This window comes from Furipterus horrens, unplaced genomic scaffold (genome assembly GCF_987537825.1).
Source record: "Furipterus horrens unplaced genomic scaffold, mFurHor1.1.pri manual_scaffold_9, whole genome shotgun sequence".
Lineage (NCBI taxonomy): Eukaryota > Metazoa > Chordata > Mammalia > Chiroptera > Furipteridae > Furipterus > Furipterus horrens.
In genome coordinates, this window is record NW_028327179.1 from 14,008,975 (window position 1) to 14,153,153 (window position 144,179).

The 144,179-nt window shown below is 37.8% G+C and overlaps 1 protein-coding gene and 1 pseudogene across 2 annotated transcripts; one reads left to right on the plus strand and one right to left on the minus strand.

Annotated features, from left to right (window-relative positions):
- Nucleotides 1-247: 247 nt before the first annotated feature.
- Nucleotides 248-85,881, minus strand: PALS2 (protein associated with LIN7 2, MAGUK p55 family member). 2 transcript variants are annotated; one of them, XM_090287103.1, is made up of 12 exons: nt 85,728-85,881; nt 39,820-39,938; nt 30,997-31,149; nt 26,959-27,108; nt 25,927-26,154; nt 16,874-17,005; nt 14,908-15,007; nt 14,512-14,580; nt 12,409-12,570; nt 6,895-7,097; nt 5,525-5,653; nt 248-688 (listed from the first exon to the last, which is right to left on the minus strand). In XM_090287103.1, exons 2-12 carry the CDS (start codon nt 39,934-39,936, stop codon nt 512-514), a joined length of 1,620 nt encoding a protein of 539 aa, XP_090143229.1. In that variant the 5' UTR covers nt 39,937-39,938; nt 85,728-85,881; the 3' UTR covers nt 248-511. The 2 variants fall into 2 exon arrangements, with proteins under 2 accessions (XP_090143229.1, XP_090143230.1); XM_090287104.1 differs by lacking the exon at nt 85,728-85,881 and adding an exon at nt 18,635-18,676.
- Nucleotides 43,572-44,297, plus strand: LOC150001324 (lipid transport auxiliary protein 1 pseudogene; annotated as a pseudogene).
- Nucleotides 85,882-144,179: the final 58,298 nt, after the last annotated feature.

A 144,179-nucleotide genomic window follows, 5' to 3' on the forward strand; every position in this document is an offset into this window, starting at 1 on the left:
GCTCTAGTACTGACATCGAAGTTCTGCTTCTGTAAGAAATTATATTAGGAAAGAAGGCCAATAACAATTTTCTCCTAATTAGAGTAACTGACCCTTCACTAGTTAAATACTGAACTAAATAACAACTTTACAAATCTATTTCAAGTATTTATCATCACAGTGAAAATGTGAGACCAAGGTTCGAATGAATGAATTGAAAATTCCTCTGATGAAAAAGGCAAGGGTACTAAATCAAACATATACAAAATGCTTCAACGCATTTCTTTATGTGATATGAATAGATTGTCCATAAAAAGTTAGAAAAATTAAGATAAATTATATATTAGTACACCTTCCCAACCACATTTTCTATAAAAATTCAGAATAGTGTACTGGTATTCCAATCTACACAGTAAAAATGCCTGGACTTGATGATATCTTCTGTCTGTGCACGTATTTTCTCAGTAAAAGGTTTAATTACTGTAGTCACTTTTTAAAAGTTACGTTTTTAATCGTGAACCTTGTTGAATCATCAGTAAACCCAGCTGATGGGGACCCACTGGGGCTCCGTTCTCAGTTTCTCTATGGCAGTCTGGAGTTTCTCAAAGGCTTTGTCTAGATTGTCGTTCACGATGATCAAATCGAAATAGTGGTTGTACGCTCTCTGAATTCGTGCACTTTCATCCACTGTTTTCTTCAAATCAGAGTCCTGTGGAAGAGTTTTAAGGGGAGATGTTTTTACTATAATGTATCTTCACTTGCTCAAACACCAACTCAAAGTGAACATAAAAAATAAGTACGGTGGATAATTATTTATTGTGATTCTGATATTAAATCTCAAAATCTAATCTATAGTGTTAAAAAGGATATCACCACCTGTTCATGTACTCGCCTTTCCAGCTGTGTTCACGTTCGCATGTGCGAGTATTCTGTATCTCCTGTTGCTCTGATATTAGGATAAGATTCCCAATTAAAAGATTGCTGACAATAATCTTAGGGTGAAGTCCAAGGTAATAGGTTTTAATCTTATGTTCTACCTCATACATGTTAAATTTAAGATGTCTGTGAGACATCCAAGTGGAGAGGTAAAGCAAGCAGGTGATTGGTTATGCAAGCCAGAGCTCTGAGGTCTGGGTTACCTGTATATAAAATTAGGAATCATCAGTGTAGCAATAGTATGGAAGTTAATAAAAAGGAAAATGTAGAGAGAGAAGCGGGTTCCCAACTAGGCCTGAGAGCCACTAATACTTTTTAGTTATTTCTTTTCCCTGAGATTCCTAAATAAGTTTGAAAAACCTAAAATATCTTTTATTATAGATCTGTAAACAGCCGCAGTTTAACCTGAAAACAATTCTTACCTATTATACTTATTAGCAATCTGGCTTGTTAAAAAAAAAAATCAGACCCTGGACAGGTGGCTCTGCTGGTTGGAGCATCATCCCATACAGCAAAGAGATTCGATACCCAGTTGGGGCACATATCTAGGCTGAGGGTTCAATTCCCCATCAGGGCGTGTATGAGAGGCAACTGATCAGTTTCCCTCTCACATTGATGTATGTTTCTCTCTCTCTCTCTCCCTCCTCCCAACCCCATTCCTTCCCCTCTCTCTAATTCGATAAACATATCCTTGGGTGAAGACCAACTTAGTAAGCTCCTATTGGTCAAAGATGGAACAATTTGACGCACTTCATAAGTTATAGTAATGTCTAACCACTATGCTGTACTCTTGAGACATAATATTGAATGTCAACTCTAACTGAAAATTTTTTTAATTAAAAAAAAGAGGGGACTTCCGGCCAAAATGGAGGCACAGAAAGACACACTGCGTCTCTCTCCACAACTAAGAAGGAATACAACTACCTCAAAACTAGAAACACCACAAGTTCCAGAAAATCAAACTGCATGGAAGTCCAGCAAACAAAGATATAAAGAAGAAATACTCATCCAGACAGGAGATGAACATACAGGTCCGGGAACCATGGAGGGTTCCAGGAAAGATGGACCCAGAGGGGACCACACCAGGATGCATCATGACTGCGATGCCAAAGGTGAAAAATAAAGACAGAGTCATGGGGGCAGCATGAGAGAGGCAGAGAGTTGCCTACAGGGGGATGCCTATAGGACTATCAGCTGATTTCTCAGAGGTCACTTTGCAGGCAGAAAGGGACTGGCAAGCAGTATTCAATGTGATGAAAGACAACCTACAACCAAGATTCCTCTATCCAGCAAAGCTATCATTTAGAATGGAGGGGCAGATGAAGTGCTTCCCAGACAAGGTGAAGCTAAAGGAGTTCATCATCACCAAGACATTATTATATGAAATGTCAAAGGGACTTACTTAAGAAAAAGATCAAAACTATGAACACTAAAATCACTACAAACTCATAACTATCAACAACTGAATCTAAAAAAATAAAAACAAAATCCAACTAAGCAAACCAGAATAGGAACAGAATCACAGGTATGGGGATTATTCGGAGGGTTATCAGCTGGGAGAGGGAAGGGGAGAAATGGGGAAATGGTGCAGGGACTAAGAGGCATAATCAGTTGGTACAAAATAGACAGGGGGATGCTAAGAATAATATAGGAAAGGGTGAAGCTGAAGAACTTATACACATGACCCATGGACAGGAACTAAGGGGGGTAGGATTGCTGGAAGGAAGGGGGGTACGGGGCAGAGGGGAGCAAAGGGGAAAAAATTGGAACTACTGTAACAATATAATCAATAAAATATACTTAAAAAGAGGGGACAATTTGAGCATCAACGAGAATAGTAACTGCAATTACATGTCACATAAGTTAAAATCCATGTGTTCATAGTAAAATTAAAAAACAGCCCTAACTGGTGCGGCTCAGTGGATTGAGCACTGACGTGCTATCTGAAAGGTCGCCACCTTGATTCCTGGTCAAGGGCACATGCCTGGGTTGTGGGCCAGGTCTCCAATTGGGGGCGTGCAAGAGGCAACTAATCAGGATGTTTCTCCACCTCTTTCTTCTTCCCTTCCCTTCTAAGGATAAATAAAATGTTGAAAACAACAACAACAACAACAAAAAAAAACTCCAAACCTTATTTGGTCACCACCTGTCACCTGTGGAGGCTGTTATGGAACAAACAAAACACATTATTCTGAAAACTGACCCATAAAGGGAAAGTATCAAGCATGTATCTTGACTTTCCTATAGGAAATCTACTTCAGAGTAATCAACTAGTTGATGAGCAAAAGTTATTTTTTTTAGAAGAACTCTAGTTTATAAATTCAGGAAGAGTTACAAACTTAGAATATTACCAATTTATAACTCCCACCCCTAAAAAAACTGATCCAGGCAAAGACCAATAAAAATATCATTAGGTGAAAAAGCTACTGGGGAACTTTACAGACCAGGCTAACAACACTTGAACCCACTGATTAATCGTATCACAAGAAGAGACAGCCTTTTTCAGATGCCTCAAAATGTAGCAAAACAAGTACTACCTATCGATTAGTCTTGAAAAACAACATTGAACCTGACCAAGACTCTCTCAGTTCACAGGAAAGAAACAAGAATGACACAATGGGGACAGAACTGATAAAATTCAGGCTACAGAGTACTCGATAGGATAACAACAATTTTTTGAACAACTAAATTAGAAGGTTAAAAGAGGGGAGAAGGAAGGCAGTGAGGATTTAAGATTAAAAGAGACTAAAGGGATGTCTGCCTCTAGCCAAAATGCGCTAACAGGAATTAGACCAGCCCTCCTGCTTGACAACGGAACTGACAAAATATATAGAACAACCGTTTTTAAAGACCTCGTACAACAGGCAATGAAAGACAGAGAGAGATCACAGAGAGACCAGAAACAAATGAAGTGAGCCCTATGATTACCCGATTACCAGCCTGAAAGAGTTTCCAAGCTGCAGCACAACGAGGCATCACCCAGAGGGAGCCTACTGGACCCTCCAAGTCAGGACAGAGCTGTGAGTCTGGGGAGACCGAGAGTTCGCAGAGCAGAATACCATAATGGAAAAGAGGAGCACAGAGAAAGAACTTCAAAGACCTGCAAAAGGTCCCCTTCCAGCACGTAACCAAGTACCAATTGTGTATGTGTACCACTACCTGAGGTCACCAAAGAGCCATCAGAAAAGCTGAGACGTATTCATCCTGAGCCAGGAACAGGACCTGTTCTCACCAAGCAGAACAGAAAACTCATGATGCACAGGGCATTTGGGAGAGTGTGCAGATGGACTCGCTTCAGTAGTGGAAAATAAATGCCCCTAGAAGGAGACCTGCTCTGGTCTTATCTAGCACATTTTATAAGCAAGACCCAAAAGCAAGAAACTAGTTCCAAATAACTGCATCCCAGAACAAAGCTCATCATGTCTGGTGCCCAGTAAAAAAGTAACAGGATTGCAAAAAACCAGAAAAATATGAGCCATCGTGAGGAACAAAGTCATTCAATCAAAACCGACACAGAACTGACCCAAATGCTAGAATTAGTAGACAACATGAAAACACTTATAACTACACGGACGCTACTCAAAGTGAAGCACAGACATGTAACCTGAGAAAGAGCAAAGAGGACTCATGCTACCTGATTTTCAGGCTTAGCAGCTACAGTGTGGGAACAGGTGGAGGCAGCAGGGAGGGACTGTGAAGCAGCACAGGGATGCTTTTGGAGCTGATAAACATGTCCACTACCTCGCCTGCGTGTCCAGGCTTCATGCGTATATACAGATGCACAAACTTATTAAGTTGTACACTTTCAATGTGTAGTTTATTGTATGTCAATTACACCTCAGTTAAGTTGGGGGGAAAAAGATTTAGAAGACATTAAGTAAATGCAATGTATTGATCTTATTTGGATCCTGATTTGAACAAAGCAGCTGTAAAAAAAAAAATTCTAAATCTTGGGGAAATTCAAATGAAGTCTGTATATTGATGATATTAAGAAGCTGCTCTTATTAATTTCTTTACATGTTAATGGTGTTAGGGTTATGTTTGAAAAGTCTATCTTTTAAAGATAAATACTAAAGTATTTATGACTGATATGATAGCAAAGATTTGCTTCAAAATAATTTGAAGTAAGCGAGGAAATGAGAAGTATAATTGAAACAAAAATGGCCATATGTTATTGAAGCTAGGTGATGGGCACATAGAAGTTCCTTTATTTACTCTTCTGTATATATTTTTAATTTCCATAATGTGAAAAAAGAGAGAAGGAGAAGAGAAAGCATGTAACAGAAACTAAAATGGTCTTGGGCCCAGTTTTCTCATTAGGAAAATAAGGGGGTTGGATTAATATGCATATTTTAATACTGGTTGATTTCATTTACATAGGGGGAGTAAATATTTGTTTTAAAATAAATTGAACAATAATTTTTAAGTAAAAACAATACTATTCCAAATCCTAACCATATCTAGTAAATGAATTTTTATTCTATAATACCTTATGTAGTATGTTTATTTCATAACTACGATTATACAGAATTAAAGCATGCTCAAAGGAAAAGGAAAAGGACAAGGTTTAGGAGGAAATAACATTGTCAGCCTAAAAAGAACTGCTCACCGTCAAAAGCTTGGTAGTGATGCCAGCGTCCACCACGGCTTTGTGCATGGCACGTAAGGTCTCTAGTTCCGGAGCCGCAATGAACACAACGTAGGGCATGAACTCCGACGTCCTCAGGACTTTCAGGGCCTGTGTAGCAGAAAAATTACACACCAATTCATACAAGATTAGAATTTGTATTGTTACACTTTATTTACTAAATAATCAAAGCCTACCTATATGCCCTCTTCCTAAAGATTAAGGGTATAATTTAACACTTGCCCTGCTTCTATCCTTTTGATTCCATAGAGTACTTTCCTGAAACAGTGATCCGTTAATTGCGTTCTGAACAAAGGAAAGCATTAAACTTAATGAATAACCCAAAAGTCATCAAGAATGATGTAAAAGCATTCTATGTTAATTACAGAATTCTGTTAATATTTAAAAAGCTAGACATAATCTCAGAGTCTATTAAATGGAGAGCAGTTATATAAATCAATATACATCAATATTGTGAAATACTAAGCAGCAATTACAAAGAATAAAAAAAGCTCTATAGTAACCAATATAAAAAGATCCTCAGGAAAAACTGTTTAATGAAAAAAGCTAAAGAATCTGTATAGAATTTTCCCATTTATGAAAAGAATCAACAAAAATAGAAACCCCACTACATTTTATATATGTATATGTGTGCATATATATCTTTTTTTTTTTTTTTTACTTAAGGCATATTAAAAAGACAGAAAGATATATACGAAATTCAATATTTATCTCTGAGTAGGGAACTGAGGCTGGGTTGTATGCAGAGCAGTGGGAAGGGGTTGGTGAGAGGGACTTGAAATGCGGGGTGAACAAAATCAATGTTTGTGTGTGTATGTTTGGTGGGAATGGGTGTGACTTCAAATTTTTATTTCTATATTTTTAATTAAAATTTTTCAATTACAGTTTATAGTCAACATTATTTTGTATTGGTTTCAGGTGTACAGCGCAGTGGTTAGACAATCACATCCTTTACAGTGTCACCCCTGATATTTCCAGTCCCCACCTGGCACCATAAATAGCTATTGCAATATTACTGACTACCTTTCCTCTGCTGTACCTTACATCCCCATGACTGTTTTGGAGCCTAGTTTAAACTTTAAATTTAACATTTCCTAATGTATGCATTTATATATTACTTGGGCAAGTAAATAAATATTAAACTTCTGTGTTTCTAGTGCTTGACTAATTTATCAGAGATTTATTTAACTCATGTATGAATAATATGGTTCTCTATCACCAACATATAATGGAGGGAGAGAGCTACCTTCACAATCTCAAAACAAAACAAAACAAAAACTCCACAGGAAATAAAATTTAAAAGAAAGAGATTTGGAATTCATGTGGCTTACTTGTGGGTTAACATCCAAAATGCAAGTTCGTCCAGTCTGGACAACTTCAAGAATAGAATCAATCTTGGTTCCATAGAGATTTCCTTCATATTCCCCATGTTCCAAATATTTTCCAGCTTTAATATCTGCTTCCATCTCAGAACGTGACACAAATTTATATGCCTGGCCATCTTTTTCATCTTCCCTTGGTTTCCGTGAAGTAACTAAATAAAATAATGTTGAGAATTTATATAAAGAGAATGCAAGATATTAGAAAATAGACTAAAATGAACAGGGTAGTTTAAGCTTTTTCCATTTAGTGCTCCTAGCCAAATTTGGCCTGCTGCCTATTTTTTGTAAGTAAAGTTTTACTGGACAACAGCTACGCTCATTCTTTTTATGATTTCATCTATGGTTCCATTTGTTTTATACTGGTGGTCACTGTGACAGACACTAGATGACCTGCAGAGCCTGAGATATTTACTATGCGGCCCCTCAGTAAAATAGTTTTGCTGATCCTGATCTATAGGAATGCTTTAAAGGTAGTCCCCAATATGCAATTGGTATCCCCCGCCCCCTTCAAACGTGCTTTAACTCAAAATATAATTACCTGGAAGCAGAGTCCTATATTTAAATTCTTAATTATGGTGAATCATAGTAAGTGTGAGGTTATGTTGAATGTGGGTATCTTTTCCAGCTGACCAGCATTACCTTTCTCCTTAAGAAACAATAATTATATCCTTTACATTTGAACATTTTCTTAGTGATTGCCCAGCAACTGAGCAAAGTTCTCCTATTCTTAGTTAGTATAACCGATTTTCTGAAGTGTAGTTTTACCCACAAGTTATCTAAACTTTACCTCATCTCAACACCTTTATTTTAGCTTCCTGCTTATTGATACTCCTAAACACTAATTTTGCTATTTTGTACTTTAGTGGTGGAACTGGCCACCTCAAAGTCATTAAGGTCTATTACTTTCTTTATTCTGATACAACATGTATTCTTGCTCAGAGAATGAGAAGGGATAAATGAAGTCAAAATTTAGAGAACCTTTTGTATGATATTTTAGAGCTCTAAATACTTTCAGAACATACAACTCCCCTGCAATTTGGGCCATGCTAGAAATGGACTATTATCACCTTTCAAACTGCTGCAAAGGTGCAGAGTTAAGTACTCTTCTGCCAATTTGTTACTACGAGCTTGGAAGAAGAGAAGTAGGGTGTGTGCATGGGTGTGTTACTTTCAAGTTTAGCCTTAATCGGAGCTTAGCTAGATCAGATATATGAAAAAATTTCAACTTCTAAGCAAGTACTTACACATGCAGAATATCTGAAAAAACCATTAAACACATACAATTAAAATTAGAAAGTAATCCAGATAAAAAATTAACTATTTATAAAAAATATAACACATCAAGAAAACTTTTATAAGGACAAAATAAACTTCAAGCTCAGCCTCAATTTATAAGGGTCTAATTGATAAGTGGGATCATTATGCATAACAGGACTCCCTTTTCCCCTGTTATTTTCTGACTCAACCGTGAGGGTGATCATCCTAGACAAATGTGCAGAGCATTTATAATGTAACTTAAAGATCCTCACGGTGTTATGATGATGGCTTTTTAGTCAAAAACATGTGATCTCTAATGGTTCTAGAATTATTCACCAAAGGTTTTATAACTTCTAAGGCAAGTTAAAACATCCCAGATAAATACATACTAGGACATGGCTCAGTATCTGTGAACATAATTTTTGAAGGGTACTATTCTTTGGTGAAGCTCTACAACAGCGGTTATCAACCTGTGGGTCCCGACCCCTTTGGGGGTCAAATGATTCTTTCACAGGGTCGTCTAAGACCATCGGAAAACACATATATAATTACATGTTGTTTTTGTGATTAATCCCTATGCTTTAGTTATGCTTGGGGGTCACCACAACATGAGGAACTGTATTAACGGGTAGTGGCATTAGGAAGGTTGAGAACCACTGCTCTACAGGGACACAATATACATGGGATTGTGATGCTCGAAATACATATGCAGAGGCACACACTATTGCTCCCATTGCCATCTCAACATGTTGAAGCCTCTTAGTTCTTGGCCAAGTGCTTTTAGTTTACCAGTGCACTTTAATTACGATCCCTTTCTCCACTGAACACTTGAAAGACAAAATAAAACAAAAACTATATTGCCACATATTCAAGCCTCTTTTCAGGCCTAGAAAAGAGAAACTACAATGAGAAATTACTTCACACCTGTCAGAATGACTGTCATTAACAAATCAACAAACAACAAGTGCTGGCGAGGATGCAGAGAAAGGGGAACCCTAGTGCACTGTTGGTGTGGATGCAGACTGGGGCAGCCACTGTGGAAAACAGCATAGAGTTTCCTAAGTAAGTTAAATATGGAACTGCCTTATGACTTAGCAATTACACTTTTGGGGCTATATCTGAAGAAACCCGAAACACTAAGCCAAAGGATATATGCACCCCTATGTTTACTGCAGCAGCACTGTTTACAAGAGCCAAGATTTGGAGGCAGCCCAAGTGCCCATCAGTAGATGAGTGGATGATAAGGCTGTGGTACACTTACACAATGGAGTACTACTGGGCCATAAAAAAGAAGGAAACCTTACCTTTTAAGACAGCATGGATGGACCTGGAGAGTACTATGCTAAGTAAAATAAGCCAGTCATACCATCTGATTTCCCTTATATGTGGAATCTTATGAACAAAATAAACTAACAAACAAAATAGCAGCAGCCTGATAGATGCAGAGAACAGACACAGCTGTCAGAAGAAAGGGGGTTGGTTGAGGGGCTGGGTGAAAAAGTGAAGAGATTAAGCAAAAACAAACTAACAAATAAAACCCTCACAAACACAGACAACAGTACGGTGATTAATAGAGGGGAAAGGGGGAGGGGGAGGTAGAAGAGGATAAAGGGGGATAAATGGTGATGGGAGGAGACTTAGCTTTGGGTGGTGAGCACACAGTACACTTCACAGATGAGGTGTTACAGAATTGCATACCTGAAACCTATATAATTTTATTAACCAATGTAATCCCAATTAATTTAATTTAAAAAAGAACACTGAAATCTTTATGCACTGCTGGGAGTGTAAATGGTACAGCCACTGAGTCAGCTTCTCAAAATCTTAAACACAGTCACTACGTGACCTACCAATTCTATTCCTAGGTATATACCTGAGAAAAATAAAACACATGTCCACATAAATACCTGTACACAAATGTTTACTGTAGTATTCATTATAGCTAAAAAGAAAGAGCAATCCAAACGTCTGTCGGCTGATGAACAAATAAACAAAATGTGGTATAGCCATAAAATGGAGTATCATTTTAACAATAAAAAGAAACTAAATACTGCTACCTCCTAACACAGATGAATCTTGAAGACTTTATGTTAAATAAAGAAGCCTACCACAAAACACACATGTTATATGATTATATCTCTGTGAAATGCCCAGATAGGCAGATTTATTGTGACAGAAAGCCCACTCATCATCAGCACGAGTTTAAAAATATGCATACAAAGGCACATTATTATGAAATTTCAAAATATTGGAAAACAACAAAAGACCCTGAATATCTGTGAAAGAAAAATCAGGTCATGTACGAAATAACAAGAACTAGAATGACAGAACTAGATTCAATAGTAAGATCTTTTGAGTTTTACAATCTAGAATTTTTATTCTCTGCTAAAGAATCAAATATAGGGCAGAAAATACACATCTTCAAATACAACAATGTGGAAATTACATCCCATACATCATTTCCTGTGAAGTTGGAAGAGGATGTGTCCAGCAAAACAAGGCAATAAACTAAGAAAAAAGAATGGGATCCAGGAGCAACGGCTTCAGCCCTGGGTAGCAGCAAAGAGAAGAAACATCACTGTGGTAGCAGTGGGGCGGCCGAACAGAGAGCACGAAGTGCTCACTGAAGTGAAGGGACTGAGGTTCTGAGACAGAGGTCTCCAAGGAAAAAAAATAACTTAATAGATAAGTGAGTCTTTAAAACAAAACCATATACATGAAATCAAGGTAAAGAGAAGAAAAGATGTCTAGTGATTGCTGGGTGGGAGACAAGGCAGAAGCTATTCAAGAAAGTAAAATAGAATTAACTGAAACTAGAGCTATCTTTATACTGGGAGCATAGTCAGGAAGTCAACAGATCAGGCCCACACTGGATAAGGCAAGAAACCCCAGAATGAAGACAGTTAAGAAATATGGAAGACTACCAAAAGAAATAGCAAAAAGAAAGAAAAGCAACTGTTTCTGGTAAGCAGGCCCAAGGTGGGGGTGGGGCACAACAAGTGATTACTTTTTCCATTATATATCTTTAAGAGCTACTTAACTACAATACTGTACCTGTATTAATTTGATAAAAAATAAAATACTTTGAAGTACTTAACATACTTTGACCAGAGTGAGGTTTCTACAACTACGTAACTAGGATCTGTATGAGTTTAGTGATTTAGTGTCTACAATGGAATCCAAAGCCCTACCCTGAAGGGATTATAAAAAGTAGCACATGGGGGCAATGATAAGGTTATTCCCCCAGCAACCCCTAAGAACTTTAGCAATAAGATTATTCACTGAGAATTAAGCCTCAAAACAAACTGGGTGAAAACAGAGACACTCTAAAATTCCTCTAAAAGAGGCAGAGTGACATTAGGCTCAGATTTGACTCAGAACAGCTTAGAGACATTAATATACCTAAAGAAACACTGTGTTAATCAAATAAGGGGGTCTTGTCAGCAACAGAAGCGCAGAAAGGGGAGTTATAAAGGCAACACTGGCTTCTCTCCTGCATTCTTCAGGGGACAGAGCATGTGAGTTCCCACAAGTAAAGGTTCCTGGATCCTCAAAATAAAGATGAATGTATATAAGTCCTTGTAATAAGTCAATGATATCCTCTAACTCCTTGATCTAATTCCACTCTCATCAAGCACACTTCTGATATCATTATTGAACTTAACATGTGAGTATGCAAATAGGAAAGAATGCAAAAATCATAAAATGAGTGTTTGGGTCACTTAATGGTTATACTTCCCATCAGTACCATTTTATTTTATATATCAATCTTTGTGACCTTAATTAATGCTGCCTGCTCTGGAAGATGAATCACTCCTGATGTGCTATCAAAAATCAGGTCCATGACCTTTCAGAATCACATGAATGAACAAAGGGACTGCCATAGTTCACTAAACTGGCTGAAAAACACAACTTCAGACAGACATCAGATGTAAAAGAAAATACAAAGTTAATGCTGACTTTGCCACAACTCTGAAGGCTTCTATTTAACTAGCATTTCTGGACTGAAGAGCTTGGAGGAGTGACTGCCACCAGGCAGCGGGCTGACAGGGGAATAGTGCTATTTCAAGACAGCTGCATTTTTCAGTATTCTCTGTTTTCACTGATGTAATAAAAAAAACTATTTGGGAATAAAGATAGTAATAATAATCTGCCCCCACTACACTTTCCTGCCAATTAAATAGCAAAGAAAACACAAAAACTTACATGGCACTGTAGTTCCAAATCTAGTGGGATTCAGCACTATGAACCTGTTTTTCAAGCTCCTTCGTCCCACACCTTGAGCTCCTATTAATACTAATGTCTTTCTCTGGAAGGGAGGCATTTTGGCTACTTCCTCATAGATCTGGATTTCATGACGATCAAATTCTAAATGTAAAAGAATAAGGAAAAAAGCATATTCAATTGTCTTTTATGTGGACAAAAAACCTCTGTTATTCTGTGCAGTAATGACTTAGTTGCCTTGAGAGTTCAATATCACTTAAATTATACTTAATACAGATTTTCCTCTTAAAAATTTGTCTAGCCAAGCTAGAAAAATGCCTGTGCTTCTTCCTTACTGGATATTTTATCCATAAAACCTTTTTCTTATCAATTCACGAGTAGAAATCATTCTTTTAAAATAAATAATTCAGTGACAAATAATTTATATAATTTATACAATTTATTCAGCTAAAAAGTGTGTATCAAATACAGAGGAGAGCAGTATACCTAGTGTGGTTGCTTAAATAAGTTCTTCTAGAATGAATATGTCCTTCCAGTAATAGAAATGAGTAAGTACTGTCTTGGTGACTGCAGATATCAGTTTGATTAATAAAATGCATATAGAAAACATAGTGACATTTAAATATTAAGATTCTAAATTTACGTATAAAATAAAATAAAATACAGGATCCAAATTATTTTCAGTGGAAACACATTCCAAAATCAATAATCTTAGTCAATAGAAAAATTAAAAATTTTCTATTTTGCAAAAAAGCTTTAACAACATATATTTAATGAATAATAAGGCTAACTTGGGTTTGAAATATTATATCACCATTATTATGGATATACTTCTCAATCTGTAGTAATAACAGTTCTTCCTTAGGTTATTTTAATAGCAACTCTTTTAAACCAACATTAAGGGAGAGCCTATTTTCTCATTATTTTATTATTGTAATATATTATTATATTATTTCCTTTATAGTATGCCATTTAGTTTATTACCAGTAGAGAGGCAGCTCTGAAGTAAAGAAAGTACTTTAACATCGACAATTTCTATGAGTAAGTCTCCAGAGCTGTGTTTCACACCTACCAGCCTCTATAACTGAAAAGAACAACTATGGTAGTTGTCATATTTATCTTTCCTTGAGTCTAAAAGATTTAAGAAAGAACCCTAAGAGGGCATACTAATACTTATTTTTATTTTTTATTTTAATTTAAAAAATCTTCACTGGAGGATTTTTTAAAATTAATTTTAGAGAGCGAGGAAGGGAGGGAGAGGGGGGAGAGGGAAAGAGGGAGGGAGAGAGGGAGGGAGGGAGATAAACACTGGTTGGTTGCCTTCCAGTAGAAGGTACAACCAAGGTATGTGCCCTGACCTGGAATCAAACTTTATTTTCCCAACCTCACCTGAGGGAGGTTATGCTCAGTGATTTTAGGGGGAGGAAGAGAGGGAAAGAGAGAGACAGAGAGAGAGAGAGAGAGAGAGAGAGAGAGAGAGAGAGAGAGAGAGAGAGAAATTGATGTGAGAAACACTGATAGGTTGCTTCCCTTATGCACCCCAACCAAATGGGAATCAAACTCTGATTGAACCAGCAACCTTTTGGCGTATAGGACTGTGCTCCAACCAACTATGCTACCTGGCCAGGGCAGATCAGACTTAAGATGGATTTGGTCCAGTACTATTTTCCCAAAAAGATTATGAACAATGTTATGGCCGAATATAGTTGTCTTAATCGTATCTTTTTTAATACCTTCATAAAGGCATTTTGTTCTTCAGAAAAGACACAAATTTACTATCAAACTTCTCTGAACAATTAGTTGCAATTATAAAATTGCTCCTTCAACAACACAAGCATAAATCCTAACCAATTCATTGTATTGTAAACTATAATCATAAAATAAAGCCCATTGGTAGTAGTATAAACGTGTATAATATTAGGGTTTACATAATGTCTTCATGTTATATCGTACTCTGTGTCCACATGAATTGGGTACTAATCTGAATTATATTCATTGAAAGTTATACATTTAGACTTTATGCCGCACTGATTAACAATATAAAGCTATTTCACTCAGACTTCTCATAAAGTATTTCAAACATACCTGCATTTCTGGTTGTAAGATACATCATCTTTTTCTTTTTTTTGCTACTTATGGTTCCACAAAAAGGTCCTGAAGGATGACAAGACAAATATAACCTAAACAGCGTGTCAAAATATGATAACATTGCCCTGTGGGAGTCTATAGGAGTGGAAGAATTATCTTCCCAGTGTTCATCCTACAAAGCGGAAGGTGGCAGTTGAGCCACTGAACTCGGACACCATACCAGCAGGTGCCATAAAGGGATCAAAAAGTTTACTTTTGAGAGAGATACAATAAAGCGGATGGGAGGGGTTAATGTTAGATATATATTAAATAAAGTCATTTGCTAATTCAGATGAAAGAGGCAAAGAAAGGTGGCCACAGAGGATGACTTGTACTTATTGTGGAGCTCATCACCTGAATTGTCCCAGTCTCTTCTAACAAATGCCTTTCTCTTCTCTTCCAGGAACTGGCTTGGAATGAGACCAGCACTTCCTCCCTCTTTTACATGGCTAGCCTAGAATCAAATTAATGAATTGTGTATATCAGTGACCAAAATTTGAGACGGTATTCTAAAAAGTAGGATAAGCAGTAGTCAGTAAAAATATACCACATTTGCTCCTAAAAACTGACCTTGAGATTTAAATCCACAGCATTGTCAAGTTACTTAAACACTTTAGCACTGAGGAATCAAGTGGCACCTAATCAATCAATCCACCCTCCACCTGGTAGGAAAATTTTGGGACCAAAAGACAAAAGAAGACAGGCTCTTCAAATTACCAAACCTTGTTATTTATAATACTAACTTAGTCAAAGAATGGAAAGGAACAAATGCTATTCTGTGTGTTTATAGGACATTTCATTTAGAATCCCTTAGCAAGATATTTACTACCAATCTTAATCCTACCATGTTGGTATTTCTGAAGACCACGTCAAAGAAAAAGACAGCAGTGGGAAAACAGAGTGGAACTTTTAATTCACCCTATCAGCAATCTGAATATCCTGAGAGGTAGTAAGTTTAAAAGAGGTAAAACTTCAACTACTGTCAAGAAACTAACTTTTACAATAAAATCCAAAGAAGAGCTAGTGGCTGGAGAACTGGCTACCTAGTGGCTTATTCCACAAGTTAGTGACTTCATTCTTACAAAGTAGAATAAAAAATCTGGTACATTTTTAGCAAATAAAATCCTGAAAAATAGAATTAAAGGAATAGACCACAAAATGAAGGAAGAAATTGAGATAATGGTGAAAGAATTAGACAAGAAAACTAAGAGATGGCATTTAAAAAGAGAAAAGAAACAATTAGACAAAATCAATAAAGGAAACAGAAGGTAGATTTTTTTCAGGTGAGCAGTCTAAGAAATTCAGTGGGAAGCTCCTGAAATCATGAATTCTATTTCTTACTTTTCTAACCCCTTGCACAGTGCACCTGTACGTATTAATGTCTCAATTTAAATGTAGGGACATCTTAGTAAGATTGTTCTCATTCTTGTAATTCATTCCCCTTAGAAATCAACATAACTTGTTACAGCCAATGCGTGTTACTGATGTTTCCATTTAATTTAGAGTTTAGTGCTCAGTCCTGGGTCCTTTTCTCTCACAGCTTGTTCTTGAATGAGACTCTCTGCAAGTTTAAGGGAATTCAGACTTTCCAATGTGTTACTTTCTCTGGTTCTGAACATTGTGGGTGTTAGCAGATGCAAACAACGACAAAAACAGACTTCTTATGGCCGCTAGAGATTTCTGAAAGCTTATTAATGGAAAGGAGAAAGAATATCATCACACAGACCTGGAAAACCAAGGGGACAAAATACTGTGATAACATACATCCTGTTCCATACACACAGATTTCAACCCATGACCAAAATAACACTGGTGATGAAGCATGCCTTCATTTCTCAATAAGTGAGAAGAGGTAGGCAAATAGATTTAAGAGCTAAGAGCTTAAAAAATTGTTTTATTTGCCATGAATGTATTCAGAGGAAGGGGAGACAAGAGAAAGACTACTACAACCACAAAAAAGAACTCCTAGTTAAAACAGACAAAAATAAACACTGAAAAGGGATGACCCCAAATGAGTTGTTCTTCCCCAATTCCATATTTTACTGCAATCACCCATATGAAAGAACCAACGGTGTATTCCCTAAGCCAGGGATGGCACCACAGGGTAGTTAATTCTGCATTTATTAACAGCTACTCACAAAGTCCCTCCCAATTTGGTCTTATAACCACAAAATCAGCAGCCACGAAGCAAAGCTGTTCATGCAGGAAAAGACTTTGGAATGAATGCTAATAGTACCATTTTCCTAAAAGTTCAGATATTGGTCAGATCTAAGGCTGAAAATAAAAAAGCAGTTGAGGAAATTCTGAGAAGCATACTAACCTGCCACCAGTTTGGATCTTCTCTGTTTACAATCTGAAGAATTTCTCCTTTTGAAAACTTCAATCCTGCTTCTTTGCAGGGTATCAGGTTATCATTGTATGGATTATAATCAAAATGACATTTCACAAACACCTAAAACACACAGAATAATTAAAAGTACTACAGATGTATCATTTGCCACTGGATTTTTGAAATCTTTTTCAAACCACTTTGATTTTATTGTAATTGAGAATGTATGTATTTATTTATTTCTTTAATCCTCACCTGAGGACATGCTTATTGATTTTAGAGAGAGGGGAAAGGAGAGAGGGAGAGAGACAGAGAGAAACATCATTGTGAGAAACATCAACTGGTTTCCTCTTGTATGTGCCTTGAGGATCAAACCCATAACCCAGGCATATGCATATGGGAGGACGCTCCGACCAACTGAGTCACACAATCCAGGGCTTTGACATGTATTTAATACTTCAAACAAGGATCTTATCTCTCTTTCAAACAATTATTAATTATTAGGGCATGAATAATTTGGTATCAAAAAAGAAAATATGAAATAAACATTAGCACATTAAAATTTTGTTTCTATTTTAACAGCTAATCTTAAATCAACAAAGAGTTTGACAATCATTTAATTCCACCATTCTTTTCAGATGATTTTCCAACCAACACTGCATAATTTTTATGCAAGCAAATGCTACTTCCTAATTAACATCCTGAAACAATATATGCAATTGATTTAAGGCATATATTTCATATATATTAGGACTGACTTTTTGAAAGAGCTCTGAAACCAAAATTAAATAATAGAAGTTCATGTTGAAGACAGCTAAAATATATTTAGTAACCTTTAAAAAATACCAGCTTTCATCCCTGTTAATTATTTTCTTTTTGAGTCACATAGACTTACACTGGCCAAAACTAATGTGGAAAATACTTTTCTGGAATCATCTTGCTCTGGTTTAAATGATCAAATACTGAAATAGCCTTTAAACTATTTTAAATTAGTTATGCAAATTTCTTTTAACTGTTCTATCAATAAAAGTATGTCAGTTACCAGTTAGTTATAATCCCCAATATCTAAAATATTTTATTTATTTACTTTAATTTGAATTCTAATTAAGCTAAGCACTTTCAGTATTTGATGGCAAGTTCAAACAGATAACTTTCTCAAAACAAACTCTTTGCATGCACATTTATATAAACTCAAATTTTATCTTGTAAAGAACTCACTTAACATTAATGAGCAGGTAAACTTTAACAGGAAAGCACATAATTAGTCAAAATAATGTTATTTTTCTATTTGTTTATCATACGCCTATAAATATAACCACACCAAATATTCAGATAACACACGCAGACATATTAGTGTAGTAAAATGTAATGTGATGGATGCATATTAAATAATTTAAAAACAACTAAGTTTGGGAACATGTGACAGAATTTTGGTTATTTACAATTAGATGATTTTGAAAGAAAGCAGTCATAACATTTTCAATAACCTCGGAAAAGCTAAATATTACTGTTTAAAAAAAATCAGTAAGTCAATTTCTGATACACAATTTTAGCAATATCTAAAAAAGCAAGCATACAAATAATATTAAGATTGCCTAAAATGTGACAGCTGGCTAACTTTACAATGACATGCAGCTCAATGATTTGGCAATGGAGAAAACCCATAATGGCTAAGTTTAATCAAGGTAAATTTAGTTGGCTGATGAGACAGGAAAACGGAGTACCAGAGAATGTCCTGGAACAACATCATACCTGACGGACGTGTGCTGGATGCCTCTCCATTTTGATGCAACTCTAGAAATATATTTTTCATTGTATAAATAAAGCCAGGCTTTAAAGTGATAATAAATCAACAAAGTATAAACAAACTACTGGCCCATTTTATTACTTCACTCATTTGATAAAGCAACTACTTCCCTAAATAATTGTCAATAGGGTATAATATCTGAAAATTATAAATAACAGAAGCAAAAAGATAGAGGGGTTTGAGATGGGGCTGAGAAAAAGGATGGACATGCAAAGTTGTAAAAATACCAGGATACTCCTTACGTCTCAAGTAAGCCGCACTGGATGAATAATAAGAGCATGTCATCTAACCATGACAATGTTTATAATTCTTACCTGTGGGACAGACTATGCTTTGTAACCATAAAGCTCCTATTGTCTCAGTTAGTCCAAATTTCAAATATTCCTTCCCCTACTCCCATCAAATTGTTCTGAAAATGTCATTATTTGTGGAACAAAAACCATGCCTTTCAAAAGTAAAGGATTTCTAGAGGAAATAATTTTTATTTTTTCATTTATCAAATTAGTTTTGGAACATTACTCTCATGCTCAAAAACTCAGATTAAAATGGTTTTACTTTGAAACGTTGTCTGAAAAAAATTAATGAACCCAATCTTTGATCTAAACATTTTATAATAATCTTAAAAGCATTAGAAATTTGTCTATTATAATTATATTTATTAAGTGCATTTTAAACTGTTTTACTAATAGGCTATGGATGTTAACTGTTCATTCATTATTGAAAAGTTTCTAAACAGAACTTAACATATTTCAATATCACATTCTTATTAAAAGAAAGATCTGAATGACTAACAATCTAAAGCAGATGGAAGAGAGGAAAGGAAGTACAAATGGCTTTTAAATACAGGAGGAGAGTTCAACCTCACTCAGAGCAGAAAAACAAATTAAGACTATATTATGATTAACATTTTGTTCTTGTCAGATTAGCAGAAATCCAAATACATGCTATACCATGGCTGGACTGTGGCCAATAGTCATTCTTCTAGCAGGCTGGTAAAAATACAGGTTCAGTCCCTTGGGAGGACAATTTGGCGATAACTATCAAAATTACAAATGTAAAACATTCTGACCTAGCAATTCACTTCTGGGAATGTATTCAATGGCAATGTTATTCAGACATATACAAAGTGACTTATGTAGAAGACTACTAACTACTGAATTATTCCTAATTGAAAAAGATCAGACACAACCTACTTCCTTAACACCAGGGAACTGATTAAACAAATCTATATAACACTATGCAGATGTTTAAATGGGGGGGAGGGGATATATTTCAACAGGCAGACTATCCAAAAAAGAAAGAGACTCAAGATAACACAATTAAAACAAAACAAAACATAAAAACAAGGTTCAGAGTGTGTACACTATGTAATATTTTTGTTAAAAAGGAAGAAGGGGAAAAAGAATATATAATTGTTACTTACTTGCATATGAGTAAAGAAAATCTGGGAAGATAAAATAATACATGGTATCCTATGGGGGAGTGAGGACTAGATTAGAAGATTAGGAGGAAGGTTTCAACTGAATACATTTTTTAAGACAGGAGACAACAAAGACACTGATTCCCAAAATGTGCTATACACTTGCTTCAGCTAACGGCACAGAGAAAGTTCACACTGTGCAACGCGGGAAAGGAAAATTGGTGTGAAGCCTGGTGGTCTCCAAAAGTCAATGAGAGGGGCAGGGAGACCAAGGAGCCTACAGTGTGCAGAATAATCAGGGAGGAAAGGGTTACACTGAGAAAAGGCTCCACGGCTTCAGAGAACTCACTTGGGTCTTCAGCAAAGTACTGATCAGTGTGCCTGTTTGAGGTCACTACTCAAGGCCAAGGAAAGAACCAGTGTTAAAGAGAACAGCTTAATGAGTTTGTACAGGGTCAGAAATAGTCTCTACTTCACCAAGATGAGTGGGAAAACCTTGTAATTCATGAGGCATTGAGTATTAAGAAGGGTTGGTATTGTGTATTAAGAAGGGTTGTGCCCTACACTTAGTCCTGCTGTGGTTCTACTCAACAAAGCTTACAAAGCAAGACCTAAAGGGATCAAACTGCTCCCAAGTAACTTAAGTATCCTAGAACAAGGCCTAGGAATATTTCTAAGAATACAAAAATGTCTAGTATTCAACAAGGCAAATTCATGATGTCTGACAGTCAATCAAAAACTACCAGGCATGGAAATAAGCAGGAAAATATAACCTAAAATGCTCAGAAAAATCTATCACAAGTGATCCAAAAATGACAAATATGATTGAATTAATAGACATGAACATTAAAATAGTTATTTTCACTTTACATATTTATTCATATGTTCAAGAAGCTAGAGGAAGAAATGGGCATGTCAGGGAGAAAAATGCCAGACATAGAAGACTCAATTTGAATTTCTAAAGATGAAAACCCAAATGTCTGGGATGAACAGTATACCAGATGTGATTAATAGCAGATTATAGACATTTCAGAAGAAAAGATTAGTAAACCTGAGGACATAGCAAAGGAACCTATACAACATGAAAAATAAGGAGAAAACCAAACTGAAATAAATGAACAGAGTGTTACTGAGCTATGGGACAACTTTAAGGAGACAAATCTACATATAACTAGTGCCACCGAAGGACAGGAGAAACAGATAACTAGAAAAAATACCTAAGGAAATAACAGTCAAAATTCTATATTTGATGAAGAAAACAGCCTTTTTCAACAAATGGAACTGGAAAGATTGGATATCTGTATGCAAAACAACACCCAAACCTTTGATGCTTATTTACGCCCTGTACAAAAACTCATAAAGTAAATGGATCATAGAGCTTGGTGTAAAGCATAAAACTATAAAACTTATTTTAAATCCTCATTCAAGGGCATTTTTTAATTGCTTTGAGAGAGAGAGGAAATGTAGGGGGTGGGGGGAGAGGAGAAGAGAGAGGGGGAGGAGGAAGGGAGGTGAGGAGGGGACACACAGAGAGAGAGAGATCGATTGGTTGCCTTGTTGTATGCACCCCAGCTGGGAATTAAACCTGCAAACTGTTGGTCTATAGGATGACACTCCAACCAACGGAGCCACACTGGCCAGGGCAAAATTATAAAACTTTAAAAATGAAAAGATAGGATAAAAATATTTATGACTTTGAGATAGAAGCTTTTTTTACACAGAATAACAAAAGCAATATTTTTAATCATAAATTTTATTTTATGAATCAAAAAAACAGACAAATTAGACTTCATTAAAATAGTGACAGACTCATAGATAGAGAGTAGGCTGACAGCTGTCAGGAGGGAGTGGAGGGATTGAGCAAAAAAGGAGAACTCATGGACATGACCAACAGTGTGGTGACTGCCGGCGTAAAGCAGGAGGCGTAAAGCAGTGGGGGAGGGGTGAAGGAAGTGGAAGAGGGGGGATAAATGGTGACGGACTGACGGAGACCTGACTTGAGGTGGTGAATGCACAATGCCGCACACAGATGCTGTGCTGTAGAACTGTGCGTCTGAAATCTGTATCATTCTGTTAACCAGTGTCACCCCAACAACTTCAATTTTAAAAAAATTAAAAATGTCTGCTCTTTGTATTATACCGTGAAGAGAATGAAAAGACAAGCCTTTTCACTGGCAGAGGTTGTTGTAAACCTTAATTCTGATAAAGCACTTGTATCCAGGAGATATAAAGAATTCTCAAAACCAAATAACAAGAAAACACACAACTCAATAAAAAATGGATGAAAGATTTGAAGACATCACCAAAGTGGATATAAGCACGGAATAAATACATGAAAAGATGCTTAATGTTAGTAGTCATTAGGAAAATGCAAATTAAAATCACAAGATAAAGAGTGACCACACCAAAAGTTGGGGAAGATGTGCAGTAACTGAAATTCTCAATGCTGCTGGGAACATAAATTACTACCACCACTTTTGAAAATACCTTAACAGTACACCAGGTGTGATTAGCAGCAGATTATAGACAATTCAGAAGAAATAATAAGCCCCTATTTCAGGTTTTTCTGACTCAAAAGTGTCTTGGCTATTCATCTTATCAAATACTATAAAAAATCCATTGGAGTTTTTATTGGAATTTCATTGAATTTACAAATCAATTTGAGGAAAATTGACATCTTCACAATATTCTCTTTCTGTCCATGAACATGATATATATCGCTATTTATATAAAATTTCATCGTAACTTTTTGTGTGTGCAGCGGTCTTGAGTATTTTTGTAAAATATATTTCTAGACATAAATGTGACATTCTCTGATGCTACTGTAAATGTCTTACATTTCTAGATGTTTGCTGGTGACATATAGAAATGCAATTGGCTTTTGTATACTAATCTTATTTTCAAGTACCTTGCTAAACTCTATTACTTCTAATAATTTATAGTTTGGGGGAGCTTCTATGAAAAAATACTTATTTATTTTTGTCTTTTTGTGCATACTGAACTTTCAGTAAAATAGTGGACAGAAGTGATACTAGTGAACATCATTCTTTAGTTCTTAATTTTCAAAAAAACAGGCAAAGACAATCTGTTTTAAACTTACGTGCTGGCTTCTTTGGCTTAATGAATGCCAAGAAATAATTTTGTATAAGCCATACTCTAAAAGGCAGGAATGTCCAGGAGGCTCAGAATTTTATTACATACTAAACAAAAATTTTTAAAGTAGTCAAAATTCTTGAAGTTTTATTTTTTTTAAAGTTGAGTGAAGTCTGTTGGCCTCATTAAAATGCCGAACAATATCACCCTCTTCCCCAAAAGCAAGTGGTACTTTTCCATCCAGCTTCTGCCAATGTCCTTAAGCTTGCTGACATCAAGCTGGTCTAAGATGCTGGGGGGCATTCTGTCAGCTGCTTTGTCTAAACAGGGCTGATAATGGTGAAAGTATTTGCTGCCACAGATGTCTGAGCGTTAGGACTATGAAAGTGGGTCACGATTCCCTGGTTTGCAAACATACTTACTTCTTTGATATCAGAGATACTATTTACTCCTAGTTTCGTTAAAGAAAACTAAACATTTTCACCATCTGTTATAAAAGATATTTGTTTAATCATCTGCTACTCTATGTATCATCTCAGGGCAACTCCTTGTTACCGATCACAATTACGCCTGAAGTTCAGCAAGCTTCTCTTGGCACTCACATAGTCTCGGGCAGACCAGCTGAGGGTCCCGTTCCTCATTTTAAAGAGAATGCTTCCAATAGTCAACTTACTATTCAAAATGTTTGTTCAATTTTTTTAAAAAGCAAGATTTAAAAGACTCTTTCCTGTTCCTAAATTATTAATCTTTTTTAAGGAATCATGAATAGGTATTGAGTTTTATAAAATTCTCTATTGGGGTTTCCCCTTTTAATCTGTTAATGTGCTTGGTTACATATATGGATTTTCTGATATGACACCATCCTAGCATACATGGGATAAATCCAACTTGAACATGTTGTATTATCATTTTTATACATGATTACATTTCATCTGTTAATATTTTGTTGAGAATTTTTACATATATATCCTTGAGTGAAATGAAACTTTACATTTCTTTTCTTATAATATTTTTTTGTACCTGGGTCATGCAGGCCTCAAAGAATGAGAAAAAATAATTCAATTTGGCCTTAATGAACAAAAATGGAATTATGAACAGCCTACGGGCACTCAATCTACATGTATGTTGAAGAACTTCAGAATTAACTACAACGAGGTCTCCCCAATCAGGACTGAATGATTGGCAGCTACTGGTAAAGCTGAACTGTGTTTGGAAAGTAAGGAAAGGGTTTCTCTAACTTTTCTAAAACTAGCCTGGTTTGGTAGGGGGAGGCAAGGATATGTGTTTATGGGTGTTTTAAAGAACATAAAACTTAACAACAGAAATCCGCAAATAACTAAATCTATATAACTGTTAAATAAACTATTCTTTTTCTTTTCACTAAAAAAAAAAAAAAAAAAAAAAAGAATTAACTACAACTTATAATTTACCTTAGTGTTCAAATTTTAACAGAGATAGACCCTTAGGATTTTTAGTAAGTACCTCAAGTGATACCGATAGGGATGACCCACTGACCAAGCTTTGAAAAACACCACGCTGGGGAGGGAGAGCTCCCGGCTCCCGTCGGCTCTCACAGAGACTCTTGGAGCTGAAGAGGCTCAATGCCCTTGCTTCCCCCTAGTATTCCTTAAGTGAGATAACCATAGTTTGCCCAGAACATGCCTTGTTTATGCCTGTTATTACAGTGTAAGGAGCAATCACTCCCCTCTCACTTAAGATGCCAATATGGATATGTTTCAGCTCTCTAGTTCGAAGTCTTCACATTAGTTCTTTTTTTTTTCTTTTTTTATGGTTGGATAGACCTGAAACTGCCTTAGGCTTGAATGACCTCTCCTTCCCCATCTTATTTCAAAGAACTGCATGGAAATGATACAGCCTTTTAAATTTTCATATTAACAATATGAAAATAAGATGTACTAACAGAATTTTAGGTTTAAAAAATCTTAAAGCTTCACTCACACATGAAACAATACATTTCTGGAACAAACCTGAACAATTAATGGCACCTAAAACACTGGCAGGTATCTCCTATTTCTGCATTATCTCGGCTTGAAAACCCTCTCCTCAGTTCCAGCGCTCCCACAGCAATCGTCAGTTGTTTCTTTGTAACTACTTCATTACTTTTCCTTCCTTTATAATTCTGCTACCCCAGCAATTTTCAACCTTCTTCATCTTATGGCACACAAACTGTTGTGATTCATTCCTACCAGATGGCTACTGTTGGGCTAGCTGCTGTCTTTTTTTTTTTTTCTTTTTTAATTTGACAATCTAAGGGAAAAGAGGTCAGTGCCCCTGGCTAAAGTCAGATATTGCATGTTTTAAAAATTCTTGCGGCACACTGATAGAAATTTGCTGCTCTAGCCCCTCATGTGCAAGCTATACTACAGGTGGTTGGGACTCCATTATTCTCTCACGGGGCCTGTACATAACAGATATCAAAAATGTCTGCTAGACTACAAGGCCTTAGGGTTTTTCTGGTACCTAGCTGTACTTTACTGAAGTGGCATGGATCATGGTGTTCCCAAAGAGATTTCTTTACTAATTATTTTATAGTAGTAAGATGATATTAATTTAAAAATCAGCCATGATACAATAAGGCAATTCAGAACAATTAAATCAGATTTTCCCTCTCTTTAGCAAAAGTGTAGCAAGTGGTGGTTATATCCAACAGTTGATTAAAGAAATACAAATACTCTTAATATTACCAAGAATTTTATTACTAACCTGTTGAGGAGTAATGGTATCTCTATAGCTTGGTAAAATTTTCAGGGTCACACTTCCACTAATATTTTTCAGTAATTCTTGTAATTCCTTTGGATTGTTTCCAACCTCATGGCCATTGACTTCTTTAATGATATCTCCCACATGAAGCAGACCTTGTCGATCTATCATGCCTCCGTGAAGGATTCGGGCAATGACCAGGTCATTATTTTCAACCCTAAATGTTACACCCTAAAGGAAATAAGGAATGGGACTGTTATTGATTTTAGATTTTAAAAAAATGATCCAGAAAAAATCTTAAATACTCATGAATACGTATATATAAGAAAATAATTGTAAAAGTAGATGAGTGAATCATTCCTGTTTTTTTTATGTTCTCTCCTGTGTCAATATTCTAATCTCCTCAAACCATGTGCAACTGTGACAACACACGCCATCCTTACAAAAAGGACTTCCATGGCAAGGTGAACATGAAGACATGAAACCTGTGCTAGGCTGCATTCCCCAGGACAAGAGGAACCTCGAAGGAACAAGACAGGGGAGTTGTGCATTCTGATAGCCTTGTTCCTGGCTTTTCTTTTTCCTATTTCACTGTTTTATAGTCAGGATCCAGAAATAATAATTTTAGCAGGAAACTGTAAACATCACTACTTATACAGCCCTACCATGTCTTTACTTTCTAACAACAACTTTCTTCTGTGTTTTGATGTAATCATTAGCAAGCAACATGAGATAATTTCTTCAAAAGCTGTAGGGAAACAAATAAAGTACTTATTTTCTGAAATTTTTGCTGCCCATTAGCAAACTACTAGCCTCCATTTCAGTCTAACTTTTATCTTGGTTTAATTTTGTACGCTATATAAAGTTGAGAGAGCATCAAGTGTGCATTTTATATAGAGGCCACAAAAGACATAAAACAAATACAAATAGTTTCATTATGACATAAGTTATGAAAGAGAAAAATATGAGATATAGTGAATGGGCCACAAGTATGTCAGATTTCAGATAGAAGAAGGCACTGATTCATCTACTCACCAATGGTTCCCCAGCTCTTTTGTGAATACCAAGAATACGAATGGCATCTACTGGTAATAACTGATTATTGACAGAATTATTCATTTCTGGGCTTGAAGGAGGTGAATCATAACACTTTGATGCCACAATATCATGGGCCTCCAAGAGCGACTATAAGAATTGAAAACAGACTGTGGTTAATTACTGAGGAAAAAAGTTATTAAAGATAACTTAGTTGATTATCCCAGTGTAGTACTAAAAATCTCCAAGGCACACATTAGTGAATCCCTAAATTTGAGTCAAATCAAATGTATATAGAATTTTTTAAAAGAAATATAAACATATTTTAAACACCAAATAATATGGTACTCCTTGTTTTAAGAAATTTGAAGTGTTTTGTGATGTTGTAAAAAGTGGCATGTTCAATGGAAACTGAACCTGGATTTCCAAGTGTGGGGCAATGGAGGCACCGGAGTGCATTGCCACCATTGCCATCACCATCAGCTCCATTCAATATTTACCATCAATCCCTATCAATTAGTGATCATACAAACTCAACTGGCAGGAACCCTAATTTTTACCCTGGAAGTGTTATGTTAACAATACCATACATTTTTTACATGTACAAGATGTTTGCTAAAAAGATGTCCAATAGAAAATAGAAAAATATCAGCAAGTTATATCAGTAATAGAAAACTTCATATTAGAAATAAAGGCTGTAGTCTACAAAATATACATATTCAAGGGGACAAAATGAGCCAACTTCTACATATACTATACATGTGCTATCTTCATGGATGACTTTGATTTAGCTTTCTAGAAATTTATTTTTTTGTATATTTATTTTTCTTTTTCATTTATACTGTACAGAAAGCTAAGTTTAAAATTTTTTTTTGAGTGGATGGAATGTGAGTTCAAAACAATAAATCAAAACACAAAGAAAGGAGCAAATGTCAACAGATTCAGAATAGAGATAATCAGCATACAGGTTTAATTGGTCATTTCTGGTTATTTCATGAAAATATGTATAAGAGACTAAAGAAAATTTTCAAAAAGAAAACTGTCACAAATTTATATATAAGGATTATTCCTATAAATGCTGGAAGTCACTAAAATCTCTCATCTAGTCTTTTGTTTTCACCCTATACTCATTTCTTAGAAAATATTATTCACTTCTAGGACTTTAACCACTACTCATACATTGATAATTCCCAATTTTGTATCTTTGGTTCAGAACTTTCATGAGCTTCAGATTCATGTATTAAAAATCTGCCTACAACTGAGCAAAATTATGATAATTTGAAAATCAAAGAGTTAAGGATTGTAGAATATTAAAACATATTGAATTAATGGAAAATCCATACATCCACAGTACTATTTAAAAAACAAAGGACTGAAAAAACACATTTGTTACTTTTTAAGATTGCTATTTTAAACAATTCTTTATTTTGAAAATCGGTACAGGGAAGGATCAAACATTTCCCTGACTTTTCAGTGGGAAATGAATTATAGAGCAAACTAAATCATCCATTTGAAGAGGAAAAGCTGTTTTTTATAGAAGAACACCAGCTAATAAATGTAGAATGAGAGAATTTTAAATGTCCTTTTGGATTATTAATGAGTTCATCAGTAAGCAAATGACTGAAAGGAAACATCATTTGCATAATGCCAGAATAACACACTAGATTACTTCTAGTGGGAAGGCTTTCAAAGGAAGGATTAGACTGTCATTGCCCTTAATCAAGGGACCAATCTCAGTATCAATAGTGGTAGTCTAACCGGTATTATACACCTTCTGAGGTTATTTAATTCATGTTGTATCACATCATTTAAGATGAATGAATTCTAGTTCCAAATAATTAACTTGAATCGTCAACCTTTTAGATAGAACTTCTGTTTATAGGAAATAGAAGGAGTAAATGGGGAAGCAACCAGATACATCCAGAAAGTGGGACATTCTACAGGACGATAACCTGGTCTCTTCAAAAGGTCAACATCATAATCAAGGGAGAGGGGATGGTCCAATCAGATGCTACACATGGACCTAGGTTGCCAACCTATATGTACAAACCAGCTATAAAGAATATTTTCACATCAAATATAGATATTTGAATATGTATGTACACTACATGAGATGGAAGTCCACTGAAATGGAAAAGTGGAAATCAATGATTGAAAAAAAAGGGTAAATTATAAAATGATATCAATTATTAAAAAAAAGTACATTTATGCAAAAAAAAGAGGAATCTACACTAAGATAGTACAGTACTAATTTAGGTAATAAAAATGCAATGTCTTAATTTTTTACATTTGCTTGCTATTTCCTAATTGTATGTATTTATTAAACTTTATATAAATTAATATTTATTAAATTTTATGTCATCGTCGTCGTCGGTAGCCAGATGCTTCTGAGGTATCACAAACTTAACATGGTCAGTTATCTTAACATGAACATGTCCAAAAGAGTTTCTCCTAGAGCAGCGGTTCTCAACCTGTGGGTCGCGACCCCTTTGGGGGTCATACAACCCTTTCACAGGGGTCGCCTAAGACCATCGGAAAACACATATATAATTTCATATTGTTTTTGTGATGAATCACTATGCTTTAATTATGTTCAATTTGTAACAATGAAAATACATCCTGCATATCAGATATTTACATTACGATTCATAACAGTAGCAAAGTTACAGTGATGAAGTAGCAACGAAAATAATTTTATGGTTGGGGGTCACCACAACATGAGGAGCTGTATTAAAGGGTCGCGGCATTAGGAAGGTTGAGAACCACTGTTCTAGAGTGTTCCTAAACTCGGGATGCCATCAATTGTCAGAAATCCTATCCTTAATCAACGTCCCACGTCTCTCTTCTGCAACTGTCACATGTAACCAGTGACCAAGTCCTATTAATTTTACTGTTTAAAACTTGGAATCCTTCTTTGTATACTGCCATCCCCACTTCTTGTCTTATACTTAACAATCTAGCTCCATAATCTGACCTCTTGCTATTTAATACCTCCTCTCATCCTTGTCCAAGTTTTCCCATTGTCCTCAGGATAAAGTCCGAATAACTTATGTCTTATAGGTATGTCTTATAAGCCCTCAATCAACTGGGCCCTGCATAAAGGGTGTCTCTGCTGTGTGTCCATTTTCTTTTGTATTTCAGATACTGATTTATGTAGGAAGCCATCTCACTATAAATCTTCAAATTTTATAGTAATGTTGTTAGAGAGCCACAGAAAATCTTTGAGAAAAAGCAAGAGGATGTTGCTTCCTAAGATCTGCAGTGGAAAGCAGGTGACACTTTATTAGTCTATCCCACAACCGTTTATTGAATAGTGCGTCCTTTCCCCACTACAATGTACCATCTCTGTCGTAAACCAGGGTGCTGTATGTGCGTGGATATATTTCTGGGGTTGCTGTTCTCATCAATTTATTTTTCTAATGCTGATGCAATGCCATACTGTCTTCATCAGAGATTTATAAGAAATCTCCCCCACCCCCTTTCTCTTCTAGAATTGGTTCTTCTTTGTTAAAATGATTAACTCTTCACTGACACAGAACGATGCTTATTTTGCACTTATTTTTTGGACCTATCAAAAGTATGTTATGTAATAGCTTCTACCCTTACATGGCTCTCTGTTGCTCCAATGTCATCAGTTGCACCCCGTCTTAGAAGCAATACTGACAATGTGTGTGACTGGTCACAGGAAGGTCTGGGAAGCAGTGGTAGTGAGGAAGAAAAATCCAGTATCATGAAGAAAAATGTCAACAGCATGCAGTCCGATGGTGAATTAGCTTTTTTTAAATTACACAAAGAGAAATCTATTCTGATGTATTCTGTGACAGATATCAGACATTTATGTAATGTCTGTTAGTTACATATATCTGTTTATATATCCTCAGAATATCAGGATATTAAAATACCTTTATTGGGATTTACATATTACAAAATACGGCCCTAAATAATATTTAAAAACCTCATGTTAAACTGGAACATAACTACTAAATTATTCAATTGGGAACACAGTGGACTTGGAGAGAAGAGACAGGGCAAGTTTACCTGGAAGTGAGGCTCTTTGAGTATACCAACCAGTTCTGCCACATTTTCATCCACATTGACTAGAGGAGTGATATCTTCAAGAATTTCATTGACTAATTCCAAGTTATTGTCACTGACAGCTTCTAGTTTTGAGTCTTCTAGCCTCTCATGAGCCTAAAAAGACAACAGTAAACTAATAATACATATTGTTTTGCTCCAGACTGTGGTTTTCTTCTTGATCTGTTTTTTTTTTTTTTCATAAAGCTTAAAAGATATGACTTGAAGGTCTGATTCACTGAAACCAAATTTAATAATTCAATCAGAGGCAACATATATATATGTGTATATACATATATATACACATATATATATATTTAGTAAATGTTTTCATGCATTATAATAAATCTTAGCCTCTACTCCTATAATAAGTAATGGAAAACTCATTTTTATAATTAAACTATGAAAAAACTAAACAGGCCAAGTAACAATAAGAAACATTACATTTCCTCCCCAACAGAATTTCCTAATGACTTTCTAGTCTAGGCTCAAACTCTAGATGATACTGTTCATGCTTTATTAAAATAAATGATTAAGCATAATAAAAATAAAAAATAGAAACATAATCATTATATAAATTACAATTCAAAAAATAATAAAGATCATTTTGGGAAACCCAGAACTCTAATGCTACCATTTTCCAATTTTTGAAAATCAGCAAAAAAATGAATTCAGGCAATGCAGTTCTTGAACTGGGTCTTAAAGGACTGTATGATTTCATGATTATATATCTTAAGCTTTGTAAAAATCTCATAATCTTTTTCACATAAAATAAGACTGTGAATCACACTATCACAGAAAATAAGTAGCTCTAATCATCCTTTAATAGTAGGAATAGAGTTTTTAAAATTTATTTATTGATTTTAGAAAAGGAGAAGGGGAGAAGAGTGAGAACAAGAGAGAGAAACATCAATTTCTTATTCCACTTATTTATGCACTCATTGGTTGATTCTTGTATGTGCTCACACCAGGGATAGAACCCACAACCTTGGCGTATTGGGACAACAGTAACCAACTGAACTATCTGGATAAGGCCAAAGCAGACTTCTAAATTCAAACTGAGAATTAGTATTAAGTAGTCTTCATCTTTCAGCGTTCTTTGTTTTTTGATAAATATTTGCTGTCTGATTTTGAAGACAGGCAAAGAAAGCATAATTATTAAGATTTAGTTCATAAATGAAAGCATGTAAGATGCCAAGTCTTACACATATTTTAAGATTCATTTCTGTAAATGCTGAAGAAAAGTCCAAATTTCAACTGGCAACAGTATCAATTAAACTTTATTTGATACCTATAATACTTACATGTTATTTCTATCACACGGAGAAAATCATTCAGAGTCCAAATAAACATTTTAATTTTTAAAATTCAATTTTTTATTTAAATATTTTTTGGGTGATTCACAAAGGAAAGCAAGTTTTTAAATAGAAGTGGGGGCTATATATTAAGTAATATTTTTAAGAAACACCTCAGAACAAGAAATTTTAAGTCACATGAAATAAATTGATAAAGAAGAAATTATAATTACTTTTAAATGAAGAGAAATGTCAAAAGACCAAATGTAATTTAAACAGAGGGGAAAGTTTCTACCATATTGAGATAAGAAAAAAAATTAAGAAGACTAGAAATGCCACAAAGAATGAAAATAGGTAAATGTGAACTTTTTTGAAAGCCTGAGAAGGATAGGATAATGAGGACACTCAATACCTATCATGGAATGAATAACAACATTGGAAAAAAACTAAAATAATACGTATACATAATTGGTTAGCTCTTCCAAAACAAGACAGAATTACTGTTTTAATACAGAATACTTGCTTTAATAAATATCTAATTCAGCAGCATTAATCTTGCAATACTCAACACTCATATGATAGTATTAAGAAAACTTAAAACAAAAAATAGTTAATATTTATTGAGGGCTTTGTATGTGTGTGTGTGTATCAGGAACTATACAAATATTCTCAGTACAGTATGAGTGTGTGTGAGTGTATGTGTCTGTAAGTGTGTGTGAGTGTATGTGTCTGTAAGTCTGTGCAAGTGTATGTGTGTGTGTGTTTTCAGCAAAGGGGTTTGTTATTATCATCCTCACCTTACAGACATAGACATTGATGCAAAATGAGATAAAGTGATTTAAGTTCACTATGCTGGTAAGAGACAGAGTCTGGTAATCTATTATCAAGGCCTGAGCTCTTACCTACTAAAGCTTATTTTACTTTATCACTACCAGACAACCATGCTAATAACATCACCTTGTAGTTCATTATTCAATCTAATATGTGATGCATTATTTTCACTTATTTAAATGTGTAAGAGATGCTCTTTCTGCTAGTTGATTTGTTGCTTCTTGGCATAGTTATTCTAGTCCAGAGATGTTAATTCTGTTCCACCACATCTATTCCCATAATTATTTTATATTCCCATGGTTCAGAATACTGCCCACCCCTTCAACCTTCACTCCTCTGCTCCAAGTAAGAGTTACAATGACCATCCCTGTCTCTGAGAAACATGTAATAAATAGCTTTCTTTAAGGTACTATGCCAATATTCTATGTTACATGATCAGTACATTGTAACAATACTTTAGACATTGGTAGACTTTGATTCAGAAGTGATCACTGACTTGAAAATTCTAATATAGCACCTTCCTTTCTACATGCGTCTACTTGATTGCTTCCAAATTGGGTAGGGACAGATGGGAATGTGGAAAGACTAATGGCAAGAAATAAAGAGGAAGTCAAGTAAGAGCCAGGATTATGTGATAAAAACTAACATGTGAATATTTTCACATCAACTTTACAGACTGGTTCTACAGCAGGAAAGAATTTCACAATACAATACAGAAATTCAGAGGAAGATAAAATTTTCTGGTAAAACCGCAGCCATAATTATATTAACATGGAAAACCAATTTCTAAAATAGAGTTGAGTTCAATCGAGATTTTTTTTCAAGAAAGCAAATGCAGGTTCATATTTTTACATAATAGCTTTTTAAGCACTAAGATGTTGTGAAAGAAGTTTAAAGTCAGAATTTATTTAGTAGCTTTCAAAAGGCAAGTACCAACTGGAATTTAACCAATCAAACCAAAGACGAAGGAAACTGAGCAGAGGGACAGATGAATCACAAACATTTGAATACATGGGTCTTGTTTCCTTTTTAAAAGAACACACACACTACAGAAAGCTAGCATAGCTCAATAAAAGTGAATTTCACCTGCCACAGGTGGTTGGAAGAATGTGCTATGACTGGCTTTGCAGAACACTCGGAGCTAATACAAACAGTGCCCAGCCTTTTTGTATGGCTAGTTCTGAGAATTTTATTCACCACCACACCTTGGAAAAATAAACTGCAGAGAAGAAAAAGTTCTTTCAGAACTTCTGAGTATTTCACCCAAGCACAGTCTCACCATTCTTGCAAAGAAATTTAAAAAAAAAATTAACAAAAGTTGTGGGCTATATCAGAAAGGACAACTACTACTCTCTATTAACAATAATACACTTTTATTATGTGTAGTAATCTTGCCTTTCTACCTTAAAAGGACCATAATATCATAGGTCGTGTTTCTATATTCCTAGAACATGGCTAAGTATGTAGTAGTTGCTCATTAAACATGTTTAATAGAGCTAAGTGAATGAGAAATAAGTTTGACTGTGGTCAAGAGTTATTCTCTTATTGTAGAGACTTTAAAACAAAAAGATGGAGAGAAGTCCACAAATAGTCAAAAATGAACAAGAATTTGAAAAGAAAGTAGAAATAAAACAGAGAAAATGGAGAACTCAATTTTTATTTTACTTCTGCATACGCTATATGAAAAAGGATGAGATTTGTTCTGAACAAAATAAAATGGAGGAAATAAGTATAAGTAAATTAGAATTGAATTCTCTGATGAGTAAAGAATTTGTCAGAAATCCTACAGTTAACCAGAAGGAGTTCAAATTCTTAGATTTGATAAATTGTATCTCAAGGTCCTCAGAGAGCTTCTAAATGACACTGCTGAGCCACTCTTAGAAAATATCTGCACAATGAGGACCGCCCAGATGTCAACAAAACTAGAAATGTAAACCTACTGTATTTTCTTTAAAGGCGAAAGAATCTTCTTTCAAAGCTTGGCTTTAGTAATATTCATACAAAGTATAAAATAATTATTTTACAGTCTTAATCTTGAAGCTATAAATTAAGCAAACAAAAAAGCCCCAATAACATTAACTACATGAACATTTAAAATTTCCTCTTGTCAAAAATCAGCAAAGTCAAAATACAGATAACAAACTAGGGTCAAAATACTTACAAATCACATCACAGACAAAAAAACCTAATTTCTCTCTATATAAATGACTTTAAACCAATATTAAAAAAATCAACGTATTAAGAGAAATGGACAAAGAATATGAACAAAAAGTTCACAGAAAGGGAAATTCAAGTACCTCTTAAGTTTATAAAAAGATACACAATCTCAGCCATGATAAAAGAAGTACAAGAGCATAATAAAATATTCTTTTTTTCCTTATCAGATAGGCAAAAACAAAAATTCTAATAAAACACCATATTGGTCAGACTATGGTAGAAGATAAGACACTCCCATACATAGTTTTCTGGTAGGAACATTCTGGTGAGCAATTTGACCATATCTACCAAAATTCAGTGATTCTTCTAAGATTTACCCTAAAGAGACACATACATGTGCAAAAACCATGTTAGCAAGACTACACATTAGAGCATGGTTTGTAAGAGAAAAAGCAATCAAAATATCTACCAGAAGGGTAACTAAAATTTTTTGTTACATTCAGACAATGGAGACTGATGGCACGTTTTACAAAGAATGAGGGTGCTCTATAGGCACTGAGATGGAATCACAGGCAAAAAAACCCAAGGTTTAGACTTCAGATAAACCCACAGCTACTATTATATTTAATAGATGTACCGCCTTCTCACCATTCTTTTTAAGATTTTTATTTTTTATTTTTAGAGAGAGAGGGGAAGAGAGGGGGAGAAACATCGATATGCGAGAGATATATCGATCTGCTGCTTCTTGCACACCCCCAACTGGGGCCCTGGTCCACAACCCAGGCATGTGCCTTGACTGGGAATCAAACTGGAGACCTTTCAGTTTGCAGGCTGGCACTCAATCCACTGAGACACATTAACCAGGGCCCTTCCCCCCCCCCCCACTATTCTATTCAAGATTTGTATTGGGGTTCTAGTCAGGACAGTAAGTCAAAGGTACGCAGATTGGGGAAAAAAGAGGTAAAACTATCTTTATTCACAGACTTATATTTAGAAAATCCTAAGGAATTCACTAAAAAGCTCCTTTGCCTTTCACATCAGCAAAATGTTTCCCTTTAAGGACTTTTTTCATCCAAAAAACAACAACAACAAAAATGTCACCCAGGACGAGAATGGGTAAACAGGGAGTGTGGGGCCAGGAGTCATGCCATTTTTGTCAAAAACTGCTGAACAGCTAGCACAGTGTGGGCAGGTACACTTGTAAATCTCCCATCACTAAATGGGCAAATGCATTGGAAGAGTCTTCACCCCCCCTCCAACACACACACAAAAAACCACTGAAGCCAAATGCAGCCTCTCATAACAATGTCAGCTGTACACTAATACAGATGAGTTCCTACAATACATGTCAACAGAAATCTCCCACAATAAAAATCAAAGAGAAAAAGGAATGAAACATGGAACAAAATATCTAATAAATGTGGGACAATTGCAAAAGATGTAACACACACATAAAGGGAATACCTGAAGGAGAAGAAAAAGGAAACAGAAGAAATATTTGTGATACATTTGTTCTAATTAATGAGCTAATATTGATACAGTATTATTAAAGGCTACAGAGCTCACATTGAGGACCACTCTTCGTGTTGTACAGCTCCATGGGTTTGGACAAACACTTAATGTTATCCACCCACCTTTACGGTATCATACAGAATAGTCTCATTGCCCTAAAAATGCCCTCGGCAATGACTTGTTTTTGTACTGTCTCTATAGTTTTTCCCTAGAATGTCAGCTAGTCGGAATCATACAGTATGTAGCCTTTTCAGACTGGCTTCTTTCACTCAGCAGCATGCATCTAAGGGTTCCTCCATGCCTTTTCCTGGCTTGATAGCTCATTCATTTATTATCTCTGAAAAACATCCCATTGTCTGATGTATCACAGTGTTTATCCATACATTTTATTGCAAAACATCTTGCTTACTTCTAAGTTTTGACAATCATTTCACCTGGGTGAATATCAAGGAGCACAACTGCTCGATTATATGGTAGAAACACTGTGTTTAGTTTTGTAAGAAACTGCCAGACTCTCTTCCAAACCATTTTGCATTGCTACCAGCAACAAACGAACAGCTTTCTGTTAGGATATGTTTGCAAACATTCTCTCCCAGTCTTTTCATTTTCTTAATGGTATCATTTGAAAAGGAAAAGTTTTTAATTTGATAAAATCTCATTAATCAAATTTTTCATTAAGTTTCATGCTTTTTATATCTTACCTAAAAACTTTCTCCTTAACCCAAAGTCACAGAGTTTTTCTTATGTGTTCTTTCATAGTCTTAGCTCTTAGTTTTTAAATCTAAGGTCTATTTTGAGCTAATTTTTGTATACAGGGTGAAGAAAAAGTTGATGTTCATTTTGATATTCAATTGTTCCAGCAACATTCACTGAAAATACTATACTATCATTTCATCGTTGAATTAGCATGACACTATTAACAAAAATCAGTTGACTATGTATATGTAGGTCTCCTTCTGGAATCTATTCCATGCCACTGACTATATGCCAAAACTGCACTGTCCTCATTACTGTAGGGTGATAGTAATCCTTGAAATCAGGTTGTGGAAGACATGACATTTTGCTGTTCTTCAAAATTGTGTTTGCTAGTCTATGTCATTTAAAATTTTCAATATCATCTTGTCCACCTGAAATTCTGACTGGGATTATATTGAATCTATAGCTCAGTTTACAGAGAATTACCATATTAAGAGTATTAAGCCTTTGGTCCCTTCATTTATGTATGTATGTATGTATGTATGTATGTACAGGCATACTGTGTTTTACTGCACTTTGCTTTATGGATGACAATGCACCTGGGCACCCCAGAGCTCTGATGAAGAAGTACAATGAGATTACTATTGTTTTTGTGCCGGCTAACACAACATCCATTCTGTAGCCCATGGATCAAGGAGTAACTTTGACTTTCAAGTCTTATTATCTACAAAATACATTTTGTAAGGCTATAGATGCCATGCCATAGATAAGTGATTCCTCTGTTGGATCTGGGCAAAGTAAACTGAAATTATTCTAGATGCCATTAAGAACATTTGTGATTCATGGGAAAAAGTAAAGAAAAATCAACATTAATAGGAGGTTAGAAGAAGTCAATTTCAACCATCATGGATGACTTTTGGGGTTAAAGTCTTCAGTGGAGGAAGTAACTGCAGATGTGGCAGAAAATAGCAAGTGAACTACAATTAGAAGCAGAGAAGAGGAATAGCTTCAGGGTCTGCTGAAAAACGTAGGGGCTGCTTAAGCCTGTATTACATGGCCCACCCTGAGCTCGTACTGGTACTTCAAAAATAGTTCTTTACTCTTCCCTTGATGTCAGTTGTTAGTTTTTAGTTAGTTGTTAGTTTTTCCTGTCAATATATCTCTTAAAAAATGCATCCTATGTTCATTTCATTTGTAGCTTTTGATTTGTAGATTTAGAAACTAGACAATATTATGTAAGGCAGGGTTCAATAAGACTGACTTCAATTTTGAGTAAAGTGCTATCAAAGAGCATTGCACGCTGCAGAGAAATCACTCAGGGAAGAAAGGGTGGATCAACTGGCAAAATTAACTGTTGTGTTATTTTAAGAAATTGCCAAAGCTACCCCAGCCTTCAGCAATCACTACCCAGAACAGCGGGCAGCTGATCAACAGAGAGACAAGACCCTCCACCAGCAAAATGATTATGACTCATTGAAGGCTTAAATGATGGTTATAAACTTTTAGTAATAGGTATTTTTAAAATTAAGGTATGTGCTTTTTTTTTTTTAGACATAATGCTATTGCACACTTAACAGATTACAGTACAGTGTAAACATATCTTTTATATGCACTGGGAAACAAAAAATGATGTTAACTTGCTTTATTGCAGTGGTTTTGAACCGAACCCATAATTATCTCTGAGGTATACCTGTGAAATAAGCCAGTCAGAGGAAGACAAATACTGTATGATTTCACTCATATGTGGAATCTAATGAACAAATTAAACTAACAAGGAAAATAGAGACAAGACTCATAGACAGCAAACAGTTAGGGGGTGGGGGAACTGAGCAAAAAGGAAAAAGGACTAGTGGACGTGGACAACAGTGTGGGGACTGTGGGGAGTAGGGGGGTATAAGGGGACTAAGTGATAACAGAAAAAAAGTATGTTAAAATAAAATAAAATAATAAAATTCAATAACCAAAAATCAATCAATCAATCAGCACCTGGCTGTTGTTGAAAATGGAGATAGGACCAGGATCTTTTTCACAGGTTCCATTATAACGTGACTATTCAGTTATGATTTCCCTAAAACTTTAAATGTGTAGGGCTAAAACTAAGGGTCATTTCATCCTATGTTCAAAGTCAGCACAGAAAATGCATAAGTAGTCCAATTTTGATGGTTACGAAGATTTCATTATGTGGTAAGTATTATTTGCTAACTAAGCCTAAATTCTAAAACAGTAGTATCTGAAAAGACCTCTGCAAAAACAATTTAACAAATAATTTAGTAATCTTATGAATAAACCAATATACCTTAGCAAGTGATTTTACAATGGGATTCTCCATAATCCCCTTGAGGAAAATTAGGTCTATTTCTTCTGCTCCCGTAGATGAGGGCAGCTCCGTAAGGTTATCCAACACTTGCTGCATTGCTGTTGAGATAAAAACAATATATTAAAAAAAAACCCTTTAGTGAGCACACAATGCAATATAAAGATGCTATAAATATTATAGAATTGTACACTTGAAACATGTAATGTTATTAGTCAATGTCACCCCAATAAATTTTTAAAAGCCTTAAATTCCAAGCCATTATGAAATAAAATTATAAAATAATTCAAATTAAAAGTCATTAACAATTAGCACTCTTCTGAAAAATCACATTTTAAAAACCTGAATTTTTAAATAGTATAAGTTTCAAATTGACTTCCCATGAATTAGTAGCAGGACATTTTTTTATACGCAATTTGGGCTTTATAAGGCTACCTTATACATACTTATACTCTTACATTTACTTTATATCTTCAGGTTGAAAAGCATTACTTAGGAAGAACTTTGAAATTTTAATAGAGGTATAAAAAAGTAGAGAGATTGAAATCGTAATAAAGAAACTTCCCACAAGTCCAGAACCAGATGGTTCACTGATAAATTCTATCAAACATGAAAGAATTAAAACCAATACTTCACAAACTCTTCCAAAAAAAAGGGGGAGAGGAAGAAACACTTCCCAGTTATTCTATGAGATCCTGATACCAATCCATACAAAGACATCACAAGGAAAATTACAGCCAATATCCTTTATAAATGAAGATGCAAAAAATATGTAATAAAAGACTAGCAAACTGAATGCAGCAACATGTGAAAAGGATTGTACACAATAACCAGTCCACTTATCCCAGTAATGCAAGGGTGTTCATCAATATAAGGAAATCTATCAACGTAATACACTATATTAATAGGACAAAAATAATGATATATACACAGAAAAAAACACTTGACAAAATCCTATATCCTTTGATAATAAAAACATTAACAAATAGAAGGGAAGTTTCTTCAACTTGATAAAAGGAACCTATGAAATTTCCACAGCTTACATCAATCATACTTAATGGTGAAAAACGGGAGGCTTTCCCGTAAGATCAGGAACAAAGAAAGGAAGTCTCTCTACTCTTGCACCTTCTACCCAACACTGTACTGGAGGTTCTAGCTGGGGATTTAGGAAAGAAAACTAAATAAAAGGCATCAACATTGGAAAGGAATAAGGAAAACTATCTTTTTTGTATTTTTTAGATGTCATGTATATAGAGAATCCCAGGGAACATACAAATAAATTTATTAGAACTAATAAGTGAGTTCACAAGGTTACAGAGTAAAGATCAAAATATAAAAATTGATTGTGTTCTAGACACTAACAATGAATAACCTGAAAATAAAATTAAGAAAACCATTTCTTTACAACAGTAACAAAAATAAAACAATTATAAATTAGGAATAATGTAACAAAAGAAGTACAAGGTTTGTACACTGGAACTATAAAATATCATTGAAAGAATTAGTCAAATAATAGAACAGTACCCATTTCATGTTAAGATGGCGATATACACAAAACTGAGCCACAGATGTAATGCAATCCCCGTTAAAATCTCAGCTGCCTCCTCTTTTTTGTTGTTGTTGTTGCAGAAATTGATAAACTAATCTTAAAATTCATATGAGAAATGCAGAGGACACAGAACAGCAAAGCAGTTTTCAAAAAGAACAAAGCTGGAAGATCCGCACTTAATTTCAAATCTGACTGGAAAGCCACAATAAGCAAGACTGGTATATAACTGAGAGTCCAGAAATAAACCCATACATTTACAGGCAGTCGGTTTTCAGTAAGGGTGAACAGACAATTCAATGGAAGAAGGAAGAGTGTTTCCAACAAATGGTACTTGGACCAGTGAATCTGCACACGCAGGAGAGGGAAGCTGGAATCCCCTCCAGTCCACAGCAATCTTGATTTTACTCAGATTAACTTGATTAGTTTTATCTCCTCTTCGTATTTCTCTAGATTAAGTGTACTAATATTGCAGCTGTTTATTTTAAATATTCATTTTCTATTTTTATTAAAATAAAACAAATACTGTTCAAAGTCAGATTGTATTACTGAGTGGCTTATAATGAAATATAGCTGTTCTTTGTTCCATACTATCCTCCCCTCGCTCAACTCATCCCACCTCTCCAGAAGTAACTACTTTGAATTTAAGTTTATTTTAATCATATCTATATTTTTGAATATGTGCTAATGTTGCTAATTTTTAATACTCTCAGGTATTATCTATTTATTTTCTGTTATAATGCTAGAGGGTTACGATTTTACCTTCCCTTATCTCCATACTGGCAATGTTCTTTTTTATAAAATCAATAGTAGGTGCTTTTCATATGGAACTCCTACAAATTTTTTTCCAAATGTTCCAACAAACTTTTCAAGGTCCTAGCAGTAATTTTCCAAATACTCTAATAATTTTCTAATACTCTATCAGATCTATTTCCTGGTTTTTACCCTTAAACTCCCTCCCAAAGTATTTCTCTGTACTTTAAATCTTGAGAAAAAGTCTCCTACTCAGAATATGTAAATGAGTGACAATTTTGGAAGTAAAGAGGTGAACAGGAGAAAAACATGCCATTAAAACAAAAGAAAGGAAAACCGGTATTGGCTAAGTGGAAAAGAAGACACTGGAAAATAAAGAATATAAACCAAAGTTACTTCATCGTATTGCTTGAGGTCCAATGTGTACCTTTAAGTGGACAGAAAACAATAGAATCAACAATCTTTAGGCATGTTTTTACCCTGTGACTATAAACGTAGTTTAAGCTCTACTTTTCATAATTATTTTCTTTCCTTTGGCATTCTGCACTTGTCATTATTTTTATTTTTAACTTTTACTATTGAAAATTTCAAACATACATACTTGGAGAAAAAATAATACAATGAACCCAATAACTATCAACTCTAACAATTCGCAATGAATGGAAATCTTGTTTTGTCGTCCTATGTACTTTCTATCCCACGTAACTTTGAAGCAAACGTGAGGTATCATATTTCAGTGTATACATCTAAAAGATCAGGCCTCTTTTTAAACAAAATGCTGTCAGCACAAAATATGTAACCGAAATACTGTTAGCACATGTAACAAAATACAATAATTCCTTAATATCATCAAATATCTAGCTATGTTCAAATTTCCAGTTGTATTAAAGGTTTTTTTTAAAAATGTATCTTCTATATTGGTTCTTGAGGTACTTACATTTTTATATTTGCACTGAATTAAGTGGGAAGAAAAGTGGCAGAGACTGTGAAATACACCCTTGGTTATTCTGAACATCAGACCCCCACATTGCCATGCTTTCAGGCCAGGCCCCACTTGGTCATCCCCCATAAGGAAATGGCCAGGGAGCTCCAGGGAACCTGGGCTCATGACACAGGGCAATGGCACAAACCAGCGTTTTTCAACTGGGGTGCCACAAGAATTTTTAAAACATGCAATATCTGACTACTTAGTCAGAGGCACTGACTTCTTTTCTCTTAGACAGTCAAATAAAAGAATGACACCAACCAACACAAAATAGCCATCCGGTGTGAATATATCAAAATTATACCTGGTTTTTTTTGGTCAGATCAGCAAAATATATATTTTTAATATTTTAATAATTAGTTGATGTGTGCCATGAGATGAAAAGGACTGAAACATCACTAGCAAATACCCATGAAGTTCTGCATGGGTTGGGGAGGCCATGTGTCTGGCAGTAACTAGCTGTCCAGGGTGAATTATGTTGCTGGTGAAGATCAACAGCAACCTGGTGTTTGTATTCCTATTTACTTTTGTGAAGAAGCAAATAATATGATTTTCAATGAAATCTTGAAGAAGACCTCATGTCCCTGTGAGACACATGCCCCTAAAGACTTGGAAGAGAAGACTGACACTTGAATAGGCTTCAGTCTATCAAGCAGGAACCCTACCTCCTTGTGGAGGGCGATGCAAGACAGCTCCAGCTGGAAACCCAAGGGGAATCAGAGTACAACTGCCTGTACAGGATGAAACCTCTCCATGCCACCTTGCCAGGATCCCATTTCAGGGTGAAGGCTGGCAACCCCATTCCTTAATGAGCAAGAATTTCTGCTCCTACCTGCCAGATCTTTGACACACCAGTACCTCTTGCAAGGGCGTGCGCAAGGCCCAGACTGACATCCCGCTGGATGGCTCGCTGTGGGACACAGGTCAGTGGACAGAGCGCCTGCGCTATATGGAGGCACTGACTGGGCTGGCCACAGTGGTCAAAGCACAAAGCGGAAGCTCTCAGCAGCAAAACCAGTCAGCAGCCAAGGACCAAACCCAGTCTCCTGAAATCTTCCCAACTGTCAGGTGATACACCTTCCCTTCAGTGGAAAGAGTGAGAGTGCCAAGCACTTCCTCAAACTGAAGAGCTTTATGGACACCTGGAACACACTGCGGAGTGCTCTGTCTGGCTGAAGACAGAGCCAGACAGACTGCAGTGTGCCTGCCAGGCAGCCCCCAGATCATCTGGCTCAGCAGGCCCAAACCCGACCAGCCAAAGCCCCACTGAGTCCACAGCTCTCAAGAGGATCAGTCCCCAGCCCTTTCCTATGGGCAGTTTCAGAACATCTGCTAAGTCTTTACTATCCCCTGGTAGTACTTTTTTCTGAAGTTGCAGTTGGATGTTATTCTTAATGTTCCTGTCAATGCTTCTTTAAAAAAACTCGCTTGGTTTTGATCCTAGTTCACCTTCCCTGCTACAATTCTATTTAATCCCGAAGATGGGAGTTGCAGTGAAGGGATTTGGTGTCTTTCCTAACTTGCCTTTGTACATGGTTGAATGGAAACAATTTGGGGCATCTCAGAGTCAACTGGTGGGGAAGACAGACAGAAATTGTTGGGGAGGTTAGGTGAGGTGGTGGATGTGTGTGGGACTTACTTTGGGGCTCCAGTTAAACAAGGATGTCAAAACATTAATACAACTTCCCTGGCATGCAAATATCTACCCTAACACTTTCATTCTGCACTCTGCTGTGAATAAAATAAATAATGTTCTGATACCCGGCATAATCTCATCTCCCTTTTTTTACTGTAATGAGAGGGGAGAGTATGAAGGAATGGTTTCCTCTAATAAGCCAATTCACTAGTCTGACTTTATAAATTAGTTACCTAATAGCATGAAATATTAAAAAAATAAATTGTTCTTTTAACTAAATTATCCTAAACACATATAAAAAAAACTGAGAAAATATATAAGAAATGAGAGACTGAACTTTATAAAATATTAAAACAAAGTAACTCTATAATAATTACTCAGACACGAATAACCACGAGGCAATTCTAGAGTATATAGAAGTTAATATAAATATATAAAATAGGAAGCTCTCTGTAGTGGGAACATTGCAAAGTTGGGTAGGAGCCAGAGAAACAGGGAAGTGTCCCAATTCCAGGAATAAAGGAAGTCCTAAGACTGAGAAGGTAAGTTTTTTTGAAAGTTCCACTTGTCCTCCATAATCACTAGAGGAGAGACCCTTTACTCAGAAGCTAGATTCAATGACATATAAATGAGATTCTTATTTAAGCTAGAGAAAATGTAATATATTTAATCCAGACCCTTCAATTACAAATATGAACAAATCAAGAATCACAAAACACTTAGGAAAACTAGCAGCATGAATGCAACTCATCAAATTCAACAAACTGAAGCATTAACCACCAAAAACAAAAAACAAAAAAAACCACACACACAGAAATACTCCGGGGTTGCTTGAAGGGAAAAAAGAGCAAAAGAGATAAAGAAAAAAAGATTAAATTATAATGTGTAGGAATATCAAACTGAAGAATTTCTCGCACAGGAAAAAGACAATAAGAAAAATGTATGAAAAACTACAACGGATCATGAAAGACCAAAATTTACAAGGCAATGGGAAATTCAGATAGAAAAATAAATTAATAAAAGGGAAATCAGAAATCGACTCAAAACTAAAGAACCATAGATTTGATCCATAAGCTGGCTTTTAAAAAAGAAAACAATAAAAACAGACTAATAGAGAGATAGTCTGATTCAGAAAAGAAGACACGAATAACATTAAGAATGCAATGAGAAAATAACTGCGGGCATAAAGATTAAAAAGAGAACACAATGAACAACTTTATTTTAAAATCTAGTCAAGTAGAGATTTTCACAGAAAATGTCAATTATTATAGAAGAGATAAAAATGGAAATAGTTCCTAATAGAAGAAAATTGCAAAGATTTTCAAAGATATCCTTTTATAAAGATGTTAGCCCTGGACAGATTTAATTAAGAATATGTTCTACCAAACCTTAAAAAAAAGAGAGAGAGATAATCCATATTTTTAAGATAAAACAGAAAAGATTAAAAACTTTCCAACTTCTATGTGGATTTCAAAACTCAAAGAAAATTAGCCCTGGCTGGGTGGCTCAGTTGGTTGGAGCATTGTCACATACACCAAAAGGTTACAGCTTAGATCCTGGTCAGGGCACATACCTAGGTTTCAGATTCCATCCCTGGTAGGGGTGTGTACGAGAGTCAACCAATCCATGTTTCTTCCATCGAGGTTTCTCTCTCTCAAATCAATAAACATATCATCAAGTGAGGATTTTAAAAAACTCAAAAGAAAATTATAAACTAAACCCACTGATGAGCATATATGCAAATATCTTGAACATATTGGCAAACTGAGTCTAACAATGCCTTTTAAAATAACACTTAGGAGCAACTACAGTTTATCCTAGTAATATAAAGATGGCTCAACATTAAAAATTATATATTGGATGGGTCAAAAAGTTTGGATTTTTCCGTAAGATGGCTCTAGTAACACTTAGTTGTCTTTAACTTCATTCGAAACAATTTTGTTAGATTGTAGTGTGACAACTGTCATATCAGTGTGCTTCTTTTTTTTTCAGAGTGCATTTTAAAAAACATCAGAATTGGTGAATTTTTGTGTGGCCATTTTAATATTGAAGATGGAAGAAAGTAATCAACATTTTCAGCATATTATGCTTTATTATTTCAAGAAAGGTAAAAATGCAACTGAAACACACAAAAATAAGGTTTGTGCAGTGTATGGAGAAGGTGCTGTGACTAATCAAACAAGTCAAAAGTGGTTCGCGAAGTTTAGTGCTGGAGATTTCTCACTGGACGATGCTCCGCAGTCAGTTAGACCAGTTGAAGTCGACAGCGACCAAATTGAGACATTTAACTGAGAACAATCAACGTTATACCACACAGGAGATAGCCGACATACTCAAAATATCCAAATCAAGCACTGAAAAATCATTTGCACCAGCTTGGTTATGTTAATTGCTTTGATGTTTGGTTCCACATAAGTGAAAAAACTTTGACTGTATTTCCATGTGAGATTCTCTACTTAAATATAACAAAAATGTTCCATTTTTAAAACAAATTGTGTTGGGTGATGAAAAGTGGGTACTTTACAATAATGTGGAACAGAAGAGTTCATGTGGCAAGTGAAATGAACCACTGCCAACCGCACCAAAGGCCAGTCTTCATCCAAAGAAGGTGACATTGTGTACACGGTGGGACTGGTAGGGAGTCTCCTGTTATGAGCTCCTTCTGGGAAACCAAACAATTAATTCCAACAGGTACTGATCCCAATTAGACCAACTGAAAGCAGCGCTGGATGAAAAGCATCTTGAAATAGTCAATAGAAAATGTATCATCTTCCACCAGGATAACGCAAGACCACATGTTTCTTTGATGACCAGGCAAAAACTGGTACAGCTTGGCTGGGAAGTTCTGATTCATCTGCTGCATTCACCAGATATTGCACCTTCAGGTTCTCATTTATTTTGGTCTTTACAAAATTCTCTGAACAGAAAAAGTTTCAAGAGGCTCCTGGAACAGGTCTTTGCTCAAAAAGATAAAAAGTTTGGGAAGATAGAATTACAAAGTTGCCTAAAAGATAGCAGAAGGCAGTGGAACAAAATAGTGAATATGTTGTTCAATAAAGTTATTGGTGAAAATGAAAAATGCGTCTTTCTTTTTTACTTAAAAATCAAATGAACTTCTCAGCATTATCAGGAAAAAACCCACAATAATCTCCATGCTTCTAATACATCAAATAAAATTTAAACTCAGTCCTAATGGAAAATCTTGCATTAGTAAGAATAGAAGAAAACCAGTTATTTTATACCAGCATCTACATAAAGCATCATACTTAACGGAGAAATGTCAGATGCTTTACCATAAAGCCAGGGACAAGAGAAAAAAACCCACTAAGACCATTACTTTTCATACCTATATTGAAAATTTTAAGCAATTAGTAAGACATGACATGTTTTAAAAATACAGATGATAATGATCTTCTTAGAAAAGTTTCAAGGAATCAGTTGAGAAATTATTAAAGTCAGTTATAAGAGTTTAGCTAAGTGACTACAGACATAAGAGCCAATTCGAAAATATCAGGGGGTAAAAAAAGAGAAAGAGAGAGAGCATATTCAAAACAGCAACAAAAATCTACAAATAAAAGAATAAGGCTTACTTAAAAATGTTCAGACAGATGTGTGGAAAACTATAAACTATACTAAAGGACATTTAAAATAAATGAAGAGACCATGTGGTGGGTTAGAAAGATTCAATACTATAAAAATGTCAACTCTCTCCAAGTCATCCTTTAAAAAAAATAAATAAATAAATAAAAAGAATGTGAATAAATCTTATTAGAAATCTCAACAGGGTTTTTGGATAAAGTTATTCCAAAAATTACTTGAAAAAGAAAGTAAGTAAAACTAGACAATACATTTGGAAAAGAGCATAAATGTAAAGGAGGTGGGTACCTGTACTATCAAGTGTAAAAACACTATAAATTAAAGTTGATGCAATATTGGCACAGTAACAGACAAGTCTTGGAACAGCAGCTAAATAAAATTTAACAGATGCTACAGGTGACATTTCAAATCAGTGAAAGTAAGGTTCAACTAGGAATGGTAGATTGACTATTTGAGATTACGTTCTTTCCCTTAAGAATTTCTATTAAAATAGCAACTAAGTATTAATAAAGGTATAAAAAACAATAATAAGAGAATGGCTAAAGAAGAAAAAAAGTGGACAAAAAAACAACACAAATATTTGAAAGTCTAGAAATGGTAAGAACAGAAACTTAAAACAAAGGACGTAGTATTCTACCTTCTAAAATTTTTGTGGAATCCAATAATTTCTTTCCATCACCCCTCATGAGTTCTAGCCAAAATAATTTCTTAGTCATATTAATACAAAAAAAAAAAAAAAAAAAAAAACAAACAGAATTGCCTTCTGGAGGGCCTGCCTCTTGTAGTACAGGCTTCCACCGCTAGACGAGCATTCTAGGAACCCATCTGTATCAGTGTACCAGCTGGCATTGCTGTGAGAGGCTGCATTCAGCTTCAGTGAATTTTTTTAAGACTCTTTCCAACACTTTCACCCATTTCATGACGGGTGATTTACAAGCACACCTGCCTACACCACATTGAGTGTTCAGCAGTTTTTAACCGAAAACAGCATGACCCCCATGCTGCACCCTCCTTATTCACCCAATCTCACCTGAAGCACTTTTAATTTCCCTGGATGAAAGAAGTCCTCAAAGGGAAATGTTTTGCCAGTGTGGAAGAGATGAAATGAACAGCAGAAGCGCTAAAAGTCATCAAAATCGATGAGGTCAAAAACTGTTTTGAGCAGTGGAAAAAATGTCTCGATAGGTGTATTGCATCAAATGGAGAGAGTACTTTGAAGGTGACTGAAGTTTAAACATGTAAGAATAAATATACACTTTTCTATAAATAAATTCCAGGTTTGGGAGGTCTTCCTCATATTTTTTTATATAGAAATATTAAAAAATAAATTTATGGCCTTAAGCCTTTTAATGCATCACTAGATTCAATCTCTACTGCCCTTTTGTGGCTTTAGCTGTACCCATCTTTCCCCTGTCCTGAGATAAAGTCCTCCCCCACTTACCTTTGTGAACCTAAATCACACGCATCCTTGAGGAGCAGAAGAGCTTTGTCTCTGGCTGCCCCAATTAGGATCAAGTCTCCTAATATATATTTTCACAGTAGTCTATACTTTAAAACCCTGACAAATTATAATTAAATATTTTGGTATTTGTTTATTGTATAATTCTCTTTCTAAACTAACTCTGAGGAGCACAGAAATGGTGCTTGTCTTCTTCAAGCCTATACTCCCAGGCACTAGCCCACAGGCTGGTACATCATAAGTTCTCAACAAAAAAAAGTTTCAGTCACAAAACTGCAACATTATTCTGTTACCAAAATTTAAAAATATTTTTAAATTAAATATTGCTATTTATACATCTTTATAATATTGGAGACAGAGCTTTCCACAAATTGTACAAGCCTTAAAGAAAGAAGTGGTATTTCTTTCAATGGTAAGTAAACTAAAATGACAAGCTTTTACAGTAATACTTCTTAAATATATTTTTAACTTTTTCTACTATATCAGTATGTGAAGCATATTTAATCAAATGAATGGTGTTTACTCACCTATATTCTGCTCTAAAGTCTTTCTAAATAAACTAGTCTTAATAAATTAGGACTAGAGCCTGCTTTAATATTAAAAATCCTTTTGTAACCACATTTGGTGGTATATTCACTCCAATGCAACAAAATGAATCCCCCATGGAAAATATGACAAGTGACTTAAGTTTTCGTAAGATGTTAAAAATTATTTCTGTTTCTTGTTTTATAGATAACATAACAATTATTTCACTAGAACCATGCTGCATAATTTACAGAATCCAGGAAATGTTTACATGCATTTGGAAAGATTTAAGCATAATTTCAAAGGCACCTAAAAGTCCAACTACTTCTTATATATCTGCAACAGATCAAATTCTTTTTAAAAATACATTTTCAAGAAGTCATATAGAAAAAAAGAACCTACTGATGTGGATCAAGTCAGGTTTCTTTAGGGTTAAGTTCCACACAACTACTTTCACACAACTGACCTGACCAAGACAGACAGCAGAGGTCTTGCAAATCATCAGTTAAGTCACTAAATTGTTTTCTAGAACATGACTATATGCTGTCAATACCTTAGCTCTAACCATTATCTTGAAACTCTAATTTGGCTATATTGAATCAAAGAAGAAAAGTAAAATTTTCATTGTGCTCAGCTAATTTAATCAACATTGAGTGCTTATAGGCCAAGCACAATCTTAGATATTGAAGAGAACAGAGTACTCTTTCCTCCAAAAAGTCAATCTAGTAGAGTAGAACAAAATGCGCAAACGTGTACAAAGCACAAGGACAAAAACACTAGGAAGGTATCACAAAGTTAGGTGTTATACCAGAGTGGTTAGGAGCCTGGACTCTACCACTTAACTAGTCCCGAAAGCCTAAGTAAATAACTTAACCCCCCAAAGTCGGTTTCTTCCATCTGTTAAGCAGGAATGACAATGGTATCTCTCTCACCGAGTTGTTACTGCTAAATAATACATGGAAAACTCCTAGAACAATACTCCCTAGTGCATTATTAACACAGGGGTAGCACAAGGAGAGGAGTAAGATGTTAACTCTTTCTTTGATGGCGATGGTGGGAAGACAAGAAGATGGGAAGACACTAGTGGGAGGCATCCTAGTGGAAATAACCAGACTCAGTTCATCCTACTGAAACTCTTGAATGCATGATCAACATTTCAAGCCTTAAAACAATGTAGAGCTGTAGTTTCCAAAGCACTCCTAGAGAAACTCTGAGCTTGGAGCCAACAAAAGAAAAGGGCAGGCACAGCAGAGGGCAGCATTCAGTGCAATTACGGAGCCCCAGTCACAAGAGCTCACTCTTCGGTGGAGACACCACAAACTTCCTTCCAGAGCCAGTGGGTGTTCGTGCAGCACAGGCAGGGTCCCTAACACGAATGTTGAGCCCAGAGGCTGAGGTAAATCTGGTTCTTCATAACAGACACTGAAGGAGGCGGAAGTGGAGGAAAGGAGACTCTACAGGAGTGAATACACTAAAGCAGTGTTTCTCAGACAGAAAACCCTTGGCATTTGGGAAGCAAAAATTCTTCTTGAATAGAACTATTCTCCACTAAATGCCTGAAGTGTTCCAAATTATGACAACCAAAACTTCCCCTTACTACACTTCGTAACACTTCAGGAGTAGTACCACCATCTCCTCTTCTCTTCCTCCAACTTAAAGCATTGCACTAGTATTAATATGTCCTATCTGCAGGGTACATTCTTCTTAATTTAGCTATTGTAAGGGCTCCCGGCTCACTCACCTGCTCTTGCCTACATGTCTGAAGGGGAAGTCTGCCTGAGGACAGGGTCGCCACTGACCAAGTCCTACTTACGCCCCCTCCCCTATCCCAGAGGGGGCTGTGGGTGTGGGGGACAGCCTCCACAACTGCAGAGGAAATCCTCATCAGATATATAAAAGTATATTCTGCATTAATCAACCTAATCCCTCATTTATAAATATAAACCAAACATTCTAGATCACCAGATATTTGAAGAAAATATCAGTGACAGTGGACAAAACTGAACAAACTAAATTGGGGTTGGGGGACAGATGATGCTGAGAACAGAACTTTAACATTTATTTTCATTAGTCCTGACTGGTGTGGCTCAGTTGGTTGGGTGTTACCCCACAAAATGAAAGGTTGCCAGTTCAATCCCCGGTCAGGGCATATGCCTGGGTTGCAGGTTTGGTCCCTGGCTGGGACGCATTGAGAAACAACCAATCGATATTTCTCTTCCTCTCTCCCTCCCATTCCCTCTCTCTCTCTAAAAAAAAAAAAAAAAAAGGTAAATAAAAAATGTCTCAAAATTTTATTTTCATTTTCATTCTCAGAGATATGTGAGAGCTATTGCACTTATGAAGGAATGGGCCACTAAGAAAAAGAAAATGGACCAACCTGAGAATAAGAAAAAGTTTCTGGCAATTAAAAATATTGTCACGTTTAAAAAAAAAAATCAAACAGAAGGCCCTGGCTGGTGTAGCTCAGTGGACTGAGAACTGGCCAGTGAACCGAAGGATTGCTGGTTCAATTCCCAGTCAGGGAACATGCCTGCATAGTGGGCCAGGTCCCCAGTTGGGGGCGTGCAACAGGCAACCACACATTGATGTTTCTCTCCCTCTCTCTCTCCCTTCCCCTCTAAAAATAAATAAATGAAATATTTTTTAAAAATCAAACAGCACACTAACTGACAGAATAAAGTTGAAACTGCTAATAAGAAAAATCAAGTCAAAGTAAATTCCCAAATGCAGAACAAGGAAGAAGAGATGGAAGATATGAGAAAACTGAAGACATATAGGCCAAGTCCAATAGTGCCTATCAGGAGTTTCATAAGATAACATCAGAGAAAAGATGGAGAAGAAATAGCTGAAGAAATAATAGGGAAAAAATGTCCCTGAGTTTTAAATGACAAACAAAACTTCTGAACGAAGTGCCTGCCAAGTACAGAGCAGATTGAATGAAAAAGACCCAGATATGGACACATCTAAATGAAACTTCAGAAGGCTGGGGATTTAAAAAGGAGAAAATGGAGATTTTCAGAAAGAAAAGAGTTATGTAAAAGGAACAATAATCAGACTTCCATGATATTTATTACTGGTAACACTGAATACCAGAAGATAATGGAGTAAAAATGTCACAAGTTTTGATGAAAAGTGAGTTGAAAAAGGTTTATATATACGTTATTTCTAAAAGTCATTATATATCCACTCACCTATATACATACAAATATGTGTATGTATCTATATACACATATGTGGTACAAGAAAGTCTATATTGAAATATTTTAAAATAAAGACAAAATTGATCTCCTCCTAAAAGATCACCTATCCAGCCTTTCAGACAAAATTTACGCTTGTATTTAAATATACCCTTTTAAAATTACTTTCATGTGATTGTTTTTCATTAATAAAACAACCTAGTGAGCTTTTTTTTCAGCATCCAGATATTTTTAATAACAAACAAGGTTTGATCTGGGGTTAGTTTTTGTAGCCACAATTGGCCCATCAGCCCCTAGTGCACTCGGACTCCGGGCCCTGGGAGCACAGGTGGAGCTGGGTGAGGCTATGCAGAGTTCCAGGGGCCTTGCAGAAATGCCTGTACATCTCTCCGCCCTTGCGAGGACCAGAAACCAAGATGGTGCCAGAGCCCTTGCGGGAGTCCGGGACCAGCTTGTTGCAGGTGAGGATCTTACCCCCAGCCTTGAAGATGCAGCTCTAGGTGCAGCTGTTCACACAAGTGCACACACCTTCAGTTTGGGCACCTCCTGGGAGATAGGGAGCAGGAAGCAGCTTTCAGGATGCCCTTGCATGCCTGGAGCTAGTGGCTGGATACATTGTTGCAAAGATCCGCTTTACTTCCAAGACTCAGGAAGATGCGAGGGATCTTGGACTGTGGGCTGGTACGGAAGAAGCAGACAGAGCCCACGTAGGGTTCTGTGAATGGTCAGGACTGTTTGCAACACCCACTGGGTGGGAGGACGCAGTGAAGGTGAGAGAGGAGGCAGGGAGGGAGAGAGAAGAAGCAGGGGACATTTGGGGCTGGCTCTGGCTCTAGGAGGCTCTCTCTCTCAGGCTCTCTCTGGCCCTCACGCCCTCACTCTCTGGCTCTTGTGGGCTCCCTCCATCTGGCTTGGAGCAGGGGTCTCCAGGCAACTTTAAGAAGAGGCTCTTGCCAGGTTGCTTGGAGAAGGAGAGGAGATCCATGTGGTTTGCAGGAAGAAGGCAGTTTACAAGGAGGCTGAGAATCCAGGCGGTTCTGCATTGAGAGCTGGAGGGCACCACAGCACAGAAAGGACCTCCCCAATCAGAATTGAGTGATTAGCAGCTGCTGGTAAAGCTGAACTGTGCCTAGGAAGTAGGGAAACGGTGTTTCTGACTTTCCTAAGACTGGCCAGGTCTGGGAGGGGGAGGCAGGACTTTGTGTAAATAAACAATTCTTTTTCTTTTCACCAAACTCTGGTATTCAGAGTTATGATTCTGGCGGCGGACAATCGGGCCCCTAACTAAACAGCCCGTGGGTTCTGTTTCAATCGGAGCAGCCCAGGGGTTCTGTTACAGTATGATTATATCTGGGCATAAATTTCATTGGGCTTATTCTGTTTGAGGTTCACCAACCTCTTGCATCTACAGATTTATGCCTTTCATTAAATTTGGGAAGTTTTCAGCCACTATTTCTTCAAATATATTTTTCTGCACAATATTTTTTCTTTTCTTCTGAGTATCTGATGATAAAACAAAATATTGGACCTTCTGGTGTTGTCCCATAGGTCCCTGAAGTTCTGCTTATTAATTTTTCAACCTTTTTTCTGTTGTTTAATTTAAATAAATTTCATCTATCTTCAAGTTCATACTCTTTGTCATCTCCATTCTGCTGCTGTGCTTGTCTATGGGTTTTTTTAAATTTGTAGTTGTATTTTTCAGTTCCAAATTATCCATTGGGTTTTTATTTTACTGAAACATTCTATACATCCATCTTTCTCATCTATACTTTAAATCTTTCTCAGATGATCCCCACATCTGTGTCCCACATCCCAGTGTTGCTGTCTATTAACTGATTACCTTTGCTTAGGATTTTCCTGGTTCTTCATGTGCCAAGTAATTTTGGATTGTAAGCTTTACATTTTTAATATCATATAATGAAACTCTGTGTCTTGTTGCTATCTTACGGAGAGTGCTGGTACTACGTTTCAGCAAGCAGCTGACTCAGTTGAGCTCAGGCCTCAAATTCTGACCTTCTGAGGTACCATGACATTTTAGTTTAGTCTTCCATGCTTAAATGCACCTTTGTTCATGAACTTCAGTTTCCATTTCTCTTGAGATTGCTGGGTGGAATGATTAGTATAGCTTAACTTTACAAGAGACTAGTGAACTGTTCGACACTTTCGCAATGTTATTTGGCTCTGCCCCACATGAAATCACACACACGCCAGTGTGGTACTTCGGCAGCATTTCAGTACTCAGCCTCTATGTATGCTCTTCAGGATCCACACATGCACAGCTCACGGGGGAGCCCAGGAGTGCATACGCAACTCTGGAGTCTCTTTCCAGACCTCTCCCTCTTCAAAATGTAAGTACTTCGGGTTCTCTGGGATTTACCAATCTTCTGGCCAGAAATCTGAGGCTTTTTTATTTTTTTTTTAAACCTAGTCTGCCATATACTTCCTACAACTGTGCTCATGACCTGGTTTAGAAGGCCAAAGAATACAGAAAGGAATAAACAACAGAAACTGCAACTCCCCCAACTGAAGAGGAAGGTTTTCTCCCTTGGAATTTTAATTAGGCTTCTCTTGGCTGTTGTAGCCGCTTCAACTCTGCTGCCAAAGGATTTACTAGGGGTTAGAGGGTAAGAGAACTTGGGGGGTAAAAAAGGGATTTCTGCACTCTTGCTAGGCATCTTGCTCTTTAAGCCAGAACTAGAGGTTTTCTGGAGTTTTCTCTGCTCATGCTAATGCCCACTTTTGGGTTTTGAGCTGGGTCAAGGAAATAAACAAGAAAAGGTAACCTCATCGTTGATTCAGTGGCACTTAAATTTCTGGTTGTGTTCTTCAAGCAGCCTACTTTTCAGAGTCAACAAATAGTTACTCCTGTATTCTGTCCAGTTTTTAGCTGTATTCAGTGGAGAGACGGTATACTGTGCTTACTCCATCTTATGGAACCCTTTGTAAGTTCCATTTGGGGTGAATTTGCCACCATACCTTCAAATATAATAATATTTTCTGTCCCTTTCCTTTCTTTCTGTATGGAATTCTCATTACACGTATGTTGAAATGCTTATTAACATTGTCCAACAGGTTTCTGAGGCTGTGCTTAATTTTCTTAACTTTTTTCTCTGTCTTATTTGAATTGAATACTTTTTACTGGTCTTCACATTTTCACTGCCACCTTAAATCTGCTATTCAGACTATTCACTGAAATTTTCAGTTCAATTGTTATAATTTTCAAATCTAAAAACTTCGATTTGGCTTTTCTTTTCTAATTTCTCTACTGGGATCTTCTATTTGTTGAGCGTTGTGAACTTACTGTCCTTTAATTCTTTGAACATATTTAAATCCAACATGAAACCCACTCAGTTTCCACTGACTATTTTTCCTGATTATGGGGTCACACTTTCCTGGTTTTTCTTTTTTCTTTTCCTTTCTTTCCCTCCCTCCCTTCCTCCCTCCCTTCCTCCCTTCCTTATTTCCAACAGTTTCTGGCTGAAAACTGAACCTTTAATATATTGGAGTTACTCTAGATTAATTTTATTTTTTAGAGCTGTTGAGTTTTTTTCAGTAACTCATCTACATTCAAACTGTAGAATCTGTTTCCCTCCATGGTATGCAGTTGGAACACCTCTGCGCAGTTTTTAATTCTCCGTTTTATATTTTAGCCTGGCTTCCTAGGCATTGTGCTGTCAGCCAATGACTAGGGCAAAGGCTGTGCTCAACATCTCAAGTCTGTAAGACTTTCACCCTCTGCATTGTTTTGTGTATAGAGTGGGGGGTGCATTCAAAGTTGCAGCCAGTTCGCCAGCCTCGTTTGGTCTGGACATTTTTGCTAGGCTCCTTTGGGTCTCCCCTCCACCTAGGTAGTTTCCCAGTCAACCGGAGCTGTGTGGAGAGCCCATCACAGCCCTTCTATGGCTCTCATTTCTAGAGTTTCCCTATTAAATTTCCATTGGTTCACTGCTCACCCCAAACTAGGTCCACCACCTTGAGCTACCAAGACAGCAGGTTTTTTCCCACCTGTTTCCAACCAAATTCACCACTTTTCACAAGCAAAACCACAGCGGGTTTCTGTGTCTCCTCTCACTCCCCTTCTTGAATGAAGTCACACCCCCACCCCACCGCCCAATTTGGTAGCAAAGCTCTTGGTTTTCTCAGCCAGACCCAAACTAGTTAAACTTCAGCTCTCGCCATCTGAACAAGGGGCATGGGGGTGAGGCACAGCTGGGGGGCAATCCGGACAGCTCTCAGGCAGGAAGGAAGGCCACGGATTGACACTGCTCTCACTCCAAGCCCTTAATAGTGCTGCAAGATCAGTTTTTTTACCTGTCTTTGGTCAATTTTCAATACCCCTAAATGGCTGTTTCCAACATTTTTCAGTCTTATATTTGCTTTTTGCAGAGAGGAAATGTCAGACTCTTCATGCCACCATTACCAGAATTCAAGTATTCTTTTTAGACAAGATTTTCAAATTTTTAACTATACTAAACCTTCACTGTCACAACTTACTATCAAGTAAAAGAGATCATCATGATAATTGGTAATACTGCTTCTAATGAGACAATATTTTGGATGCTTGTTGTGACATTACTGAAAAACATGTGAAAAATAGAAACAAGCTCAATGTTCCTCAGCAGGGGAATAGCTAAATGCCCATCGTATGAATAATCTGCAGCGATTAAAAGAACAATGTGGTTTCCTTTTACTCTAACATGGAAAAGCTCTTCAAGACACTCTTTTCTGTGGAAAAAAACAAGTTTCATAAAGATAGTATCGTGTGATATTTATAGAAATGAAGTGCCCAAAACAGTACTTTATATTTTTCACAGGTACAGATACATAAATATACAGAATAAGTTTGAAAGGAAATAAAAGTATAATAGTTAGTACCCTTGGGTAATTGACAGAAGGGTTAAAAAGGCTCCTTGGAAACTGTTACAACATTAATATATTTAAGTACAACTGTGTAACAAAACAATAACAAATGCGTTTTCCAAGTTATTAACTGTATATCTGGAAAGTCAGTACCATGAGGGTTACTAGAGGTTTCTATACAGACTCATAAGGATTAAGAATAACCACTTCACCTAATAAAATCAAGTACCCTTATATATAATATTTTATTAGGCAAAAATGCTTAGCTTCATTTCTAAAGTCATGAATTTGTCTTCCAAAGATAATCTCCTTATATAAAACACTTCATCCTTTAAATACTCATTCCTTATGTATTTTTTTATACTTTTAATAACATGGATTTTCATACTAGCAAGCCATTTCAGTCTGTCACATCAAATAATATCTTTTAATAACTTTAACAGGTGCACTTTAATTACAAGACTTATTTAATGCCTATAGTTAACACACTGTTGACCAGTCCTGAAAAAACTCATGTTTTCAAGCCCAAACATTGTTGACTGATGAATTAACTTATGTTTGCACTTGCATTGGCTTATACTATTCTTAAAACTGAGAGTAATATAGGATTTTGTAAAAGTTTTCTTAATCGTATTCGACCGTGTTTACTTCATTATAGAAAATTATTTTTCTAAATATTTCAGATTTTTTTAGTATTGCAAAAATTTCAAATATGGCACAGTGCGATGGTAAAGAATTTTTCAATGAATTATATGCAGATGCTTTTTCTAATTGTCCGAGTGACTTTGAAGTATATAGCAGTGATGCGGAAGATGACAGTCTGTTGGAAGGTAGTTATGAATCTTATATTAGACCACCAAAACAGCAAAAAGGAAATGTGATAGAATATGATAATGAAAGTGATTCTGAAGAAGAGTAGACAGAAAGTGACATTACATCAACCTTGGAGGATTATTCAAATCTTTCTGGTGTAACTGTTGAACTTAGTGATCCATGGAGCATCAGTGAAGTGATGGATTTACTTTTTGATAATGATTTTTTTTTTAATTTAATTGCTTCTCAAACCAATTAATACCACCGCCAAATGGAAAAACTTTACAGAACATCTGTTAAAACTTTATCATGGATGGAAGTTACCACTAGTACTGTGAAGAAGTTTCTCAGTTTGTTGACATGGATGGGACAAAAAAAATCACATTGGAGAGATTATTGGTCAACAGACCCTTTGCTTAAAGCGCCCATATTTCCTAAAACTATGACCAGAATGAGGTTCAAGCAAATTCTTACTTTTTTTTCACTTTAGTGATAATTTACAAGCTGCATCTAATGAAGACAGACTTCACAAAATTAGGCCTCTTTGGGATTACTTTATTCCTAAATTTCAGTCTTTGTATAGACCTAAATAGGAGTTATCCCGAGATAAAGCAATGGTACCATATAGAAGCCATATCAGCTTCAGAACATGTAATCTGGCAAAAATAACAAAACGTGGAATTTTAGTGAGAGTGCTTTGTAAAAGTGAGACTGGCTACATTTGCAATTTTGAAATCTATTCAGGTGAAGGCAAAAAGCTACAAGAATCTATATTCTCCATCTCAGAGCCGTCTCTTTATTCTTGGCATCATGTTAACCAGAATAATTACTATAACAGCATGTCTACTGTTGAAATGTTAATGGAAAAGAAAACACCGGTCTGTGGTACTACATGGGAGAACTGTGGCTTGCCAAAAGAACTGAAAGAAAAACCATAGAATCTTCAAAGAGGGGAAATTACATTTTTACAGAAAGGGCACATTCTTCTTATCACGTGAAAAGACAAAAGGCTAGTGTGTATGACCTCAGCTATCCACGACGCTTCTATGAAATCCACTCGAAAGCGAAAGAGGAATTCTACAGAAGACATAGCTAAACCCACGTGCATACTAGATTACAACAAATTCATGAAAGGGGTCGATTGAGCAGTATTTGGTCAACAGCCGTATCTTACAAAAAAGCTTAAAATGGTATAAAAAAGTAGTATTCCTTTTCATCAACTGTGCTTTATTTAATGCATTCAAAATTTACTCTAACTATAATTTATAAAGCAACATGAGATACAAACAATTTCTACTCGAAGTTGCTAGGGAATGGATTACCAATGATTCAAATGAGTGCAGCACAGAACCTGGCACTTCTTCTGCTACCTCTAAAAGACCTCCTTACAAAGACCTTTCAGACTTTCAGGACAACTAAAAGACCATGTTTTAGAAAAAATAGTCACTGGCATAAAGAAGAATCCAATTAGAACATGTAGAGTATGCTCTTCAAAAGGAAAGTGCAGCTGAACTAGATATATTTGCAAAACCTGTTGTGTACCATTGCACATAGGTGAATGCAATACAGTTTATCATACCAAAAAAAGTTATTAAAAGTCATACAGAAGATATGTGCAAAGTTTCATTTCAATACATTATGTATAAATAAAAGTAGACAGAAGTTTATTTAGATTGTTTCATTCTCATATTCAATTATGAAAAAATAGCCAGTGGGATGGGGTAGCTTTTGTATAAAACTGCCAGTCAATAATGTGTTAAGAATTGCAATGAATGAAACTCATCAATAATTACTCTTAATTCTTTAAATTTCATCCTACAAATCAGGTATCTTCTCAATTCTTACTTAATCATAACCTTTACAGATTTCAAAAACTAAACAGAGCCTTGAAGACACTAGGAATAAGGGAGAAGAACGTACCTTCCACTTTTAGCCACACACACACAAAATGAAATCTGCAGTTGCTACATGTGGCACCAGGGTGTTCTGTTGGAGATTACTAAGAATCAAGTTCTATATAGATTCTTGGTAAATACTTACCAGGCCAGAGGAATTGGCTTACTCTCCCAATATTACATTACTCTCTCACAGTTGTAAAATGATAAAATAGACATTTTTTTCTACTTATACTAAGTGAATGAGGAAGAATTTCTTACTATTGTTTTAAGGAGCCCCTTTTATAAGAGTTCTCTTAGGGCTTTTGTTGGTGGGGTTGTTTGTTTTTGTTAATACAAACACACCTACACATGCTAATATAACCAAAAGCCAACAAGTGGTGTCAGCAGAAGTCTTAATCTCTTCTCCCTTATAACTCCATCACTGAATCACGCCTGCAACCACTGTAGATATCTTATTTTAATTTCATTTTTAGATCAGTTGTCCACTGTCTCCTACCTAGATTAGTCACTTCAATGTTTACTTTTGCAATTTCCCTAAGTTAGTGACATCTAAGTGTTGCTCCAAGTCATTACTTGAGTTCAAGTAAAAACCACTTTTTGTGTATATCATTACTTTTTCCTACATTTTCTTTCTCATTTTAGCTTCAAAAAATTGCCATAAGCTAGGTAGAATAGAATTATCTCCATTTTTTAGAGGAGAAAAATTAGGCCCCAAATATTTAAGAGACATGTCACAGGTGGGCCAATAGGAGAGAAAAGGAAAATCAAGAATTCAGCTATGCTCTTGTTTTTCAGCTGTAATCATGGATTATAAGCTACACTCCCCACAGATGATCTCTCTACAAAACAGCCTCAGTATGTTCCCTAAACAGAAAGAAGAAAAATGTCTCAGAGACAGGAAGGATAACAAATCAGGACAATTTGCAAGAGACTGGCCAAGACCCAGGGTTCTGATGAGCTCCATTCCATCACTGAGGGCTTGCATTTCAGCAAGTGGCAGACATGAAGAAAAACCATGAAGTAATCTGGTTTGGTCAGGGAGAGAACACTGGGGACAAGGAAATGCGGTTTCTAGCCCCACTCTTGCCACTCCAGCATGACTATTGATTTTAGCTCTGAAGGAGTAAACACAAATATCTACGGGTCAACACCAGCCATCTCTCCTCATTTCTACTGCCATGCCAAGCACTTGGACACAGTAGTGGAATCAGAAATATCTTTGAGGAACTTGGAAGCAGCTGCCAAATTCAGTAAGATGGAAGAAAAGAGGTAGTGGTAATAACATGCACTGGAGCAGCAGATGACTGAATAATTCCAAAGGCAAGGTCAATGGTCAGAAATGACTGTTAGAAACTATTTGCATCAGAAGCTTCCAGAGATGCTGGATGATACAGATCAACAGTGGGTGAATATACTTCTCACCACTGTAGCTCATGATCTGTCTCCCTGAACTGTAAAAGGTAAGTAGCCATTGAATCAAAAGTGTTTACTGAAATCTGAAGGGAGAGAAAAGGAAGTATTAAATATAAAACATCCTTTTTTTTCAGATGACCAATTTTATTTTTCCTTCTTATTCTTTGCTTAAAGAGATCTCTTAGGGTTAAAAGCAATTATTAAGAAGGAGAGAAATGCTGAAGAATGAAAACATAGATTTTTAATTATGTCATTATACCTTATATAATTTTTAAAAACCCTAGATTAATAGTTAATCAGAGAAGCCAAGATCCAAAGGAAACACATATATTTATAATTTATTTTCCCATTTCCTCAATTGTTTTTAAACAAAAGTATTTAGTAAAACAAGGAGAAGAATGCTTTCCTAGCATTCACTAGGTGTTTCATGTATGCGCCATGTTTCTCTTGATTAAATTGTAACCTCTAAAAGAACAAAAGCTTTCTCTTCTATTTTAGCTGCCAGTATAGTGCCTTATGTGTAATAGATACTCAACAAATGCTGAGTAAATGCTCGACTAACGCTCTGAATTGTTTTTCCTTTTTATTACCTAGTTTTCAGCAACTGATACATACCGAAGTAAAATACAAAGTCACTTTGGGATTAACTTGAGTTTGTAATAGCACCAGTATGCCAAAGGAGCGAAATCATTTCTTGTGTTAACATTCAAGAGGTCTAAAGAAAGACTCAAACTGAAACAAAGTATGGATGGCTGTAATGGTTCTTGGAACAAACCATCTTATTTTGAAAGGGAAATCTGAAGGATGCTCTTTATCACAGGTCCTTTTACCCAAGGCATAATCAAAAATTAAAATTAAGCATGGTTTTCTAGTAGAAACTCTTCCTTCTGACAAACTCCAAAATTTCAGTGTGCGGGAATTTGACAAAATCAAGTGTCAAGCTTGGAAAAAAAAAAAAAAAGTAAACAGAAATACAAAAGTAAAATGAATACTTTTATTTAAGAGGACAGATATCAATTTTTCTAGGTAAAGATAAATGAAACTCATCCCATTTTGCTCTCACCTAAAACTCTTCCTAAATGTAATAAAGATGTGTGTCTGTAATTTTATTTTGAAAGGATGCATTTACAATGATGGGGAGAATGGGTGAAAAGCTGGCCTTGAAGCTATAAAACAAATGGACAAAAGAGTAACTGATTTAGCAAACCCAAAGTGACCAAGCTCTAAAGTAGCTGCTAGAAAGCAGAAAATGTCATCCATACAACAGAATCTTCCAAAGGCTCAGGAATTAGCAGCACAACTCACCTGAGGGGAGGTGAACCACAGTAAGGAGACCCAGATAATATTAGGTCAGTGTTCATTAGCCAGCCCATTTGTAAACTGCAGTTACCTGTCTCAACTCTTGTATTTTTATTTTCTTGGAACTACATACTTTTAGGTTTTTGTTATACTGTACTCCTTACCAGTAATTCAACCCCACTGTCCTTGCAGGGTAATAATTTCTGCCCTCTCACCCTCCACCACACAGGACTGAAAAATAGAGGTTTACTTTCTGGAGACAGTCAGATAAAAGGTGTATATGGACACAGCACAATGAAATCACAGGGAAAATGGATTGTTGGATACTGAGACAACCCCTTCACCTGCTTCTCCCTCTTGACTATCAGAAGCGTTTAGCCTGGTGTTTACCTTCCAGGCAAATGTGAAAGGAATTCTCTAGAATAGGACCAGCCTAAGAGGAAAGACATGGGCATCAAGATCAGGTATTAACCCCAAACAACCCAGGCACAGAATGGCTACAAAGACGCTCAACATGCAAACAGAGCTTCTCCGCTCTCAACAATGGTCTCACAACTCTGGGGTATTATATGCTGAGAAAAGCCTATAACGTGAAAGACAGAGACTGAAAGAAACAAACAGGTCGAAACTACTTGAAATAATAAAACTATGCAGGGTGAAGAAAACAGTAAACTTCTCAGAAAAATAAGAGAATATTGTTTCATGATAAGATTGCTATAGAAGAGGAACATCCAGGGGAAACAAAAGAGCTGTTAGAAAATTAAAAAAGCAAAAGCAGAAATAATAATTCAATAGAAATCATGGAAGATAAATTTAGGGAAATAAAAAATAGAAAAGCACAGAGGGAGAAATAAAAGAGAAGAAAATTAGAGGACCTGATAGAGGACAGCTAACTAAGAAGTTATAAAGAGAAGCATAGACAAAATGGAGGGGAGGAAAACATTAACGAAAGACTATTTTCAGAACTGAAAGTTACAAGTTGCTGGATTAAATGGAGCATGGAGTGCCCAGTGCTACAGATGAAAATACTCATATGAAGACACATCACTGTGAAATTTCAGAACACTAACAGACAAGACAAAGAGAAACACACATGTCAAGAATCAGGAATCAAAGTGCTTTCAAACTTATCAGTGGTGACACCCAAAGGTAGAAGACAATGAAATGATGCGTTTAAAACCATTTCTACCCTAAAATTCTTTACCCTGCCAAACTATCAATCAAGTGTGAGGATAGTTAAAAATAATTTTCAGACTTATGACATTTCACAAAATTAATCTACCACACTTTTTCTCAGAAAGATTAAAAAAAAAAAAAGACATGCTGCCTTTGGAGAGTGGAACAAGGGAAAAAGTAGGAAAGGGAAGAGATGAGATGAGACCCAATTCAGGAGAAAGGCAAAGGTGCCTCTCAGGAAGATGATAAGTGTGAATCAGGTATGAAGAGTAATGAGTCCATACTGGACAGGTCACAAGGCTCCAGAAGGGACACCTTCAAGAAAATGAAGTTGATGAAGTTTCAGTAAACATATTGAAAGGTGATTTTTAAAAACTGGCAGAAATTTGGGGGTTGGATTATTGATAAGTAATTATATGGAAAAGAAAGGAAATAAAAATAGAAATGCAGAAATAGAGAAAGGTAACTAGTTTACAAATTGGCCAATTAACAAATAATGATCTAATCAAAATCGCAAATTAATTATGTTGGGGGGATGGAGGGATCAAAAGTGTATATGGGGGGTGTGTGTGTGTGTGTGGAGAGAGAGAAAGAGAAAGCACGAACACACACGTGCAGGTGAGGCAAGACGGAAGGAAGGGTAGAGTGTAAAATCAGCTAAATCCCCATATCCCATAATGGTTAAAACTGAAAAATCAAGAATCAGCAACATAAGCTTGCCATTTACTGATACAGAGTGAAACGCAGGAGAATCAGCGGGACAGGCCTCTGGGGAGCAAAAAAGAGAGAGAGAATTAGGAAGCATTGCTGGTCTTTCATCCATACATGCATTAACAATTTTAATAAAAAATTAAAACCTACAAAAATACATTTCTCATGTATAAAGAGTAACCAGTTTGCAGAAAAATCAGAGAATTGTAACCAATTCTTCTAAAGTTAAAAACAAACAGGATTTTTTTTTTTAAGGCAAAAGTCTGGGGAAGACCAAGCTGTCCTTGGATGATATGCTTTATTACATTCTTCTCTGTATATATTATAGCATAAAATATAATTTGGTAAAACATTCCACTACAATATTGGGTTGCCCAAAAAGTGTGTTTAGTTTTTTCCATAAAATAAAGACACATTTTTCATCTTCACCAATAACTTTATTAATTTGAATATCTTGAGTATGTCGGCTGTCTCCCACATGATATAACGTTGATTGTTCTCAGTTAAAGTTTCCACTTGATCACTATCAACTACAACTGGTCTACCTGACTGTGGAACACTGTCTAGCAAGACATTTCCGACACAAAACTTTGCTGATCACTTTTGACACATTTGATCAGTCACAGCACCTTCTCCATACACTAATCTTTTTTTTTTTTTGCATTTCAGTTGTTTTTGCTTTTGAAATAATAGAGCATAATATGCCAAAAATGTTGCATATTTTCTTCCATCTTCAATATTAAAATGGCTATACAAAAATTCACTAACTTTGATAAGTTTTTTAAATGTATGCTGATATAACATCTGTCACAATACAATTTAACAAAATTGTTTCAAATGAGCACTACTAGAGCCATCTTACTGAAATGGTCAAATGAACTTTTTGGCCAACCCAATATAATGTGTAGAATCAGCATTTAAAAGTCTATTAAGAATATTTTCAATTTTTAAAACATACATATATTCTCTACATTCATAGGTATAAAGATTTAACTTAAACAAAAAGAAACTTTTTAACTGATCTTACTTAATTCATCATAAAACTGCTTCTACTTATTGCCACATTTATCTAGTGTCAACCCAAATCATTTTCCTTAACTCACACAGAACCAGTTCCACTCTAACATGGAACTGTGGCTCAAAAATCATTGATCTGTAATCAAATACAACTCAGATTATAGCATTATGTTATAATAACATGAGACAGATCTAACTAAAAAATATTTTATAAACTACTAGAATTAGCTATCAATTTGTAATATTTTATTATTTTTTTTAAGTTTATTTTGTTTTTGTTTTTTAACAAGGTTACTTTATTTTATTTAATTATTTTAATTTTTATTTATCTGTTTTTAGAGAGAGGGGAAAGGAGAAAGAGTGGGAGAGAAACATCACTGTGCAGTTGCCTCTCACGCGCCCCCAACTGGGGATCTGGCGTGCAACCTCCTCATGTACCCTGACTGGGAATCGAACCAGCGACACTTGGTTCTTGAGCCACAGCAGCCAGGGCTGTAATATTTTATTCTTATCTCAGCACTCAGGCTATCTTTCAGTTCTACTTACACCACCCTTTGAGACACTGGGCAAAACATCACATACAAGTAAATACAAGGCATGGCATTAAAAATAAGCACACCCACAAAATTTTTTTTTGATGGGGGGAAAGATTCTCTTGTCCAAGATATAATGCCACTCAATCATGAACTCTGGGCAGGAATGCTCAGGTAAGAAGATAGGGAACACAGGCTCCCCACATAAGGAACCCTTGCCTGAAATGTCCAAGCAGAGGCAATATATTAGAAAACTTCAATTTCACGCATCCAGATGAACAGCCTTACTATTTAATAAAATTTTAGAAATTTACAAATTCCAAAGGGGTACTATATAGCCTATTTAAAATGAGAGACTATTTTAGACTTTAACCTCACATTTCTTATCTGGAAGATTTCCCAGTTGTAAGAAACTTAAGGAATATAGAATATGTTCAAAGCGGTGAAAAAGCACTCTAAATAGATGAAATGACAATTGAACACTGGTACTATTTTAATCTTTTTCTCTATGCCAAGCATAAACACTAGGCCAACTGGATAAACTTGCCAGCCCTTCATTTGTAGCAATTAAGCATTGAGCTGGATACCGTGTTTTGAGAACTCTGGCAACAAAATGAACTAACACTGTGATAAATAAAGTTGTCGTTAACTTCATTTAAAACAATTTTGTTAGATTGTATTGTTTAGTCATTTGTGTAGTCTTTCATACATTTTTAAAAGATTACATAAAGATATTGTTTCAAATATTGCAGAATGTTGTGCAAATCATATTATATAATGATGGTTTCCTGCTTTTAACAGGACTTCCTTTATATGCTTTGTTAGGTTTGATAAAATGTCATTAATGGTGTAGCTTACATCAGTGAAAAGTTAGATTCACCCAGTGCGTGGCTATTGCATGCCTGCACTCATTCTGATATAGGTCGCCCTAGACAAAATGGCCAGGAATCAAGTTTGTCTTCATATGCCCTCACCACTAATTTCCATAGCTCTTTCCTCCCATTTCAGTGCTCTTTCCTATTCTTATCCCCAGATTTTTCAATATGCTCAAACTTCCCTGGTTTTTTTAAAAATCAAGGTCCCAAATACTGCTGCACAATTCTATTGCCATTTCTTGGGTTTCTCTCACATTCCCTATTTAAAACATTTACCACACTAAGTTGTTAGCAGATAATTTTATCAGAAGAGAGAGGAAAAAAGAGGCTATCATTTATTACTTAGAGATTCCCAACCACCTGCAACATCAAACCCAACAGTATTTCCTTACTTCTTCTTTTCAAACTTCACAAGAGAATATGCCCCTCCTCCATCGGAGAGCGGCTGCCTGTGTAATGACTCAAGTCCAAAGCTACCCTCCATCCATTGTGGGAACATGATCCATGGGTTATCCCTCTACTGTAACTTCAATATTTTTATTGGATACGCCTGCATTTATAAATGTGTTAATATCTTCCATATCCTTGGTAATAATTTTTTAAAAGCCCCATTTTGAACCCCACTTCCCTTTTAAGCCACAGCCTTATCTCACCTTTTCTCAACCATGCCAAGTTTCTCGAAATTAGAGTAGTTCACACTGGGTATCATTTTTTTCAGTTCTCCATCCTCCCCATTCCAGCCATTACTGTCTTCCTACCACTGCACCCTCAAATTTCTTCAATAAGTTTAGGAATATCTTTATCACACTTCCTGCTTACTGACAGACCATCGCTGCTGATGGCATCCCTTGGGTTTTCATTCTTTTCTTGAGTGATTTCATTCACTTCTAGGGCTTCAACTCGTTTCTATATGAATTATGATTTCCATATCTTAGTTACAGGTCTCACCTTTCTTGGACTGCCTGCTTAACATCCTTCCCCTTGGAGTCCCAAAGATGTTACCTTTACCATTTTCAAAACTGCTCATGCTAACCAGCCTCCTCCTCTCGCTATGGATTCTAGCTCTCACTTTTATGACATCACCACCACCACGTTCTCCAAAGCTTAAGATCTCAGAATCATCTGATTCTTCTCTTCTCCTTGCCCTCCAGGCATCTAATACTTCTCCCAAATCTTTTCATTCTTCTTTCATGCTTCATAAGTCTCAAATTTATCCTCAACACAATGTCCACTCTCTACCTTTGGTTTTTATTTTCTTTTGCCTAAACTATTGTAAAACCCTCTTAATTGGTCTATTAATTTCCAATCTTTCTCCACCCTAGTCCCTGTTCCATATTATGTCCATAAGTATTTAGGGTAAAGCGCAGAACTCAGCTAGAGAAAAGTCAGATGTACAGAAATTCTTTTTTAAACAGCTCAAGTAAGTAGTGCTGTTCCTAATTTGTTCTCACAATGTAGTAGCCCTGCTTTGAATAAATTTTTATTGACCTAACCACTAATTAACAAAGCAGGTCGAAGCCTCATTACTTCATTTTAAGAAAATACGCAGTAGTGTAACTGAACCAGCATAACTGTCTGAAAGTATTTTTACACAACAAATAAGCACTAATAAACACAAAATATGACTATAGGAACATAGTCCAGATTTTATTAAGTATGCAAATTTGAAGTTTTAGTATTTCAAAATTAATTTTAAAATAAATTTCAACGATAGTTTATTTTTTTCAAGATAACACTTTATATATACACTTACAAAAGTACCTAGAATTCATAACACAACTATCCAGTGATAAACTGGTTCTTAATTCAGGTGACTGAGAGAAGTAATCTTAAGTAACTGACTCGAAATCTCACTCTCTCACCCCTCCACAGCAACCATTTCTTGCTCTTTATTACTCATGGAGTATGTATTTGTGAATTTGCCTACTTGTTAAAATTTATACTTTTAAACCCAATATCAATGCTCAGTGTTTTTCTGGTCAACTGTGGACAGGTCCAGAGCAGCTTTAAAAAGGTGCCCTAAGCATGTGTCCCCAGTTTCGGCGCAATGAGTCAATGTTCATTCTGCCTCATTTCAGCTCCCACACTAAAAATAAGCATCCTTTATATGGTCTATTCAGTGTCAAGTTTTTCACATTTTTGTTGGTGATTTTGCTGTCTAAAATGTCCCCCAGGAGAAAAGCATTTGAGATCTTGGTCCCCAGCATACAACATCAGTTTGACACACACACACACACCACACACATATAGTTGCGCAAGCATACTGTGTAAGGTGCTCTCTAGTGTTCCTGAGCACAAGAAGGCGGGTCACATGCCTTACAGAGAAAATACATGTGTTTTGATGAGCTTCCTTCAGGCATGACTTATACAATGATGTTGGCCAATTAATATTAATGAATCAACAACATATATTAAGGTGTCTTTAACCAGAAACACATATAAAACAAGATTATGTATTAACCAGTTAATGAAAACGTGATCAGAGGCTCACAGAAACCTAACCCTACCTGTATTTTCCCTAGAAACACTGACATTTTGGGCCAGATCATTCCTTGTTATGTAGGATATTTCTATGAATTGTTTTAGTAGCATCCCTTGCGGCTAGTTAAGCACCCTCATCTTCACCCCAATTGTGATAACCAAAAATGTCTTCAGATATTACCAAATGTCCTGTGGGAGGCAAAACTGCCCCCTTAAAAAAATCAGTATTATATTCTGAATAATGCAAATCGATGTACCAAGCTAATATAGTTTGATGTTTCTAGTGTCAAAATCGCTCCACTTTTCTTGCTCATCTAGTAAATGACTCATAATAATTTAGCTTTCTAGAGAAAAGTGTGGTCATGGTTGCAAGAGGTATTTGCTATACAGTTCTTTGGTGAAATTTAAAAAAAAAACAGAGGAAGGCTTTGTATATGCTTTCTGATAATAAAAATGAAACCACATACCCTCGTTATATCGTGTTTCACTTATGGCCTCACTGTATCAAGGGATTTTTAAAAATATTATATTTAATTATTTATCGTGGATTTTTCGCTATATCACGGGATTTTGCAGTACTGTATATGTATGTTGTTAAAGTTACGTAGGTTTCAGAGTATAGAATAAATGTAAGGTTCCTACTTCGCGGGGGTTCTAGAACATAATACCCGCGATAAGTGAGGAAATACTGTACTTTTCACATTTTCCTACAACTTCTAATATTGTTTTAAGTATATGTCATGCATTTGGACATTTATAAAAATTGTTTTAATATTGCTTAATATTCTTATCATCTTCCTTACCATTATCAGTATCTTGATTTTCTAAGTTTTCCTTTTTCCTAATTTTTACAGCTCCTCTGCCCCTCTCCCCACTACAACACCCACACAGACCATCTATCATCATTACTATAAATACCCTTCTTTGAAAGTTAACAGTATATCATACAGGGATAAATGAAACTTGACTTACTAATTAATACCCAGGTAAGTGGTCTCAAAAGAACTTTTTAATTTTTTAATAAACTACAGCTGGGAACAACTGATTAAATCTAGGGAACATAATAATTTATCATAAAAATAATAATCTAAATAAACCTTTATAACAAGATTGGGGCTTATTTTGGGAAATGATCTCCAAGCCCCCAAAATTGATGTCCTGTCCTTTGCCTAGGAATCCCTTGAAAACTTCAAAATACCTCTACATGTCATTTGATCAGCCACGGTGAATGCACAATTTCCCTATATTCATCTTTCACTCCCCATTCCTTCTGCCTCCACAGTCTTTCAAGTCTTCATTGCCTCACCTTTAAATTATCACTGCAAGTCTTTCCCCACGTATTCTCTCCTTCACTATAATCTGCTCGGCATAAGACTATCACACAATCATGTTAATATATCATTTAGAAAATATGCACTAGAAAAACATGATTTTCTGTCAGCTGGAAGGGTTTATCTCTTTTTTTAAAGTATATTTTATTGATTATGTTGTTACTGTATAGCAATTTTTTTCCCCTTTGCTCCCCTCTGCTCAGTACCCCTCCAGCAATGCCAGCCCCCTTAGTTCATGTCCATGGGTCGTGCATATAAGTTCTTTGGTTTCACCCTCTTCTATATTATTCTTAACTTCCCCTGTCTATTTTGTAACCAACCAATTATGCTTCTTAATCCCTGCACCATATCCCCATTTCTCCCCCTCCCTCTCCCAGCTGATAACCCTCCAAATGATCCCCATACCTCTGATTCTGTTCCTATTCTGGTTTGCTTAGTTGGATTTCGTCTTTATTTTTTAGATTCAGTTGTTGATAGTTGTGAGTTTGTTGTCCTTTTAGCGTTCATAGTTTTGAACTTCTTTTTCTTAAGTAAGTCCCTTTGACATTTCATATCATAATGGCTTGGTGATGATGAACTTCTTTAGCTTCACCTTGCCTGGGAAGCACTTCATCTGCCCTTCCATTCCAAATGATAGCTTTGCTGGATAAAGCAATCCTTGTTGCAGGTTGCCTTTCATCACATTGAATACTGCTTGCCAGTCCCTTCCTGCCTGCCAAGTGTCCTCTGAGAAATCAGCTGATAGTCCTATAGGCAGCCCCCTGTAGGCAACTCTCTGCCTCTCTCTTGCTGCCCCCAGGACTCTCTATCTTTCACATTTGGCATCTCATTCATGATGCGTCCTGGTGTGGTATCTTCTGGGTCCAGCTTGCCTAGGACCCTCTGTGCTTCCCGGACCTGTATGTCCATCTCCTTCGGGGAAGTTTTCCACATTTTTTTCAATTCTTCCTTCCTCATTCTGCCTAGTTGACTGGTTTTTTCTTCCTTTTGTTCCAAATCATTGATTTGAACCCCGGTCTCCTTCCCTTCACCATTGGTTTTATGTGGATTTCCCTTCGTGTCACTTAGCATACCCTTCACTTTTTCTCTTACGTTATTTGCCGTACTCAAGCATATCTGTCAAGCCTGTGAGCATCTTTATCACTAGTGTTTTGAATCCTGTGTCTGTTAGGTTGTCCATCTCCTCATCTGTTAGGCTGGCTATCTCCTCGTCGCCTAGTTCTCCCACTGGAACCTTGATCCGTTCCCCCTTTTGGGACATACTTCTCTGCCTCCTCATTCTGACACGCTCCTGTGTTTGTTTGCCTGTGTGTCTTATGTAGAGCTGTCGCTCCTGTTACGTTGTAAGGGGTGGAGCCTTAGGGATTCCTCAGTACAGGGCGACCTGTTTCACCATGTTGTGGTGCTGTATGTGGGGGAGAGGTCTGAGAGGGAACAATGCCGCTTGTCCAGCACTTGCCCCTTTTCCAGGCACCTCTCCCACTTCCGCACCAGACTTGCGCCCCTCTAACTGTTGCCCTGGCTGTCGTTCCCAGAGTGGGCGGGTCTGCAGACATTCTAGGACTGTGGGGGCCCTTTAAACAAGCGGACTCTGCTGAGAGACCTGCAGTTTCTGCCTCTGCTCCAACCCCCACTGGTTTGTACAGTCAGAAGCAATGAGGCTTGATTATCCCCGGTGCTGGGACCGTGAGCTTCGAGGGCCAGTGAGGAGCTGGGAACACTCCCCAGGTGTCTCTCCTAACTTTAAAATGTGTGACTGCACTCTCCACTGGCCTGCTGCCGCTGCCACCACACTGTGTCCTCTCTGCCCTGGCTCTGCCCCTCCTACCTATCTGGATGAGTATTTCTTCTTTATATCTTTGTTTGCATGTAGTTTGATTTTCTTGAACTTATGGTTGTCTCTAGTTCTGATGTAGTTGTATTCCTTCTTAGTTGTGGAGGGAGATGCAGCGTGTTTGTCTAGGCCTCCATCTGGCCGGAAGTCTAAGTTTATCTCTTAAAATCTTTCTATCTATTCAACCTAATTTCTCTATTCTCTAATATAAATTCTATTAACCACATTGATCTACTTCTTATATGCACAAGCATGTTATCTCATTCCTGCCTAAATGCCTTCACTGATGTTATTTATTCTTTTTCTCCCTCCCCTTGGCTATTCAATGCCTAATCAGTTTATAGCCTACTTCTTTGCTTTTTTAGAGTCAAAGTTTTAGAGCTAAAAGGGATCTCAAAATTAATTCAATTAAATGAGTAGCAAGTCCCTCCCTACAGATGAGAATTTTTTTTCCTAACTCTTTCAGAACTTACAATCTGCTGCACATGACAAAATAGTATTTATATGCCAATTTGTCCAATAGTAAGTATTAAGCATAGTCTATGATCATGGGACAATGCTTGCCTGAGGGGACACAAAGACAATTTCTTCAAATGAACTATATAAAGTAACCCTTTTAATATGTGAATTTCTGATATATACATGTATATACAGATTTACTTTCAGTGACAATTCCTACAAAATTTTCAACTTTTGTAGAAATTTGTAACAAATTCTAAGTTGCTCTTTATAGAGATATCTTGGGAAAGAGGGAACTGTAGGTTTGGAAGATAAAAGAGAGGGGAAATAAAGAGATGGCAGAGTAGGAGTAGAAGATATTTGCAGTCTATTCTTAGAAGCAGAGACAAAACAAAATTCCAATCTTCAATCTAGAATAGTCTGTTGGAAAGACGAAAGGAGAGGAGAATGAGAAGGACAGACAGCGCCAAGTCAGTGTTCCATTGTGTTATGTTCTAATAAGTACTGGCATGAAACTGTCATGAGTGGGGAACTATAAATACCCACTTGGCTACAGCAAGCTGAGTTAAATAAAGGTTACTAACAGCATATTTTTTTAAATCTCAAACATTCAAGTCATGCTATCTCTCAAACTGGTGGAACCATAAGTTGGAAAGACTCTACATAAGATACCCTAATAAATGCTTAGCATTTATGAGCATCCCCCCTTTCCACTCCCAGAATGGAAATCCTGAAAGATTTCTTTCAAGAAAGTAGTAGTAAATAAAAACAAATTGTATAGTACCTGGTATTTCCAAGTTGAACTGCATAAAATGTCATTATCAGTTTGACATATTTTACTTAATGTTTTAATTGGGCGAATATTACATGTTTATAAGGGATTTTCAAAGGTTCATTCACAATTTCAGGCTATTTAGCCTTATTTTCCCCATAACAGCCTAGAGTCTTTCAGGAAAAATTTCTCTATCTTGCGGTTTTCAACAACCTACTGCTAAGGGTGGCATGGGCGGGCATACTGTGACAACTTCGCTAACTTGCCTCATAAAGTGTTCCAACCTTCTTGAAAGCTTGGTTGAAATTTTTATCAGTTACCCCCTATTCTAAAAGATTACTAGTTTTAAAACAAAAATGAAACCCATCTGAATCAATTTATATAAAAAGATGCATGACCAGCCCTGGCTGGTGTGGCTCAGTTGGTTGGAGAATCATCCCATAGACAGAAGGGTCATGAGTTTCCCCAGTCTGGGCACGTTCAAGAAGGCAACCAATTGATGTTTCTTGATGTTTCTTTTTCTTTCCTGTGACCACCCCATCAAAGCAGTGGGAAAAAAAAATGTGAAGATTTTATTTATATATATATATATATATATATATATAGCCATTGTTTAATTTCTAAAATAAGCAACTTCGATGAATTAAATTTATTTAACTCAGTTATCCAAGTTTCTAATGCCAAAGTCCCAGACAGAAGGTTACTTAATAGATGAACAAAAAGGCAAATAATTTTATTCATGTAAAGTTAAACTTTCCAAAACACATTTTATTATACAGGGTGGGGTAAAATTAGGCTTATAGTTGTTCATATGGAAAACAAAATAATTAATAATAATACAAGAATTAAGCTTGAGTTTTGCAAACTCACAAATGTAAGCCTACTTTTGCCCCACACTGTATGTATACTGACACACACATTCTAGGTAAAATAAAAAGATAAATCCACTTGAAGACAGCATCATTCTTTCAAAACACTGAAGAATTCCTATTATGTGATCATGGACCGTTATGAAGATATTGCAAATAAATGTTACATTGTAAAACACTACTTTTGTAGTCTTTTAGGGGGAAAGCAGGAGAAAAATTGGGACTATGTGGATTTTATCAAATCTTTAGATTATGCTGGGAGGAATTTTTGAAGTCACACAGTTATCTTTCCACCCAATTTTTAATTTGCCTTTGTAAACACACTGAAATGTCATGTAAGACTTACTAGGGGGGAGGTGGGCAGGGAAGGGGAGAGCAATGGGGGAAAGTGGGACAACTGTAATAGAACAACAATAAAAAAATGAAAACAAGTAAGACTTACTAACTTTATTAAACAGCACATACTTTATTGGACTACTTTAAAAACAAAGTTCTTTTAACGAATTCTAAATAAAACATAACTCTTATACTGGAGAGAAAAAAAGGAAAATTATGAATCAAGCAAAGGCAACTGAAAACATGTTTACTCAACAGTCTCCAATGCATGTATAACACTGTACCAGAAAAGAGAAGGAAAGAATACTGACATCTACTGAAAACTTAAAATGTACTAAACTCTCTGCTAGACACTTATGTTTTCCAAGCAAAATCTTAACCCAATCCTATACAGGAGATATTACACTCCCTGTTTCAGAAATGAGGTGTATTGAGTTGAGTAGTAACACAACACATTTGCTAGCAAGCTTACTGTTTGCACCACATATACCTCTGTGTCCAGAACAAAGTGAAGAGCTGGGCATTCACAAAACTGGGATTACAACCCATGTCTCTTAACTCTCCTGTAATGCTAAGAAAATAATAAAATGAAATAAAATCCCTAATATCAAGAAATCATAGGATTTAGCTATAAGAAGCAGTGAAAGTATTTCTCTAGTAAGCAAAACTGCAAGTAATCCTTATTATAGTTAATAAAAAGCCAATGTTTCTCTTAGTAGAAAAGTAACCCAAGCATCAAGCTGGCAATAGCAATAAAGTATTTATATTGGGTTGGCCAAAAAGTTCATTTGCTCTTTTCCATAAGATGACTCAAATAGCATGTAGTTGTCTTTAACTTCATTCGAAACTATTTGGTTAGACTGTATTGTGACAGCTGTCATAGAAGCGTGCATTAAAAAAAACTTACCAAAATTGATGAATTTTTGTGCAGCCATTTTAATACTGACGATAGAATATATGCAACATTTTCAGAATATTATGCTTTATTATTTCAAGAAAGGTAAATGCAGGAAAAGATTTGTGCAGTGTATGGAGGAGCTGCTGTGACTGATCAAACATCTCAAAAGTGGTTTGCAAAGTTTCGTGCTGGAGATTTCTCGCTGGATGATGCTCCACAGTCCAGTAGACCAATTGAAATTGATAGCGATCAGATTAAGACATTAATTGAGAACAATCAACATTATACCATGCAGGAGATAGTCAACATACTCAAAATATCCAAGTCAGTAAAGTTATTGGTTTAGATGAAAAATGTGTGTTATTTTACAGAAATAAACATACAGACTTTTTGGCCAGCCCTATAAATAATTTATAAACTGTCATTATCATATTAAAATAAAAACTTCTAAAACCTCCAAAAGTTCAGAAGCAACTCTAACATTAGGTCTCATTATACCACCAAATTTAAAGCTATTCAAATGAGCTGTAACTGGAGGTATTTTATTATCTTAGATAACCATTATTGTTTGTACAAAATAGGATTTCTTTACACATATACACACAATATTGTATTTGATAAAAGACTATGACAGTTATATTGTTCTTTATATGAAAACCAAGTTGAATGCTTTGGAAAGACTCGGAGAAAGCAAGTTACAAAGCAAAATAAAAAAATTTAAAAAAGCCAACTGCTATACAATTAAAAGTGTGCCAGACAACTATAAACAACTGAGAGGTCATAACACTACAAGGATCCTACACCCAGATTCCCTCACAAACTTTTAAGTTCTTGCTCCAAAGTTACGATTCGGTGATAATGCACTAGTTTACATAAGAAGGTTGGCCCAGAGCTGCCCCTTTAGAACAGTGTTTCCCAGCCTCAGCACTGTGACATTTGGGACTGGATAAGTCTTTGCTGTGGGGGCCTGTCTGGTGCATCATCTGCAGCATCCCTGGCCTCTGTCTGATAGATGCCAGTTATGACAGCCAAATGTCTCTGGGGTAATGAGGTGAGGGCCGCAAACCTGCTCCTGGCTAAAAAAACCCACTTACAGAGAAAAGGATGAGAATGGGACAAAAAGACTTTTCCAGCCCTCCTTTCCTGGATCATTTGAATTATCATTGTGGTAGGTTGAATAATGGTCCCCCAAAAGATATGCATGTAGCTAGTCCCTGTAATCTATGAATATTACCTTATTTGGGAAAAAAGTCATGCAAATGTGATTAATGATCCTGTGACGGGGAAATTACCCAGGATCCTGAGCTGAGCCCTAAATGCCAAGAAAGCAAAGGGAGATTTCTCTCTCTTCCTTTCTCACACAGAAAAAGGCAATGAGACGACCGGAGCTGAGAGATTTGAAATCCTGCCCTTGAAGACTGGAATGATGCAACCACAAACCAAGGAATGCTGGCAGTGACCAGAAACCATGGGAGAGGGAAGGAAGAGATGCTCCTCTCTAGCCTTTGGAGGGAGCACCGCCCTATTAACACCCTGATTTTGGCCTAATAATACTGATTCCAGATGTTTGGCTTCAGAATTGTGAATTTATTTTGCTTTAAGCCACTAAGTTTGTGGCAATTTGTTAGAGCAGCTGCAGGAAACCAATATAATAATAACGGTTTTTACTTTGATTTAAAAAACCTGTTGAGCAAATGAAGAAATGCGTGGAGATTATTCATTATATCATAGTTCCTAAAACATTGTAAGCATTCAATAATACTGGTGATGCCATAATCGACAGTAAGCCAATTATGAATAAGCTCTAAGTCCTTGGTATCCAGAAGAAAAAATGAGGACTTTCAGCAGTAAAACTGGGCATTTATGCACAAAGCTCATATGAGTGAAAACACATAAATCAAATCAGTCACTCATACTATGTGTGCTTGTCAGTTATGTAAGTGTTGTGTTACACTTTTTTTCTGTACTGAAAACATAAAAATGTGGATGAGGCCAACTAATGACAGCTTCTGCGGGGAAGCAAGCTTCAATACTTACTAGTGGAGAAGAAACAAGTGGACAAAGTAATGAAAATTGATTAGATGTTTGCATAGGTATCAATCTGGCTAAAGTAGAGCCCATAGTGAGACAGACCAAGTTCCAGGGTTAGTTATCAAAATGATAGGACCCTAAAAGCTATGCTGACTGATTTGATCACAAAAGAGAACATTTTATAACACTCATTATTTTACAAATATTGGCCCTTGGGGACTTTAAAAATATGAACATGCTCTGGCCCCACACCAAACCTATTAAATCAGAACCGTTTGGCACCAGGACAACCTGAAAGGATTCTGATGCTCCCTTAGGTGGAGGATCCTGGTCCCAGCGTCAGTTCACGATAAAAATGACCTACAGAACTCACGCTGTATCCTCACGGTATACATTCGTATAAATCGGTGTAATGTTTTCTTAGGTTAAAATTCATCCCAGGATGTAGCCCCTCTGGGTCCACCCACAGACTTGCCCTGAACTAATCCCCACCCTTCACTTTTCCTTTCCTAAGCTTATAGCCCCTGATCTGCTCAGTGTCATTTTCCTCTCACTTTTAGACAATTCTTTTCTAGAAAAGTTCCATACATCTTCAGCTGCCGTCCCCACCTTTTCCACAACGTTTATCCAACTCAGCTAAGATCTAACAATATTTTATAAAACAAGGAACCATGAAGTAAAGCTCACTTAATATACTATATAATAACTTTTAAAACTGCTCTATTGACCATTTATTGTTTAAAAAAATTCTAAGAACATTTACAAGTGAAATTCTGAATCACTTTTTACAGATTTCCAAAAGTATAAAATCGTGAAGTGGCTCTTTAAAAGGCTAATAAGCTAAGCTCCTTCACTTCAATCTTTACTAAGGGCTACTAAGTAGCTAACAACATGCTAGGCTCTGAAAGATACAAAGTATATGGAAATCTCAGTGATTTAGACACAAACTCCACCAGTACCAGGGTAGAAGAAAGTGTGATCTAGGGAGCGGAATTAAGTATGACCCTAAACAGACAGGGACAAAGATGATGATGATGAAGGATGGACATACAATGACTTGCTGCCTTTACCTAGGTTTGTTTCATGACTAAAGACAAAAATAGCATTCAGAAATATAGTTGTACCTAAGCTCGTTCCTCTCCCACAAACACCTACATCAATTTATGTGTATTCCCAGGTGTTTTTATTTACCTTAGTACTCTTCAGAAAATTCAATCACATCAAATTCTATTGATTTATATTTCTACCAGCAATGTGAGAAATCACTTGTTAGTCTATATCTTTTCAGAAGCTTTATCAAACTTTTTTGATCTGTCAATCTAATAGGTGAAAATGATATATTTTTAATTTATTACATTTACATTTATGATATTTATATTGTGTCTGAAGTTGAGTAACTTTATATATGCTTAAGAACCATTTGGATTTCCTTTCCTGTGAATTATCTGGTCATGATCTTTTCCTACTTCATGGCTGATCTTTTTCTTAATCAATTTATAGGTACCCTTTACATATTAAGGAAGTTAGCCTTTTGTCTGTAAAACAAGTTGCAAATATTTGTCTCAGTTCTTACAGTATCACCATGCTATTTTTATTGATTGTTTCTTTCCTTTATATGCTTTATTGTCCTCAACCAAACTGTACATTCCTTCCATGAAAGAAAGAACATTTCTTTTGAATAGCACCAGGACAGTGTTTTTCAGATCTCTAACTTCGTATACCAGGAAAATTTAAAAGAGGGGACCCTGCTTTCTGGTGGTTGGAGGGGGTGGTCAAAAGTGAACATTAATTACTTGGGTTGTCTCTCCAACCCCATTTCACATGGTTACAGCAAGCACAACCAAGTTCTAATAATACAACACAGTTTCTGAACAGGGCAGGGAGAGAGGTGCTAGGTGAATCTGCTTCCTGTTGCCTGGGTGGGTATAGGGAAAACTCAGTAGCTGTTGGTGACACATTTTCCATTAAAAGGCCTAGGACGGGGTCCTCTGCAGCAAGAGCAGAAATGAAGCAAACGCACAGTAAGGAACAGAGAGGAGAGAGAGAGTGTATCATGCTGGCACTGCAGTACCCGAGTCACGACCTTTGAATTCTATTAGATACTCCCTGCATCTTCACAATAAATTTCCCCTCTTGCTTATACCAGTTAGGTAGATTTGTATTACCTATAGCCAAAATTAGCCTACTTACCACTGTTACCATCTACTCATATCATTTTTAACACCAAAACCTCAGGAAGAATAGAATCTCACACTTAAAAAAAAAAGAAGAAGGAATATTTACTTAATAATAGCTATGTGCCTACATAGGTCTAAGTCTTTGAAATACAGTGTTAAACAAAAGAGATAAAATCACTCTTTTCTCATGGGGCTTACACTCTGGTGAAAGCATACGGATAATAAAATAATATAAATTTCAGTTGTAACAAGTGGTTTGCAAAAACAATTGAGGATAGTGTCATTGTGGAAGGGTGGTTAGATAATAACTGCTGTCTGAAAAGGCAGCATTTGAGTGGAAACCTGAAATGATGAAAGAAGCCAGTCATGTAATGTTTTAGGAAGAGAATTCCAGGCTGAGGGAACAGTACTAAGTTGGAAACACACCAGGGCATTTCTGAGGAACACTAAAAAAAAAAAAAAAAAAAAAAAAAGGGCAGTGTAGATGGAATGTAGTGAACAAGGGGGATGGGAGTGAATTGGTAAAGTAACAGCCCTAAGAGAAATAAGTGTAAGGCAGTAAAGCAATGTATAGATCATGTATAGAAACTAGTAGACAGTGGAATGGATTTGAAAATACCTGGAGCTTTATGGAAAAACTCACTATATTACCTTTAATTCTCATTTTCCCTCATATCAGTGATAACTTTTATAGGCCTTTAGAAATTATCATCCCCAAGTGACATAATCCTGAGGTCAGCCAGGAACTAACATTTCCTAAGGAGAAAATAGCTCTTCTTGCCCACTATGAATTTTTTAAAAAGAATATTAGGACAAGAGCAAAGCCATCTGAGAGGAAATACAAAGAACTTAGGATAACAGGATGATAAAAACTATTCTAACCTCTTCCTGGTTGATTATACTGGTTAATGAATCTACTATGATCAAGACTGTACAGAGGTCTTAAGGAAGAACATAAAAACTTAAATTCCAAGTTCCTGTAAACATTAACATCCTTTGTTAACTGAGTTTACTATTATTAAATTCAACATTAACATGGTTAAATACTGTGAGATGAGAAAAAGTGAAAAACCAGACTTCTGACTTTAAAATAGTCACAGCTTAATGGTTAACAAAGTGTTTTAATCTTCTCTCTATTACTATGATAAAGAAAGAACTTCCCTAGGTAATGAAATTGAAAGTATACAGGATGCTTCAATATCTCTCCTCTGAAAGCTTTTTTAAAAAAGGAGACAGATTGGTTTAAAGAGGTTTGGATATAGTACACCTCACAGAAGACTAATGTTCACTCCAGCTCTTTCTAGACAACCAATATCTGTGTACACTAAGCAAGTGATTAAACCTACATTGCTTCTAAAATTAATGTCAGTAAAGTCAGATCTCTGAAAGCTCTAGCGTATGCACGAATCTCATATTTCACTATGTTAGATATTTAGTTAGCCCACTTAACGGTAGACCAAAAAGTAGACTGTTAATATAATCTATAAAAGGAAGGTATTTTGTGAGTGTGACGGGAGCTAAAGAAATAAAAGTCATTACACACCTTGATCAAGACTTGATTCTGAGCGTATCCTCCTCAACACATGTCCAGCAGTTTGGCAAAGCGTCCAGGGATGAGGAGCAGCCGGTGCATATGAGGGAGCGAATGTGGTCTACCTAAATTGTCAAGTCTCCCCCCAGTGGTCGCACACAAATCACAGAAACAGTAGGGAAATCACTGCAGCTTCTGTGAGACTGACCAAATATACTCTAGACAGAACCTGGTCCCTACAATGAAGAAATAAGACCTTTAATTGAGCACTAGCACCATATCAGTAAGGAGATCTCTTATCCTTATCATGCTCTTATGATATTCATAAACATGAAGACTATTTTTGGAAGAAAAGAAGCTACAGGTAAAACAAAACCAGCATAATTTTTCTCAGTATAATTTTTAAAGGAATAACTTAACAATATTCTCAAGCAGCCCAGTATTTGTTTTTTATCTAATGAGCAGGTTTTCATCCTTCCTGAAATAAATACCAGCACATCTCCTGCATGTTAACTACATCCCCCTGAAGTAGGGTTCTGATACAAATTTAATCACCAAATGAATCACCTTGGGAAAGAAAATTATCAGTAGTATATACCTTATGTCTAACTTGCAAAATAGTACTTTTCAAAACCACCTATAACTAAATAATTTATAATAAAGTAAATGATGTCAAAAGTACAAATGGGTCCTCTTGCCTCCTTTAATAATTATTTTCTTGGTGTTTTTATAATTAGGTAGACTTTGACTAGCACTATCCATGTATTATTTGCAACTCTCAGCAATAATTTGCTGATATTACTTTTAACAACAGCCTGGATGTCAAAAAAGTGCAAGTCACTTAATCAAAATATAGGTTGTCTTCTGCTAACCATCCATTATTAAACGGTGAAGCATATAAATAAACAACTGCAATGTTAAAAAATGCTTTTCAGACAAGGCCTCACAATTATGATTTTCTTGGTTATCCAAAGCTAAAAAGTGGAGAAAAAAGGGAGGGACAGGAGCAGGCTACATAGTATTCTGGAGCAATTTCAGCCTGAAATGAGACTCAGGAAAAAAAAAAAAAAAAAAAAGCAGCAAACTGCTTCCTTGAATGTTTAAGAAAAATGTGATTAATTTTAAAAAATCCAACAGTCGGCCTAGAGAAAAGCATAAAATGATTCTGTCTTACACAGAGCTTACCAGACCTGCTTTGGAACCTTAATATTTCCAGTGTTTATTAAACAGAGAATGTAAAAAAAAAATCATTTTGAAATTCCAAGTGGAAAAGGTATTAAGGTGGCATCAATTAGAAAAGGACACACACACACCTGAATGTTTTTCTTTTGTGGTTAGTGTGCAATCTCTAGAGGACAAAACAGCAATTAAAAGTATTACCATTTGTATATTATGTAACCCTAGTCTAAAATAAACATGGATCTTAAAGAGTAACACACTGTGCAAACATATATTTAAACATGTATTTAAGTGATGATTTCAGATACAAATGACCTCAAAGTGATACAGCCCATAAAAGTTCCTTGTTAACTCTGTAATAAGGCTTCGGAAGATGACTGTAATCAGGCCTGACATCTTACCATAACTGCACAGTAGGTGCCTAAAATAAGCAATAATTCCGTGAGATCTGGTGTTATACCTATGCACCGCAACGATCTTGGCATTGATAAGTGTGTTACCTCGCCTAATATGTTCGATATACATAAGTTTCCAAACGACCATTTGAAAGATTTCATGGGAAGAAATGGCTGCTAAATCATACTCCAATGGATGACCATTTTAACGCACCTCAAATGTTCCACGCCACATTACAAGAGCGATTCAGGAAGCAGAAAGTAAAATTTCAACAATCCCCAAAGGTGCAGGAAAGAGTACATCGTGGCTAACTTGCCCTTAACAGGCTGTTTATAAGTAATGCAGACAATTTTCTAAGCTTCCCCATCAGCCTGCAAGACCCTTCCTCGCCTGCCCCCTACGCCTCCCCCCATTTACACAAACGATGCCCCCGCTGATGGAAGTTTACAAGGATGAAATCCCAGGAGCTGGTGAGATTGAGACTAAACTCCCAATAAAGTGTTAAAAAGTCCTGCAAAAAACATCCACCAACCAATCCACATGCTGTCATCATACCGACCGTAGGATCCCGCAACTGACTCCCTCCTGTCCCTTCACCGAGGGCGGGGGGTGGGGGGAAAGCCCCGGCACCTTTCTGGTTCCCGAGCAGTGTAACCAGGATCGGAAAGCACCGCCCGGCAGCGAACGCCTCCGGAGCGGCGTGTGCTCGACCCACAAGCACTTTAGCCAAAAAACTGGAGTCTCGTGCCCGGGAAGTAGCAGCAGTAGTTGCATAAAGCCTCCTCCCCGAGAACTCGCAGCCAAGGAGCAAGCCAAGAGCCTGCGGAATCGCCCCCACTCGGGACAGACCCCGATGGTGTCAGTCACGGCCACCACCGCCCCGGCACGGCTCCCGATTCAAGCTTTGACGCCGCAGAGGGTGCCGGCCCCCGCGCCCCCAGCCCCCAGCCCCCGCCCTGCCCCAGCCAGGGCCGCGCCGGAGAGCGCGTGGGTAGAGCCGGCGCAGCGGCCGGCAGCATGGGCCAGACACATTGTCGCGCTATGGCCCGGCCACCCGCCCGCAGCCCAGGAGCAAGGGGCCCGGCGAAGACGCCCGTTCCGCGCGGCCCGGCCTGGGGCGCCTAGCAGCCCTCCCGCCCCCGCTGCCCTGCGCCCCCGCCCGCCCGACCCCAGGTGCGGAGGGAGCGGGGCGGGCCCAGGTCCCCGCGTGGCGCCCAGCGACCAGCAACAGGGCGCCGCCCCGCCCGACCCCGGCGCACGGCGAGACCGTTATCCGAGCGATGTGGGACCCCCGGCAACTCACCGGCTCGCACCTCGGCCGCCTCCGCGCCGCCGCCGCCGCCGCTGCCCTGCTCCCCTCCACCCGCTGCTGCTGCTCACCGTCAGCCGCAGGCGCCGCCAAGCAGCCCCATCTACAAACTCGGGGCTCGGAGTTAGAAACTGGAAATGCGGCTCTCACTCCCCTCCGCCTCCTTCCCCCACCGCCCCTCCCTCGCTCCCTACTCCGCCTCGGCTCAGGTCGCCTACACCGCCGCCGCCGCCGCCACGCGCGCGGCCAGCCTCCCCTCAGCCGCCCTCCTTCTACTCCCGCCGCCGCTGCCGCCAGGGCGCGCTCCCTCCTGGCCTCGCGCGTGCGCCGGACGTCCGGGAGCGCGCGCTCGGGCGCGAGGCGGTACCGCCGCCTCCAGGAAGCCGGGCCCCGCCCCTCCTCCCGCGGCGCGCCGGCCAGGTGGAGCCCCCTCCGAGCGCCTGCACCGGCGCCCGGGCCTGGCTGCGCCGCTGCGCGCGGCAGCCTCTGCCGGGTCCTGGCCCCGGGCCGCGTCCACGGGGGGCTCCGTCAGCCCGCGTCCCCGCCCGGTGTTCCAGGCCGAAACTGCCGCTGTCATTCAGCATTTACTAATGGACAAGATGCTCCAGGGGGGCATGAAAAAGGTTCCTCCCCGCTCTTTCCAAGAGTTTACATTCAAAGAACCCAGTCATGGGGCACAAAGGGATACAGAGCCCTGGAAGAAAGCCCTCTGGAAAACCTCCCTCCCCCTCCACACACACTCCTGGTTCTGATGTGTATTTGGCAGTTGCTACGGCGCTGGCGGTGTCCTTGACGAATTTTCCCCCAAAAGCCCAACAGGGGAGTGTGATTCACAGCCGAGGAAATGGACGCACACCGGCTCCTTTCACAGCGCCGAGGCCCCGGCGTGGCCGGACGCTCCCGGGACGCCACTTGCTCAGCGCCGCCCCGAACATCGGGTCTCCCCAGAACTCAGGGGCGGGGAGGGGTGCTGCTCCTTCCTTTCACCTTGGCTCTGCCGGGAGAACGGTGAACTGTGAGTGTCCGGTGTGCAGATGACACCTTTGGACAAGAGCGCGGATTTAATTTTTCAGCTGGAAGGAGCCGAGCGGTGCAGTGCAGCAGGGAGGCTCTGGTGGGAAGGCGCAGCAAGGCAGTCCAGAGAACTTCGATTCCCTTAACACCTGCCTGACCCCCCCCCCCCAAGGGCCCCTGAACCCTCAGGCCTGTGATGGGGGCTTTCCAAAAAACTGTTTCTTCCTAAAATTGATGAAACTCGAGCCTGTTATTCAAGTTTTACCAAATGTTTACTGACGTCTTTGCAAACCATAGATGTATAAGGAGCAAGGAAAACTCGAGAGGAATGTCACATCAGGTGACCTCCAGCATGCAGCCTTTCCTGGCTTCGCGTGAGCATGTTGCACTGTCCTGCACAAACCAGGCGTGTGATACATGTCTGCGGAATGAGTGAACACATCCGGGCCCGTTGGATTCAGCGATGGAGTTCCAAGCTGAATTGTCCCCACTCTTTGAGTGTGGTTAGCTTGGAAGGGAGGGAGCCGATACTATGGTTGAGGCGTATTAAGCAGACCCAGTCCCCAAAACAGTGATTTTTTTTTTCTCCTTATCTCAACCAAGTATCAAAGATTAATTTACTTTTCCTTAGGATCATTAATTTTGCAAACCAACATTCAGGGGGAGTTTATAGAATATTAATCTAGAACCTTCTGTCCCGGAACAGCAAACCTGGAGAAGGAAAATTGGAAGCATTTAAGAGGACCTGGATGTCCTAAGGAGTACACAATAACTTTGGGCCCCTGTGGCACCCCCTCCCTGTAGTCAGGCCAGCTGGATGAAAGAAAAGAGGGTGGCTTGTGTGCCCAAGAGTGAGGCGAGGCAGAGGGCGAGTGGAAGAACGAGGTGTCTTCTTGGAGAGATGGCAAACCTTCCCCATCTTCCTTTCCCACCTCCTTGTTCTCCAGGCCCATTTGCTTCCCACAGGATACGCAGAGGTTCATTGCTGCTGCACCTTACTCAGGCCTTTGAACTTGCATTCTCTCTCCCTCTGACCCCAAACCTCATCACACCCCCCTCCTACCCAGCTAGTGCCCTGGGCTCCTCTGGGGGAGAAGGGTGAATGTCACTTCTGAGTATGTTCCTGATCCTTTAATTTTCTCTAGGGTCTTCTGGAAACAATGTCCTAATCTCCTATTCCACCTCTCTGATCACAACATAGACCTCCTTGACTTACTGCTAGGACGACCAGCCCTGCCAGCCCCCTTATCCCTAAATGTGCCAGGGAGGCAGCATTTGGGAAATATAGGAACGATTATCTTTCATTTATAGTTCCAAATGGGTTCTCTAAAAGATGACAGCAATTGATATAAGAGGCAATTCCTACGGGCCCTTCTGGGCAACCAGAAGTCTCCATACCCCTCTTTCCCCTTTCCCCCTTCCCTTGTTCCTAAAAAAGAAAAGAAAAAGGAAAAAAAAAAAAATGACAGCAGTTATTAGGTGGGAGGTTATCATGGTTGTAGGGCTCAGCCTCATCATCAGAGGCAGAAAAAAATTATTTTGCTCCACAACTAGCTTCCATTGCTTCTCTTCAGGGTGCTCTTGCCAGTGAAGTTTCCCTTTCAGCATCTATATTTTATCCAATACTCATATACAGGTTACATTTTGAAACACTACTTTTTATAAATAATAGTGCCTCATGCTGCCATTCCACCCTTCCTCTAAACTTTCACGATGGGACATGCCAGAATAAATTTAAAGTGATCTAACAGGAACATTGGGACTCTCATCATTGCTTGCCAAACCCAGCTTTCTGAGAGTTCATCATTTCTGAGACACCACCCATCCATTTCCAGTACCTGTTACAAGTTCTTCATTCCAGGAGAGAGGAATGTTATGATTGAAAATAATGGGGAATCCTTCTCTTCAGTGTCCTTAATGTTCTGACTTTTCATTTCCTTCAAGGTTACTCTGAAGGGATCATAATTTTAACCACATTCCCGTATACCCTAACCATAACTCAATTTAAAGTCTTAATTTTGAGTCTTAATTCTGGGGCATCCATCATTGGCTTTATTTCCTCCTTCAAATATAAACAAAAACTTATATACTTTTAATATGATTGTGTTTTCTCTTCTGACCTGCCCTGCTACTTCAGAAATGGAGCATTTTGCAAATAGTAAAAGCCCCAGTTTTTAGCAGAGCAAGTCCTGCCTGCTCATTTTTTGACTAATCCATCATGATAAGAGCAGTGATGGTCCTGGAATATAGCTTTATGAAAAATTGCAACTGACATGCATCAGAAAGTCCAACCAAGCTTTTCTGCAGGAAAAGCTTCACCCCTTTTATCTCTGTTCACAATTCCCAGCCTCCTTGCTAATCTTTCTAATTCAAGTTTCTCTCTTGCTTGCTTGCAATTTTCCCTACACTTAGGAAAAGGCTTCTTACTTTTGCCTCATCCAAAGAACCTTAAAAAAAACAAAAACAAAAACAAACAAACAAACCCGTTGATGGCTGGGTCCCTCCTCCAGATTTCATTGTTCTGGGGTGCAGCCTGGGCACCAGGAGTTTTTCAAAGCTCTCCAGGTAAGTCTCATATGCAGCCAGAGTTAAAAACCACTGAAATGAGTCAGCTTTCAAACATTTTATACCAAGTCTTCTCAGGACATTGAGGTGGTTCCAAATTACCTCAAGTAATCAAATTAAAATACCTAATCCTGTGCTTTAAGACTCTTTGCCAATTGACTAGAATAGTCCTCTTTCAAAACAGCTTAAATTTATCTCCTTTCTAAAGCTTCTCCAGATTAGTCTCACCTGGCCGCCTAAAGATTGCTGTTCCCCATTCTCTGAGCATTCCAACTGGCACTGGTTTACAAGCCCTTGAACCACAGTTGATTGTGTATATCATTCTTTTAATCTAGCTTACATGGTTATCTGCCAGAGGCTTCTCTTGCAATCTAAATCTCTCTGAAGTCCCACTAGGTCTACAGACAATCTCAGAATAAACAGAAATGTCACTCTTAGTAGAACTTTCCCCTATCTACATTCCCTGAGACAATGGCAATTCTTTTTTTTTTTTTTTATAACCACAATTAAAGCCAACAGTTGTAAGAATTTTTGTGTTTAGGGTTGCTCTTTTGTTCCTGACCGAGAAAAAACAATTTCACTGTATCTCCCTGGCTCTCTTTACCACTATTCATTTACTTTAGGCTTAGAATTTGGCTTTTCTACCCACCTCCATACTGAAGCTACTCTCTGTGTCATAACTGATACTTTCATTCACATGCTTATTCATTCAGTCAGTCATTCATTAGTGGTAAATTCTGTGAATCAAATAATTAAAAGTATCAGTTTACCCCTACCTAATGGTGGGGAATAATAAGCAATTAAAGTATCACATGATAAGGGCTATGTCGGGAGTCTTAACCAGACACAATGGAATAGTGGGGCGAGTCTTTGCTTAGTGTTCAAGCGATCCAACTTTTCTCTAGAGTTTGAGATGAACCCTCACCTTTTAAATGTCTCTTTTCCTTCATCTTCCGTGATACTATACAACTCAGGAACTCCTACTTCCCTGATGATTCCTTCACTGTGCTCTTAACTTGTGGCATCACCTCCTCCCACTTCCAAAATAAAAACATTCCACCAAGAATGAAAGAGATTTTTGAGGGAGAAAGTGTCAAAAGAGAAGAGACCACTGTTTCTCTCAAGAATCTCCTGGACCCTTAGGGCTCTATCTTCAATGCTTCCACATCTGTATCCACAGTTCTTCTTTCCCGTGGGGCATGTTTTTTCATTTCCTGTTGAATATCTCCATCTAGATAAGTCATTCACAGCTCCAATGAACTTGTCTAAAATAAAATTTATTGCTTCCACCTTCCCACCCCACTGCCTCTTGCAGGTGTCCCTTGCTCCTCCCTCTCTTCACCTTTCCACCCTCTCGCCAACAGATAAGGCCTGCACCCAGGTCTCTTGGAGTTTGCTTTCTCAAAGTCAAGAGAGTGGATCCCCTGGCCCTACAGGAAGTCTCCTTGCCCAATCCCACATGCACCCTAATGCTAAATGTTAGTCATATCACCCCTGCCTCCTCATTGCCTGTGGGACTCCATTCACAAGGTCACTCACAGTAATCTTCAAGGCTCCCCAGTGTGTGGATATGACACATCAACCATATCTTGCCCCTTTTTACGGGGGGTGGGGGTGCAGAAGTAAGTTTACAGTGTGAGTACGCAAAACACAGAATTTATTCTTGCACTATTGTTACTAATTGTTATTTGTATTACCACTGTAAACCTACTTTTGCCCACCCCATATTTCTGCCCCTCTGTGTTTGCAGGAATGCCTTTCTCTGCTGGTCAAAGTCCAAGTTCTTACACTCCTCTCACATTCTTCTTTTCCATGAAACCTTTCCTGCCCCACCCCACACAGAGACAACTGTTTTCTTTGAATTCCTATGGCCCGTTTCTTATTCTGCTTCATAATAGTATTTTTTACTTTGCTGAATATTTATCTTAACACTCTTTGCACAGCCGCTGCCACCACAACCCTAACCACCACTCCCAGCCCCGTTCCCTTCTTGCCCACCGATAAGAGCATGGGATCCAGTGTAAAGGAATGCTGCCTGCAGAACGCACCGCTCTTCACACAGGCTTGTTTGTTGAAACAGATAAAGTTGTTACTTGGTGGACTTCTAAAATTAGAGAAAATTATGTGAGGAAAAAAAATGTTACTAATTAGAATTGAACTCTTGTTCCGGAATATGCAAGCTACAGCTGATAAGCTCTTATAAGGACAATCATGTTTCAGGCAGAGACCCTAATTGAGCTAGTTGAGTTCATCCCATCAACAGTCAGCCGCTATACCTAATTAACGCTTTGGGGTCCTCATTTAAAATTGGCTTCAAAATTACATCACGTCCATTTACATATGAGCTGAAAAAACAATAGCCCTTTTATGTACTCAGGTAACTGAAAGACGATTTTAAAAGATTTGAAAATAGAAAAATTATTTTTTAGAAAACTATGAATGTATATGATGTCAGCATGGTGCCCTGGGGTCATCGGAGAGGCAGAGAAGCATGAAGTCCTAGAGGGCAGAGGAGGTTTTATGGTATTATAGTAAAAAAAAGAGTGTCTGAATAGTGATTAAACACAAAAGCAAAGGTAAGACTCTGAGTCTGAGGTTCTTCCAGAAGACTAGAGAGCAGTCCTGAAGGTAAAACCAAGGCATGAGGGTGCATATACGCACCTAAGCCATTATTGTTACATAAATGAATGCAAGATAGTCACGATCAGGGGACTGGGAACAAAGATGGAAATAGGGGTGCGGGGGAAAGGTGCTCAGGGCAGGCTGTTTTGGTTGTTAAAAAAAAAATCTAAGAACTTAACGGCCCATTCTAAAGTGAGGCCATCTTCATGCTAGGAACTATGGGGCACTTCATTCTTCCTTAAAGTATCAGCTGTTTATAAAGATGAAAAACCAGGTCTTCTTTTTAAAAAATCCTGCTTTAGTTAGTGAATCATAACAACTATCTATTGAGCTAACTCTTATGTGGCAGACAGTGTTTTATGTCTTTTATATCCCATTTGAATCATTATTATCATCATCACTTTAGAAATGAGGGAACAGGTGAAGAGGGGCTAAGTTAACCACCCAGAGAATGGAAAGAACTTTAATTCAGCTTTGCTCTGTGTAAATCCACTTCTCTCCCAGAAAAGACTAACACTAGGATTAAATGAAATACTTTAAAAATACAACTTCTAGATTATCTTCAGCAGAGCATTGCAAAACCTATTACTCTAGCTGTGGGGTTTTTGTTTGTTTGTTTTCATTGCTGTTAACTTCAACTCTCCTAGAGAATGTGTCAGATACAGAGATAGACTCCTCAGATCTGCTTTCAGGGAAAGACTTGTAGCCCAGCTGCAGGACAGATGTCAGGAGAAAGCCTCCAGCTGTCAGCCCTTGGGATCTTCCCAGCTGCAGAAAGGCCACAGGCTCCAGCTCAAGCCCCAACCCTTCCCAACATGGTCCACATGAAATGGCTGATGAAGGGAGGGATATGAAGGCTCAGATGCTCCAGCCCTGTGTGACAAGTCAGGGAGGCCATTTTAGCTCCAGAGTCCCCTGTGGGGTCAGTTGAAGATGTCTTTCAGGTCTGCCTCCCGCACTTTCTCCCTCTATCCAATTTTGCTAATTTCCCCTTCCTTCCATAGGTATTCCTCCAAGTGTACCCACTGAACTGGACGCTAAACTGTCTCAGAGTCCGCCTCTCAGAGAATCCACCAGGTGACATAGGAAAGGAACTCATTTTGATTCATATGCCACACATTTCTTTACTTTAGGGAAAAAAACATAATAAATCTATATATGTTAATTCAGTATTTCAATGGAAGTTCATAGCTGACTCTGAATCTATTTAATATTTATATGTACATATTGTTTGTACTTATGCACTGTTTGAATGTCTTCTATTCACATGGATAACCACTTTGCTAGTTGCTATGAGGGATACTCTAGGTGAAAGAAATTTTGTTGACTTAGAAAAGCTTACATTTTATGATGCATGCCTGTTATTTTTATTTAATATTTCTTCCCTTATCTTCTGATCATTATAGCCTTTCTCCTCTTTTGAGTACAGATTCTCTCAGTATTCCTTGCATTAGATCCTGGTGGGTCTGCTAATCATTGATCCTTCCCATACTCGCAAAGGAGTGACCATGTGATCAAGGCCTGGCCATAGTGATTGGTCCAAGCTGTAAACATGTTACCTAAATCAAGAAAATTTTGGATTTTTTAAATATGCTACGGTAGCGAAAAAGATAATTTATTTTCTTCCTTCAAATCAACACTTGGAGAAACTCCATAAAGGAAGATTTAGTCATGCCTGAGTCAGCCCTACTTGTGGACTTCTCTGGTTACATAAGTACACAAGAACCTTTTTAACTAAAGCTACCTTGAGTTGGGTTTCTATCACTTGTCACCAACAGCGTTCTGACTTACAGACAATCTATTTGGGGGAGAAGTTATGCATTTATTAAATGTTAACTCAACAATTCAATCAAAATATGATTATACGGCACAGATAAATAATTATGAAGATATTGACATATGGTGGAACTTAACATGTACTTGATTAATATTTTTAAAATTAAGAAATGATGGTTATAATTTCTCTTATTCTAAGTCAATATATAAATCTCACAAGTTGAATACTTACTTAAAATGTATTAAAGTATGCTTATACTTTAACTTATACCTACTTGCTAAATCAGAAATATCCATTTACATATATCAGAATTAAGTCATTTTAGAATTTATGTAATGCAGGTAGTATGGTACAGAAAAAGATTTTAGAATCAGAAAGCTCTAGGTTTGCTTTCTGGATTCACCACTTACGAACTTAGTAATCTTTGGTAAGTTATTTAATATATGAAAACTTTCCTTATCTGCAAAATGAATCTAATAGGCCCACCTGCAGGATATTCTAAGGGTTATAAATTAAATCTATAAAATGCCTAATACATTGCTTGCTCAGTTACTAGAGTATTATTGACTATTATTTTTACAATATTGAAGAACAGCAAATGGCCATTTACTCCTTACCTTTAGTGCACAATTCTTAGCTATAAAAATGCTCTTAATTAGATTATATTCCCTCTCAAAGAAGACAGTTTCCATTATATCTACTATTGTTAAACATTGGGCAGGAAGTTCTAGCCAAGACAAGAGATAAGAAAGAGAAGAGATATGGTATCAATTGAAAAGAGAGACAAACTTATTATTTACAGAAAATGAAATTGTCTCTCTGGATAACCAAAGATAATCAACCAGAAGAGCTAACAGAACTAAAAAGATTTGAAAGATACATCTGGTCAAAACTTTGCAATTACTTTTTTATAGACATAATAACAAGACAGAAAATTAAACTAAAAAAGAAAATATCCTATTCATGATAACAACAAAAATGTGCTGTATCAGAAACTGAAAATAAAGCCAAATTAATTTAATTATAATATATTGGAGAGATAAGGGATGGATAGATTAATGGCACAAGAGTCAAGAAATATGTCCATGTATTCATAGAAATTTGAGAAGGCAATAGTTATTATTTATAATTTGTAGAGAAAGTTTGGAAAACTCAGAAAAGTAATGTGAAGATAACTGGCAAAACATTTTTAAAATACCATCCAAAAATAAATTCCAGATGAACAAAAGATTTACATTTAAAAGATTAAACCATATAAAGAACTAAAAGAAAATACACCACTACACCAAGACATAAATTGTAATCAAAAGACTAAAAACTTAATACATAAAATTATTTAGAGAAGAACATGCCATAAACAAAGTTGAAATTCAAATAATAAATTAGAAATAAGATAGAAATTCATGACAAAGTTTTGAGTCATAATATATAAAGACTATCTAAAAATCAATATAAATATAAATAACCAGACCTAGTTTAAATTAGTAAATGAGAAATGTAACCTTGATTGAATCAATGTTCCTCAGGATTCACACTTACATGTGGTAATTTATGATAGTGTCAATACAATAGAATCCAGCTTCTCAAATTATTCTTTCAATTGAATACAAAGTATCAGGGAAGTTCTTTTTAAAGAAAAAAGTGATTACTGGAGTAAGCTTTATTCTCAAAGTATAGGGATTGTACTTGTTTTAACTAAAGTCTTGTATAGTACCTAGCTGGGTGGCTCAGACAGATGGGTATATAATGGTAATGATATAGTGTATAATAATGTTCACATAATATGTGAAATATTTGTAATCATGTGGACTTCTTTATGGCAGCAAACATGACTGATTAGATCAATATCATTTGCATATAATTATGGGCTTGATTTTTTAAATTCTCTTCTTACAGCTTAATGATATCTTAGTATGCTCAAAGAATATTAGCAGAATTATGGCAAATTTTTCATATTATATGCTTTATGGAATTCTATGGGTAAAAGAGATGTTACTATATAAATAATTTGAGTAGAATGCTTTGGAAATATTGTCCTATGATTTTTCATCCCAACTAGAGGGTGGGCAAAAACAAACAAAAACCTTGATTTTTATTCCTTTCCTAGGACACTTATTTTACCTGGTTGGTGCTGACTAAATTAACCAACTAATATTTATTTCAAGCACCTAATATATGAGTCAGGTATTATACTAAAAACTTGAGTACAAAGGTGACTAAGAAGGCATGGTTCTTGTCCTCCTGGAGCTCACAGTCTAGACAGGGAGAGAAGCAAATGTTTTAGATTCACTATAGGTGCTCCAGTAGGAAAGTCCAGTGGCTATGAGAGCACACAAAGCAAGTATCAAGCTCACCTATTCAGGTGCAGTTGTTTTCAATCCTTAGCAAACTACTTAAGTTATTTATTGGAAACCAACTTATGTTCTAGGTGCTAGGCACTCTTCGTATCACGTTTAAATATATGTGTATTGTGAGAAACATATAATTATCTTTAGCCTAGTCAAATTCTTTAAGGAATTTACTAAAGATGATATAGTATAGTAGTTAAGACATTGGCCTTAGAACCAGACAGCCCGGTGAATCTTGACTCTGCCATCAATGAACTGAAGGTCAGGTTCCTTGATATCCCTGTGCATCAAGTTTTTCAATCTGTAAAAATTTAGATAAGGGTGAGCATTAACTGAGTTAATATATATAAAAATAACTTAGCACAGTGCCAGGCACTTGGCAAAGGCTAAATACATGGTAGCAAAAAGTAAAATATATATATTTAAAAAACATGTAATTACTTATTAATCCACCAAAACACATTATATACTTAATACCTAGCATGTATCAACAGAAGTTTTATATTGATTATGTACCATAAGCTTTTCAGGGTTATGAAAATATTTGAGATCTGCAAAACTTCATTGGTTCCAAAAAACCATGATCAAAAGAAAAAAATGAAATTTAAAATAGCAAGCATTTCATTAAATATTTGCAAAATATTATTAATTTTTGTATTTCATCATATTTAAAAATAATTTCTAGATCAAGTTCCTATTTTTTGTAAGAACTGAGTCTAATTAATGATTGCCTAGCAATTGGAGCCTTTTGAGAATTAAATCAGTTATATGTAGCTAAATACTTTTAAAAACAAAATTATAAAATAATTTCAAAATATAATAGCAAAAAATTATATTAATTATGGCATGGGAGTGGATTTTACTATGTTCAATATAACGTGAGAGAGACTCTGGGTCCCTTGGAGTGGTTGAAGAAACTACTCAGCCACTCACCAGCTGAGGAAGAAAGGGAGGGCATTTTCTCTCAGGAAAATCGTCCCTGTTTCTTCATTAGTCAGGGTTTTTATCTACTTTCCACAGGCAGAAATGCATAAGGAAAACATGCAGCCCTTCCCCAAATGGTAGGGAGTAAAAGGGAAATGCAGATCAATACAAGTTTGAAACGCCCAGGTATTTTACACAAGGTTAAAAACATTTTCTCTTACTTAATCATTTTGTTTTTCACATTTTACTCACAAGGATTTGAGGCTATTCAGAGAAAAACAGAGCAGGTTCCCTTTTCCTTAAAAGCCACTTTGTATTCCTATTCTATGTTTAAAATCCCCCAGAGGGTGGGGTCATAGCAAGCATGAAAGATAGGAAACCTGCTGGTTAAGACCCAGGTTCCCATTTTGGGGCTGGGCTCCACACAGCAGTCGTCAAAGTCTTTTGAACCATGCCTGCCTGTCTCCAACAATAAAGTGTGATCAGGTCTAGACGAGTTAGAGTTAAAAAGGTTCTGTGTTAGGTGTTGGTTATGTCAGTCTACTTAGTATATGATCTTAATCCTCAATGAACTCAGTCTGGTAGAGAAACAGACATACACATCATTATCATACTATAGCGTTAGAAAGAATGTAATCATGTTTTACATGAAATGTAGTTGTGACAGAAAAGGAGGTGAGGTCAATTATACGAATAATTCAGAGAAAATTTGTTAGAGTTGGAGATGCTGTAGGTGGGACTTAAGAAATAAACAGAAGTTAGGTGAACAAGTTTGGGAAAAGAGAAGGATACTTGCCACAGGGGCGAGACTTGGGAAGCCAGGAAGGTGTGAAGGTATGTTCCAAGAGGTGTGCAACTTCAGGAAGCATCTAGCTGGGAGACAGAAAATGATCCTGTAAAGGCAGATGGAGGACTGTGAATGGAGCTGCTTCTGGGGTGGTTTTGTCCTGTGAGTAATGGTAAGACACTAATTGCTTTGTGAAATATCAGATTTCTGATTTAGAAAGGCTGGTCTGGGAGTAGTGTGGTTGTTCTTATGGAGATCAGGGGACCTATTAGGTCAAAACATTCATCAAAACCAAAGGACAAAAAAATGGGTAAAGGAAGGAAACCAATATTTGTTGAAGACCTACTCAGTGGAGCAACACGCTAAGCCTCTCACACACGCTAAGCCTCTCACACACGCTATCTCATTAACCCTCACAGCAAGGAATGGCTCTGACTCCCATTTTATAGAGGAGGAAGCCTCAGAAATGTCGAGTTATTGTTCCAACGTCAGGACATTCAGAAGCAGTAAGTCAAGCATAGTCTCTGTGATACCCCTCCATTTCTGTGTTTATTTTTATATCATGCAGCCTTTGCAGGGGATAGATCATGAAGGCTTGAATTAAGGCAATAGCATTAATGATAGAAAGAATGAACTGGCTTCGGAGACATTAAGGTGGCAGGGTGTCCCAGACTTGGTTTCTGGTTGTGGAGAATGAAGAAAGGGTCTGGGATGACTCCCAGATGCGGGAAAAACATGGAAGGATGCAAAAGGGCATATTTGGGGTACAGATTTCAGAAAGCATAGTGGAAACGCCTGGGAGGGTGAGCAGCCCCAGCAAAATGGTCTTTGGAGAGGAAGCACAATAGTGCAGATTGAAGATCAAGCCCTTGGGGTCTTTTTTTCCACATTTACAATTTTTTAAATTAATTTATTTTTCTATTACAGTTGTCCCACTTTTTCCCCCATTGCTCACCACCCACCCTGCCCACCCCTTCTCCTATAGTCCATCCCCACCCCATTACCCCGTTGTCCATGTCAATGGGTCATTTATACTAGTTCCTTGACTAGACTCTTCTTCTTTCCCCCTTCTGCTCTCCCCCCTCCCCCCTGGTCACTTTCAGTCTGCTCCTTGTTTACTTGCCTCTGGTTCTATTTTGCTCATTTGTTTATGTTGTTCATTAGTGTCCTGTATTAGGCAATGTCACATAGTATTTGTCTTTTGCTGCCTGGCTTATGTCGCTAAGCATAATACTCTCCAGTTCCATCCACGTTGTCACAAATGGTAGGAGCTCTTTCTTTCTGCTGCATAGTGTTCCATTGTGTAAATGTACCGCAGTTTTTTGATCCACTCATCCACTGATGGGCACTTAGGCTGTTTCCAGCACTTGGCTATTGTGAATAGTGCTGCTATGAACATAGGGGCGCACAGGTTCTCCTGAATTGATGTTTCAGGATTCTTCAGGTATAACTCCAGCAGTGGAATCACAGGATCAAAAAGCAGTTCCTTTTTTAGTTTTTTGAGGAAATCCCATACTGTTTTCCACTGTGGCTGCACCAGTCTGCATCCCCACCAACACTGCACCAGGGTTCCCTTTTCTCCACATCCTCACCAGCACTTGTTGTTTCTTGATTTGTTAATGGTGGCCATTCTAGATGTTATTCTTTAGAGTTAAAAAGAATCAAAAGGTAATAGATATTGAAATGGGAGAGGCCTTTCTAAGCTACAAACCAGAGCAGAAGTTATAAAATAAAATTACTGATAAAAATGACCACAAATATTTTAAAACTCTTCAAGGTCAAAACTCAGTAAATAAATTAAAATGCAAGTTACAAACTTGAAAAATAGCTGTACCATATGTGACAGACAAACAGTTATTATATACTTTACTTATTTTAAAAAAATACTCTTACAAATAGGAGGAAAAAAATAACCACCAAATAGAAAAATGGTCAAAGAATAGACATGAAAAGGCAATTCACAAAAGATCAACTACAGAGACCAATGAATATTTGACCCCATGAGAAATCCAGGAAGCATATTAAAACAGGAGACTACAAATTAGTTTTAAAATTTTAATAATATATACCTAATGTTGTTGAGGGTATGGGAAAATAGACATTACCATATACTACTTGGAAATATAAGCTGCTATAAATATTTCTGGGAAACAATTTGGTAATGCATTAAAAATCTTAAAAATATGCATACATTTGACCCAGTGACAGGATCATGTTGATCTAAACAGAATTTGTCCAAAGGAAATAATCATAGATATGCACAAAATTTGTCTATATAAATATTCATCTGAGTATGCTTATAAGCTTGGCTTCAGCTTGGCACCTGAAGCCAAGCTGTATTGACTCTGTCGATTCAACACGGGAGGAGACAGATACCGTGTCACTCCTGAGTCGGACTGCACAGCCATTCTCGGCGGTGCAGATAGACTCTTAAGAAGCTACACGATCGTCTCTCGAGACGGACGGCTGCCGACTCCCTCACTTAACCCTGGCTGGTTTGGCTCAGTGGATTGAGCGTCGGCCTGCGAGCTAAGTGTCGCTGGTTCGATCTTCCAGTCAGGGCACATCAGAGAAGGAAAACTCTGACTCCAAAAAACCTCCGCTGCCTTGCGGCATACCTCTTCAGGGGAAAGGCTAAGGGAGTAAACCCCGACAGAAAATCCGGAGCCGGAGTCCCTAAGGCGGTTTGACGTTGTAGTCAACACCGGCAACTCCTGCGGCGCACCTGAAGCCAAGCTGTATTGACTCCGTCTTTCCCTTGGACCCTTCAGCTGCGAAGAGAGGGGGGGTCTGCTGCATGGGCAACAGCAGACCCTCCATATCACCCTGCCCAGGCTCTGTAGCTTCAGCTTCACTGGAGAGGACACTCCAGCGTCATCGCAAGATGTCGATTCAACACGGGAGGAGACAGATACCGTGACACTCCCGAGTCGGACTGCACAGCCATTCTCGGCGGTGCAGATAGACTCTTAAGAAGCTACACCATCGCCTCTCGAGACGGACGGCTGCCGACGACGATGCTTATAAGAATGAAAAATTGAAAACAACCTAACTTTAACAGTAAGTTGGACATTTATTAGATAATATATATCATGTTTTTAAGAAATTACTGTGCAGATGTAAACAACTATGGTATGGATGAAAATATAATAAAATCATGTTTATAATCTAAAGTCACCTAATAAAAGAATATGTGCAGTAGTATCCCAGTTGTATAAAAACTATATGTGTGTATTTGTGTATCTCTATATCTATCTCTGTTTCCATCTGTCTCTGTGTGTCTCTCTCTGTCTTTGTTTCTACCATCTATTACTACAAGAATGGAGAAGTAGAATGTCTCTGAGGGCAAAGGATGTTGACTATCAAATTCACAGTGTAACTTGAAAGTTTGGAATAGTTACTGGGCACATAGCAGATATTCACCACATATTTGACTGTCAAACTATTAACAGTCTTTTTGCCAATTGGTGAGCTTAAGGCACATTAAGTTTTTTCCTCTATGTTTCTCTAAATTTCCAAAACTTTCTGTAATAAATTTATAATCCTTTTTTTAGTCAGAGAAAGAGAACAGATTCTAGTTTTGAAAAAAAAAAGTTAATGGATAAAATTAGATATCTATAGACTGATCCTAAGAGCTAATTATCATATAGGGGTTATAAAATTAAAAACACCCAATTCAGTCAAGGTGAACTGAGCAGTCTTATAGGAAGGTTGGCAAGTACATGATTATAATTCAGGGAACTTAAATCTGTTCATCTGTTTTGTATTGCCCCTGGACTATGATTTTAAAACTTTCCCCCCAAGTATCCTAAAAGAGAGATCTCAAGATTTTTATTTATTGATTTAAGGATAAAATTTCTTCAAGGTTTGTCCTTAACATTCATTTAAATTTTGCATTGTTTCATACACTACCCAGTTTATTGCATATAAAAATATTTGAGGTTGTGTACTACCAAGCAAGACTGATTCTCCAGAAAACTTTCCATGTCATTCTGTGGCTGGTGTACTCATTGACATTCCTTGGGTCTCTTTAGGAGTATGACTTAGGGAAGATGGGAATCAGTGTTAGCAAGCAGAACTAGCAGAGTCTGGAAAGATGGAGTTAAAGAGAGAATTTGTTAGCATGTGTTCAGAAGAAGTAGGTTGACGAATTGACATCAATGTGCCATCTGCTTGGCAAGTATGTCTCTGCAGAAAAAGCAAATAGAGTGAGAATAAACGAGATATCAAGTGTTAAGTATAACACCTGACATGCAGTAAGCTCTCAATAAATGTTAGCTAGTTGTTATTAATTATTTCTACCGTAGAGAGTTTTCACACCCAGACGTAACTGCCACATATATTTTATCAAACTACTGTAATTAGCTTTACTCTGATTCTCATTCAACTATCCAGGCAGATTTTTCCACAGGGAGAGAATGATCAAAATAGGTTTGTGCAGCCATATTTACCTTTGGAAATTCATAAATGAGTCAGTCTTCTCATACTCTCTTCACAGGAACTACAGTCAAATTGCTTTACCTGTGGAATGCTGAGGTGGGCCTTGGAACATGCTGATTTTGTTAAGGTAAGAGCACTTTTTGAGGCATATCAGGACTGTAAGTCTTTCCTTGTTAACTGCTAGAGCTTACTTCCCTAACTTCCATTGACAGCGTAAAAAATTTTAGGAGTTTTCATTTTCCCTAAAGCAGAAGATTTCAAAATATTTTGGCCATGGCCTACGGTAAAAACTACATTTTATAAGGTGATCCAGAACTTAGCATTGAAAATTTCATGAAATAATACCTACCCTAATTATATCAATGACCTAAAACCAGAATTATATGCAAGCAGCCACTGTCTGGGATCCACAGAAAAAGGCTGATATTGCCTTCCTGTTTAGTCTACATTTCCTTCTCTCTCTGTTTACCCTGTTGCCCAATCTGAACCGCATGGGTCCACACTTTACACAGAGGGTCCTCCACCTATGACCACCAGCCAGCCTTGAGTTCTCAACATCAGTATGAGCCCACCTACTGCTTATATCTACAGCAACCATTAGTCTTGCCTGGATTTTTCTGGACAATTTTAATTCTTTATTCTATGATCTTTGGCTTTGGCTTAGAACATATTTTCTTTGGTCTTAAGTCCTCTGGTTTATCCTGGTTTTCTGGGCACTGTTCTCCAATCCAACTCCAATTTACCCAAACTTTGTTCTCTACAGCCCACCTCCATCTTCCGAATAGAACTCTCTCTGTCCATTCTAAGAGGGAATAAGCCCTTCTGCTTAGTACTTACTTACTGTGTGTGTGAGCAACTTTATGAATGACTGATGAATGCTTTCCTGGCAGACACAGACTTCCCGTCCCTCTAATAATGTTGTTTTTTGTTTTGTTTTGTTTTTCTGTTTGTTTGTTTTTTCATCCTGATGAATGCTTTCTTATAGACACAGAAAAATAATTTCTGGGATCAGAGAACTATGGGTTCAAATCCTTGTTCTGCCACTTATTACTTGTGTGACATTGAACATCATTTCACCACTTGTAACCTCAAATGTGTTTTATGAGGATTAAATAAAATAAATAAAATCTTGTACTATTTAAATGCTTAGTGAGGTAGCTAGCATGTAACAGGTGGTGAATAAATGTTAACCCATTCTACTCACTTTTTTTCTAGTTAGTAATACATCAAGATAAGATATAGTTATCCCTCAGTATCTGCAAGGAGATTGATTCCAGGACCTCTGAAGGTACCAAAATCTATGGATGCTCAAGTCCCTTATATAAAATGGAGTAGTATTTGCATGTAACATACACACTTCCTCCTGTACATTTTAAGTCATCTCTAAATTATTACAATACCTAATAGAATGTAAATGTTATGTAAATAGTTGTTATATTGTATTGTTTAGAAAGTAATGACAAGAAAGAAGTCTGTACGTGTTTAGTACAGAGGCAATCTTTTAGGCCTAACTACACAGTACACATCAGCAGCAACATAACATCTTTTTTTCCAGATATTTTGACTCATAGTTGGTTGCATCTGTGGACAGATATGGAAGGCTGATTGTACACTGTGGTAGCATGGTAATGTTAGTATGTCTTAAACACTCACATTTTGCTAAAGACTTCATGTGCCTTATCTGATCAACTACAGCTTGATCTTAGAACAACTCACAGAGCTCTTTATCATTTTGCAGATGAGGAAAGTTTAGGCCCAAGGCCAAGGTCACAAAATTAGTAAGATTCAGAGCTGGATTTGAATCCTCAAACTAGAAGGGTGTCCAAACTTTTGACCCCGTTTATGGTTTAAGATCCACTAACGGTCACAGCTTTCTACAGATTGGATTCAGATTGCTCATTATATATACCTGTATAATCACATTTTTTTGCCTCTCTCCAAGATGAGGATTCTAGGCTTCTTTCCATTATTCTCCCCTCTCCATTAGGTTAGGACCATTTGGAAAAATCTTCAGGATGAAGCAGTTGGAAGAAGCAACTAAAGGTCCTGATAAAAAGCATTTGTGAACTGCTTTGGCCAGGTGGCTCAGGTGGTTCAATCCCTGGTCAGGGCATGTATAAGAATCAAACAATGGGCCTGGTTGGGTGGCTCAGTTGCTTGGAGCATATTCTGTACTTGTTATGGGTTTGATTCCTGGTCAGGGCACATACCTATGTTGTGGGTTCGATGCCCAGTTGGGGCATGTATGCTAGGCAACAAATTGATGTTTCTCTCTCTTTCTCTCTCTCTCTTTTCCCCTCTCTCTAAAAATCAATAGAAAACAAACAAAAGTCATATCCTCAGGTGAGGGTTAAAAAAAAGAATCAACCAATGAATACATAAAAATAAGTGGAACAACAAATTGATGTTTCTCTCTCTCTTCCCTTCCTTTCTAAAATCAATAACTAAATTTTATAAAAAAACATTTATGGCCCTGGCTGGTGTGGCTCAGTGGCTTGAGCATTGGCCTATGAACCAAAGGGTTGCCGGTTCAATTCCCAGTCAGGCACATGCCTAGATTGCAGGCCAGCTACCCAGTTGGGGGCGAGTGAGAAGCAATCACACAGTGATGTTTCTCTGCCTCTCTTTCTCCCTCCCTTCCCCTTTCTCTAAAAACAAATAAATAAATATTTTTAAAAGACAAAAAAAAAAGACCTACCTGATGATCTTTTTTCACTCAGCATTTCGCACAGTTCTGTGCTGGTTAGTATCAAATGTTCGGAACAACTGAATCAGGCCAAAGCCAAGCAGTGGGGGCTCTGTCTGGGCATTTAGTTTACTGCTTACCTCATAGAGCCTCCTGCCTTGATGGTACAGCTTCTCAAACACATTTTTGTTAATTCCAAAAGCCACAGTCCTCTGTTAGTTTTGAGTAATAATGAGTGCTTTTTCCAGCTGTTCATTTTTCAATATTCCTTCTTTCCCTATGGTTTGAGTTCTTGAGCTTTTAGCATTTATGATTTTTTTCAAGTTCTTAGACCAACGCTAGAATTATTCTAGTATTTCAGAGGACTTGGCTTCGTCCATTTTCAGATTTACGTTAAATCTTGAAAGAATAGCCTGCTATTCCTTTTATCTAAATATACATATATCAGAAATTATTTAACACCTAGCAAAACTAGTTTTCATTACCTCCATTTGATAACATGTGTCTACACATTTTTCTTCTTTTCAATGAATTTATTTTTGGAATATGTAAAATATGCACATGATTCCAAAGCCAAAGCTATATAACAAGGTAGATTCAATAAAGTCTTGCTTTTCACCCTATCTTCTCCACCCTGCTCCCTCCCTCCCTTCAGCTACAATTATTTATATGCTTTTAAACAATTTTAAAGTATAATATATATACAGTGATGTATTCACATCATGAACATATAACTTGATGACTTCTTATAAACTGAACATACCCATATATCCACCACCTGATTCAGAAACAATATTTCTAGCATCCCAGATATTGCCCTCCTCACTCCTATGCCCCTCTTCTCCAAAGATAACCACTCTCTTGACTTCAGACATTTTAGTTTTGCCAGGTGTGGAATTACATGTAAGTGGAATGATACAGTATTTATTCTTTTGTGTTGTACTTGTTTCACTCGACAGTGTGTTATTGAGATCCATCCATGTTGTGTGTGTAGCGGAAGTGTTCATTCTTCCGTTGTTGTTAACATATTCTATTGCATCGCATACATATTATGCCATAATTTACTTATTCATTTTGCTTTTGATAAAGATAAGCCTTTCCAGTTTTTGGCTTTAAAGAGTAGTGCTTCTTAGAACATTCTTATGAGCATTTTTAATGCACATATGTATTTCTGGTGAGTGTATTTCCAAGAGTAGAATTGCTGGGTCATATGGTATATGTGTGTTCAGCTTTTAGTAGATATTGCCAAGGAGTTTCTAAAAGTGGATGTTCCAATTTACACTTCTTGTAGCAATGTGTAAGAGTTCCATTTGTCCCTCATCTTTTCCAACACTTGGTAATTTCTGTCTTAGTAACATTATTTATTTGTTCCAGTAGATATCTCCCCATGTGTGCTTTTATTTTGCTTTTCTCTGATGACTAATAATTTTCACTAGTTTTTGGTTTATGCTTCCATTATTTATTTTTGCAAAAATTATACATATATGCACACACATCTCTTTATTACACAAAGGGTAGCAATCTCTATAAATACCATATACTGTTTTGCACATTAGTGTGTTAACTTATATATCCTAGAGATCGTTATATACTATTGTATATCAAGACCTTCTCGTTTCTTTTTACATCTGCACAGTATTCAATTATGTGGATATACCTTAATTTATTTGATCAGTCCCCTATTGACAGACAGTTAGGTTGTTTCCGAACATTTCCTATTATAAATATGATGCAAATAATAGGCTTCTGGATGCCTTTTTATATTTTTGCTATTGTAGCTTTGAGATAGAATCTTAGAACCGGTACTATGGTGTCAAAGATAAATTAATACACAATTTAATTAGATATTACCAAATTTTCCTCTGTCAGCATCATGTAATTTTACATTCAAGTGATCTGTGAAACACATACCTATATTTTATTCAGTAGACCTTTTCTCTTCATATACTCAATTGTTAAGGAATTAAGACACTGATAAATTGCTTTTCTAAGTGAAGAATCTTTGAAAGTAAAAACTTTAATTATTTATGGTGCTACATTCTCAAAGTATTTTAATGTTCCTTAAATGTGTGTATATTTGAGTTAATAATATAATGTGTATTCTTTTTTAATGTATACTCTTATATATTTATATAAAATATGGTTTTTAGTGAGAGTATATTAACAAGACTCTATTAGTTATGAGTTAAAAAAAAAAAAGCAAGGCATTTATTGATTCATATACCTGGAGGTCCCGAGGCAGTTTGGCTACCTTCAAGCATAATGGGATCCAGGGAAACACTACTGATAAGAATCTGCTTAGTACCAGTCTTCCATCACTCTTACAGCCTGCATTCTCATATGAGAAGGTGCCTTCTTTTGTCAAGCACTTACATCTGTCCCCCACACCCCCGCCAAGAAAAGGACTCTGGCCCTGAATGAGTCATGAAAACTTCCCCTTTATCAGAGAAGTTTGGGGGTTCCTTTGATTGACAGTACTGTCAGAAACAAACAGAATAAAGGAAGCGGAGGTTCCCAAAGAAAAGGTTGAGGTGCTACCCCAAAAGAACAGACATCTTTGGTAGCTGCAAATTCTGTTGTCTGGTTCCACTGTAATAAACTCAGCCCTTCCCTGGTATCCAGCTTCACATTCAGGTTGTTTCTAGGTCTTGCCTACATGTATTATGTTGTAATATTCTTACATTCTGTACTTTTATTTCCTTAGGATATATCTCTACAAGTGGGATTACTGTGTAAAAGGATATGAATATATGACATATAGAGTTAAATCTTTGCAGGGTGTTTGTAGTAAGCAACACTCTCAACAGCAGCTGATGAGACTGCTATTCTATCACACCTCAGGGAACAGCAGAAATTTTAACTTAATAGGGGTTATCACATTGCTTCATGCTGAATTTGCACAAAATAATAAATACCTGTTCTGTTTGTAGTAGGTATTCAATATACAGCTCTTCACTTGATTAACGTTTCATATTTTCTGCATTCTTTTAAGAATACCCACTTGTTCTTTTTCCAATTTAAAAGAAAAATTGTAAAATGAGAGATAGGGCAATATATCTGAAAAGTGCAAAAATGTCAACTTCTTACACTTTCTCCTCTGTACTTAGGATTTATGAGATGATCTGAACCATTAAGTACAGCTGTGTCACCAAGAGGCGGCTCGGGCATGAGGGCAGCTGGTCATCGTTTCTTCAGTTCTCCGTGGAAGCTTCCCCAAATACACCTGCAATCTAAAAACAATGTGCTTGTTATGAAAACTGAAAAGGCAAGTCCTCTAGTCTTTTTTTTCCAACCAGGTTGTTACCCATAAACCCTTTTATATAGAACTCCTGGAGCTGTCACTAACTGTTCTTCGCGGTGGTTCGCAGAGGATAGACCCTGAGCCAGCAACACAGAACCACCTAGAAACTTGTTGGAAGTGCAGATGATAAAGCCTGACCTAGATCTACTGGGTCAGTACTTGTTGTCGCATCTGGCAATCTAACTCTGCGTATGTGTGACTTTTAATTGTGGTAAAATAGGTAACCCCCCTTCTACTTTCTGTCTATAGTTTGACTATTCCAGGTACCTCATGTAAGTGACATAGTCCAGTTTTTGCCTTTTTGTGATTAGCTTATTTCACTTAGCATAATGTCCTCAAACTTCATCCATGTCGTAGCACATGTCATAATTTCCTTCCTTTCTGAGGCTGAATAATATTCCATTGCATGTATTACATTTTGTTGTCTTATTCATCTACTGGTGGATGTTTGGGTTGTTTCACCTGGCAACCTGTGTTTTAACAAGCCCTCATACACGATTAAGTTTGAGACCCAGTGGTTAATAGGGAACAAATATATGTTGATTAATGTCATCTTGACAGATCTAGAATTCTTTTTTAGAATGTATTAAGCTATATAGTAAGTTCTCACTTAACAACATTGATAGGTTCTTGGAGATTGTGACTTTAAGAAAAACAACATAAAATGAAACAGTTTTTCCCAAAGGCTAATTGATACAATAAACAAAAGTTACGTTCCTGTGGCATGTTTCTGGTCACAAAAGCAACACCAAACTTCTAAACAAAGGGCCCAATCACTTCTTATATTAAACATTCAAAAAGAAGTGAACTATTCATACAGGCGGGTCAGGGGAGAGCAATGGGGGTGGGGGGGGATTGGGACAACTGTAATTGAACAACAATAAAATTTAAAAAATGAAAAAAGAAGGAATAAAAACAAATAAAATAATTATTTTCTACCCCTCTGGTTCCAGTTCCCTGTCAAGGTGACCAGAGCCTGTCTTGGCAGCTCAGGGCCCAAGGCAGGAACTCCCCCCAGGACAGGACACCCTTCTGTCACAGGGCCACTGACACTGCCCCCCCCCATACCCAGACTGGGACTATTTAGATGTGACAATTCACCTCATTTGTGCACCTTTGGGATGTGGGGAAGCTGGAGTACCTGGAGAAAACCCACGCAGACATGGGACAATGTGCAAACCCCACGCAGACAGTGGCCCCCGCCAGGAGTCTATATATTTTTTCTCATCAATGCCATAACTAAACATTGAATGAAATGACATTATTTGAGGACCTTCTGTATTTGATATAGCAAGTTAATCTGTGTGAAGCATATAACTCGGGACAAAGAAGTATAATACCTCTTTGCTTACAGTAATCTTACAAGGATCCAGTGTGGAATGCTACAAAGCCAAATGAAAAGTATTCAGTAATGTTTGAAATAAAAAATGTGTTACTTTAAACAAGAATATGTATGATGATAAAGTGTTGAGTAGGCTAATCTGATCTTTGAAAATTGGAAACTGACAGGGATGAAAAATTTGCTAAATTAAACAAGTCAAATGGATAAAAGAAAAAAAGTAATGATGATAAAGGGTACATGCCATAAATAACATGAAAGTAAACAGAAGCCTTCTATTTTATGCTCAACATGGAGTTTAGCGAACTGTTCATAGAGTTAACATTATAGAAATTATTGAATGAGCCGAATTCCTCTGCAGTTACCAGGCAACATCTGTGGTTATGTCAACTATATAACAAGGATAGTCAAATCTCATGCAACAAAGCATTAACTGACAGTCTGAGCTTGTCAGTCAGTCGAGGACCTCGGGGTCATGGGCAGCATTGTATAATGGGCTAAGTAAGCTTTGGGATGGGGATAGTCCACTTTCCCACAAGAATCCCAGCTAGAGAATCCTGTTACAGGCAGAGTATAGTACTAGACCGGCTAATGATATGATTTGATATAGGAATGTTAATTCTTACTCAAGAAATGAACACATGTATTTGATTCTAATACATCTTATCTGCAGGATAAAATGGTCCAGATGATGATAAACTTCATGCCTGGCACAGAGCAGGTATGTATGTATGTATGTATGTATTTATTTATTTATTTTAATCCTTACTGATTTTACTGATTTTAGAGAGAGAGGAGAGAGAAAGAGAGAGAGATGTGTAAGAGAAACATCAATGGGTCACCTCCCATACATATCCTGACCATGATCAAACCTGCCACCTAAGCATGTGCCCTGACTGAGGATGGAACCCACAACCTTTTGGTGGATGGGACGATGCTCCATCAACTGAACCTGGCCAGGATAGAGCAGGTATTTAGATACAGGTTATAAGAATGAGTGAGTGAATAAATAAAATGATGAATGAATGAATTACACAGGTATTTACTGAGTACCTGTAGGCTAAAGGGAGGCCCTATTGATATGTGAAGATAAATAAGTTAGCAGACGCTCTAGTGAGTGAATACTATCCTCTTGTTTGTGTTGCATCTCCAGTTCTCACTGCTAAATTAACTGCATGACCTTGAGCAAATTATTTAACATCCCTTGGTCTTAGCTTATTTATCTCTAAAATTAGGGGCATGGGCGTGCCACAAGACACCAATATGGATGATTTTTAAGGCTTCTTACAATTTTGGATTCTGTTTTTTGTGCTTTAATTGGGCACAGGGTGCTCTCTTTTACTAATTCATTCAGCAACATGTATTGAGCAGTATGAGTTAGACACTGTGCTATAATTTTTCCATAACTTATTAAAATTACTCTCTTTTCATCACTATAAAAGAGCACCATTAAAGGTCAGGGAGAAAAATCTTCCTAAATGGATCACTATAAAACTCACGCCAAAATGGTAAGCACTCTTTGGATCCTGGCACCGCCCCAGTCAGGAGTTAGGTCCTCTCCTACCTTCCCAGAGTTTTTCAGTTCCAAGAAGTGATCATTGGAACCCCTGCGGGGGTTGCTGCTTCACGCTGATGCTTCATAAGACATTCTTCAGCCACAGTTCTCCTGGCTATTGCATCCATCAGCAACACTGTGCAAAAAGTTTTTAAAAATAGCTTTAGAGGCATTTGGTTATTTAAACATGTGGGTCTTTATAAACACATCCATCCCAAGTGATAGAGAAATGGGACTAGCAGATGTTGCCTGAGTTTTCTTTTTACCTAGGGATTTCATGGTATCTGTTTTTCAATTTCCAAGTAAGTATTAAATGCTTGTATAACTTAAGTGCTTCACTTAATTAAGCTTGAAAATGTATTTAAACTTTAGATCAGCCTAGATAACTTGAAAATAGGAACAACTGGTGCAGTTCTGCCAGTTCAGGCTTGATCTAGAGTGGATTCCATTTTGAATGATGTAGGCATTAATAAGTACAGTTCTGGAGGGTTTGGGCAAATGAACTCTAAATTCTTGAGTCTTTCAGGACTATATTTATGTGAGAAGAGCTATCACATTCTATCTCTGCTTCCCATCATTTAAAAATAAGCCCATTAGTGTGAGTTATGGTCAAGGTGGTAGAGTAGGTAAACACTGTGCTCGCCTCTCCCTTGACCACATCAAAACTACAGCTTCATTATAGAACCATCATCACTGAGAACCATCTGAAGACTAGCTGAACAGAAATCCTCTAACTAAGGATATAAAGGAGGAGCCACATTGAGATTGCATATATAACATACAAAAATTAAAAAATGCATTTTATATAATCCTATTTAGATAAAATTATATGTGTTTGAATACATGCATATGCATATATGTGTATGCATAAAATGATAATAGTATGACAGAGTAATATATATGAGTACTGATTTGTAGAATACTAATAAAGAGAAAACAAATAAAAATAAATAAAAATAAAAGTTACCCCATTAGTTGGGCATGAAATGGGTGAGGAATGAGTCTTTGCTTAAAATTACAAAAGGGTGCCAAGTCAGCGCTTGACATACCTAAACAATATTTTTATTATAGCAGAAAAGCACCTTGACTGACATCCATGATAAATATATTCATGAACATTGTCTTTATGTACCCAGTTTGAATATCTTGTGACTTTCTATGCTTATGGGTTATTGCTCTTCCTCTTGAAATATAATTGAATCTAGTGGTTTTTATTTGGCAAGCATGTATAAAATAGATTGCTTATTGTTTGCTATACTGAGTCTACAGGCTAGACTTAGTTGAGAAATGAAGTGTGATTTACATGCCCATCTACATCAGTGATTTTCCTCAGAGACATGAAGGGCAAGGTTTGACAATACCAGACAGATTTGCAAAGTATGATCATTCCTTTTTAATGAATATGTGTTCCAAACAACATCTTTTCTTATGGGCGTAGTAAATTTGTACTCTGTATCACATAAGTACTTATTCAAGACATTTAGGAATGTGTTCTAGATGTGTGTTGCCTCCTGTAGAACCCAAGCAGCCTACCTCTTTCTGCCTTTCTACCCTTTGAAGCAGACTCCAAGAGCCTTTACAGAGCAGCCCCAAGGACATGAGAACTTGCCCACACCCTCTGCCATCTCTTCTCCATCCCTGCTGCCTCTGTGCAGTCTTTGCTAAATATCTTTAACCTACTGTGCCTTAGCCACCTAATGGTCTTCCTGCCACAGGATTTGTCCAGATCCCGTCTAGGCTCCACACAGAGTCCTGCTCAACTGGAAATGCAAATTCGATCATGTCATAGCCTGGCATGAAATCCAGAGTGGTTCCCATCACCTTTACAATGCAGTTAAAATTTCTTAGCATATCATAATAGGCCCATCATCAGCTGGCCCTTCCTGCCCATGCAGCCTCATTTCCTACCATGTGGATATACCTGTTCTCTCCTTCAGTCTGACTGGGGTCACAGCCTTCAAGTTCACTCATATCATTCTTTCTGCTTGGAGCACACTTTTCTAGGTTCTTTACGGATGGAAATGTATCCATCACTTCTGATGGGGCACTTCACTGATCTCCATGCTGAGTTAGGTGCCTTCTCTCTCTGCTCTGTGACTGACATTTTTATCAAATTAGGACACCTATTTATTCACGTGTTCTTCTGTCTCTCATTTAGCAAGGAGCCATTTCTGTAACCCTAATCATGAACTCTTACCCCTTACCTACTGTATCTCTAGCAACGACAACAGTAGTTTCTCAATAAAGACAGGTTGCAAGAATGCATTCATTCACTCATTCATTCATATTTTGGTCAACTTTATTTTTAAAAATTTTGTTACCTGAGGACTTGTTATGCTAGTAGCATTACATTCAGGACATCTGTTACAAAATAATTCTGTGCTTAATTGTTCCACTTATAGGATTTCACATTAGCATAAATATTCTGTAACATCATCTGGACTGCCATAGTTTATGTAGCATGGCAGCTCATGCCAAAAGATAATGATGAAAACAGATTCTGGAACTCCAAGCAAATAATTCAGTAAGGTCTACTGGATACTTAACTTTGTTATTGACAAGGAGTATCCCAAGGTCTGTCTTTTTGTAGATTCTCCCACAGACTAGGAGCTGTTTGAACAGGACTTAATCTATACTCTGCTATTTAATGATTGAGCCAAATGCTTCTACATGCATTGTTAAAAATATATTTTTTTCCCCAAACAAGTTGTGCCTGGAATGTGTTCACATAAGCACTGTCTAGATTATCAGCTGGTGAGCAAAATGAAAAAGCCATTGAATTTAGGGCTGCAAACACCAGCTTTAAATTTGGGGGGCTGTGCAGTTAGAAAATAGATTTTTTAAAGTGCAAATTAACTGTGCCCAAGACTTATCTTTCTCTTTTTTAAGATTTCCCTTCGGCTACACAGAACTTAATGCTACATTCACTTTTATACTAGAATAGTGGTTCTCAAGCAAAGCAAGTTTACGCCTCAGGGTACATTCGGCAAAGACTGGAAATGGTTTTGGTTGTTGTGTCCTGGGGAGAGTGGTGAGAGTGATAATAAGTTTTACTAGGTGGAGGCCAGCGATGCTGCAAAACCTCCTACAAGGCACAGGACAGCTCCCCCCACACAAGATTATCCAGCCCAAAATGTCAATATCTCCAAGGTTGAGAAAACCTGTACTAGGATGAAACAAGAAAAAGTACAATTAGACACTGAAAGTGAGAATGTTGGATGCCTGTGATTGATTTTTCTTCTGTATATGTTGCCCCTTTTAAGGTATGTTTCTATGGACAGCTCCCAACATGGCTGATCACTTCTTCAAGGTCAGCAGGACAGTCTTTCTTGCTCTTGCTCCAATCTGCTAAGACTGTGTCTTATATAACATTACATAGTCACAGGCATGATGACCATCACCTTTGCTGTATTCTATGGATTAGAAGCAAGTCACAGGTTCCACCTGCACTCAGGTAGAGGGTATTGCACAAAGATGTGAACACCAGAGGTAAGGAGCCATGAGGACCACCCTCTGGTCTTTCCATACAACCTGTTATTGTCTTGATGACAGACATCGGGTTTTGTGCTGTGTCTACCTGGTTAAGCTTCACGAGACTGGAAGGCAGAAGTGATGGACTGGCTGTTACTTTCTGCTGGTTGTCACCGTCAGATCAGTGATGAACAGATGCAGAGGGGCCTGGCCGGTCCCAGCTGGTCCGTGCCAGACTCCTCTTTCCAGCTGCTGACAAACAGCTGCTCAGACAACCAGCAGAGGTTGACTGAAACCTACAGAGGCAGTAGCTGCGGAAAGGCAGGGGCTTCCTGTCACCCTCTTCTCTGCTCCCCCTTCTCGGCTGGGAGTTGCAGCTTCTGAGATTGACTGGTTAGTGACTCCAACTCCACCAAAAGACCTTCATTCCCTAGCTCCTCACAAACGTATGAGATCAATTCTAGAAGGAGTCCCTGCTTTAATAATATTCAGTGAACTGTGCTCCACTCTCCAAATCCTGTCTGATGCAGATAATGTTGCACATTAAAATCAGAAGATGTAAGTGTATCCTGTGTGCTTCTCACTGTGCTAGGCACTGTGGTCAGTAAACTCCAATATAACATAGTACTCCCACTAGAATATAACCTCTTGTTTTGTTTACTGCTATACACCCAGGGTTGGAAATAGTGGCTGGCATGTAGTAGGCACTTATAATTATTATCTTTATGTATAATCTATGATACTTATATGACTTAGGTCATATACACGTGTGTGCATGTGTATGTACATATATATACATATATATGCAAATGTGTTAATATTATATATATAGTACCCAAGAAAAAGTCTCTATACTTCCTACTATCACTCAAATTAATATAATATAATATTAATATAATATGAATTCACCTAGAAGATCATATCTATCTACATATCTATCTATCCATCTCTATCTCCTAGGCAATTTGGTTTCTTGGTCAAAGATGATCTTCAAGGCCCTCAGAGTATATTTTTTCATATCTCCTCTAAACCCCCATTATACAAATGTCCATTCTCCCTTCTCTTTGCTATTTGTTTTTACCACCTTCCATGTTAAAAATTATTATTATGCTTTATTATAATTTTTATACTTTAAAAACTATTTTTGTTAGACTACAGTTTTAAAGGATTTCACATAAATGCATTTTCCAAAAAGTCAGTTAATTTATTATAAATTTAAAGTAAAAAAATCTCTTGTTTATAGTCAATGTTATTTCAGCCTTTTATAAAGCATTTTCTGGAATTGGTCAATAGTAAGGGACATTAGAGACTATAGAGAATCTCTCCAGCTGCTAGAAATCACAGTGTATTACTTAAGCAGTAGTCCATCCTGCCTTCCCCAAAGGATGTTCTGAATTGAAAAATAGTCAGGGACTAAGTTAGACACCAAAGGTATTTAAATGCTAAAATGAGCAATAAGAAAGGGGATATAACATAAAATTTGTAGAAAATAAATAAAAATTAGGAAAGGAAGCCAAATATACTTATGGATTTTGACTATATGCATCATATACAATGAGAACGTATTAGCATATAACCTTGACAGAGATAAAATCCTTTGTATGCAGTGCTTTCTTACAAAGAGTGTGTCTATTTGGGGGGGAGAAATTGCCACTTGTTATTAAACATCTTTGTCATTAAATTTAATAAAGTAATAGGGAACATTACTAGAAGAAACCTCAGTGATCACCTAGTCCGATCCTCTTATTTTGCAGGTGAAGTAACTGGGGTCCAGAGAAATTAAGTACTTGTTTAGTTCATTATAATGAATAGGGTAGACTCTAGAAATTTTAAGACTTATTAAACACTCTGAGTCATCATTCCTGAGGTGGTCCATTCCATCCTTGAGTCATTAATTCATGGCCTCTTTTAATTTTTGGAAACTGGTCATTAGCACTTTAGGATCTTATTTCATCATAAAAAAGACTGGGCTTTTCTGGTAATTATGGCCCTCTCATTGAGTAATAGATTTAGTTCCAGAGGGTTTTATTTATTTATGTTTGTGAGAGCATACATTTTTGGATACTAAAAGATCATATAACTTTTTATAAGAATTCTATAACACCATTTCACTCTTGGTTATTGTCGTGGAACTAAGGCAGGTTCTTTTTGTCTGGCAATCAGAAGACTATGCAAGGTAAGTTTGGAATCTCTGACATTCCTTTAAGGCAGATATTACAGCATTCACACTTGCCCTCTGATGCGGGCATGCGCTGAACCACTAGCTGGCCACTAACCGCACTCCCGCAGCTTGCCGCGCCAACCTCACAGCTCACAGCACAGCCCTTGCCACTTGCTGCACTAACACTCCTGTGGGGGTTCTGCCTCTTATATATTATGCATAGACAAAGCCAGCTACTAGCCAAAATATGACATCAATGCTTATATAACTACGAGTGCACTGTGTGTGCGTATCTAATTATTATTTCTAAGCAGCCCATGCCTGGGCATCTGGGGTGAGGGAGCCTGACAGACTCTATTGTCCTCACAGTTATACATCTCACTTTTCCCCCTATGCAATAGTTAAAACAAAACAATAACAAGATAAACATCTCCTTTACAATAGTATCAAAAAATATAATACTCAGAAATAAGTTTAACAAAGAAGTATACGACTGAAATGCTGAAAACTACAAAATACTCTTGAAATAAAAAGACATAAATAAGTAGAAAGACATTCTATGCTCTTAGAGCACAAGACTTAATATTGGTAAGATGGCAACATTCCCAAATTGATGTACAGATTCCATATAATTCCTCTCAAAATTCAGGATTACTTTTTGCAGAAATTGAAAGCTGATCCTAAAATCCACATGGGAATGCAAGGGAACTGGAATAGCCAAAACAATCATGAAAAAGGAGAACAGTTAAAGGCCTCACACTTCATGATTTCAAAATTTACTACAAGACTTCAGCAATTAAGACACTGTGGTATTGGCATAAGGAAAGACATATGGATCAATGAAATTGAATTGGGAGTGCTGAGTAAATCCTCAGGTTTATGGTCAATTCATTTTCAACAAGAACACCAAAATAATTCAATGGTGAAAAATAGTCTTTTCACCAAATGATACTGGGAAAACTGGATATCACATGGAAAAGAACAAAGTCATACCTTTACCTTATACCATATACAAAAATGGACTCAAAATGAAATAAAGACTTAAATGTAAGGCTAAAAGTATAAGTAAAACTTTATGACCTTGGGTCAGGAAAGCCTTCTTAAGTATAATAGCAAAAGCACAAGTAACAAAAGAAAAAATAGGTAAATGGGCTTTCATCAAAATTACTCTTTTTGTGCTTTGAAGGACACCATCAAGAAAATGAAAAGAATGGGAGAAAATACTTGCAAATAACATAGCTGATAAGGAACTTATATTCAGGATATTCATTTTAATAATAAGAAGACTGCCTAATTAAAAATATAGGCAATGAATCTGAATAGATATTTCTCTAAAAGATATACAAGTAGCCAATAAACAAATTAAAAGATGGTCAACATCCTTAGTCATCAGGAAAAAACAATCAAAATCACAATGAGACACTACTTCATACTTGCTAAGCTGGCTATAATAAAAAAGACAACCAATAACAAGTGTTGGTGAGGATGTGGAAACTGTACATTGCTGGTGAGACTGTAAAATGTTGCAGCCACTTTGGAAAAGTCTGGCAGCTGCTCAACAATTAAGCATAGAGTTACCACATTACCCAGTAATTCCACTCCTAGGCATGTATCCAAGAGATAATAAAAACATATGTCCACACAAAAAACATGTATAGTACATGAATGTTTGGAGCAACATTGTTCATAATAGGCAAAAAGCAGAACAGCCCAAATGTCTATAAACAGATGAATGGATATATATAATGTGCCATGTACATGCAAAGCAGTATTATTCAGCTATAAAAAGAATGAGTTTCTAATGCACGCCACTACATGGATGGATCTTGAAATATTATGCTAAATGTGAGAAGCCAGTCACAAAAGACCACATATTGTATGAATCTATTTATATAAAATGTCCAGAATGGGCAAATCTAAAGAGACATAAAGTCAATTAATGGTTGCCTATGGCTGGAAGATGGGAGGTTAATGGGGAGTGACTGCTGATCTGTACATGGTTGCTTTATAGGGTGATGAAAGTGTTCTAAAATTGATTGTGCTGATGGTGGTACAACTCTGTGAAGATACTAAAAACCTTTGAATTACAGTCATGTGCCAGATAATGATGTTTTGGTCAATAATGTACCACATATATGATGGTGGTTTCATAAGTTTATAATGGTGCTGAAAATTCCTATTGCCTAGTGATATCATAGCTGTGGAAAAGTCCTGATGTATTGGTGCAAGGCATCACTCATGTGTTTGAGATGATGCTGGTGTAAACAAACGTTTGTGCTGCCAGTAAGATAAAAGTATAGCACGTACAGTTATGTACAGTACATAATATTGTACTTGACAGTGATAATAAATTACTATGTTACTGAGTTATGCATTTATATACCTTTTATTATTATTTTAGAGTATCCTCTTCCTAATTATTAGAAAATAGTTCGCTGTAAATCAGTATGCTGTGTTATGCTGGCAACAAGCCTCATAATCTCATACTTACTTTATCTCTTGTGCTTGATTTAATCTCATGTGTATTGGTACAGTAACACACCATACAGGCTCACCGCCTAGTAACCTAGGCTGTACCATGTATCCTAGGTGTATAGTAGGTTACACCATCTGGTTTTGGGTAAATGCACTTTATGATGTTCACACAATGACAAAATAGCCTAATGATGCATTTCTCGGACCGTACCCCACCATTAAGTGGAGCATGATTGTATGTACTTTAAATAGATGAATGTACAGTTTGTGAATTATATCTTGATAAGCTGTTATTTTATCTGTATAAGGAATATACACACACATATAAATGCTTTAAATATACTTTAATCACGCAAAGTATATATTCTTTTTATAATTAAAAAACTGATATAAAGAGCAGTAAAAATATTGTCCAAACATCTGCCATATGCTACCTGGATAGTTATATGGCTATAAAGGCCAAAGGTCCTAACCCTTCCTGTGCCCAGAGTGCAGTTTAGTGGATAGATTTGCGGCTTCCTGTGGGAGCCATGGATAAAGCTCTGTCCAACAGAGAGACCCGAGGCTTCTGTGTCCCCAAACTTCAGTTAAAAGTGACTCAGATTCAACAGTCACTTGGAGGAATTTTTCTTTCCTCCTTCATTCCTAAAATATTAACATGTACAGGCTCATCTTTTAAAGTGCCTAAGTTCAACTAAAAACTGAAAAGCAGTGCTGAAGTCCATGGGTTCTCAGCAAGTAGGCAATGGGTAAAATTTTAGAAAAGGGAGGATTTTATTCTGTTATTCTTTTATTCTAGCTTGTATACAGCTGAAGTCCTTCAACTTGACTTTAAGCACTGAGTCATGGGCACATGAGAAAAATTATTCAGTGTTTGCCCATCTTTTAGATCTAGATTTAAAAAACAGATATATTACACTTGAACCCTAATCATTTCTAGTGTTGTATCTGCAATAATATTGTCTCATTCATTATCACCATACTATGTGCTTGAGTTAAAAATACATTAAGTGCTAAGTTTAGTAGGCACAGCCCCCACTCTGAGATCATCCAATTCAGTGAGGAAGACAGACGTTATAGAAATCATTGTGAAGGAAAATTGCTAGATGCTATGGGAACCGCTAACCTGTGGAAACAACAGTGTTTTGTGTGAAGAGGCGACTTTTATGCTGAAACCTGGAGATTGAGTAGTCAGAGGTGAAGGTGGTTAGAGATGGTGGTTGAGGTGGTGTTGGCTGGAGGGAAGAGTATTGCAGGCTGGAGAGGAGCATCTGAGAAGGTTCTAGTGGAGGGAAGTCTAACAGCAAAAAGTTTATGTAGCTGGGTGTGAGGGCTGGGGAGAAAGGCTACAGGTGAGGCTAGTGAATCGGATGGGGATGGGACAAACAAGGCTTTAAAGACTGAGAACTTTAGACTATTGTGGCATCATTGGGAAACCACTGAAAAGATTTAAGCAGTAGAGAGCTGTGATCAGATTTTTAAAGAGATCCCTGTGGCTACTGTGTGAAGAACTTTTCAAATTTGCATATTGTGAGAGAACATTTTTAAAAATTGAATTACACATCTTTAATCCAGAGTTTTCTTAATTTTCAAAACTCATAGGAAGATTAAAATTTCTCCATAAGAAATGATAAGTAAAATTCCACATTCAACTGATTCTGTTTAGTCAATGGGTTATTTAGGGACAAACCATAGAAAGTTTGTTTTCAGCAATTTTTTTTTCATTCTAGACATTTGAATTTTGAAGTCCAATAAAAACATAAACAAAGACACTTTTTAATTTTTAGAACAAATGTCACAAGAGCAAACAAATGGAGTATAAAAGAAATTATTTGAGGCCCAGTGAGTAGGGTAGGCAATGAATGGCAGAGTCTGTGGGTGGTGGTATGCTAAAAATCTGGGCACATCTCTGTTGGCTTTGAAATAAGTTGAGCAGGACCTAATGCCCAAGTCCTTGTGGATGTGTGACAACACCCCAGAAAGTCACAGCTCCAGGCAAGTGCAAAATTAAAGTAGTATTAGAAGGAGAGAAGATTAATTTCTCTTTGTGGCTTAAAGACATTTCTCCTTAATTCCAGTCTTTTAGTTAATCCGACAAGTACTGAAAATCTATGCTGGGTAAGGAATGGTACTACATACTAAGATATACATGCGGTGATGAGGAACAACAGTCATCTGTAGACAGTTCCTCTGTTTCATGTAAGTCACTTGATTACAGAACAGTCCCGTCGTTTATTTAAGGGACTTCATAGAACAGATCTGGTCTTAACGCCCCCAAACAAAACAATATTTTTCATAAATTATTTATATAACAATTAGTCTAACTCCAGTACGCCATGTTCTCAGAAATAAAAGTCGGGGAATATGATGTGGAAGGTATACTCACGAAACAATAGGACAAAATATTTGAAATCATAATGTCTATGGAATTTTAGGACACATTGTCATATATCTGTATCACTGCATCGTTAGCATTACAAAAGGAATCCATTATGATTTGCTAAAGACAGAGGTGAATGAGACATTTCACTTTGATCTGCACAGTAGATAACCATCAATCATTCAACTACTTCCTGCATTCAGGAAACCAACTGGCATTTGCCATATGTGGAAAGTGACTGATTTTCACTTTCTGTTATGATTTGTATCATTACTCACACTCCACCATAGTCTCTTTGGGGAGAGTTGGTTAACAATCATGTTTGCTGTCAATCAAATTTTGCACTTTTCCTCACCCTTTCCTCATGTTTGAATTATAGTAGAGAACAAGACAAAAACAGGAGTTTCAACATAAAAAAAAAAAAAAAAGGATCACAGGATGTATGACTGAACCAATATTTTCATCATATGCTTTAAAAAAAAAAAAATTAGATCTACCACTTTCAGTCAAGATGGGGGCCTAGGTAGACACGCTTCACCTCCTTGTGCAACTATAGATAGAATTACAACCACATCTCAAAACTAATAACACCCAGAACTGTCAGAAAATAGAGCTGTATGGAGGTCCAACAACCAATGATTTAAAGAAGACATATTCATCCAGATGGGTAGGAGGGGCGGAGTCCTGGAGACGAGCAAAGAGGCAGTATGGCACAGAAGGGTGGCAGTGGCTGTGGTAGAATGGATGGATGGGATACACAGGAGTGAGCAATCCCTGCCCTGGGCCAGACTGCACAGCCCAGGGTTCCAGCACTGGGAAGGTAGGCCTCCATTACCTCTGGCTATAAAAACCAGTGGGGATAGGGGTGGTGAAAGAAACTGACAGATTTTTCACTGCTTAAAGGGCCAGCATGATCTTAGGACATGTGCAAACCCACCCACTTGGAATTCACCACCAGGGTACTAGCTGAAAGGGCACCAGATGCACACAGGAAGAGGGTGAAGTGACTGGAAATGTGTGAGCACCAGGCGAACCACCAGAAGTTAGGCAGCAACATTGTTCCCTCTCCAAACCCTCACCACACAGCCACAAAGTGGTGAAGCAGGTGGCCCCACCATGACAACTACCTAAGGTTCCACCCCACACAATTGACTGGTTCCTTTTCTACATAGGCCACGCTACCAAGACAGGGAGTAAAAGCAGCTCTATCCAATACACAGAAACAAACACAGGAAGGCTGCAAAATTGAAGAGACAAAGAAATATGGCCCAAATCAAGGAACAGAATAAAATTCCATAAAAGTACTAAGCAAAACAGACATAGCCAACCTATCAGATGTAGAGCTCAAAACACTGGTTATTGGTATGCTCAGAGAATTCCTTGAGTATGACAAAAAAGTAAAGGAAGAAATGAAGGTTACACTAAGTGGAATAAAGAATAATCCACAGGAAACCAACAAAGATGGGAAGGAAGCCAGGATTAAAACCAATGATTTTGAACATAAGGAAGAGATAAACATTCAACCTGAACAAAAACAAGAAACAAGAATTGAAAAAAAAAAAAAAAAGATAGTCTTAGAAACTTCTAGAACATCTCCAAACATGCCAACATCCAAATCATAGGGATGCCAGAGGAGAAAAGGAAGAGCAAGAAATTGAAAACTTACTTGAAAAAATAATGAAAGAAAACTTTCCTGATTTGGTGAAAGAAATAGACATACAAGTCCAGGAAGCACAGAGAATCCCAAACAAGTTGAATCCAAAGAGGAACACACCAAAACACATAATTAAAATGTCAAAGGTTAAAGATAAAGAGAGAATCTTAAAAGCAGCAAGAGAAAAGCAGAGAGTTACCTACAAAGGAGTTTGCAAAAGACAATCAGCGGATTTCTCAGAAGAAACTTTGTAGGCAAGAACACACTGGCAATAAGTATTCAAAGTGATGAAAAGCAAGGATCTACAACCTAGATTACTCTATCCAGAAAAACTATAACTTAGAATGGAAGGACAGATAAAGTGCTTCCCAGACAAGGTAAAGCTAGAGGAGTTCATCACCACCAAACCATTATTACAGAAAATGTTAAAGGGACTTATTTAAGAAAAAGATCAAAACCATGAACATTAAAAAGGCAACAGATTCACAATTATCAACAATCTAAATGAAAAAATACAAACTAAGTAAACAACCAGAACAGGAACAGTATCATACATATGGAGGTCACTTGAAGGGTCTATCAGCTGTGAAGGGGATGGGAGAGAACTGGGAAATGGCGCAGGGATTAAGAACCATAATTGGTAGGAACAAAATAGACAGGGGAATGTTAAGAATAGCATAGGAAATGGAGAAGTCAAAGAATTTACACACATAACCCATGGACATTAACTAAGGGGGAAATTGCTGGTGGAAAGGGGGATACCAGGTGGAAGGGGGTAAAGGGGGAAAAATTGAGACAACTGTAATAGCATAATCAATAAAATATGCTTAAAATTAAAAAAGTAAAAACTAGATCTGTAATTAGAACCAACAAATGCCAATAAAATTCAGTCATTTGTATTATTTCTTTGTATGAATACAATTGAATAATTAGCTGAAATAGAAAATTATTCTTAATATCTAATGTGGAATAATTTCTTTCTTTGAAACCTATATAATCTTATTAACCAGTGTCAGTCCAATAAATTTAATGAAAAGTGCCAAATAATTTCCTTAAAGTAATGACTAAGTCTGAACTTTTATTAAAGCTATTTACTGAATTCGAAGCAGCCATTTTGATTAAACCTTATTTCAATAATATTGGGACTCAATGTCTTCCTCTCTTATAGGTTTTTTTCCCCTCTGAAATTCCAGATATATAAACAGATTAGTGAGCTGATGCTAATCCTTTTTTTCTGGGAGGTTATACTTTCATATTTAGAAAGATCATTTTTTTTTTTAAATAGCAAACATTTAGCAGGTGTTTATTAGGTGCTAGATCTAGCGTTAGATTCTGAAATACAAATAAAAATCATGTTTTCCTGTTTTGAAAAGCTTCCCTTTTAGGGAAGGAAGTAGATCTTTCCTTAAAGGACACTAAAATGTGGAAAGTGCTAATAGGTAATGAAAGCAGACTAGGAGATGCGAAATAGCACCTTGAGGAGGTAACATTGAGCTGGAACCCTTATTGGCAAAAAAGGAGTTTGTGAGAGGAAGGAGAAGAAGGGAAGCACTTCACATAAAAGAAACAACACAGGAACGTTTCATCAAAGGGCCTGATGTCTTGGGGAATGTTGGTCTGAACTCACCGTTCACAGGGTAAGGGCAAATGAGGCCACAGTACAAATAGTTCAAGATAATAAGTGAAAAGTCACGGCATTCCACTGAATCCTTCCAGACATTTGTTTATATTCAAATTATCTGTCTTTCCCCTCAAGTGCCTTGTACTATCAAAAGTACTCTGTAAACTGCCTTTTCTCGATACATCTTGAATACAATACAAATCAGTCGGTAGAGATCTGTTTCATCATTTTAAGCACTATATCCCTGATATAGATGTATCAGAATCTAATCATTTCTCCTGTGATGAACACTTAAGATGTTTGCAGGTCTTTGCTGTTGCAGATGATGCTGCCTTAAGTACCCCTATGCATTTATCTGTCTAGGTTTAAAGGAATACATCTGCAGGATGAACTGATGGTCACTGAATGTGGTAAAGATTTGACTGATATTGCCAAATGACCTTCAAAGAAGAGTCACTACCTTCCCAGGTATGTGAAAGTGCTTGTTACCCCCCACCCCTCACCAAGACCCATTCACTCTTTGTTGATCATAGCAGTGCTCATTTATTTTTATGAAATTTCTTTTTTTTAAGTATATTTTATTGATTATGTTATTATAGTAGTTCCAATTTTTTCCCACTTTGCTCCCCTCTGCCCAGTACCCCCCTTCCCTCCAGCAATCCCAGCCCCCTTAGTTCATGTCCAAGGGTCGTGGATATAAGTTCTTTGGCTTCACTCTTTCCTATATTATTCTTAACTTCTCCCTGTCTATTTTGTAACAACCAATTATGCTTCTTAGTCCCTGCACCATTTCCCCATTTCTCCCCCTCCCCCTCCCACCTGATAACCCTCCAAATGATCCCCATACCTATGATTCTGTTACTATTCTTGTTTGCTTAGTTGGATTTTGTTTTTATTTTGTAGATTCAGTTGTTGATAGTTGTGAGTTTGTTTTCATTTTAGTGTTCGTAGTTTTGATTTTCTTTTTCTTAAGTAAGTCCCTTTGACATTTCATATAATAATGGCTTGGTGATGATGAACTCCCATAGCTTCACCTTGTCTGGGAAGCACTTCATCTGCCCTTCCATTCCAAATGATAGCTTTGCTGGATAAAGCAATCCTTGTTGCAGGTTGCCTTTCATCACATTGAATACTGCTTGCCAGTCCCTTCCTGCCTGCCAAGTGTCCTCTGAGAAATCAGCTGATAGTCCTATAGGCAGCCCCCTGTAGGCAACTCTCTGCCTCTCTCTTGCTGCCCCCAGGACTCTCTATCTTTCACATTTGGCCTCTCAACCATGATGCATCCTGATGTGGTCCCCTCTGGGTCCAGCTCATCAGGGACCCTCCGTGCTTCCCGGACCTGTAAGTCCATCTCCTTTGCAAAATTTGGGAAGTTTTCCTTATAGTTTTCAATTCTTGCTTCCTCATTCTGCACTGGTTGACTGTTTTTTTCTTCCTTATGTTCCAAATCATTGATTCAAACACTGTTTTCCTTCCCTTCACCATTAGTTTTGTGTGGATTTTCCTTCGTTTCACTTAGCATAGCCTTCATTTCTCTTAAGTGTTTGCCATACTCAAGCATATCTGTCAACCCTGTGAGCATCTTTATCACCAGTGTTTTGAATTCTGCATCTGTTAGGTTGTCTATCTCCTCCTCTGTTAGGCTGGCTATCTCCTCGTCACTTAGTTCTCCCACTGGAACCTTGATCCATTTCCCCTTTTGGGCCATACTTTTCTGTCTCCTCATTCTGACAGGCTCCTGTGTTTGTTTGCCTCCGTGTCCCAGGTAGAACTGTTGCTCCTGTTATGTTGTAAGGGGCGGAGCCTTAGGGATTCATCAGTACAGGGCGACCTGTTTCACCACGTTGTGGTGCTGTATGTTGGGGAGGGGTCCGAGAGGGAACAATGTCACCTGCCCAGCACTCACCCCTTTCCCAGGCACCTCTCCCACTTCCACACTGGACTGGTGCCCCTCTAGATGCTGCCCTGGCCGTCATTCCCAGAGTGGGTGGGTCTGCGGATGTACTAGGACTATGGGGGCCCTTTGAACAAGTGGACTCTTCTGAGAGACCGGCGGTTTCTGCCTCTGCCCAACCTCCACTGGTCTGAACAGTCAGAAGCAATGAGACTTGATTTTCTCTGGTGCTGGGACCATGAGCTGCTAGGTCTGGTGAGGAGCTGGGAATGCTCCCAAGGTGTCCCTCCTGACTTCTTAAAATGTGTGACTGCCCTTTCCACCAGCCTGCTGCTTCTGCCGCTGCTGCCACCACCACACCGCGTCCTCTCCACCCCAGCTCCGCCCCTTCTACCTGTCTGGATGAGTATTTCTTCTTTATATCTTTGTTTGCTGGACTTCCATGCAGTTCGATTTTCTGGAACTTCTGGTTGTTTCTAGTTTTGAGGTAGTTGTGTTCCTTCTTAGTTGTCAAGGCAGACGCAGTGTATCTGTCTATGCCTCCACCTTGGCCAGAAGTCCTGAAATTTCTTATATAAGTAATTATGGTCTCTGAGAAAAAAACTGGTTGGACCATAGCTGAGGTACAGACACAGCTGGTGGATGGAACGAGGAGATCCCCCCTCTGCTCCAAAATATCTGGTGGCTATTTAGCTCTGTTGATGCAAGGGGATATGGCAAGCTGCTAGGGGAAGAATTCGAAGGGCTTCTGCAAGTGGCGTTCAGATGTATCTCATGTGGTAGGCTCTGGGATAGCTAACACCAGGCAAATCAAAATGCATGACTGCAGGTTTCCCAGGAGAGAGTCACCTGATGACAGAAAGAATCTGGCATAAGTATCCATAGGTTCTAAGTGTTTGAGGGCAGCCATTTGTCTTGGGGACATAATGGTCGCTATCACATGACACTTTTCTGACTCAACCACAATATTATAATTCCGTTTCTCCCCCTCCAGCTTGTGTGTTACTGTTGCCATATCTTTTACTTGTGTAGATGGTATAAAGCCCATAGTCTATTGTTATCATTTTTGTTTAAACAGCCTATATCTTTTAAAGAGATTTAATGAAAAAAAAATCTTTTACATTTACCACATAGCTTGCATCGTTTCATTCCATTCCATTTCAATTGGGTACCACTTTTTTTTCTGTCTGAGGACTTCACATTTCTTGTGGTTTAGGCCCGCTGCAGATTAATTCACTTATTTTTTTTATTCTTCTGCATATCTAAAACAGCATTTGATTTGCCTCCATATTTGAAAAATATTTTCTCTGGGTATATAATTCTAGGTTAATAATGTATTTCTTTCAGTATTTTGAAGATGTTGCTATCCTGTCTTCTTACTTGCATTTTCCCCAGGGACATGTCTGCTGTCATATTAATTTTTCTTCTGAATGTAATATATCTTTTATCTCCAGTTAATTTAAAACTTTTTTCTTCATCATTGGTATTGAATAAGTTATTATCATATAGCTTGTTGTAGCTTTATTTTTCTCGTGTTTGGGGTTAGTTGGTATTCTTAGATCTGTGGATTTATAATTTTTATCAAATTTTGAAAAATCTTGGCCATTGTTCCAGAAAATAATTTTTCTGCCCCTCCTCCTGCTAGGGGACTCCAGTTTCATGAATATTTAGCAACTTGAAGTTGTTCAATAGCTTTCTTTATTCACTGTTTATTCTCCTCTTTTCTCTTGTTATATTTGGGATAGTTTCTATTGTTTTGTCTTCAAAATCACAATTTTTTCCATTGTCTCTCTTCTGCTGTTAATCTCATCTAGTGTATTTATGTTTTCACACATCATGGTTTTCATCTCTACAAGTTTGATATGGGTCTTTTGTATGTCTTCTATGTCCCTAACATTTTAAATACATGAAGTATAGTTATAATAATTGCTTTATTGTCTTTAGTTGCTAATTCTAACACCTGTATTAAATTAATCAACACTGTGATGAATTTACCTCCTCATTATGGGATTTATTTTCTTTCTCTTTTGTGTGCCTTCTACATTTTTTGGTTGGATTCTAGAGATTGAAGTTTTCTTACTGGGTGCTGAATATTTTTGTATTCACATAATGATCTTGGGCTTTGTTCTGGAATGTAGTTACATGGCTTGGAAACATTTTGATTCTTTTGGCGTTGCTTCTAAGATGTGTTAGGTAGGATCAGAGCAGTGCCCAGTCAAGGACTAATCCCCTACTAGTGAGGCAAGACCTTTCTGAATACCTTGTCCTGTGAATCATGAAGTTTTCCAGTCTGGCTGGTGGAATAGACCCTGTGTGGGTGCCAGGCACTGTCCACTTCAGTCCTTCCATGGGATTCTTTCTCTGGCCTCTGGTGATTTTCTCATGTGCATGTGCTGATCAGTACTCATATAAAGAGTATGGCTCTCTCTTTGTTTAGCTTTTTCCTCATTACTCTATCTCCAGATTGTAGATGTCCCTAGACTCTGATCCATCTTTTCAACTCAGGAAGCCCACAGGCTCTGCCTGAGTCCCCCTCCCTGGGGCACAGACTAGAAACCCACTCAAGGCAGACTGCGGGCAATTGAATGGTTCACCTTATTTTTCCCTATCTCTCAGGACAACTGTCTTCAATGACTAATGTCCAATGTCTTGCAGACCACCTTTTCCTGTAGTTTGTCCATTTTTCAGCTGTTTCAGGTGCAAGAATAAATCTGGTCATTGTTACTCCATCTTGGACAGAAACAGAAAGAAGTCAAGCTTGCAGTGACATTTTCACCCTTTTCAGTTCTTAGTCAGATTGAAACATTTTGCCCTCATATTTGTTAGCAACTTCAGTTTCTCTTTCTATAAGTTGTTTAGCATAATGCTCATTTTTATTGGAACTTTACTATTGTTTTCTCATCATTCTGTTAGAGCACTCTGTGTATAGGTTTTTTTTTTTTTTTTCCTTTGGCCCATGTTATTCAGTCTAGGCAACGAGACAATGACTTGTCATTAGAAATTTGTTTTGCCAGGAAAACCTCACTTAAAGGATCATATAAATCAGTGCTTTGTTCTTACCCTTTCCTTGACCCTCACACTTGAAAGCCAGAATGCACTCTCATCAGGAGAGTGGCTTGTTACCTCTACCACAGTCCTAATGCCCAAGAATGAAAAAAAAAAAAAAAACCACCCCCACTGCTCCTGCCTCTACACAGAAGGTGTATCAATTTCTCCACAGGGACTCCGGGAAATGTGTAGCTTGAAAAAGTACCTGAGGTGATTTTGATAAGCCCGATTAAGGCAATTGCCTCCTCTTTGTTGAGATACGCTGATATAAACACTAATTATTAGAGTGATGATTCCTTCTTAGAGACCCCGGAAGGGAGCGATAAAGGTGTCCAAGTTCTTTTCAGAATTTCTAAAAACTTAATACATTTTTAGTGTTTTAAATTATCAAAAGGCATTGACAGGTAAAAAAAAAAAAAACTGAAAGATAAGCCTGAAAGTCCATTCTTTGTTTTTATCTGGAATTATATCAAAAGAGTTTTAGTAACACTGTCTACCTCATGCTCATCAGAAACACAATGGATAATATGTCGTCGGCAGCCGTCCGTCTCGAGAGACGATGGTGTAGCTTCTTAAGAGTCTATCTGCACTGCCGAGAATGGCTGTGCCGTCCAACTCGGGAGTGACACGGTATCTGTCTCCTCCCGTGTTGAATCGACATCTTGTGATGACGCTGGAGTGTCCTCTCCAGTGAAGCTGAAGCTACAGAGCCTGGGCAGGGTGATATGGAGGGTCTGCTGTTGCCCATGCAGCAGACCCCCCCTCTCTTCGCAGCTGAAGGGTCCAAGGGAAAGACGGAGTCAATACAGCTTGGCTTCAGGTGCGCCGCAGGAGTTGCCGGTGTTGACTACAACGTCAAACCGCCTTAGGGACTCCGGCTCCGGATTTTCTGTCGGGGTTTACTCCCTTAGCCTTTCCCCTGAAGAGGTATGCCGCAAGGCAGCGGAGGTTTTTTGGAGTCAGAGTTTTCCTTCTCTGATGTGCCCTGACTGGAAGATCGAACCAGCGACACTTAGCTCGCAGGCTGACGCTCAATCCACTGATTGGATAATATGTATGTATTATATAACTAATAAAAAGAAAATAGGAAACGAATTTATTGTTTTAACAAGGTCAGTTTGTTCAATATTATTTAGGAGACATTACCTTTTAAAACATACAATCCCTACAGGAAAATAAGGAATAAAAGTGTTCTTTTTGGTCACAAAGCTGAAAACTGTATGGACCACATCGCTGGCTTTCATAAGCATGGAATTGTATCAGGAGTTCTCATTCTCCATGAATACAACTCTTAAGAAGCAAATAGAATTAGACAGGGCAAGAATCAAGGAGAGCCCTTGTCTCCTGCAGACCTGGGAAATGATTGTTTTCTGCTATTACTTAGACTCTCCTTCTTAGTTTCAAAGTCATGTCACACACAGCCCGAATTTCATTCCTCTCTGAGATGCTGGGCTCTCAAATCTTCTTGCCAGAAAAAAAATCTCCACAGCATCGTGCTGCTGTGCTTCTCAAAAGCATCTCACAAGCAGAGTGAAGCTTCTCACATTTTAAAATACCTAAGTTGCATAAGGTGGTCAAATTCTTTTCATTCTGTGGAACACGTGTTTTGTGTTAATTTTTTGTGCACGGTGAAAGACGCAACATAAAATGTACCATTGTAACAATTTTAAAGTATACAATGTAGTCGCATTAAACACATTTACAGGGTTGTGCAACCACTGCCACTATCTAATTCCAGAACTTTCCATCACCCCACATGGCAACCCTGTATGTTACATTTTTGAATGTGAAAGATGTATAACTGGTCATGCTAAAGATGTTTTTAGAGAATCTCTGTAATTCTTCCCCTCTAAGAGGAAGGAGATTATTATTCTTATTGCAATTTTCAATCACAACATTCAGAAGCAGCCCACCCAAGATCCTATCTTGTCTTTACTAGAAATTGAAATCAATTAAATGAAATAATTCCAATGAAAGAAACTAGTTCCATTTAAAATATGAAAATACTACTATAAACACTAAATTGAGTACAACTCAATGGCAATACTTCACACACACTCAGGCTCTGTTTTTCTTTCTATTGAGAGAATGTCATTTTGAATACTTGTATAGTCTCTTCGAAAGCAAATAGCTGAGTAGTGCCATTTCAAACTGTTGGTACAAGCAAATTCTGCTCATATTTCCCCTCTTTCAGGGGATAGGAAAACACCAGACCAAGCCAGAAACCTGAGCAAAGGCTCCCACTCATCAACCTCATTCACGTGAAACAACTATTTATTGAGTGCTCCACCGTGTACCAGGCACCCACTCAAGGCTCATGCAATACAGTAGTAGGGAAGCAGACACACAGGGCCTGCTCTCTCCCCAAATTCTTTCTCTTCATTTACAGTTAATTTCCAAGTCCACTCACTCTGAGCACTCAAGACAAACCCATCCTTTTTACCTCCTCAGTTAGGACGCACATCTTAACTGTCTCCTGCCATCATTCATTTATTCAGTGTATAATGAGTGAGTGATACCTTGAACCTATATTGTGTTAGGTAATGGGCATGCCACGCTCAACAAGAGAAGTGAGGAGAAGTTCAGTCTAGTGGGAAAGATTGGCATTCGATAAGCCTGGTCAATAAATAAAGGGTAATGAGAGGAGATATACAAGGTATAATGGGAGTGTCCAGTGTGTAGTGGGGAGCCTCCTTTAGTCAAGGAGGTAACGCAACTCATCCTTGAGAAAGTGAAAGACAAAAATCTATGTGAAGAGCATAAATGAACCAGAGACAAGTAAGTCCACCGTCCTAGGCAGAGAACACAAACTATCTGCAGTTATAGAACAAGTGGGAACAAGCGCTTGCTCCTTTGAGAGAACTGGAAGAAAACCCACGATGATTGAAATTGAAAGACCCAAGGAAGTAAAGGGAGTATTGAAACTGGATGAAAACCTGGACCTAAGTGAGCAAGGACTTGTGAATGCAATTGAATATTGAATTTTTTTTTTTAATAACAATGGGGTGCAAAGCATTATTTCACTGAAGAGTGACCTGGTCTGTTTTGCATTTTCAGTTGACTGATGAGAATGGATTGGGGGACTCTTTGGGCGGACTGCTGCAGTTGCACCAGAGAGAGATGATGGTGATTGAATGTAATGGTAGGACAATGAGATAAAAGGAAGGTTGGATTTTATTCCGTGCCTTCAAATCCATGCTCCGAACTGTGGCTGAAGGGCTCTTTCCAAAACACCAACTTCCCTAGTGGCGTCCACTTGAAACTGTTAAGTGATTCCCCCTTGTTTCTGGATAAACTATAGGCTCTGTGAAATTTTAGGTTCTTCCTGGGCTGGAACCAGCTTACCTCTCTAGATCTTTTCACTTTCCAACATCTACCTTACACTTGAACTTTATTGAGTTGGCTTGTGTGGTTCCCCACTGTACCGCACTTCATGTTCATTTAATGTCCCTTACGATCTCTTATACCAGGTTCTCTCTTGGAGCACCCTTGCACACACCTCTGTGCTAAAGGCTTTGGCTTATTCATAGCCACCCTTCCTAAGACTGGGCAGGGGCCTTGCTTACGTGCTCCCAAAGTATCCTGTCCTTATTCTACAGTAGCACTTTGTCTGTTTCCTCCTCTGTTTTTTTTTTCAGTAAGTATAAGCTCCATGCAGTCAAGGACTTGTCCATATTTGAATCACCAGCACAGAGCATAATACATGAATATAACATGAGGTCAATATGGAATGATAAGTAAGTAAATAAATAAATAAATAAATGATGGCACTTTCAAAGACCTGGTCTAATAATTAAACATGGAGTGAGTTTCAGAGGATTTGAAAAAGATGGTCTTATGAATTTTTAAGGACCCTAAAACTCAGGACCTAAGAGAAGATATACTTACTTTAGAATATTCATTCCCACGTAATTAAGCTGTAAATATAATCCATAATGTCGACATTGTAGTACAGGGTACTTGCTGCCACAGTGATTTGGAACATTCAGCATAAAGATTCTCGGATCAGATTAAATACACATTTTTTTAGTGCTTGGTTAAGTTAAAAGTTTAAAATAAACATTGCTTTTATTATAAAGCAAAGAAAGGTTATTTAAAATTATACAGTGGTTGAATATGTTCTACTGCTGACAGATTCTAGGAGTCTTTCTGTTAATATAGAATTAAAACAAAAAATGGAGCATAATATTGTATTTTGTCACTTAAAAGCAACGAGGTAGGGGAGTTGGAGCAGACAGATAATACTTAGCCTAGCCGTGCCTTTGGGAACAGCCACAAGTGCCTTAAAGTTTCTTAATGATTTGCAACAATTTTGGCTGTTATATTTCATTTGAAATGACACCCGGATCTTTGTATGTGAAATGCTAGGATATTGAATTAGTGCCTCCAAGACAGACTTGAGGTAATATGCTGTCGATACCCTGGCAGCTCCCCTTCTGAATTCTATGAGTTCCTATGGCAAGGCGTAGCCTGGTGTCAGGATACAGCAGGGGGCAAACAAATTCACAGTCTGGTCAAGTCACCTTTGATTCTTCTTTCTTCACAATTCACAAGAGTCCTGCCGGCTCTTCAAAGTACATCTAGAATCTGACCACGTCCGGCCACCTTTACCATTACCGTCTGGGTCCAAGCCGCCCTAATCTCTCTCAGACGCTTGAGATTGCCTGCTTCCTCTCTACTTGCTACCCATCCCCTCTTAGTCTATTATCAACATGGCACTTGGGACGATCTTTTAAAAACTTAAGTCAGACCACGTTACTCTTCAGCCCCAAACCTCCAACTGCTCTCCATGTCAGAGTAAAAGCCAAAGGCTTTGGAACAGTGGGGTGGCCAGCCCCCCAGCCGGCTGTTAGAGAACTCACATCCCGATTTCCATGACTTTATACTGCCCTCCGATGACGATCAGCGCATGACGCACAATTCAGGCCAAAAAGGCACTACACTTCTGCCTCAGTCTCTTACAACTGCTTTCTCGGAGGGAAGCCAGCACCATACAGAACCCTCAAACAGCTCCATGGAGAGAACACTTGGAGAGGAACCAAGTGTCCCAGGCAACAGCCAACATCAACTTACTAGCTGTGGACTGAGTCATCTTAGAAGTGGATCCTCAGCCCCGTCAAGTCTTTGGATGACGCAGTCCCAGCTGACCTCTGACTGAACCTCATGAGGAACTCTAAGTCAGAACTGCTGGCTGAGCCACTCCCAAATTCCTCCCACACAGAAATGGGGGACAGAAATAAGTCGTCATTGCTGTTTAACCACCCAGTTTGGGGGCGATTTGTTTTGCAGTAAAAGGTAGCTAGTACAATTTCCCCTAGTGTGGCCTCCGGACTCTTCCAGCCTCATCTCCAACTTCTCTTTCCCTCCCTCTGAGCCTCCCACCCTCTCTGACATTTAAAAGACTCTGCACACACAGCTCCCACTTAGGATACTTCTTTGTGCTCGCTCCCCTCTTCCTGTGCTGTTTTTTACCCCAGGTCTCTGCTTAAATGACCCACTGCCAGGCATACTTTTGGTTTCCCCTTTGACCTGCTTCTTTTTTTTTTTTTTTATTGTACTTATCACCATGTAACATAATATTTATTTACTTGTGTATTATCTGTCTTCTACAGTAAACTCCATGAGGACAGAAACTTTTAATATTTTATTCAGTATTCAATCCCCGATACCTACAGTACCTACAGTGCCTGTTACCTAGAGGCACCCTGTAAATATTCATCAGAAATACTGAATGCAGCCAGAACAAAGGAATAAATGGGGGAAATGTTATCACATCAGAAGAGCTATAGAAAATTATTTTGGTACAAGGATTTTCTTTGCTTAATCCCAATTCTGCCCCTTTCAGTTGTGTATTTGTCAAGAGATGCAGTTATTACTATAATTGTAACAGTATTTAAAAATTGTTATCCTCAAAACATTGCTTGCAAAAAAGTTCTGTGGCTAAATACCCCTTAGAAACACTACAGGGACCAAAAACAAGAACAAACAAACAAACAAAACAAAACAAAAAAAACCCTGGAATTTATTTATAAAATATTGTTTATTTATTCTTACATGTTTAAACTTCAGTCACCTTCAGAGTACTCTCCATTTGATGTAATACACCTATTTAGACATTTTTTCCACTGCTCAAAAAAGCTTTTGAACTTGTTGACTCTGATGGCTTTTAGTGCTTCTGCCATTTTTGTTTCTCCTCTTCCACATCAGCAAAACATTTCCATTTGAGGACTTTTTTCATCCATGGAAAGAAAAACAAAAAAAATTGCTTGGGCTATATTCAGGTGCATAGGGAAAGTGGGGTATGGGGGTCATACCGTTTTTGGTCAAAAACTGCCGAACACTCAGCATGGTGTGGGCAGGTGCATTTGTAAATCACCCATCATGAAATGGGCAAATGTATTGAAAGAGTCTTCAAAAAAATTCACAGAAGCTGGACGCAGATGGGTTCCTAGAACACTCACCTATTGGAGGCAGCCTGTACTACAAGGAGCCTGCCCTCCAGAAGATAATTCCAGGCTTTTTTGGGTCTCCCATCATATTCTCCTCTAGAGAAGGCAGTGTGCCCTGGTATACAAAAAGCATTTAAAAATCCTGCAACAAAGAAACTTATTTACACTGTGTAATACAGTATTTCCCAAATTTACTTGCCCCAAAATGCTTCCCTCTTAATACAGACCTGGAGTTCTAATGCATAACAGCCAACATTCACTGAGTGCTTCTCACACGTCAGGTCCTGTACCCATCACTTTCTCTCAGTAACCCTATGAGGTATCCATCACTATGACCCCCCCCCTGTTTTCTCAATGAGTAAACTGGGGCACAGAGATGTGAAATAAATTGCTCAAGGTTACACTGTTAGTTAAGTGGCAGGGACAGCCTCCACACCCAGAGGTCAGTGTGACCACAGCTATGAGTGAGAACTTCAAGCTCCTTAACTAATAACACTACTTTGATAGTCCACCCTATTTATTAGTTCTAACAGCAATCATTAACCATGCTCTTCATTTTCAAAAAACAAAGGTCATTATGCTTTTCTCTGTAACAAAAAATTTATGCCACTCTGACCCTACTAAACCTGTTCTCGAGTGGTCTGATTGCTGATAAGTACTTACTATATTGTTAAACTTACTGATGGTTTAACAGAAGAAAGCTTCTAGCTAAAGGAATCTGAGCTTATAGTAGAAATTGACACAATACCAGAGTATGGGAAATGATCCTCTGGGCTTTGTTTCTCCAAGTGAGGTGTTTACAGCTGTAACAGCATCACCTGAGAACTTGATACAATTTCCCTGGCCCCACCCTGGTCTATGGAATCAGAAATTATGTGGACAAGAGCCCTGAAGGTGATTCTGATCCACCCTCCAGTCTGAGGCAGCCATTTTTATGCACTTGTGTGTGATTCGGCCCTGTTAATATGAGTGTTCTGGAGAAGAGAGGTCAGCTTTCTCTCATCATGCATGTGTTAGTGCCTGAATATACTAATTGGTGAATTTAACAGCATTTCTATTGGATTGTTAAAATATAGTTAGTCCTACATCCTGTGTCCTTTCCTTAAGTGATTTTCTCAGGTGGCAAAATAAAAGGAAACACTTTGAAATTTCCTTGGCTTTTAAACAGAATCTATTTAAGGAAACAGATAAAGGGCCTTCTTTAGAATCCAAAAGGAGTGCATTAAATTCATGGTTCAACATTATTACAGCTCATACGCTAGTTATGTTTCCCCCGTCTGGCAAAGTGATAATTGCCTTTTACTACCTTGCTTTCCTGTGTTGTAAAACACTCGACAGTACATGCACAATGAAATACACAGTATGCCAGAGCTGACTGGATCCACCAGAGAGAGCAGCCTGAACACATCTCTTCCCATCCCCACCTTCAGTGGTATCACAAAGGGTAGCTTGAAATCACCAATAGTGGGAGCATTTACACCATGGAAATAGGCAAGCATTACGACGGCCTTTTTAAATTTAATTCAGAGAGCCAACTGTTAAAACGTTGACCAGCATACCACTAAAAATGTGTGAATGAATGCTCATTGCAGAACTACTTGTGATAGAGGAAAATAGGAGAGCTAGGTGATTATCTCTAGGGGACTGTTGAATTCAAAAGAATAGTATGCAGCCATTGAAGGACATTATTGACAAGAGAAAAATTTGCAGGCTAATGCGTATTCTATGATGCTGTCTTCTGTTAAAGGTGCAAATACATGTGTATGTATGTGTACCTACATATATATGTAGATATACACTATATGTCATCTGTTAGCATGTTATTTTTACTAAACAAGAATTAAGGAGGCAGCCCTGGCCAGCGTGGCTCAGTTGGTTGGGCACTGGCCTGCAAAGCAAAAGGTTGCTAGTTCGTTTCTCACTCAGGACACATGCCTCAATTGTGGGTCAAGTCTCCTGTTGGGGGCATGTGAGAGGCAAAAGATTGATGTTTCTCGGGCGCACAAATGTTTCTCTCCCTTTCTTTCTCCCTCCCTTCCCCCTCTCTCTACAAATAAATAAAATCCTTAAAAAATAAAGAATTAAGGAGGCAAAACCACCGGGGTCTTTCTGTATTTACTTTATATACTCCTGTTATGTTTGGGTTATCAAAAATATGTGCACCATATGTGTATATAACCTTTGTGATTAATTATTTCTGGTTTTGTGTGATTAATTTTTAAAATCCACTATTTCTGGTGGTATGATTATTGTCTGTAAATGCTTACCTTTGGTTCTCCCACTAGACAGTGAATTGCTCAAGCACAGGAGTCTGTTTTCTGCTTCTTCCTGCCCACCCACAGCATCTGGGAAAACAGAAGAAATACAATTAATGCAAGTTGCTAAGTGCAAAAAAATTTAAAAACCATTAATATGAGCAATAAGGTTGTTTGGTTAGCACTGCACAACTTATTTGCAGAACGAGCAGTCTTTATGCACTGCAATGCCAGCTTGGGATGTAAGATGCAGAAAGACAGATCCCACTGGAGGCAGATTGGTGGGACCTCAACAGAGAGACTCCTGACAACAGCCTCAAGATGTGATGGGTTGAGGTCAAGAATAGACACATAAGAGAGCTTAGTTCAGATGAGCGTAAATTTCACTGTGAGGTAGAGCAGGTCATCTTCTATATTCCATGCATATAGACACAGCTCTAGCCATGGCAGTTAGGGGCATGAGGACAGAGTGAGGTCTGGAATAACAGCAATGAATAGTGTGATAGAGAGACAATCAAATGTAAACTAGAACACTAGTTTTTTTAAAGATTTTATTTATTTTTAGAGAGAGGGGAAGGCATAGAAACATAAATGTGTGGTTGCCTCTCACACACACACCCCAGCGTGCCTGCACCCAGGCATGTTCCCTGACTGGGAATTGAACTGGTAACCTTTTGGTTCACAGGCCAGCACTCAATCCGCTGAGCCATACAAGCTAGGGCTAGAACACTAGTTTTAAATCCAAACTGGGTAACAAGATTCAATTGCCAATGAGACCAGCATGACTTTCTGTGGTGCAGCAGAAACAGGGCAAGCTCAGGAGAAGACTGAGTAGGGTTTGCATTCCTTCCTAGCAGTGTGACTCCTGTCATGTTATTTAACATTCCTAGGTGGCATTTTCCTCATTTGTGAATTAGGATTTGAATACCTTTTTAAGATTATTATGAGACTTAAATTAGAAAGCATCTCACCCAGTGCTAAGTAGGGTAACAGAAAAAAGTATTTTTCCTTTAGGAGCCCATAATAGCAGCAAGAGAAGCAGGTAATGGATATAACCCTGAGTGGATGACTTGTACATGAGACATGGCAGAAAAAGGTCAGGGAGAAAAAGATGCCCTGTGGTGGAAATTATGGAGTCTAGTGTTTGGAGGGTGCTAATGAGCTGGGTGAGTGACAGACCTAGGGAGATTTAGGTGTGGGATGGGCTAAGAGAGGCTGCAGGTAGTACAGACATGTGGAGTAGCCCAGGGAGCTCACCGCAGTACAGAGCCTGGTCTTTAACAATGGAGACTCAGGAAGTAGCTTTTGTCAAAGTCTACAGAGGCCACCAGACCTTGAGGATAGGCTCATTGGCTGCTATAACAGGATAACTTTTGTATTAAATCACTCAGAATGCTATTCAAAATGGCTTAAATGGTCCATTTGCTAGCTTCTGTATCTGAAAATGCGGCAGCTGGGCCCTTTAGGGGACATTACTGTTGTCTGCCTAATGTCTGCCCCATCCCTCCTCATTGTGCAGCAGCAGTGCAAGCTGGGGGGATGACAAGGCTCTGAGGGCTGCTCTTGACTAATTTAAGCCATTCACGATAAGCCCCCTTCTTCCTTGACAATGACAATGAGTGGTTCAAGGCTGGGCAAACCTATGGCAATCTGTACTCATGTGACACAAAAGAAGAATCATCCTCACTTTTGAGAGACAGAAACATGGAAATCCAATCCCTTCCACTGAATGTGGAGGAGGAAGTGGGTAGGCCTGACTGTTATCAAGATTACGCAGTGAGTATGAGAGTATCAGGTGTGGGATGAAGTGCCATGGACAGTGGAGCGGAGGAGAGGAAGAAACGTGCTTCCCTGACCTCATCGCTGCCCTGCTGGGTCCACTGACCCTGAAGCCTGTTTTACCACTGGGATTTCCACTTTGTAAGTCAGACATTCCCACGTTGTTTAAGGCAGTTGGGTTTTCTGTTGCTGAAATCATCCTGAGTGATAGATGTGGGTTCAGACTGGATTAGTTCTGCCCTCTCTTGTATGTCTGCTTTGTTCCCTGATGGTAGCTGTATTGGGGTTCTCCACAGAAACAGAACCAATGGGAAGTCTCTCTCTCTCTCTCTCTCTCTCTCTCTCTCTCTCTCTCTCTCTCTCTCTCTCTCTCTCTCTCTCTCTCTCTCTGCCCTCTCTCTCTAATTTATGTTAAGGATTTGGCTCACATGGCTGTAGCAAGCTGGCAGGCTGGAGACCTGGGGATCTTTGTCCCTGTCCAAGTTTTCCGAGAAAGATTCTTGAATTTTGTTTAGATTAGACCAGTTTAGGTTACATGCCAACATCTGAATCAATCACTGTGGTTATGGTCAAATACGATGATTGGCGTAAGACAGTCACGGCCCACTTGGAGCTGCAGGTGGGGTCAGTTATCCCAGAAGCACAGGGCCTGCATGGTGAAGGGGTAGGTAATTAAACAGAAAAAGGTTTACTTATTGGAAGGGAGAAGGGGAGGTAGAGGCTGGATAACAACCACACCTGTCCATCATACTGATCAAACAAAGAAGACAGATACAGGAATCATAATGTCAACTTCATCATTTATTGCAAAAATAGAAATGTAAACCAGACTAGAAATTTTGTGTCAGCAAATCAGTACATTTTATGCACATAGAAAAGATTCACAGGAAGCCAAATTGTGATCAGAAAGCTGCTTGGTGAGCATGGAATCCAATTTAATCCAATTCACAGCAAACAAATATTTATTGAATGTCTACCGCGCAGGATAAAATTAACAGCTGGTGTCATCAAGTTATGACAGACTAATAAACTCATTTATACCGCTGGGCTGCACCTTCACGTCTGGATGCTGGTGTTGAAGATGCACTGCTAAACGCTCACTCTTCCTGCTCCTACTGTTTTAGCCCCAGGCTGACATGCTCTCACGGTAATGCAGTCTTTCTTCAGACTGAGTGCAATACAATTGAAAAGATTACAACTTTTGTGTATTGCAATCACCTTGCTGATTGGGATTTAGAGGATTCCTCAGACATCCCTCACACATTTCAAAACCTTAACATCAAATCGTCAGGGCATTTTGTTGCCCTGGAGAAATTCCTTTATGTGATTGCCATAACTATTAACCTCCCAGCCCATTCTCTGCACAGTATCCAGAGTGATTCTTTTTTTATTTTTAATAGATTTTTTTTGAGAAGTTTTAGAGTTATAGCAAAATTTAGTGGAAGGCAAGTATTTCCCAAGTACCCCCTTCCCCAACATTGCATAGCCTCCCCCATTACCAACACTTCCAGCACCCCTCCCCCTGACCACAATGGTACATTTTTTACAATTGATGATCCTATATTGACAAGGCATCGTCCAAAATCCATAGTTTGCATTAGGAACTATATTTTATGGGTTTGAACAAATGTATAACACATGTATCCATCATTACAGGATCATACAGAGTAAATCACTGCCCCAGAAATCCTCTGTGCTCTGCTTATTCACCCCTCCTTCCCTACTAACCCCTGGCAACCACTTATCTTTTTACAATTTTCCAAAGTTTTTCCATTTTCAGAAAGTCATACAGTAGTCAGCCTTTTCAGATTGGCTTGTGACACTTAGCAATATGCATTTAAATTTTCTTCCATGTCTTTTCATGGTTTGATAGCTCATTTCTTTTTAGTGTTGAATAATATTCTGCTGTCTGGTTGTATCACAGTTTATTTATCCATTCATCTTAGTTGCTTCCAGGTATTGACAATTATGAATTAAGCTGCTATAAACATCCATGTGCAGGTTTTAGGTGGACATAAATTTTCAATTCCTTCAAGGAAATACCAAGGAGTACAACTGTTGGATCATATGGTTTCAGTATTTTTAGTTGTGTAAGAAACCCCCAAACTGTTTCCCAAAGATGCTGTATCATTTTGCGTTCCCACCAGCAATGAGCGAGCATTCCTGTTGCTCCTCATCCTTGCCAGCATTTGGTGTTGTCAGTGTTCCACATGTTACCCCTTGTAATATGTATACAATGGTATCCCATGGCTGTTTTAATTTGCATTTCTCTGATGACATATGATGTGCAAACAGAGTGATTCTTTAAAAACAAAATGAGATCCTCTCTTCTATTGCATAAAGCTTTTCGATGGTTTTCTGTTACCCTTGATATAAAATTCAAACATTTGTACGTGACTTTGAGACCGTTGCTTTCCTCCTACTTGCCCCTGCAGCCTGAGTGCCCCTCCCCTACTTATGTTCCTTTCTCCTCCCTTGGCCTTTGTACATGTTATTTCTCTGGTCTAGAACACCTTTTCTTCTTCATTTGTTTAAATTTCTCCTCATCTTTCAGGTGTCTGTCTAACTGTCACTTCCTCCAAGAAGCCTCTCTCACCACCCTGCCCCCTCTGGCATTTGTCCCTGCTATGCCTTCTCCAGCTCTTAGCCCCATATATCTCCCACCCCGGCACTTAGCACTTGCTCTATGGTTTGAGTTTCCCTCTAGACTATAAGCTCCTTGAAGGTAGGGGGGTGTCTGTATTGCCTATCAATTCCAGCTTGGTTCCCACCTCAGAAAGATATTCAATAAATATCTGTAAAACAGTGAAAGAAGTGAATGAATGAAGAGGTGAGTGACTCACCATTGCTAATATATTGATTAAGTGCCTATTCTGGATAAGGCATTGTGCTTCGCCACTAGGGATATCAAATATTGAATTAGCTCCTATGGATAATCTAGTTAGTGAAACAGGTTGTCAAAAACACACAATTCACAACAGAAGAGAGCTTATTTTAAACATCAGTGTTTCATATAGATAGCAATAATGGCGGAGTTGTATACGGCGTCGCGGAGACGTGGCCAATTGGATTCGATAATGTCATCTGCCGCCACTCCCTCGCCGAGTGCATCTTCCATCCTGTTGATGAATTGCTGGGTCTTAACTGGGTTGCTGGCACAACTGGTGTTGATGCGTGGGCGACCCTTCATCTTGGAGTGGTGCAACCTCTTCGACGTTATGCGCACCTTGCTTACCATGAGGGCATGGTCCGTGTCGCAGTCTGCACTGTGGTAGCTTCGGGTGAGGAGGGTGCTGCCAATATCCGTTCTTCTGGTGATGACGAGGTCAAGCTGGTGCCAGTGGCGGGAGCGGGGGTGCCTCCATGACACCTGTAACAAGTGCGGCAGGGATTGTCACTCCCGAGTCGGACTGCACAGCCATTCTCGGCGGTGCAGATAGACTCTCAAGAAGCTACGCCATCGTCTCTCGAGATGGACGGCTGCCGCCGCCGCCGCCGACGATCATATAGATAAGGATTTCTCAGATTCAGCATTGCTGATAAGAGACTAGAGCATTCTTTGTTACAGGGACCTGTCTTATGCATTGTTAGGATGTTCAGCAGTACTCTGGCTTCCACCTTCTAGATGTCAATAGCACCTCAGTTGTGTCAACCAGAAATGTCTCCAAACACTGCCAGATGTCCTCAGGGTGGCAACATTACTCTGAGTCAAGAACCACAATAATGAACTATGGTCTGGAATGAGGATGGAAACTTTAGAATTGGACAGAAGCTTGAGACTCACAGAGCCCAGGGAAGGGCTCTGCTGGTTGGTTCATACAGAGACAGAAATATATAGGAAGCAAGTAAATCTGAAGCCTGTGAGGTTGGAGAATGTACTAGATGGGTCATGTGGAAGGAG

Excerpts from the sequence above, each read along its gene's own strand:
- PALS2 (XM_090287104.1), bottom strand. The coding sequence starts at position 39,936 with ATGCAGCAAGTGTTGGATAACCTTACGGAGCTGCCCTCATCTACGGGA. Across the intron at positions 12,571-14,511 it reads TCTTACAACCAGAAATGCAG|AATTTGATCGTCATGAAATC; the intron begins GTATGTTTGAAA and ends TTTTACATTTAG. Across the intron at positions 689-5,524 it reads TCACTACCAAGCTTTTGACG|GACTCTGATTTGAAGAAAAC; the intron begins GTGAGCAGTTCT and ends ACTCTTCCACAG.